This window comes from Atheta coriaria, unplaced genomic scaffold (genome assembly GCF_025399875.1).
Source record: "Atheta coriaria isolate IRGN ID8LTWV9N9 unplaced genomic scaffold, Caltech_Dcor_3.1 hic_scaffold_5_pilon, whole genome shotgun sequence".
NCBI classification, from domain to species: domain Eukaryota; kingdom Metazoa; phylum Arthropoda; class Insecta; order Coleoptera; family Staphylinidae; genus Dalotia; species Dalotia coriaria.
In genome coordinates, this window is record NW_027045447.1 from 11,820,307 (window position 1) to 11,960,937 (window position 140,631).

The following is a 140,631-nucleotide window of genomic DNA, read 5'->3' on the forward strand; positions in this document are numbered from 1 at the left end:
TATTTTTTAAAATCAATTTAGGTTCTTGGTGGAAGCATCAAACCGAAGCTCTCCCCCGAAGTTCAAAATGTTGTTCAGCAGATTGATTTGAAAGCATTACTGCTAGAGAATGATATTAAGACGGCATCAACAGAAAAGAAACATGCTATGGACATGGTAAAACTCAATACCAAGATGGCCCTGAAGCAGTTGAAGACAGCTATCAAAGAAGGCAAAGGTACCCTTTGTGGACAAGTTGCCAATCTTCAATCCAGGGCCGTTGAACAACGTGCAAACGAACTTAAATTGTGCAACAACAAATTGAATCTGAAGGAACTCCAACAAGATCTGCACGGTTACTTGAAGAATCTCCATGAAGAAGCTATGCTTGTAGACAAGTACTGTGCCTTCATCACCACAGATTCCGCGGAGATTGCTAAATGTGTCACTGATAGCGTCGCTGCTATGGAAGCTAAGTTGAATGATGTTGAAACTGTGATCAGCGTGGGTTTAGGTAATCACCGAAATGAGAGTGCGCAATGTTTCAATAGTATTGTCGATGATGTTCAACTGGAGTGTGGAAGAATTCAATTGGAACTTGCAGATTGTCTAAATCCTACTACTGCTGCCCCGGTTGAGACTGAGGCACCTGCCAAGGATGATTCTTCAAGTAGCAGTGAAAGCAAGAGCTCCGAGAGTTCCGAATCGAAAGAATCTAATGAAAGTAACTCTGGGTCGCAGGAGGTTAGCGAGGGTCCATCGGTATCTGAGACTGAAGATGGTAACAACGGAAACAACGGTGGTGAGGATGATGATACAGAGCAGACATCTGATGCTAGTAATAACGGAGAAGAAGGTAATTCTGGTGAAAGTTCAACTGCCGGAGATGATCAAGAGGGTGGTGATAACGATGGAGAGACTACCGTAGATGATAATGAGGAAGAAACTTCAGATAAAACTGAAACTGAAGAACCAGCAAAGGAAGAAACTCCAAATGAAGATGAGAATGAGAGTGGAGATGGAGAGGTTCCAGCTGAAGAGAAACCAGCTGAAGAAATTCCTAATGAAGAAGCTCCAGTTGAGGAAACTCCAAGTGAAGAAACTCCTGTGAAAGAACCTTCTAATGAAGAAACTCCTGCTGAAGAAACCCCAGTTGAAGAAACTCCAGTTGAAGAAGCTCCAGTTGAGGAAGTTGCCATCAAAGAAGCAGAACCCAATCAACCCATTGTTCTAAAAGACGATGATGAGATCAACATTGAGTACTAACTAGTCCGCCAATCCACTCAACTGCAGCGCGCACTTGAACGCATCAACTCGGAACCCACTATCACTGACCTGCAGGCGTACGCATTGATATTGTTAAACGTTACAAAAGTCTTGTTTCAGTTATGGACTAATTAGGAAAAATTGTTATAAATAAATTGTTGATCATTTGTTAAAAGGAAAAGTTGTTGAATTTTTATTGTTTGCATAGTATTTATTTAATTAGTGTTGCTGACTTGAATTTGCTTGCAATAAATTTGTGGAAATTTTACGAATAATTTGTTTGTTTTTGAAAATGATTTATAAGCTACTTGATTACTGGGTTACAAAAGTTGTAAATTTTAAATGTTTGTTGTGTGATAAAGTAAAATTTGCATTTGACCTTAAACGCAGATGAAAATTGCGATAGGAAACTGGAAATTTTAGGTTTTTAAAAAGTGATTGTGATAAATAAACTTTTTTTCGTTAAACAATTTCATTTATTTAAATTTAACAGATGATAATATAAACCCAGAATATTGATTTAATTTTTATCAATGGAATAAAATTAAAACCTGAAATTTTTCTTTATTTTTCGGTAGTTAATTCATTAATAAATGTCTTAATAATTGAAGAACACTTCTGAACAAACCAGAAATATGATAAAACAGGAATTTTGAACTTTTTCAAAGACAAAAATTAAAAATCACATAATATTTATTAAAATCAATGTTTCAAAATAAATTACAAATAAATATAAATGCTCTTCGTTCCTTTAATTCACCTACTAGATCTTAAAATCAACATTCTTCATTTAACAATAACAATTCAACAATTCTATAATTTAACAAATTCAACAAACAAGGAGTTCGTCGTGAGCATTCTCAATCTGGGTCAACAAAGACTCCTTGGTATCAGCAATGCATTCATCCGACTTGGTATTTAAATCAACCAAAGTCTGTCCAACAGTGGCGGTGGGTGCTTCTCCACCAGCAGCAGCAGTGGCATCACTCATGCAAGTCACTGGATCTAAACTAGCTTTGCAGGCTTTCTTCGCCATTTTGAAGACGGTCATCTGCTGCTTGAACTGCAGACTCTGCATACGCACTTGCATCATCTCATCCTTCATCTTGCAAGCGTCAAATGCAGTCGTCAATTGGTTCTCGATATCAGTGGCGGCGGCTTCAGCAGCAGCACCACAGGGATCAGCGGGTACTAGTAAAGCGGTTGATTTTAGGATATCAAGTTGGGCTTTGACTTCATCTTCAGCTGCCTTGCATTTGCTGCCAATGATGGCATTGGTCATACCAAGCTGCTTGTTCATCGCTCCAATGGCCATACCACCTTTACCAAAAGGAGGTAGAGGAGCTGGTGCTGGTGCAGGGGCAGCTGGTGCAGCTGGTGCAGCAGGGGCGGCTGCTGGTGGCATCATCCATTGACCCCATGGAGGAACAGCACTACCAGGGGCCATCCATTGGGACATCCATGGGTTCATACCCATGCCTCCCATACCACCCATACCAGGACGGGCCAACACCTGAATTTGACAGTTGCTATTAAGTATTTAAATTTTGGTTAAAGTTCTAATACTAACCTGACTGACAACAGCGAAAAGTGTGAGGTACTTGATCATTTTGATGTGAGCTGAATATTTCGTTACCAAAAGTGGAATCTAACTGACTGTAGTATGTCTCAGGGCTGTATATATAGTCTATATGATGAAAATGGTAACTTCGCGAATATTTAGTAAATAATTAATCATTCACTGTCACATGAGGAGAGATATCAGAGCAAATAAACAAGATAAGTAAAGAACGTCATGTGGTGAAAGTTTGTTGACAACAAAACGCATTTGGAAATTCCTGGTGTGACCAACGTGGAAATTGTCCAAAGTTAAGAAAAACAAATTTCTTATTACTCATTGTTTGCTAAAAATTGCACAATTTGCCATTTTATGTGTCAAAACCTCAAAATTACATTTTTTACTTACAAAAGTCCAAAAGTCCAAATTCTTCTAGCAATAAATTATTCATATTTAACCAGCCAACTTTTTTGTATTTAAAGAAACCTCCGCGACAGATAACGCTAGTGTTCACACTCAAGTTGTACCTCCAAATTTGAATCAACTATGGCGTGCAAAGCAATTCCATTAATTTTAATTATTGCACTTCTCTATATCAAGGTAATAAACCATTTCAAATATTAAATTAAATTATTAATAATAAAATTATCAGGGAGGCCAATCATGGTCCCAAGATCCTTGGTTCGGCGCATATCAATCGCTGAAATTTGAACGTCAACACATCTCGCTCGCGATCACTAACATCAACCGACAGATCTCATCGGAAATCAGCGGTAGAATCACTGCAATCACTTGGACACTCAATCAAATTAAAAACCAAGCGCAATACGCTCCAACTGCTTGTGCACAGAGAACACTCGCAGATATTGAGACATTTTTCTCAACAATGCATATGATTCATGAATGTCGTAATAATGCATTGATTAATGTTCTACGAGAGAAACAAATGCAACAAATTGATGAACTGTTTGGCAAAGTGAAGGAAGCTGAGACAACTTGCAGAACCGTTGTGCATTATCAAGAATGCGCTGATAATGTGACCAAAGAAATACAAGCAAGATTATTGGAAATCAGAGATGAAACTCAAGGAGAAGCTCAGAGAATTACTCAAGAAAATTCGGCATGTGTTGAACAACGCGGCAGTGAAATGATTGGAAAAGTGAATGAAATTGAAACAAACTGGAAGACATGCTAATTAATTGTAAAATTTGATTTTTTTAAATTCTGATATCGTATTTTGTTATATGGCTTTGCGTTGTTATTACTTCTTTAAAAATAAATTTAATGGCAATTAAATAAATGTTTAATTAACTTATATCTAATTTTTTGCGTGTACGAAAATCATATCTTTGATAAAACTGATTTTCTGTATTTTTTTAATTCACGTCCCGCCTTCAATTTGAATTTAAATAGAAAATAACTATGTAGTCATCGATTACTCTCAGTCGTACATCTACTGAATCTACTATCTAGTCTCTAGTCAGTGTAATCGCACCGCGATCGCTTTACTAGATTGTTATCTAATTGCCAGACCGCTTGGTCAGCTTTTATTCTTCCACAGAGGCACTAACAAGACAGGCGCAACCCGCCCACAAGCGTCAAAGTAATTAGTACGTCTCTCCTACTTTCATTCACGTTTAAATCTATTTGAAACTATTTTAAACTATCAGCTCCAGCTTTAAATCGAATTTAATGCGTTGAGCAGACGCGCGTTTGATCTCAGATTTGATCCACTTTAAAATAACTTCGATCAAGATCTGAAGATTCTGGAATGACATACCGAAGCTGATTCTGAGTAGCTATTTAGTCTCAAATGCCCTTAAGACAAAACTGCTGTCTAAAACCATTAGCAGTGTAGGATTTGTAGGAAAAGAATCAAAATTTTTAAAATTTGTTTCATGTTTAAGGATTAAGTCCGTTTCTGTGAAGTAAATAAGCCGCCAAGGGTTGTTAGATTATTTGAATACTTGAGTAATGCGTGTGTCGGTGCCGACAACGTTATAATTTAAATTTAATTTTATTACTCCTGCTTAAAACGAGAAGCAAAGTAGACATATTATTGCATATTTAATCATGCCGGTACGCTTTTGATATATTGCGTAGGATTCGTTGGAATATTTGATGAACACGTTTAAATTTTAATTAAAATCATTTTTGTAACTCAAAACTTATCACATGCATAGTTTGATTGTAATTTAATATCTGTCCAATTGAAAAATCAAAAAATTGATTTCTTAATCAATCGAAATTGATTTTTCAATTTTTGTTTTAAACTTTTGAATTAAAAGACATTTTAAACATATAGGTACTCGAACTTTCATGCTCTATGTCAACTAGAAAATAAATTCTAATCAAGATTTTCCTTGTAGGTCGATAATTAGAACGCTCTAGAACAACGCATTAAAATTGTAATTTATTAAATTAAAACTATCTCCCCATGACACTGTGACAACCTCCACGACCAAGACGCTAACTTAGATTAAGTTTCGTTTCGCCTTGACTCTTCTTCTTCGCTTTTTTTAACTCCAGGAGAGTTAATCGGTCGGCGTTAATTGAATAAATAAACAAATTGCTCGATCGAGATTAGATACTAAACGTCGTTGCGTCCTGAACGAGTTTTAATACACTAAAGTGAACTTCGTTAGCGTGTTTGACGAGTTTTAATCGCCCGATGTGCTCGTGATTCACATTCAGATCTCATCGATCTCGATCAGCGCGTGCTCATTGAAGCTGGAGCGAAGGAATAAGACAAATCGAAATCAATTTGTTTCTCCTTGGGTCGGATTTAAATTTAAATCAGATGTAGGCATAAAGTAATGAAGTACGTAAAGTGGGACTTTCTACAATAAATCTTAGAAATATTGATTTTAAAATGCTATAAAATCTTTAAAAAACGTTCAGGGTGGTTTTGCTTCTGATGAGATGACTTTAGACCTAAAGGGTAGGTAAAACAAAAGATTTAGATATTTTTAAGACATAAATTGTTTATCACAAAGGCCAGGAATGTAAATTAAGTGATTACAATATTTTTATGACGATTTTTTTTTATATATTTTTAATTTTTGAGCTGTTCCCGTGGTTATTATTACATTTCATCATGGGCTACCACATCTAATTTTCCAAAAGGTAATTTTCTTCGACTCTCATGTGATCTTTGTATCATAAAACATAAATTCACCGTAGACGAGTGAAAAGGTGGGACTCGGAATGAATAAAAATTAAAATTTTCGAAATTTCACATAAAATTGCATCCGTAATCACCCTTCACAGTGGAAACAAAAGTGGGCACGGCCGAAAATATGTCTCGTGTCATTTCTCGCGCAGTTGGCGGTCGTCGTTTAATGGTAATTTGACGACTTTGACAACGTCTACCGATTTTATCTCTTAATTAAATTAGGAGCCAACTTTCCAGCCACAGAATTTTTTATTTTCATAATTTAGATTCAACTTATGAATGTTATCCTACATGGACACATATTATCTCGAAATTCACAAATTCACAAAGAAATTTATTCCAAAATGAATATTGCAGCGCCATCTAAATACAAAAATGTTATCTAATGTAATAAAACATCTCATAAACATATTTTTGTATTTTTGTGCAAATAAAAACATCGTCATACTTTTAAAACAATAAATTATGAAGATTTATTGCCAAGTTGGTGAAATTCAGCCTCCGACGGCCGTACTAAACTGTTGTTTATCGTTGAAAGTAACATTTTGCGACTACAGCCAGAAATTAATGCAAATTAATTTTTATTGCGACGTTGCAAATTGTAACCGGCGGCGTCTTGATTGAAATTAATTTAATTAAGCGACGGCAGCGATTTATTCATCGGTTAATCTTGGATTTATTCTTTCCTGTGAATACTTAACAGTTTCACATAACTAGCGACTTAAAATTGAAAAATTAATTCAATAAATTTTAATTTTATAGTTTCTACTTAATTTATTGAGTGGTATAACATAATAAATTGAGTTTTAAGCAAGCCGCAAATAAAACAAAGGATGTAATAACACAGTAGGTGACTAGACGTGTGTGGTTCCTCCCTAACTCAAAATTTTATTATTTACATTTAAAAGAAAAATTAGAAAACAAAACTGAATGTTAATTAATATAATTTATGATGTCAAGGAAATGCTGGTGATAAAGTTTGCTAAAAATTGTCCGAAACGCAGTAAACTGGTAATATGACTCGTAAAATCTCTTTTTTTCAGCCGCTGAGCGCAATAATTCCAATTATTTTCGTCTTATTAGAGCGAATGTCCTTCCTTCTATCCTGTAATCTCATGGTGCAGATCTGAGAATCTCATCGTGAAGAAATCGATACACGTTTTTATGTTTTACGTGCGCCAGAACGAGTGTTTTCGGTTTGTTCCGTTTTTCGTAAAATTTGTTGCGATCGATGCCAATCTGTTCGCAAATCAGTAAAATATCAAGGCGACAGATCTCTATCACCAACATTTACTTGTTTTAAATCTTTCGGAGCTTCTTTGCTATCAGAATCTAAAATCTTGTATACAGGATCACATATAAAGTTGAAAAGATGCTGTACTAATGGACCATAATGAGATCTAAAGATGATGAAATCATTTAAAAAGCGTATAGACAAACTTCAAGCTATGTAATATATCTCTAATGAAGAAAATGTCAATTTTGTTCCAACCTACAACCCAGATGCCCCTAAAAATAAAAAAAAAATTACACTGATGAGAAAAGGTCACTATGTGAATTTTAAAGGTTTCATTCCGACACCAACCGGTGTAAAATGACACTTTTTGATGTTTTTGCTACTGTTTGGTAAACGTGTTGAATGTTTGAATCTACCAACGGGTATGACGGTAGCAGGTGAAGAAGTAGAGAAACCGCGAGGAATTTCGTCGTAAGCGATACGGTTATTTAATGATGCGCGTGTGGAATTGTGGATTAATGACGAAAAGTTCCATAATTTTTTCGATAATCAAGTAAAATATCGAATTATGTCTCGAAAGTAGGTCTTTAGTTTAGCATGTTAGCATTCTTGCGGTTTTTACCTGCAAGCATTCCATAATTTATTAAATATTACTATAAAATTGGTAATAATTGCATTTTTTGCTTTAAAGTTAAGAATTTTATTTATAATGTTATTATTCTGATTTTGGTTATTAAATAATTATTCGGAGTGCATGCATCATTTGGTGAATTACATTTATTGATTCCTCACAGTGATTTTTCCATGGATTTCGATCGATATAAAAGCATAAAATGTGATGTGACTAAAAGTACGTTCATTATCGATTTCACAGTCGCGCATCAATGAAGAAATGAAAAAGAAAACGCCTTTTACAGGTGGATTGGAGACATGTTAAAGAGTAATATTCACTTTGCTTTACAGTTTATAGTTTCTTAAAGAAAAACACGTCCAAGAAGTGCAATTTTAAATATTAACCACGAATCTGAACGGAACTTAAAGTAAAATTACTGGATTTCCGCCAGAAGCGAAACAGGTAGCAAGCAAAACGCTAAAAACACTAGATATTATGCAAATTAAGCAAAAATAAAAGCTTAAACCAAAGTTTCAGGTCAATATTTCACCGGTCGCACTTAATGTGTAAACTTTTGGCACGCGACGAATTCCGGAACATTTCAAAACTTTTTTTAAACGTTTCATCGTTCTGAAATGCTATCGCATTCTTTTGTTGCACATTTAAGAATTTGGCAGCCGATTGCAATCGCTTAAATGACTGATTCTTGAATACCGATTGTTCGCAATCAACACCACAAAAAATCAAATGAATATGAATATTTTCGTTATCGATATTGATATTGCTGGTGCCTAACTTTTATTTGAAAAGCAACAATAGAAATGAAAATACATTTCGAAGGGTTGGCATAGCATCAAATGAAATAAAATTAAAGGCATGATTTCGAGGGGCTATAAAAGAAAATGATAACACATAAAATGTGAGTGATAGGAATGTTTTCGAAGATGTTTGTGAGATGTTTCTGAAGGGTTGCCGACTGTCGGCGAAGACGCACGCGGCAAAAAGCTCCGATGACTGATCACATTATCAATTTAATGTTGGCCTGTTTCAAAAAAGGAATACAAAACGAAATGAGCAAGCCATTATCGACGATTATTTCATCGATATTAATGTTTTAATGTATTTAAATTACCGCCACAAACACATTAACTCCCAAATAAATTCAATTTTTTTGTTAAATGAAATTTAGTTTTTAAAAATTTCGTGTTTTTCAAGTCGTACTGGTCTGGCTGGTGTTGTACGGATTGCGTAAGGTGTATTTCGTTGTATTACCACACGTGAATAAAATGAGGGTGCCACCTCGCCGACGCACTGGTTCCAGGTGTCGGCAGTGTAACCAAAATCTCCAAAACCCGCTAAATAAAAGGTGAGGCCGGCGCGAGCCGTGAGGTGGTGGGTACTTTTCGAAACACATGCACTCACACATTCGACCAGTGAAAACACACGTACGCAACACGCATGGTACAAACAAAAGTAAAAGCAAGAAGAAAAAAATACGCAACTTTTTAATTTTGGCAAAAAAATTAATTCTTAGTATGCACAGGTTTTAATATTACATCAACACACGTATTCAGAATATTTTTACAAAATTTTAATGGCTAATAAAATAGCAAAACTATATTTTCACTTATTTAATTAATTAATGCAAGGTTTGCCAATGAAGTGTTCTTTTTACTTCAACTCTTACCAGTCCCAATTTTATGCTTTCTTTTATTCCATTTGCACCCGGCTCGATTTTCATGCGTCGAGATTGTACATTTGTAGGCACTCCGACACCGCACTGTAAAAAGCAAATTTATTCGCGGCGTGTGCATTTGCATCCCAACTCGCCCGCCAACCCTTCGCAATTCCACCCCGCCTGAATAAACTACATACAATATTAACAACATGTGTATACGGTGCATAAATAAATCCACGTATCGCGTATTATATCGCAGCCAGTATCGCAATGTGCGGTAGTGCGACACGCGCGCACGTGCGATTTCCACCCCTCAGCTATCATTATATTCACTATTATTATAATTAGAATCGTGCATATATTGTGATTCTGCATACACTGCTGCACGAGAATCACTTCTTCACGGTAATGCGCTAACGTGTATCAAGTAAAGCGGGGTTAGTGGGAGTAGTTGCAACCCCCATTTTGCAATTGAACGCGTGGCAGGGAGAATGGTTTAGCGTTTTATTCAGAGCAACATGTGCTAAGTATAACTTGCGGTCTTAAATTTTAAAATATACGATTTATAATGTATAAAAATAAATAATAAATTTATGTAGCTTTGAAAAATTTCAGGTTATTGCAGTTTGAGTGAATAAATCAAAAATTTCAGTTGAATTCAGTTAAAATTCAGTTAAATACAAATTAAAATTTTTCGGTTACTTGAACCTCATTTTTCACATAGTGCTACGCATAGGAACGTATTAAAATGATAAAGAAAACAATTTTTTATTTTATTTTGATATCTTTTCAGATGTTGGCGCTAGAACATGAAAAATGTCCAACACAAACATGATGCGTTCGTTTATCCATTTGCTGCATGCGCCTGCATTAATTTGACATTTTTCATTTACTTTTTTCCCGTCAGAATCAAAACGCATTTTGATGCGACTGCAAGTTGTTGCGTTTAATTGTATTACTTTTTAGTGAAAGGTTTGAAGTTCCTTTCAGTAAGGGGTGCGTTTTCAATCAAATCTGGTTTCGGTGTGTTTATCTTGCGTTATCGCATCGTTCACGGTCAAACGCATTTGTTGTTTCGTTAATTTGGTTGGTTAACGTCGTTATAAAAATGTCAACGTGCGATCGTGGCCATACCTAAGTATTTAATGCGTGTATTGTCAACGCTAACGTCGAGATACATTTGGAAGACTAATGTACTCGCAGGTAATGTGTTAACATTGATTTATTAATGTTATTATTGTTTAATTTTTTTTTCAATAAAAATATTCGCTTTTAACCCACTGAAAATTATTTTACTTGATAATAAAAATTAATTCAAATATTTGTTCATCCATTTACTCAAAACTGAAACAAGAAAAAGTAAATATCTAAAATTCGTCTTGGGAGGCGCAATTAACGAATCTTCTGTCTTCGGCAAACGCGAAGTTCCTGACCTACGCCTCTTCTTCGGTAGCAGGTCGAAAATCTCATCGCTAAATGAATTTTGGAAGCTTTTTTCTTTACCCACAGTCAAGGAAAAAAAATGAAGTATGTGTAAGTACACATTTCGTGTGTCAGTATTTGTTTTTAATGCGTAATATTTCTTCGTCTGTCAGAAGCGGAGCACGTCGAGCGCTGAGTAAAGAGGGTAGGATCATTTATTTAATTTGAGAGTTTGTTTTAAGATTTAATTGCAGGGTAGAACGGCTTGTTTCGTGCGCTTAATTGAAAATAAAAAATAAATTAAACACAAAGCAGAAAACTTTTAAAATCTCACTGCATTACGAGGATCACAACAGCAGAAAAGAGTTTTGAGTGTGATTGATGAATTTTATGCAATAATGACAAGATATTTTATACAATTCTCTATCAAATAAGTTAATTAAATTGAAAATCGAAGAGATGAAATTTTAATTCTTAAGAAAAAATTGTCAAGGGGGGGTGCTTGATTCTTTTTTCAACGATTTTCGCTAATTAATATTCTCTTAAACTAAAAGAAATAGCAACCAACAAATTACTGATTATGATAGGCTGTAAAATTTCATCAGATAAAAATATAAAATAGGTATATTTCTTATTGTAAAAGGTCGAAAACACGCACTAAAAGTGCTAAAATGACATTTCCCAATACTTTTGCCCATTCTTATTCAAACGCGAATATCTCGTAAACTAAAAGAGATAATTAAGACCCGATCGCAGTTGTTTACCCATTGATTTTCTATAAGATAGGCTAGTTAAAAGGCAAATCTGAGAGATAAAATTATTCTTAAGCAAAAATTGCCACAAGGGGGTGCTTGATACTTTTTCGACGATTTTGAAAATTCATATCTCTTAAACTAAAAAGCCACAGCAACGAACAAATTAAGTTGATTATGATAGGATTGAAATTTCTGTATCAATAGATAAAAATATAAATAATTATATTTCCTGCAGTAAAGGTTGTCGAAAAACGCGAAAGTAAAAGTGCTAAAAGTGACATTTTTCTCAATTTTGCCCATTATTTTATTCAAACGCGAATATCTCGTAAACTAAAAAGAGATAAATAAGATCTGATCGCAGCGTTTTAATTCACGTGACTTTTCTCTCTATAAGATAGGCGCGAGATAAAAGGCAAATCTGAGAAATAAAATTTTCATTCTTAAGCAAAAATTGCCAAGGGGTGCTTGATACTTTTTTTCAACGATTTTCGATAATTAATATCTCTTAAACTAAAAGCATTACAGTAACCAACAAATTGTTGATTAGGATAAACTGGAAAATTTCCCTCTATCAGATAAGAATATAACAGGTATATTTCTACTGTTAAAGGTTGAAAATACGACTAAAGTGCTAAAAATTGAAATTCTCCCATTCAGTTTATGATGCATTTCGACGACATTGAAATGTCCAACATTTCTCCAATTTACTCGTGTATATTTTATATAACTGTAGAAATTTGATCGCAATCATAATAGTCTTGTAGCCGACGAAATGTTAAGAAATCTTCATATCTGTCTCATTCGAAAAAGCAATTATCGTCGGCACGCAGCAGAAAAAACGCGAATAAATTTCAATGACTTTTGATAATTATTAGGCGGTATACTGCGTGGAGAAAGCAAACAAGTTGCTATAAATTAATTATTTTGCAATCATTTCTTAAGAAACTTTCAGCTGATGGCAGGCTGATTGACAAAATGGTCGCCGTAATCTATTTCCAAAATGCGCATTAATTAATTAGCAAAGAACAAAAGTTTTCGCACGTGTGTTACATCCAAATCAACATATAATTATGTTGCCACCCAGGTTACAATCATCATTATTAATTACTTTTAGATAATTAATTAAATTAAATTATATTCTATAAAGTAGGTTGAGAATATTCTGCAGCCTTAAATCATTTTTATTTGTACATTTATTTTTACTTTTCAATCAAGCATCGTTCGTTCAACATTTTTGCATTTCACCGATGGTTAACTTTTTGTGGGTCAGTGTTAAAATTTAAATATGTGCTACACTTACAAGAGTTACATCATGTAATACGTTTTAATAGGTTTCATTAGTTTTAAGGGGATACATTACTTGCGCAACAATTTGTTAACAAAAATTTTATTCTAAAATACAAGAAAATTATTTACAACTTCAGTTTAATGCACTGAATATTATATTTTTACATAAAAACTATTTTTAGAAATCTTTTAATTTTGTTTTATATTCCACAGGTAATGCATCCCCTTAAGATCGAGTACTAGGTCATTACTTAGCCGAAAATGCCCAAAAATATTTAGTCAAATCTCTTATTACCAGTTAATGAATGCCGCGCGCCGGTAGTTAACGGTGAAATCATTAGGTCAACCCCATCTCTACCGATAACTCGATACTCGATACAGCACTCATACATGGAAATTTACGCCATATTGAATTACATGATCAGTCTTCTTTAATGGCATAGCACGTCGCAAGACGCTAAATTAAAATACAGTATCATTTTGGTATGGCGCACAAAATAGGTTATTGCGAAGTTAATTGAATCATGCGACATTGAGTAATATAAACATTCAAAATGGCTTTACTACGGATTTTATTTTCATGAAGTACTGGTTTCTGCTTTACAGACAGTTATATATTTATTACTTAAGACATAATCATCATAAAAAATCACTTCGATTTATAGCGTTGTGGCTTATTTTTATGCATCTTGATTTTTTAATTTTGTCACCAAATTTTTAATACTATCAGATTGAGGATTCTTCCGCGTTTGAGAGATTCAGACTCTGACAAGGGTGTGCCCTGGTGATGGTGCGCGATATTCATCTTAAACATCTGGATACCGCTTAAATAAGTGCTCGAAATAAAATGGTATAAAGTGTCACCCAACCTGTGAATTCAATATTTTTAAGTCTTTTGTTCTTGTAAAAAATACCAAAATGTTTTAGTGATTTAAAAAATAAAACGGTTTTTAACTAAAAATTTATTTTTTGGGAAGACAGATTTTATTTATAATTAATTAATTAACGTGCAAATGTACTAAAGGTGATTTCATGTTTTACACACGATTTAATTGTTTGATTGTAGTAAGGTACTTTTTACGATCGACTCTGAACCTTAATTATCCTCTTTGTTTGACTCGAATAGGTACTTTTGAATGGTTTTATCGAGCACATCGTGCTTACCGTTTCGAATCATTCTCGTTTCATGTTGCTTAATGTCTCTTTACCGTCTTGTAACAACTTGGAAGTTGTCGAGCCGTTGTTGTATGGCGTCTGGCGCCCTGTCCAACCCGCGTAGGTCTCCATCGGATGTACATTATCAAATTGCCCGCGATGCTTTTTAAACGTTTTAAAACTAATTCACAATGCCGCATGATGTGAGCCGAGCGCTGAACTTATAAATTAAATGAATTTCGGAATAGTCAAAACATGGGTGAAAATATATATTCTACATAGGTAGAATAATTTTTTGGTTAATTAATGATGTTAAAGTATATACGTCTTCTTTTGTTTTGGTTTATATTGGTAAACTGATTATTTCTTTGTGCGGCATTCACCGTGTCCATGGTATCAGTGAAGTAGCCCCGTCGATTCAGCGATCGTTTTGACACCATAGGTTCACAAATTAAGCATTGGGTTTTCTTAAAGATATATTTGTTTTGCCTAATTGACCATTACCGGCCCAAGACAAAAAGTGGCATAAATGAAGCGCCAAGAATGCAAACTGTGCGTAGAAAAATTCAAAGCAAATTAGAGAAATAAAACAAAAAATACAAAGAAAAATAATTTTAAAATATTTCCTAGCAGCGAGAAAATGTTAAAATTTTTTTACAAAAAATTTTATTTAAAAATATTATTACGAATGCTGCATTTTTGCGTTTAAAGCAATTTGTTCGGTAATGAAACGTAATGGAAACGATAAACGTCATCAAAGACTTGTCAGAGCTATCAAGATTCAAGGCGTAGATTCCCGTTGGAGTGTCGTCTCAACGCAAGTATCGCATAATGTGATTTCAAACGATTGCGAGCAACGCTATCAAGATATCTACGTGGATTTCCATACTGACTTCTTCAGTAGTATATTTGCTTACTTCGCGGCTATTTCAAAAACCTCAAATTACACTTACCGCTACTTTTATTGCTATTAACATTAAATTTAAATTTGAAGTATTTTTGTTTGTTTTGTCTTTTCTTTTGTAATTTTAATAATGACAGTATAAATCAGTGTCCGTGCTGGGGTTTTGTTTCTTATTAACTTAGGATAAAGCAGCCGATGTTTGGTGCAACAGTCCGCAGTAGTTAAGAGTAGCAGATGCGTCGTAAGGTATAGTAAAATGACGGCGACGCTGGTGTAGAGTCGGTGCTTTAAGAAAGCAACAGCACAACCAGGAGGAAACACGTTAGCACACAAAACAACAAAACTCCTTTGGTTTAGGAGTTTAGGGTGGACAAAATGGCAACGCTTCCTGTTGTCAACAGAAGAATTAAATTCTAAAATCAAAACGAAAACAAAATTTTGATTCTCTGCATTACCCATATCTATATATATAGATATGTTCATTATTTTCAGGGTTGATTTATGCTTAGATGCCTCTCAACTTTTGTAGATTTTTGACCCAAAAAAAAAAATATATGAGACCCATTTCAGCCCCTTTAAAATTGATATGAAAACCGTGCCTAAATCATGCTAAATCCTTTTCCTCATTTAAATAATACGGGATTTCCCCATCGTTTCTTTGCATTTAATTTTTATCTCCAAAAGTAAATAAAACCTACAGCTTCTTCGGATAAAGACATATTCTAATGCAAAAATTTACCTCTACAAAAATGATCTCTTGGTTTTTTGCTTAAAAACACCTCTGTAAAAAAGTTATTTGCGATTAAAAGTTATACACACAGTTTATAATCTCATTTACAGCAAAATTCTAACTGCGCCACCTATAATCAATTGATCGAAACTAGAGTTTACGCGCTACAATAATCGCGTATCGGCAACGCGACTTCTTAATCTTTGGAATAATTTTACAGGGTTGATTTTTACGAAAAAGTATTCAGACCTTTTTTGTAGAGCTGCAAATTTCCGACAAAATATGTTCCTGCAGCGGTATTTTAGCTATATTTGTTCCGGATAAAAACAATAATGGTAAAAGTAAAAATCCCATGTTATTTTAAATGGGAAAAGGATTATGATTTAGCACGGTTTAATATCAACTTTAAGGGCTGAAATGAGTCTCATATTTTTTTAGGTCAAAATCTAAAGTTTGGGGCGTCTGAAAATAAATCCATTTTGGGAAATAACGGACACCCTAATATATATATATATATAAATGAATTGTTGTTCGTTGTCTCGCTAAAACTCGAGAACGGCTGAACGGATTTATCTTATTATCTTGGTCTTTAATTATTCGTGAGGTCTAGGAAGGCTTTAAAAGGTGAGAAAATTCGAATAATTGCCGGGAAACCAAAACAGCTCTTTTTCTATAGAATAAAATTTGACATTGAGATTCCATCATAGGTTATATAGTTAAATAGTTGAATTCGAGATGGCGCGCTGAAGTGCATTATTGACAAAAGTTTATATGCATAATTTCTTTAAATTCAAAATTGCTAATCTTATTGATAGAATTGACCTACTACACGAGTATGTCTAGAACAAGAGTAAAACGAATTACATTTTATTAAACACCGCCGGAACAAAGTCGCGGGCAACAGCTAAGCAAGTTAAGTATAAAAAAATACTTTCAACTAAAAATAAATTCGTTTCTCAAATGCGTAAAAAACTGATTTTAAGATGGTTATCTCCAAACACAAAGCGGGTGTTGTCTCAACACATTTCAAAAACAACCGACACATGCAGATATGTTGTTTTCATCGACAATATCCAAGACGAGTTAAGTGTGTGATGCCGACTGAGAAAATAAACGCACTTTTATTACAAAGTAATTTTTCCGCTGATAAAAAATATAATGTCATCCAATGATTTCCCTCTTTAATGTGTTTATTAACGACACACGTTTTTACGAGCGCTTATTTCAACCATTTTATCGAAGAGCCTTTTTATTATCGACGACTCTCATAATAGCACACACATGTTTTAAAACATATTATGGCGGCATGTTTCGCTTCATGAATATTCAAATCGAAGAAAGTGTTCGATGCCGCGCATTAAAACTTGAAAGTGAAGTACTAAATAAATGTAGGCAGTATGATGCGGTCAAAATTTAATTTATGACCAACGCAAAATATTGAAATATTAGTCATTGGTGTAAATTTAGTCATTAATTATTCTTTTTGGGGGAGACGAAGAGAATTTTCAATAATGTTCCACGTCATTAAATCAACTATTAAATTACAAGCATATTGTATTGTTGAATAAGTAAGTACTGGAAATATCTCTCATGCGAATCGAGAAATAAAGACACAGCAACACGGTGCTGTCAGAAATTGTGTATAATTTTTCTCACACCACAGGAAGTTCATTTTGAAATCAAATTTATTTAGGATCATCCCAAAATATATTTTTTTGGAATTAATAAATGTTATTGTAGAAATATCCGCAAAGCAAACCTTTTATTTTTTGTGTTTGATTAAATTCTAAAAGTTTGGAACAGGATACGAGGAACAAACACCTTTTAAATGCGTTTTAATACATTACAAACTGTATAAAAAAATCGCGCAGGTATAATTCGCTCAATCCTATTAAGAAGCTTCCGTCTTGAGGTGTTTTTGGCTAATAAATTTCTTAGATACCTATTTTTTATCCCAACGGTTTTTTTTGCACATTAATTCAACTCTGATACATTATATTTTCACATTAGATTTTTGAAAATGTTTATAATAAATTGTTTTAAAGGAAAAATATAAAAACTATTATTATTAACATTATGTACGTTATTGAACCCCATGAGGTTTTCATGCCAATCGTTCCCCTTGATAATACATGCCAGATGTTCAGTGCATCCCCCACATAACAAACTTTTATTTCATTCTAACACATGGTTATTAAACCAGGAAAAGTTGGTTTTAAAAGGGAGCGTAGCAACATCGGAGCGGTGATTGTTCGAAAATGCATTTCTGTCTACTCGCCACACGCTTCACGCTCGTGCCACGCGACTAAAACGACCATGCCGCTTTGGATTTGCACAACAATCGCACAATAATCAAGCGCATTTCTATGCTCGGATCTTTTATTCTGATTTGATAGGTAGAAAGGAGGTATAGATAGGAAAACACAATGGAATTTAATTCAACGCAATTATTTTAGAGCTACTTAAACGTCTAAAATCAAAAATTTAAAAATTAAATCCAAATTCTTGTTTTTGACACTTGTTCTTCATTTACTCGTATGTTAAATAGAAATGTGTTTTATTTTTAGAAATGTCTTTCACTTGAAGGTGGAATATCCTGTCTCGTGGATGCGCACCCCGTGTGTTTGCCAAATGTTGCGCGTTGCATCCAATATGGTGCACCGCGAAGTGCATCAGAGTGCATCCATCGACATTCAGTGGCATATAAGCTCTATAAAAATAGAATGTTGAGATACGGAAAGCTTGCGAGAGTGTGCCACATGTTGCTCCACCTCGCCTACTTACCATCCCCATGTGTTGTTAGAACTGCTGCTTTCTTAAACATATTTTTACAACAAAAAAATCTAAAGTAAAGAAATAATTATACGCTGGATTCAGTCATTCATTGGAAACGGTATTCAGCAAACACAATAAAATGTCCATCATTGTATATATTTTATATAATATAAAAAAATCGCGTGCTGTTAATTGTTGCGTAGCACTTTTATGCGTGGTTAAAATTGTAAATATGTATTATATTTCGCGCGCGTTTGACATATGTTTAAAGTGTGACAGATTGTGCCTGGGTGGCACCTCTACCGCATAAAATTTAAATTATGCCAAAAACTCTTTATCTCTGCCGCTCAGCTTAAAACACCCACGAAAGCACAACTAATCAAATTATTAGGATCAACAGTTTGAGACGCTAGCAATACGTCGGTGTTACACTTTTAATGTTTCATTTCATGCGGTGTTAATGCGTTTAATTTTTGATATTTTAACCTATTTTGCATGCTAAATGGTTCAATTTACACAAATTTGTTAAATTTTGCGTGTAATTTTTATATTCTACCCTTAAAAGTTATATATTATTGACCCTACTTGACTTTTCTTGAATATTATTTACTATAAAAGTGAGTCAAAGTATTTCAATGTAACATTAAATGTAAAGTAATAAAATTGTTTCAAGGGGTTTAGTTTAAAGGGTTTCAACGCCCAAAAGTGCGCCCGCCTGCTTCTTCGGGAGTGCGTCAAAAAATAATGCAACATAATACATATACAATTAAACTATAAACTTTGAAACGTCGTAAAATTTCGACGAACTGTCACACAGCACATAAACCACAGCTTTATCCCCAAAAGGGGTGAGACAAGATTACAATTGCACAATAGGGAGGAATAAGTGCCTTAGTTGTTGGTAAGAATTTACGATTAAATCCAACCCGCAGGTAAAAAACTAAAATAAAATTTAAAAAAAAGAAAAAAAAAGAAAACTTTTTATAAAGTAACATTTTTGAAGAAGCAAATTTTAAAAATAATAAGGTTTTACATTAAAATAAAATTTTGCTTAATTAAACTCAAACAAATTTAAAACTACCCAAAATCGCGCTTTTGATAATAAATAATATACTATACCATACGAGTATATACTCGTACACATACGACTCTTCTTTTTTTGTAAATATGTGGTGGTAATTTCAAAATCCCTATATTTAAAGGCAAAGTAATTGGAAGGGCTTTAGTGCTAATATGGGACTAACGGCAGCTGTGCATATGAAAATACCCCTCTAACCAACACAAACCACGGCCTTACCACCGTCAACCAGCATGAAGAAAGAGAACGTGCATTATTTTTTGCTTTTATCCAAAACCTCAATAGAAAAGAGATCCACTATAAACCCATATGATGTAGTACACTTATCATCGTATGTAGGTAAAAAAAGAAAGGAAAATAATCTTTACCCCCTCTGGATGTGGAGGGGTTTTATTTTGTACTGGTCTCTGCGCCAGCACCGGAATAAAATGTCTACATATGCCAAAAGTCCTTTCGAAATTGGTAGTCTGTTTTCACATTTCCTCCACACACGACACACACTACACACAGTAACACGTGACAACTAACGGTACCAAGCCTGAATATTACCAACATAAACTTGGACTATATTTAATTAATTGTGAGTAGGTCAGTTGGTTGAAGTTCAATTAACTTTAATTAAACTTTTAATAGATCTCTGTGAGACACGTCTACAGCCAGTGTGGTGCAATACCATAAAACATTGTTCCACAGAAAGTTAATATTCTGGCAACAGAATACCACTCAGAATGTTCAAATAAAACCTACAATCAGTTAAAAAAACAATCACCGGTCAGCACGTTTAGAACCCAAAGGATATCCTGCTAACAAAACCCAGCGTGAGGAAGAAGTCTAAAAACCTACAAGTAGTGAAAATGGTAGTCCGAAATTAACAAACTAAGCACTGGTGGCAGTTACCGAGGAATGCCCGGAACGCAATCGGGTTAAACAAGTAAACAAATGGATTCGCCACTTTGGAGACAACACATACCGAATCTACTTCTGCGACTCGAAGCAGTTTTGAATCCTCAACAGGACGTGTAGGCGTGGGAGTAAAAAACTGTCGAAAGTTGAAACACTCTGCATGTATTGCTGAATACATCAGAACCCTCAGATATCCTGAATGAGATCAATCATTCACAGAAATATCATAGAATATTTCTTCATCTTTGTCTTCATCAATTTCTAACAGTTACCTCTTTATCCTCTGCATCCACTCCTTCATCATCTCCACTATCACCACAACAATACACTCCCCAACTAATACAAACACATACTACCTGTCCTATAATGTGTCCTCTGGATGAAGACTGAGATGATATGACTGTGATTAATTACAATAGCACTCGAAAATCTATCCACTTCCTTTAGATAACACTTCTACGATAATGATAACTTCGACTTGGAAGATAATATTCTATCAGCTGGATCAATTCGATTGATGGAGATTTGATTTGTTGGAATTCCATGCATACTACCACTGGGTCATTGTCACCGGAATTGTACAGTGATGATTCGTTGAGTCCAATTGCAATCAATAGATGTCGACGAATAATCAAATGTTTATACCAGTGTTTAATTCCACCAATGAAGATATCAAAATTGAGAATCACACCGAGATGATTATGGAAAATCAAATCTGAACCGCAGCAGGAGGAAGAAGAGGATTCCAAGTGGAGAATATGGTGCAGTGTTATGCAGTGGTGGGAATCACAACAACAGACACGTGCAGTTAGCCCTAAAAATTAAATACAAAAAAGGTAGGTCTAAGATGTATTTCTTTTAGGTAGAAATTATTTATAGATTTTGTGGGAACAAAACATTTGTCAATGTTAAACAAACTGGATGGCTTGCATTATGTGGGAAGTAATAACAATTGATAGATGGACTTGCTAATGAAGAAAAAAAACACAGGAAGCTTAATATTTGCTGCCGCTGGTTTCGAAAGTGTTTGCAAATATTGACTTTCTCAATATTTGATCTGGCAGTACGAGTACCAAATTGATTCAGAAAACCGTTAGGTCATCACAAAATGTAAATTTTTCGATTTCGCCCCACTTGGTCCATTCATTTGAAATGCGGAACAAGGAAGCCTGAGAATAAGATTTTGGACCATTTCATCAACAAATTCATTCAGCGGGATGCGACATTGTGAGAACATTTATGTAGATCACGAAGGATCAAACCTTTGCACACCTTCTGTCTAACCTTCTTCATAGATCAATACGACCTAGGGTGAATAATTTATAGATGAAACATTTTGTAAAGTTAGCGTAAAGGTTAGTTCGTTGCCCTGGATATTTTTTACCAACTTTTGATTCTTTCGGAAGTTGCATTCCCAAGTTGAGCTGGTTGCTGGCCAGCATAAAAAACGTTTAAAGTTTATTGTGTTTGACGTGCGTCGTCTCGGAAGTTTCCTCTTGCACGCTTCCTACTTCTTCTTCGGCCAGCTTTAAGCGTTGTTGTCGCCGCGATGTCTGGCCGGGATCGGCCCATTCAAGGAGGTTCGCGCACAATGGAAGCGACGAGACGCGCACGCCGGGAACGGACCTGATGCCGTCGTGCGGATCTTTAAACATTCCGACGCAAGGAATAAAAGATTCTAGTTAGCTTTGGGTCTTTTTCAATTTTCGCCTGCCATTCAATTCGATTCAGACGCATTCAGTTTTTTTTTTGCTCTGGCTGCATTCACTTTCGTTTGGCATGCGCGAACGATAAAACGATTCCTTAGCTTTTTGCTTTGGTGGGTTAACACGTGGATAGTCACATCAAGAATTTTTATTTAAAAATCGTGCATTGAAGGGTTAAGGAACAGTCTGATGTAGATGATGTCTAAGATTTAGGTTTTTTACTGCGAGATATTTAACCTTAAAGGAGGATAAGTCTAATTCGAATAAAACGTAGAGGTAGGTCAGATTTAAAAGGTCAATGCCAGTATCAACCCTTAAAAATAGTTAAAGGAATAAAATAAAGGGTAAACCTTCAGAAAAATATCAAAATACATTTTTGAGCGAAAGGATTTGATGTGGCAAAGAATCACGTTTTACTATTTTTGTGAATTGTCGTTAAAATAGTTGGAATGTCCTCTGAAATGTTACTTAAAATGATTTATATTTTTTACTAGCTTTAACCCGCGAATATCTAAAATATTGAAGTTGCTTCCATACGCGTCTGTAGTCACAGAAGAAGTAACAATGAATTAGAATGGCGGGAAGTTTAAAATGGCTGAGAGTATGTCTATGGAAGTCTATGGAAGTATAGGGTACAGTCTCCATAGTGTAGTCAATTGGATTTGATGTTGACGTAGTTGTCGGTAATACAGTGTGATAATACAGTGTGATGGTACTATAGTACTTAGGTTTGAGCTTCATTGCTGGAATGCTAGGATAAGTTAAAGTAGCGTCAAATAGCCAGGATGCAGAGAGGTATTATTGGCTAAACAATTTCTTTATTTTATTTTAAAAAATAATTTTTATTAAATAAAAGTATCTATAATCATTCGGGACCACTAAGAATAATATGCAAAATAAAATTTTCATGATGATCGGTTGAGTAGTTTTTGGTGTGAAATGTCAACAAACATCAGGACATTCGCATTTATAATATTAGTAGATTCTTGTTATTTCCCGTTATGTTAGTAACTGCTTAAACAGTACTTGAAATCTCCACATTTTTATATCTTCTTACAGCCCTAATTCTGATTTTATTTGCATTTATAATATTTAAATCTAATAGGTACACATGAAACCACCAAAGCAAAAGGTATTGTTTTGAAGAGATACGCACCCCTGGTACTTACTTGTAAGTACTTTTTGAGACCTATTTGAATCTTACGCAGGTAATGGTTCTGATAATACCCACTGGTTTCCATGAAATTAGCATAATTTCGACATTAAATAATCTGTTTTCGGTTGAGCCTTTTTAATAACCGGTGATATATCAAAATGTTCACATTTCGGCCACAAAAACAACGTAATTTCTGGTGCATTTAAATATATGTAAATTGAGTGTGAATTCAATTTTAATGAAAATTTGCATATCAAGGGTTGAAAACACTTTTTCACAACAAAAAATTTAGTTTATGCAGATTGATTCCTTTTAAACACGAATTTTTTCAGTTCTAGAAAGTCGTTAAATATTTTAATGGATCTCGTCTTGTATAACTTGATCTAGATTCAGAATTCTAGAGCAAACAACAAATTGTGTCCGTGCAACTCATAACATCTACTCATATAGGATTTTTAAGGGATGATTCTAACGTTTACCTGTATCAGAGAAAAAAACAAGTTTAAGGGATGCACAATACAATGCCTTGGGTCTCCGTTTTAAGATCTTTGCCTGCATGTGCATGTACACACACACTCACATAAATAACGTGGGAAATATTCCGGTATGGGCCGTTGTGAAAAGATTTTTTGGCTTGGCTTATAAGTCGTGCCAATGTTCCATCCCATATCAACACGTCAACTTATTTCTTTGGCCCTCTGGGTCTTTAAACTTGAGTGTATGCAAGTTCAATAGACTATGATCATCAATCCCAGCTTTGGATACGCGTCGTAATCATAACAGGGAGATAGTGTGCATAGCGCACAGACCAGTCTGCTTTTTTAAGTTTTTATATCCCCTTCGGGGCTTTGAAAGTGAAATTATCGGCCCGTTTAAGTAAAACTTGTTTTTGCAAGAAAAAATCCCGTGTGTTGAAAAACCGTTAGAAACTCGCGAGGGGTTTCATGCATCGATGAGTTTTACACAATTTTGAGTCTTTTCACGCGTTTTTTTTTTGGAATTTATAGTCGTTAAAAGTGTGACCAAACATATTACAACGGAAGGAAACAAAATTTTTGACTATAATCTTGAATTATTTGATTAAATTCGTCGGGGATTTATGTAGTTTTTATTATTTTCTTTAGTAATGAGAGAAAATGAAGATGTTAGACACAATTTTAACCCGTCACGTATTTTTACCAATTCTGCTTTCAAATTCATTTTTGAATTTGTATGAGAATTGGATCTTTTCAACTAGTTAAATGGTTTTAAGATAGAGTTGGTTAAACCAATCTTAAAGCAACATAAGTCTGATATATGTCCAAATATTTTGGTCGTATGAAGACGCCGCTTTTAAGTGTGTAAAATATCGTGTTTTGTTAAAATTTAAATCTAAATAGATCTACCATATAATATACGTAATATATTCCAAAAAATCCAAAAATTTCAAATAATTTTTTAGATTTTATTAAAACCAAAGAAAATATTTTTTACGTTATGGTACGACTCTACTATTTAGCAAATTTAATTTGTCTGTAAAGTTTCTGTGTTGAACGCTTTGCTTTTGTCATCAATTGTTGTGAACCAACCACAAAAAGACCGCATTCGTATTTTCACATTATTGAAATGAGAAGTGAGTATCAATGAAAGACCGAAATAAATTTGTAGCTTTTGCGTCCAAAACACAAAACATAAACGTCGGTGCTTTTTTGATTTTTTGGATCAGTGAACATAAAAGCATTGTTATAAGAAAAAGCCGCCAAATTTTAAAATTTTGATTAAAATATGTCTGAGGAGGTTTGTTAAGTCACTAACAGACTAGGAGACTAGTAAGTCATTTCACAAATGCCTTAATGAATAAATTCTTGAAAAGACTTCCGAAACTCGTCGATACCATCTTCCACATCAACTTCTTGACGAAATTCTATTTCCACTATGCAAAGTACGCACTTCCCAATGTCACATGTTGTACGAATATTCCCAGACATAGTTTCCCTCTTCATTACACCTTCTGTAATCTGCTGTTTTCTTCTTTTTTCTTTCGTTGATGACATCTGGCGCGCTCCCCTCATTCCGTCTGTCGTGTGTTGTGCGGGCGTGTGCCACTTGTTTGCTCTCCTCAGCTGATGGAACAGGCGCACTTTGCATAAAATTAGAACGACGTCTGCGAGCCGCTTTGAACTCCCTTGCAATATGACTGAACAACAAAAACAACTCGCAGTACTTGAAGTACTTAAACAACAAGTTAAGCCATTTAATAAGTTTTAAATGTATTGTAAAGTTCTAAACATAAATATAATATACGCAAACAAATTAAAAGCTAATGTTTTTAGGTCAAAGCAAAGTCACATCTCAAGGTTGGTTAACCTAGGTCAAACTAAAGGGCTATATTAATGCATTAATGTAATGATAACAATAATAATAAAAATAAATATTGATAAGTAGAATTAGAATACAAGAATGAAATTTTAAGAAAAGTGAAAGCATTAGTAATTAACGAAACAATGATAACACAATCTGCTTGTCCATTCGGCGTAACAAATCTGTACCTTAACAAAACGACGTTTCATTAAAAACAGGTCTATGGTCTGGTTTATCTACGTCGGTACCTTTATTACTTCTTCAGCTCCTAGAACTGGTTATCGTAATATTTTTATTATTTTTATCATTTTTGTCACCACTTTAAATTCTAAACAAAAAACACGCACTTAATAAAATTTAAAATATAAACTTTATTTTAATTTATTATTTGGCAGTGAAGCTGAAAAGTTATGAATCGTTGCGCGATATATTTTATTGAATATAATATCTTCATTAAATGTTGTCCACGACATTTATACACAGGCGAGATTAAAAAAAAAACCCTTCTGAATGGAAATGTTGAAACGTGAAACACGAACACGAGCGTTGAATATATTCTTGACAACGAATTTCAATAATACCCTTTTTTATTCTCATCGATATCAGTTTTTACGTTCGTTACCGTGGATTACGTTCGTGGTGATCGAATTACTTTCGATTTCTTTGCGTAGAGAGCGGCTCTACCTATCTCGCCCTTTATTGAACGCGTCAATTAGCTGAAATTTATTGGGGTGTAATTTACACAAGCATTTCTATAAGCTTTCATTGAAGACTAGTCGCTCGAAATCAGAAGTTGGAGTATTTATCAATTTTTTGAAAGTGAAAACTTGTGTTAGTTTAATTTTCAGTTTATCATTAACATCCCAATGAGATTATATAAATCTGCGCATGTGTGTGTGTGTGTGTGTGTGTGTGTGTCAACAATGGAATGAAATTATCTGTGCAGCAAAAAATAAGAGAAATTAATTTTGTACATGTTAAAAATAATGTAAATACTATGTTCATGTCAATATTTATTATTAACTATATTTATTATATTTAATGTGAAAAAAAAACAATGATTGCATTAATTAAACCTTTAATTCACAGAAATTTCCACTTTCAGCTATATTATTTTGCCATTTCCAATATCAGATCATGATTATGCGTTTTACTAGCTTAATAACTATCAAAACCATTCTCCAACCCCTCGAATTATATTTTCAAACGCACGTGCTTAATGAAATAGTGAAGTAGAAATAGACCCGCATCACATTACCCAATTGTTCATTACTTAAAATGTGGAAAACACTACATTTCACTTCACTACATCTCTTTATCCAGATTACAAAGCGAACAATAGCTAATAATCTAAAATCATTTCAGAGAATAGCAAATTAATCATCACCATTCATTGCATTTCGATTGATTCTGAACTATACTCAACCATTTGTACTTGACATTAAATACATCGAAAAAAGAAGCTTACAAAATAGTGAAATTGCAAAACGCAGACAATAATTAATTATTTAAGTATTCCAAGCATTCTGATGAATAATTGCCCACTTACCTATATTCTGCAGAATGCAACTAATTAATGACAAACAATAAAGGTGTAAAGCTGTGCTGGTACGAGTAAATAATGCACGGCAATTTAGCGCAATCAAATAATAATGTCTTCGCATTGCTAAAAACTTAAGCATTTAACATTCATGCATTTAAGACGTTCAACATACTTCAAAATGATTGTCATGCCACACATGCCAACAGTAAATTAAGTGACATTTGAGTGAAACTCAGGTGAGAAAATTTCTTCTTCTTAAAGTAATCTATATATATATAAATGAATTGCTGTTCGTTAGTCTCGCTAAAACTCGAGAACGGCTGAACGGATTTATCTTATCTTGGTCTTGAATTATTCGTGGAGGTCTAGGGTAGGTTTAAAAGGTGAGAAAAAGTCGAATAATTGCCGGGAAAATCCTCAAAAAGCTCTTTTCTATAGAATAAAATTTGACATTGAGATTCAATCGTAGTTATAGTTAAATGGTTGAATTCGAGATGGCGCTGTTGAAGTACTATTGACAAACTTTATATGCATAATTTCTTTAAATAAAAATTGCTAATCTTATTGATAGAATTGACTCTTACTACGAGTATGTCTAGAACAAGAGAGTAAAAACGAATTACATTTTTATTAAACACTACCGGAACGAAGTCGCGGGCAACAGCTAGTAAACAATAAATTAGGTATTCAAGTTCAAAATCATGTGTATTTTATGTTTCAAAACATATTTTAATAATCTTGATGAAAAGTTAAAAACCGGAAGCTTGGTTTTTGGTAGGAACCTAGTTTTAAAATCATATATTCGGTAAAGTCGTCATGCACCATTTAGTAATCATGGTTTGATGCATAGTGCACGCCGGAAATCGTTATGCTTATTGAAATTTTTCAACCACCGTGCAGTGGCAGTGCCAGTCAAGATCCTGTTAGGGTTGGTTGATATTGTTTCGCATGCATGTGTACCTACGTTCGTCAAAAGTGTATCGCAACAGGAACAAGGAACTAATGCGTGAAATAACCACCCCGACCACTACCGCCCCGGATATCAATAATTGCGTCATTACACAATGTGCACGTGCCCGAAAACGTCATACATACAACTCGTGTGTTCTCGCACGTGTTCAAGACAATCGGAAATAAATTTGAATAAAAAATTAAACACGAAAAAATCATACAAATCGTATAAAATCTTCGGAAATAAAGAATTACGATTTTATTGAATTTTGTGTGGTCTGTAATGAAAGAATCAATAATTGCAATGATTGAATCTGTTGTGCAGAATATTATAATTGGAAAAAATCGATATCAAATTGAATTATGATCATAATAATGAGAATAATTGCAGACACTTATTGCAATAATACCGTAGCAGTAATCTGATATGACTTCTCGTGTGGTACAAAAGTTTACGCAGCTTGAACACTGATTAACAGCTGGAAATCAAATTAAGTGCGGAAATCAACGTTTCAATACTTATATGCCACATCTGTATTAACTACCGCAGACAGTGCTTTAATAATCAATAATCATTATTTAAACTTTCTGTTCTCGGCGACTTGGACGTCATATCACAATGTGGCATTAAACAAACATAAAATTTGCATGTTTTTATGCGAAATAAAAACGGCAGACATGCTAACTATTAATTTAAAATTGAAATTTTCATTTTACATGAATTGCAAGTGAATTAATCTTTTAACTTCTTGGAAAATTAATGTTTTGTTTATGGCGTGTGCCGAAAATTAAACAAACATTTGATATGTTTAATTATTCGCATGTACCAAGCAGCTGCATAAGAAACACAAATAAATGCAATGCAAAATAAAATACTTTAATGGCTTGCAGACAAATATTCACCATATCCAATTTAGGTGAACAATACTGTGTCAAATCAATTCGGAATATTGTTTATTATGATATGAGTTGCAACGCACGTGATTTAAGCCGTCGGCACCTTTGGCTGTCGGAAAACAATTTGATGCTGTTTGATTTTGACCGCAACTCACGATTGCTTTGCTCTGATGCACATCAGAGCTGACGCTGCATCATCATTTTGTTCTTCAGCCGTAAAACGTAAACGGTATTGATTGCAGCTGTACTTGTTTTGATTTCGGATAATTCCTTGTGCTTGTTTAGAGAAACATCTCTCACTTCAGATAAACTGTACGTGTTCGCTTAACACTTCAACGACGACAAAATGAAACATTTTGGCTGAATTAAAGATGATTGCATGATTTCATGCTTGTAAAAAGTATTTAGGGAGTTTAAAGTTTAAAAATTACTTAAATGTAATTTTTATGATTTAATATTTATTAAATTAACGATAAATTACGTTTTCAACGAAGAAAATAAATTTTTTAGGATTTTTTCTATAAAAATTATTTTTTTTAATAAAAAAGTGCTGTTTTTTCTCATAAAATAATAATTTGACAAAATAAACAATATAATTTCAAAGTAAGTATACCTTAAAGTATAAATATATAAGAATTTATAAAATAAAATTATATTATGGTATTACTTGCTCCATCTACAAGAGATTCCTTCAACTTATAAAACCTGCATTTTTGCTTGGCGTGGGTGCTACAGGCAACTTACATTCGCGCCACGTTCCAAAAGCACTCAAATCTAGAGCAACGAAAGCTTTAATTGATTTAATTTCCCATACATTCGCTTTCTACAGAGAAGCAAAAAAAAACACAACTAAATATATGCGATGGAATAAATTAATCAATCTTTCTGAACTTGTTAATTAATGCACTATTCAATTGAAATTTGCGGTCAACTTTGACGTGGTGCATAAATTATTTGAAATAAATTGTTTCCTGTTGCATTTGAAAAATGTCCCAGCAAAAAGTATAAATACTGTGGCAATATTCTAGCATTCAGCAAACCCACGGGTGGTTTTGGTGCTGAAACTAAGTGGGTCCGCCATGATCGAGACCAAGATGTCGTCGGCGCTCGTCGACAGCAGCATGCTGTACTTCCTGACCTTTGTTACGGTTTTCTTAGCAGTGTACACCTACGGCCGGAAGTACATGCGTATGCTGCAAGTGTCATCCAAAATCCCCGGACCCGATTTTAAGGATACTCTGAGGACCAGCTTGAAAACCTTCACAGCTGAACCATTCGGTATTTATCTGGAACTAAATAGAAAATAGTTATTAACTTTTCTTCCTGTTACAGAATTTTATAAATATGCTATTGAGTTCCAAAGTAATTTCCAGGACATTGCTAAAGTATGGTTTGGGCCTAAGTTGCTTATCTTTTTGTATCATCCAGCGGATATTGAGGTAAAAGGATTTATTTTAAAAACGAAGAAAAATTTATTTTCTTTTTATTGTAGCTAATCTTAAGCAGTAATGTCCATATTGATAAGAGTGCTGAATATTCCGTCTTCAAACCATGGTTTGGTAATGGTCTCCTTATCAGTACTGGAGCAAAATGGAAGCATCATAGAAAAATGATTGCGCCAACTTTCCATCAAAGCATCCTGAAGACTTTCGTCCCCAAATTCTACGAAAACAGTTTAAAGGTCTGCGAGAAAATGAAGCGCGAAAAGGGAAAGAACTTTGATTGCCATGACTACATGAGTGGTACAACTGTTGACATTCTTTTGGAGACTGCTATGGGTTACAATGCTCCTCGCACTGAGGAAACTGGCTACAACTATGCTATGGCTGTTATGAAGTATACAAATCCTATAAATTTAATAATTATTATTTATGTTATATTTTAAATATTCACAGGCTTTGCGACATCCTCCACAGACGTCATTACAAAGTCTGGCTCAGACCTGATTACTTCTTCAAGAAGACAGTCATGGCCCTAGAACATACCAAACTCCTCAAGGTCATCACCGGTCTTACCACCAAGGTAGTACACAACAAGAAAAAGGAAGTCTTGAAGAAGGGCGTTGAAGCAATTGAAAACTCCTTCGAAAAAGTAGAACCAGTTGTCGTTGAAAAATCAGAGACCATTTCCGGTTACAACTATGGTACTGCCGTAAGAGATGATCTTGATGACAATGATGAGAATGACATCGGAGAGAAGAAACGTCTCGCATTTTTGGAACAACTCACTGTGAATTCCCAACGTCCTGATGTTGACTTTACCGAAGAAGAAGTCCTGGATCAAGTTAATACTATTATGTTTGAAGGCCATGACACCACAGCAGCTGGATCCAGTTTTGCTTTGTGTATGATGGGCATCCACCAGGACATTCAAAACAAAGTTCGACAGGAAGTCGATGAGATCTTCCAAGGTTCCGACAGGGAGTGCACGTTTGCAGACACTTTGGAGATGAAATACTTGGAAAGGGTTATCATGGAAACTTTGAGGATGTATCCACCAGTACCGCTGATTGCTAGGCAGTTACAGGAGGAAGTCGAATTACGTTCTGGAAAATATTCTTTGCCAGTTGGTGCAACAGTGGTTGTGGTCCAAGCTGTCCTCCACCGCAGACCTGATGTCTTCCCAAATCCTGATGTCTTCAACCCGGATAATTTCCTTCCAGAAAAATGTCAAGATCGTCATTATTACAGCTACATCCCATTCAGTGCTGGGCCCCGATCCTGCGTGGGTCGTAAATTTGCTATGTTGAAACTCAAGGTTCTTCTATCCACTATCTTTAGGAAGTACCGTGTTCACTGCGACATGAAAGAGGAAGACTTCAAGCTGCAAGCTGATATTATCCTGAAAATCGCAGATGGTTTCAATATCAGGTTGGAACCTCGCACGGATATTCCATGTTGCTAAACATGTTATTTCTTCAATCCAGATGATTACTCCACACCTGCTATGACAATGACTTCTTAATTTTATCTATAAAATTATTTCACTCAAAATTTATACTAGTCTCAACAAATGATTAGTTATTAGTATTTATTAGCGTGATGTTATATTTTGTAAAAAAATTCTGTTGAGATTTTATGTAAATATGTTTCGCTTACTTTGAATTTGAATAACGAGCATAATTTTTTCTGCATGAACCTTATAAGTTAAATAATAATTATTTTAAAAATATTTTAAATATTCACAGGCTTTGCGACATCCTCCACAGACGTCATTACAAAGTTTGGCTCAGACCTGATTACTTCTTCAAGAAGACAGTCATGGCCTTAGAACATACCAAACTCCTCAAGGTCATCACCGGTCTCACCACCAAAGTAGTACACAACAAAAAGAAGGAAGTCTTGAAGAAGGGCGTTGAAGCAATTGAAAACTCTTTCGAAAAAGTTGAACCAGTTGTCGTTGAAAAATCAGAGACCATTTCTGGTTACAACTATGGTACTGCAGTAAGAGATGATCTTGATGACAATGATGAGAATGACATTGGAGAGAAGAAACGTCTCGCATTTTTGGAACAACTCACTGTAAATTCCCAACGTCCTGATGTTGACTTTACCGAAGAAGAAGTCTTAGATCAAGTTAATACTATCATGTTTGAAGGCCATGACACCACAGCAGCTGGATCCAGTTTTGCTTTGTGCATGATGGGCATTCACCAGGACATTCAAAACAAAGTTCGACAGGAAGTCGATGAGATCTTCCAAGGTTCCGACAGGGAATGCACGTTTGCAGACACTTTGGAGATGAAATACTTGGAGAGGGTTATCATGGAAACTTTGAGGATGTACCCACCAGTACCTTTGATTGCTAGACAGTTACAGGAAGAAGTTGAATTACGTTCTGGAAAATATTCTCTACCAGTTGGTGCAACAGTGGTTGTGGTCCAAGCTGTGCTCCACCGCAGGCCTGATGTCTTCCCTAACCCTGATGTCTTCAACCCGGATAATTTCCTTCCAGAAAAATGTCAAGACCGTCATTACTACAGCTATATTCCATTCAGTGCTGGACCACGTTCCTGCGTGGGTCGTAAATTTGCCATGTTGAAACTCAAGGTTCTTCTATCCACTATCTTTAGGAAGTACCGTGTTCACTGCGACATGAAAGAGGAAGACTTCAAGCTGCAAGCTGATATTATCCTGAAAATCGCTGATGGTTTCAACATCAGGTTGGAACCTCGCACGGATATTCCATGCTGCTAAACACATTCAATCCAGATGATTACTCCACACCTGCTATGACAATGACTTCTTAATTTTATCCATAAAATTATTTCACTCAAAATTTATACTAGTCTCAACAAATGATTACTTTTAGTATTTATTAGCGTGATGTTATATTTTGTAAAAAAATTCTGTTGAGATTTTATGTAAATATGTTTCGCTTACTTTGAATTTGAATAACGAGCATAATTTTTTTCTGCATTTCGCATGGGGAATTAAATAAACAACATGTGACAGAAAGCAAACAAGTTTTAATCGAATCATACACTATGATTACGCAATTCAATCAAACTAATGAAAATGATGACGATGATTACCATTAATTTGCATCTAAATCCTTAAAGTTTTCGGTATAAAAACTTCGTCGTCTCCGGAGATCAGTACTGTGGTGCTCAGTCATCAGTCAAGTGAAAAAATAAATCATGTCGGCAGAAGTGTCCCGACCCTCTTCGGGGCTGTTGGACAGCAACATGCTGTACTTCTTCCTGTCAGCTGCTGTCTTTTTGGTGGTTTATCATTATGGGCGTAAATATGCACGGATGATTCAGTTGTCTGCCAAAATTCCCGGACCGGATATTGTCACCATGTTGAAAATGAGTCTGGGCACGTTCTATGCTGAACCACATGGTAAGAACCCTTCAAATCATATTTTAAACAACGTAAATTAAATTATTTTTTTTAAAACTTAGATGTCTTCAAGAATACCTATGGCATGCTATCAAACTTCAAAGATATTGCCAAGGTGTGGGTAGGACCTAAACTGATGATCTTCTTGAGACACCCAGCAGATATTGAGTTGATTCTAAGCAGTAATGTTCATATTGATAAGAGCAGTGATTACGCCTTCTTCCGACCATGGTTTGGTAATGGTCTCTTGATTAGTACCGGTCCAAAATGGAAGCATCATAGGAAAATGATTGCTCCTACATTCCATCAAAGCATTTTGAAGAACTTTGTTGCTACTTTCTATAACAACAGCATCAAAGTGACGAACAAAATGAAGAAACACAATGGGAAGACTTTTGATGCTCATGACTACATGAGTGGCACCACTGTTGATATTTTATTGGAGACTGCTATGGGCTACAATGTACCAAGAAGTGAAGAAACAGGTCATAACTATGCTATGGCCGTTGTAAAGTAAATAATCAATACCCATTTAAATATAAAGCAGTATAAAGCTAATTATATCAAAAATAATTTTTAGGCTTTCGGATATTATCCATAGACGTCATTACAAAGTCTGGCTCCGACCTGATAGTCTCTTCCACAAAACCAAGTACGCTTTGGAGCATTCCCGATTGCTTAGTATTGTAACAGGTCTAACAAGCAAAGTTGTCCAAAACAAGAAGAAGGATGTCCTTAAAAAGGAGTGGAACGTATGGAGACCTTCACTGATGTTACAAATGACCCTCTTCCCAATGGCGATACTGTTTCCCACAGGAATTATGGAATTAGAGATGATTTGGATTACAACGATGAAAATGATATTGGTCAGAAGAAACGTCTTGCATTCTTGGATCAACTCACTGTGAATGCTCAACGTGATGATGTCGACTTTACTGAAAAAGAAGTGATGGATCAGGTTAATACTATCATGTTTGAAGGTCACGATACCACCGCCGCTGGGTCCAGTTTTGCTCTTTGTATGTTGGGTATCCACAAGGATATCCAAGAGAAATGTATCCAAGAAATTGATGATATATTCCAAAAATCTGACAGGGAATGCACTTTTGCTGATACTTTAGAAATGAAATATTTGGAAAGGGTTATCATGGACACTGAGGATGTACCCACCAGTGCCTGTGATTGCTAGACAGTTAAAAGAAGAAGTTAAATTGGCTTCAGGAGATTACGCGTTACCAGTGGATACCACAGTGGTTATTGCTCAGACCTTATTGCATCGCAGACCTGATACTTTCCCGAACCCTGATGTTTTCAACCCGGATAATTTCTTACCAGAGAAGTGCCTGGATAGACATTACTACAGTTATATCCCATTCAGTGCCGGACCACGATCATGCGTCGGGCGTAAATTCGCCATGTTGAAATTAAAAGTTATGCTGTCTACTATTTTGAGGAACTGCAGAGTCCACTGTGATATTGCAGAGAAGGACTTTAAACTGCAAGCGGATTTGATTCTGAAGATGACAGGAGGATTTAATATTCGCGTTGAGGAACGTAAGGATGTTCCAGTGCAACTTATTAAAGCATAAAATGAAAAACTGAAGAAATGATAACAAAACCTGCAATGAAAATGATTTGAATTTTGAATTATGTAGAATTTAGATGAGTTTGCAATAATTTTTCTGATGTTCAAGTAAAGCTATAATTAAAGGCATATTTGACAGAATAATATTGGTTCATTGACTTATTGAACAGGTTCTTTTGTCAGTTTATCTTGATCGCGTAGAATTCATTGACCAGCGACCCACATAGTGCACCTTTTCAATTATCTGACTTGTACTTTTCGATACCCTGCTCCATTTTACTTTGATGTGATATTTTATTGCTGGGCGAGGTTGCTTTGATAATTAATCAATTTTTAAAACAATTGTAGAGTAAATTGTTGGACGAGAGTACGATTGATTGGATTGTCAGCTTCACGGCGAGTGTAAATGCAAATGTCGGAAACACATTATTTTGTAGATAGTCTAAGCAAACTGCTTTCACTCAAATGCGTTTTCAGCGTTTTCAATTACTTACAACGACATAACTCCACAAGAGTTTGCTGTACCAATGAAGTTGTACGATTGTGTGGATTATTTGACAAGCAAGCAGCGGAAACAAATAACGATTTGCTTATTCGTTTGGTATACGACTACGTCAACATAAAAGTTAGTTAAAATTTGCGGAACTTGGACAATCTGCCACTAGGTATCATATCAACAATTAAAAAATAAAATTTAATTAAAAACTAGGAGACGAGTAAAATAGAAAGAATTTTTTATAATATTTTTAACCAAATTTTACTTTAACATCGAAAATACTCTCAGGTTTACTCAACTTTACTCAAGTATCAAAATTGATCGCTCCATCCAAAGAAAATTTACTAGCGACATACGAAAGACACACAGGAACATATTTGGACCAGGTTATCAGCGTGGATTTTATTACGTTTTTATCTTTTTCGCCAACAGCGCAAAAATAAAATCGGTAATTTCAGGCAAAATTTATTTTCGATGTTTTCGCTGTTTAAGCTTCGATAAAACTTCAACATAATACGCAATAAAACAGGATTATTTGCGAAAATACTATATAATTAACTAATATTATTTCATGCTACACTGTAATCGTATTAATTAAAGTTTTTATTCAACAGGCTAAATTTTCTTCAATTCCATACTGGTTATTAACTGTTAAATATAATAAACAGTTGAAATTGATTACATCGCGTGCTTTCTCCTCATCAATTAGGCTCATTAATTAACAAATGTCAAAGTGGTCTACGGATCGAAAACGCACAATGGAACACTGATAAAAACATTAAAACATTTTGAGCACCTCATGTGTAAATACGTGTTTGATCAATGGGAAAAAACACAACGCAACTCACGTACAAATAAACTTTTTAGTTGTCATAGAAGAAACTGCAAAGTAAGTTACACAAAAGTCTAAAGTAAAAAGTGGAAAGTTTGTTTGAAATCAATTAAATTGGAGTACCAGAAGGAAAAAAAGATTCCTGTCTGATGGATGAGTTTTTTTTTATCCACATAAATGATATCCATCTTTAATTAGGTTTAAATTGAAGATTAAACAAATAAAGTGGAATAAAATCAAAAAGTGTTATAATAAAAGTTATTATGCTTTCTGTGGAATAAAAAAGTGGGTTAATTAAAATTTATTAAGTGAAAAATATCATAACATTTAAAAAAATCTCTAATTTTACTTATTAACTAGTGTTTTAAAGAAAAAAACACTGAAAACTATTTTTATTAATAATTTATTATTTTTACCTCACGTCTGAGAACAACTACTGTCTACTTAGTATAAATCACGTTTCGCAAAAGTGCAAGTCCTGTTTCCGTCACGCTGTGAGCTTTACAGTTTACGAGAGTATATATGAATATGTGTCGAAGCTCCAGTCCACGTCTCCAAGCTGCGAGCGAAGAAATTCCTGCGTTAACAAGCAGCAAAGCACGGAACGCCGAAATGGTGGAGGTGCCGAGCGCATGCGGACCAACCAGCCGTAGATTTCGCGCCGAAGTCATTCAGTGTGTGGCAAGCGGAGCAATTCGCAACACGTCAAGCGAATACTGCTGAAATTTATTAATAAAAAAAAATTGCCGGCATTACAGAGAAAATTAATTAAATTTAAGGACAATATAAGTGATGTGGTGTTCAATTTGTGCTACTATGTGTCAATATTTCTTCTTTTAATATAAAGGTGAGTAAACTATAAAAATATTTATTTTTGTTTTAATAAAGTTGTACATTATAAATCAACGGTAAATGTCAATAAATATTTGATACAAATACCGGCAGGACGCCGTAAAGTATCGCTGGATGGTTTATTAATAATGGAAGTGTCCCACTGAGCGCACAGTTTAATTTTGTCTTTATTTCTTGGGTAATTAATTGATAATTAATAATATTTAATAATATTTAATTGGTTTTTTAGTGGAAATTTAGTTAAACTGAATTTACAACTTAATTTTTATCCGTAATATAAAAATTTGCTTAAAAGCAAAAAGTTTTAATACTTTTTCTCTACAGAACAATAAAAAAGTGACAATAAAATACTTTGTTTTTAACTTATTACAGTACAAAAGTTTTAATGCTTATTAATATAATTTTTAGAGACTTTTATTCTCTATCAATACTGGATTTATTTACAAACAATTGTAAAATCCCCAAAATGTGGTACTACATAAAATTCCTTTCCAAAAACATACAATTTAAGCTCAGTAAAGCAATAAATGTTCGGTTAACCAGTGCTTCAACTTCTCCTCACACGTCTCGATAGCTATTCATATGAGTATGATTTTTTTCTGTTGCTATTCACCTGGTGGAAAAAAGAAATTCGACAGCATCGATTTATCACATCTCACGGCATTGCTTCAGCGCGTTTCTTAAAGAATGTTGAATGTGTTGGTTCGTTGCCTTTTTATTTATGTATTATATTTTCGTACAAAGCTTTGGCTCAAATTTCTCGTATACATCAAAGTGTTTTCGGCGAAGTAATGCCATGTAAAATTGAAGTTGATCATAAAATTCAAAGATAGCAATGTGGAAACAAAAATGTTTGTTGTTGTTGTTGTTGTTTTGAAGAATTTAATTGTATATTCAGCTTATGTGAATACAATTTGCTTGAGTGCTTGGTTATCCAACTGAGAAATTGTAATCATTTGAATCTGTACCACAGGAAATCATTATTTTTATTTGATTTTTTTTATTTATCACTTAAAATGCAATTAAACTCCAAAACAAGCATAATTTATTGCAATAACTGGCAGACGAATCTCATTTGCGTAATATACGAGTACGATGCTATATCCATCGAAGTCAAATCGTCCGCAAACACCGACTTCATGTATTTCCCTCGTTCGCCCTCATTTTTGGGCGTCCCTGTTTTGTGCGATTGCGCGTCTGTTTACGTCTTTTTTCATCCTGTCACGCACTCATACAAATTTCCATATCCATAGCATATACTCGTATGTACTGAAAATGCTCGACAATACCAGCGTAAGAAAGGCTGTTATCGTGGCGTATGGTAAGTTGAAATACGCGCACTGTGTACTTGTACGGTTAATGTAAACATGAAAAACTGCACGGATTATCTGCGCGCAGATTGTGCCCAACTTGCGCGAGTCGAGTCGAACAAAAAATTTTAATGGATCGTCATCTTTCCATCAGCGCAACGACATTCTATAAATATTTATTTTAATAAGTTATTTCAAGTATGCAAGTGAACAAATAATGCAAGAAATTATGTCTCGTTGAATAATTTCATGAACTTGGTATTTAATGTGTTATTTTGTTTAATATTGCAATTCGACTTGTGTTATTGTAGACCGCAGTGATAAGAAAATTCATAAAATGGCACAGGTATCGTCCTCGCGTGGCTTAAAATTAAACTAAATCGTATACAATCAAATGTTATTGTAGGTCAAGATATCAGTGCGATGTTTCTATTTGTTTATATTGCAATAGAATTTATTTTACGTGCTAACAAACTAACTTCTCTTGCAGTAAGCCGTGAATGATTAACTGCAGTTGGGGCAATGGAGTTGTAATGTTTTGATAAATTGTTTTAGATTTTAAATTAATGAGCTGCTATATATTCAATTAAAATTAAATTTTAATTAAATTAATTTAAATTAATTTTATTTACTTGTACATAATTGTTGCGCGTGCAAGAATAATCATTGCAAATACTGATTTACTTTTTGTTTATTGTCTTCTTAAACACAAATTTCGATTTACGCCAATATATTATTGTTAGAAGTGCGCATTGTAAACAAAACATGTTTCTTGCATGTTATTTCAATTTAACATATGAAATCGTAGACGATATAGATAAGAAAATTCAAGAAATGACACAACTAGCGTCCTCGCTTGGTTTATAAACTAAATCACGTTCAATCAACTGTCCTTGTTGGTCAAGATATCAATGCGATGTTTCTGTTTGTTTACATTACAACAAAACTTATTTTATGCCGTAATAAACTAATTTCTTCGGCACATATCCATGATTTAATAATTTCAGAAGTTGAAACAATTAAATCGTAATGTTTGTGTAAATTGTACAAGATTTAAAATGCATGGAATACTGTCATCCAAATATCTAAATTAATTTTTATTCATTGCCTTTAAATAATTTAATTAGGAGAAAAATTATAATAAATAATGTTTGAAGTTTGGTTCATTGTCTTCTTGATACCAATTTCTTTTTAATTCGATTTATTGTAAGAAATGCGCATTGTAAACACAGCAGTTTTTTATTTGTTGTTTCAATTCAACATGTGAAATCGTAGCCGACATAGATAAGAAAATTCAAGAAATGGCACAACTAGCGTCCTCGCTTGGTTTATAAACTAAATCACGCTCAATCAACTGTCCTTGTAGGCCAAGATATCAGTGTGATGTTTCTGTTTGTTTATATTACAACAAAACTTATTTTATGCAGTAAAAAACTAATTTCTCCCGCACATAGTTTGTGTACATTTTATTAGATTTTTTAATGCAAGGAATACTGTCTTCTAAATATCTAATTTAATTTTATTTTATTGTCAATTTAATAACGAGAAAAATTATTATAAATTATGTTTTAAGTTTGATTCATTGTCTTCTTGATTCCAATTTCTATTACTTCGATTTATTGTAAGAGATGCGCATCGTAAACCAAGCAGTTTTTTGTTTGTTGTTTGAATTCAACTAGTGAATTCATAGTCGACACAGAGAATAAAATTCATAAAACGACACAACTAGCGACCTCGCTTGGTTCAGCTATAAATGAAACTTCTTGCAATCAAATATTTTAGTAGTGCGTTAAATTAAAAGTAAATTTAACATTTTTTCACATTTTAGTGAAAAATATTGCAAAAATATTTTCTCCTACAAAAATATGTTTTTCTCATCAAGTATCTTCAGTTTACATTATTGTTATAAAATTAATTTTTAATATTTACATTCTCATGACATGTTGTTCTGCATACTCAAAACTCTTGCATAATAGACTGTGTCAGTGCTTACATATTTCAGTCTATTTGTTTTAAAACCTGATGATAGAGAGAAAGCAAACTTCTCATGCGTTCAAATATTCCATTATTACAATTTGTCATTTGTTATGAACCTCCCACACAAAATGAAACGTAATATTGAAATATACACCCTTGAGAGGAATGCAAACGTTATAATTTCAAGATTTTAAAATATATTGTCGGTGGAGACAAAGTGAATAATTAAAATTTGTTGTTTTAAGTGAATTTTTATGTGATATTGAATCGAGGCAGACAAGATATTTGTTAATATATTTGTTAATATTAAAATTCATATTTCTAACGTTAAACCTAAAATAACAAGGGATTTTTTGGCATGCAAACAACTTATCAAATCAAATTAAACCGTTGTTAGACCGCAATCCACAACCGCCGACTAATCAAAATTTACATAAGTACTGTTAGGTTTACGGTGCGTACGGTGCTTTGAACTCGAGTCACTTCTACCGCTACCTTCATACGGTGTCCTGAATTGAGTCATTTCTACCGCTAGCCTCGTACGGTGCCCTGAATAAAGTCACTTCTACCGCTACCTTCATACGGTATCCTGAATAGCTCCATAGACCTAAAATAAAAAAGGATTTTTTGGCATGCAAACAACTTATCAAATCAAATTAAATCGTTGTTAGACCGCATGCCACAACCGCTGACCAATCAAAATTTACATAAGTACCGTTAGGTTTATGGTGCGTACGGTGCTTTGAACACGAGTCACTTCTATCGCTACCTTCATACGGTGTCCTGAATTGAGTCATTTCTACCGCTACCCTCGTACGGTGCCCTGAATAAAGTCACTTCAACCGCTACCTTCATACGGTATCCTGAATAGCTCCATAGACTTAAAATAACAAAAAAATTTTTGGCATGCAAACAACTTATCAAATCAAATTAAATCGTTGTTAGACCGCAATCCACAACCGCCGACCAATCAAAATTTACATAAGTACCGTTAGGTTTAATTTATTTTTGGTGAAAACAAAAGCGGTATTATACATTTGGACATATCCAAATGAATTGTGGATTACTGCATAAATATTTGCGGTACTCGTAAATATAGTTCAATAATATTTCGTTAATTGCTTAGTCTATAGCTAAGTGAATTACGAGTACCCAAAACATTTGTACATTGTAAATAAGCATTCGACTCTTTGTCGCTTTGCAGCTTGTTCACAACTCGTTCGATGCTCGGATGATGTGTACCTAATTGTATTATGCAATTACGCCATTATGAGGCGCGGATGCGCTCAGCAGAACGATGAGAACTTCGCGCTCAAGAACTTGTGTTGCAAAGTATGCCGAGCGCGGAAATTGTTGTGGTTTTGTTAAACACCACCGACGTTCACACAATGTTAAACAATTACATTCATTACTTAAATGCGCTTAATTTACATTTGCTGAAACTCAAAATAGCCGTGGGTTACCTTAAACTTCAAAAGCAACATACAGTAAAACATTGTATGTAAATTATAGAAAAACCTATTAAATGTAGTGTTTATCTAATAAAGTATTTTGTATTTTATAGATGAACTTATTTGGAATAGTTTTTTAATAAACAAAGTTTGTCGCAATATTCTTCAGATAAATTGAAATCACTTTTTATCTATTTTACATTGACGAGTCAAGCCACAACTCTATAAAATAGATGCAGAGTGGTGAATCGAGGGGTGAATTGTGGGGCTGCAGAAAAGTGATAGCAGAAACTGCATTGCAGTGCACTTTCCGCTTTGAAGTCCGCTTTTGACAAGGAGGAAATCGAAGTGAACTTAGCGAATTTTGTGCAGTAAAGTGATGGAATATACATAGACACATTTATACTAGCTACATTTCTTGTCTATATATATTTATATATTGATAGTCGGTGTAGATGGCAGAAATTGTACCCATTTTTAAGAAGATCAGGAAAATTGGAATTGTGACAGCGTTAAAACCATTTGAAACACTTCACGTAAAGTGCTTTTAATATAAATTTTGTTTCATGTTTTAGACAGTTTGTGAATTATATTGATAGACTTAAATATGCTGTTTTATTTTATATTATGAATGATAACATGAATGATAATTGTGGGTGAGAATTGTGGGTGGTTGCACGGTTGGGTTTGTAGGTCTCTTAATTAAACTTGTACACACAGAAACAGCAAGATTTTCGAATAGTTGTCATAGTTCACACGAAGTAATTAACCACAGGAGCTTAATTAGTAGACCAATATCTACCACGCAGCCTAGTGCAATTCAGTCAAGGTTGCGGCATTGAATTTATTTATTAACGAGCAAACAGGTCAAATATTGGCTATATCTCATGGATTAAAGGAGATAGACATGAACGGATTTCAGATTCTTAATCTACGGAAAATTCTGATTTGAATAGAAATTTAAGAGATGAAATTCATAAGAAATTCATAAGAAAAAAATGGGCTTATGAGAGTCTGGTATATATTCATTCACGTACGGTACCCTGAACACGAGTCACTTCAACTTTACGAGGGTACCCCAAATGGGAGTCACCTCTACCGCTGCCTTCGTACGGTGCCTTGAATCGAGTCACTTCTACCGCTAGCCTCGTACGGTGCCCTGAAATGAAAGGGAGTCACTTCTACCGCTACCTTTGTATGGTGCCCTGAACAGGAGCCAATCAGCTACAGTAAATCGAATGAGACCCAACTATACAATTGCGATTAATTGCAATATAACTCATAAAACAAATAAAAATCAACGTAAAAGCGGTAGAAAGAATCATATTGAAAATTATTAATCGCAACCTTGTGCACAAATTGCAATAGACAAAACTGCTAATCTTATTGATAGAATTGACTCTTACTACGAGTATGTCTAGAACAAGAGAGTAAAAACGAATTACATTTTTATTAAACACTGCCGGAACGAAGTCGCGGGCAACTCGTATTTAAAAAAAAATTAATACAAAATTGAAGAATTACTTTTTTTGTAGTTACAGGCACTAATCATTATTGAAATCTAAATTTGCTAAGTGCGCAATTAATTTGATGGCGGTTTTAATACCCGAGTCATGTACAAGTCACTAGTAGATGTAATTATTAGAGTTAATTCAACCAGTAGGCGATAGTGCCAAGGAACAGGGCTTGCAGCTAAGCGGGCTTTCCTGCTTCACGTTAAGTACACCGTATAATTAATGCAGGCACATGGAGCACTACCTTGGCTTCATCAGAGAAAGTCGCCACAAGCGCTTTCCCAACAGATGCAATTCACATCATATTCTATTGTAGTTGATGCTATTGATTATGAAAATATCAACGTGAACTATTCCATATTCAAATATAAACATTTGGTGAATCTCCATTATTTATTAATTAATTAAATAATTCATATTTCAACCAGAAATTACAATGTGCTGATAAAATAAAGGGAAGCATTAATAATTAAGGAATTAATTAGTGTGTAGCTACACTAAGCTTAAAAATAACGTCTGTTATTCAATTTTTTTCGTACGTGGCAGCATTTGCAATTTTTTATTTTTGCGTTCTTCTTTTTTAGCATTTACAAAGGACATCCGGTTGGAGGGTACTTTCCTTTGTTCGAATTTTAACTTTCGTTGTGTGTATTTTTTTGTGTTATTTCAAGTATTTTCTTGATGTATTCCTGTGACTTTTGATGTTTAATGAATAATTAATTTGTAGCAAAAAACTTTGAGTGTCGAAAAAGAAATTGTCAATAAATTTGGAAGATGTTTTCACGATTAAAATAAGAATGTGAATTTTACTTTATATTCAATGAACGCAATTTCAAAGTATAATAGAAAGCAGTTATTTTTTCAGTTGGTCACAGAGCAATATCTTTCTTCACAGGTCACAGCTGTTAATGTGCCAGCAGTCACCATCTGACAAATGTTTTTGTCACCAAAGTTTCGCCAACTTTTTGAGACAGAAATTTTTAACTTTCTATATCGCTCAGTGGGTATAACGATTAGCACTTTTTTCTTGTTATAAACAAGCATAAAACAATTCTAATTTACTAAAACTGGAAATAACTAAATTTCTCTTTCATTAAGAATTTAGGTCATTAAGGAAATGGAACAGTAGTTAATAGAAATAATGCTATAAAATAATTTTGACCTAAATTTGAGTTTATTCAAATTATTCAGGCAAAATATTATGTTTCACTACTATACATTAATTAATTCTTACACAGTAACAAATAATGATAACAATTAATTTTAATTAATGGTTAAATTAGTGAATAATAAACAATATTGAATTTTGGTTTGAAATCATTTAATACGAAATATTCTGATTTTAGCTTGCGATAAGAATAAAACAGATTAAAATAAGCGTGTAAATACATAGGATGGTTATTTATATATTATGAATTCTCTCTGCATTCACCATATGCTTGCATAGGGTTGATTACAGAACTGCCGAGCGTTTTACGTTTCCGTTCACGTAACCAACAAAATAAAGTGGCAAAGGGTGATGAGGGGGCATTGAAAAGATGAGTGGGATCCCACCAGAGCGGAAGACGCATGTAAATGTAAATGTGATTTCTGCGTATGTGAGAATTTCACAGAATACTAACACATTTTTTTATAAATTCGTAAAAACTCATGACAACAAAAAAAATAATCTAGGAAAGATAAATTTGATTCTAATTGTAAATTTTGTGTTTCTGATTTTTAATCCATAAATCATTTTTTTGGGCTGAAAATTACAATTTTTCTCAGCCAATTAAAAACCAGCCTATAATACCTATACCTCTGACATTGAAATGACTTTGATTGCTAATTTACATGTGTAACGATTTTTTTTTTCATAAAAGTCTTTTTTCCTTGAGTATTATTAAGCTTATTTAGGTTATTATATGATCGGCATGACCGGAATATATTAAATAAAAAATATCAAAGGTCGCATTAAAATTATAAATTTATCATTCGATGCCAAGAGCGAAAGTTTGCAAAAGAAGCAAAAACGGATATTAAAAATGTGACGGCTAATAAGTTTACCCGCTACTTAGACACGAAACATTTTTCACTTTCAATTTTTAATTTGCCGCGTGCAAACTTGCTTTATGCGCGGCTTTGTAAACACATTTTGTATAAATTGCATTAAATTGTCTTGGAAACTCCCAGTGAATAAATAAAACTCGAAAACATTTAAACAGTAAAAGCTTACTTGAGGAAGTTTTCGGCTAATGTACGCCTTGAATGGTGATGTAATGGGATGCGAGATCAAACACTTGCACTTTCAAGGGCAAAGGCTCCAAACTCTAAGGCCTATTTTAGGTTAAACATTTGGGTTGGTGGCAGCGCCCATTGCCCGGCGCTGCCACCAAAGGCAAAAGTTGTCACCGCGAGCCCAAGGGTCACAGAAAAGCGGATGTAATCCTTATATTTATCAGATCTCATGCGTTTGGGTTAGATTTTTGTGGACAGTTGGTCGTATTACGTCTTTAGTTTGATTTAAAACAAAAATTCTGAGTATTTTTAAAATTTTTACTATTTTTATAAATATTTACTGTAAAATACACACAATTTCTATGAATTGAGTTAAATATGTGCATTTTAATGTGTGCTTCCAACTCATTACAGGCATTCAGAGGGGCAACATTCAAAACCCCTCAAATCCAATATTCCAACCCTTATCGCACGCAATGGATATGGAAACAGACGGATATACTTCAGCCGTTTTAGCCGCGTCATGGCCAAACCTGACTTACTTAGAGCCGCCTGCGGAACAGCCAGAATATCCCCAGCGACAGCGAGTGCCAGTACTGCCATCGTCATCAGAAACCTAAGCACTGTGGCGGACATTTCCACTCGTGTATTAACAGCGGTGGGAAATTCAACGATTATCGCCAGCAGCACCGCCGCGTCCGATAATGCGTTTGAAAGCAAAATTATAATTCCACTCTACGTCATCATTTTTATGCTGTCGATGGTTGGCAATACAATGGTGCTATTCACCCTCTTCCAGAATAAACGTATGCGGACCGTTACGAATGTATATTTAGTTAATTTGGTGAGTTTGATTTTGATATTTATTATGTAACTAGCTGTTGCCCGCGACTTCGTTCCGGCAGTGTTTAATAAAAATGTAATGCGTTTTTACTCTCTTGTTCTTGACATACTCGTAGTAAGAGTCAATTCTATCAATAAGATTAGCAATTTTAATTTAAAGAAATTATGCATATAAAGTTTTGTCAATAATGCACTTCAGCGCGCCATCTCGAATTCAACTATTTAACTGTAACTATGATTGAATTTCAATGTCAAATTTTATTCTATAGAAAAAAGCTGTTTTGAGGATTTTCCCGGCAATTATTCGAATTTTTCTCACCTTTTAAACCTTCCCTAGACCTCCACGAATAATTCAAGACCAAGATAAGATAAAGCCGTTCACGAGTTTTAGCGAGACTAACGAACAGCAATTCATTTTTATATATATAGATATGTTGTTGATTGTCAGAAATTATTTAAATTTAATTGACATTCTCAGAGTAAGGTCGCTGAACTAACTTTAATTACGCAATTTGGGCGTTCATTAGAGCCATTACATAATTTCGTGACAACCTTGGGTGGGTCAATTATTCTGGTTATTAGATTCAAGAAATTTCATTATCTATTCATAATAAATTCAGCTCAAAACAAAAATATTGTAAATAATGCTCTGATTTTACTTAAAAAATTTTTTTTTTTATTTGCTTTCAATATTTCTGATTTCCATATTTTGTTGTATATCAATAAAAAACCTGCTGCTCATATTGTTCCCACGCGTTGTCATATTGTCTTCAAGTTACCCGTATCGGAAATTTGCAATATTTGATAAACGTCAGTGAAAATATCATTTTATTTTGTTCTGCGTCAATATATTTAATATACCTACACATACCCATAGTAAATATCAATTTTTAAATATTTTTGTGATTCAAAACTTTATTACAACGTTATAATTAAAATCAATATCCACAGCAAAATAAAATGATTTTTTGTGGACTATATTTTTTTTATTCACTTGCTTCCTTTGTTTTCTTTTACTTCATATAAGTATTGAATTTTCCAGCCAAAAACCCAACAACCAGAAATTGTCAGAATTTTTGTCAAGTGTACTCCCGGAGTACTCGTCCAATATGAAACAAAACCAAAAATGTAATATTGCTTGTGTGGTGATATATTGTTTCCTGACATTTCGAAACAAACGAAAAACCATTCATTTTAATGTTTATTGTTCTAGGCAATATCAGATCTTCTCCTTGGGGTGCTTTGCATGCCGTTCACTATCGGTCAAGTGCTACGGAATTTCATCTTTGGCGCCATCATGTGCAAGTTGATTCCTTACGCCTGCTGTATTTTTTGATATTTTATTGACGAAAGATTTGATGGAATACAACATTCCAAATGTTAACTTCGCTTCCTGCAAAATAATTATAAGAATTTAGTTTTAATTTGGATGTAATTACAGATTTTACCTCTTCACGTGTCATTCCAGCTTGTTTCACACGGTTCCATTCGTGGTAATAGAGTAGTGAGCCTTTGTGATCAAAAATATAAATGTTATGAATCGTCATTTTAATGAATTTGTTGTTTTTTCACTTGTCAAAAGTATGGGATGATTTTGTAGGGTTATGGAACTGTCAAAGTGACATTAAGGTAAAAACTTAATGTTTTTTGGGAGTTTTAAGGTAAAATATGTGATAATACATTCATTATCTCTGTAAATTCATTAATATTTGTCTTTTGGTGGGTCAGAAAGTCATAATTTGCTGAAAATTTGAAGATAACACAGGTTTTTGATTTGTGCTGCCACTAGAGGACGCTAGTGGTACGATGAAATAATATTTCGCCGCGGTCGCAGTCGAGTTGAGCATCTCGCCGAGCGCACACAGCGCGCACACCACCCGCCTGTCGCTGTCCGTGTGTGGCGAAATGTGAGTCGAGCGACCGCGAGTGAGTGGCTGGTCGGCTGCTCGTGCGCGCTGCTGCTGTGTGCTGCCTTCAGATTCGAATCAATTAAACTTTCTATTCGAGCCGTGCGATAAACGCGATCGGACGGGCGCGCTCGCTGTCAAATCATCATCATCCAGGCGAAAAACTAAAACAGTGCGCAATCCCGTGCGCAATAAAGTGCAATAATACCAAAAGCAGACAATAGTGTTGCGTGCGTGAGTGCAGTGTGTAATCAAAAGCAAAGTGCACGCCGAATACGAATCGAATCGCATCAATTTCGGGGTTGAATAATATCATATCGGGCGATTATTTGACAATTTACGCTGGGGAAACAAGTGCGGTGCAGATTTACTGCGCTATCACGTCAGAGGTGCGTGTGCATCTTCGTCTGGCGCGTGCGCGCCGCGTCTATCGTTCGCGCTCGTGTTCGATCGCGAGCGCGCGTTCGTCTCGCTCGCACTCGGCCCGCTTCGTGTGCCCGATCTGGCGACGTCGCTTCCGTACGTCAGCTGGTGGCCTGGTGGCGAAGTGCGACAGAGTAGGCAGAAATGGCGGCGCTCTGTCCAGGTGTTCAGTATGGCCTGTCATCGCAGGAGAGTTTCGGCGAGAATAAGGATTTAATCTTCGTCAAACTAACAGACTCGGCCCTGCGTACCATCGAAGAGTTTCTACGTAATCAGGTGAGTTTTATCTCTACACAATTTCGGAATTATTTTCACCCATCATCTCCGTGACTCTGTGTGTGTATGCGCATGCGTGCGAGTGTGTGCGTGACGACTTGACCGTGCAATGGCAGAGTTAGATAAGTCGCCATGTTTCCGATGACTTATTAACCTAATATCGCATTTTCTACCCGATTCCGCACGGCGCAAGCCTGCGGATTACCTCGCTCACCTCCATATCTACCCGTGGTGCAAGTTGTGCGCGTTTGCACCGAGCGAATCGCTCGCAAATGGCGTGCGAGCCGCGCGAGCCACGTCAACATATTGTCGCGTTTTTCGGCGATTTGCAAACAACTAAATCATTCATCCGCACACCCACAGGGCGGTAAGAGATACACAATCATAAAATCCGAAAAAACAGTTGCAAAGCCACAGAGACAGTGCGCAATACACAACAACGCTGCGCGAGCCTTTAAATGGTCGCTTTTCACAACACAGCGCAGCCGATGACACCCGACCACCTGAATTATATTCACTTTTCGAGTGTGTTTTGCCTTTTCGTGCATTATTTTTAATGGCGGCCGCATTTGTTTTATTTTTACACCGTGTACAAAAACATTCGAGGTTAATATCTACCGAGAAAATTTCCGAACAAATACACAGTTTTGGAAAAAAGCATGAATGAATTTTGTACAACACCTGCCTGTTACCTACCGGCAGATGTTTCATTTTAGGGTCGTGTAGTCGACAATTGCAGTGGTGGCTCGGGTATTGCCCCTTTATGAATAATAAGGTAGGTTCTTTTACCTGTTGAAGACTTCTCCTCAACATGGAAAAGCAACAGCAACCGAAAAACGAGTTCTTATCAAATTAGACCGAGATTTTCGTGTTGATATTAATAAATAACCTTGACGTGTCCTTGAGATAATACACTTTACTTATTTGTAGGTGTTTTATACTTTTGCATCAAGAATTAAAGAGTTGTCAAGACAAAAAACATTTATTTATAAATAAACCGTTGGGTGTGTTTGTGTGTGTGTGGCTCGTGAGTGACCAAGGTCCTTTTCGAAGCCATGGCTGAATTTTGTTGTGTTGTGTTGTCCAAAAAGCGTGCAAAATGTCGGTTCACGGCGAAACACACTCACAACGAGTTTTTGTTGCAAGAAGAATCGTGTAAATATTTAAAAAAAACCGAAAAATTGTGTTGCATATCGAGTGGAATTGATGAAGTAATTAATTTTTTAGCACACACGATGTCGATTGCAACAGCCACACACACATACATGGCTAAAACAGTGTCAATTGTTGAATAATTTGTTGTTGTTATTTATTTTATGCTGGTAGATGGCACGAATGTATCGGAATCGGTGTCAGATATTAATTTATCGGAAGTAAAGTTAGGTCGGAAATGGGAGATAAATTCCGGTCGCGCGTGACCTTGTGCATTATAATATTTTTTATTTCGCTTTGTGTCAATCAGGCGCAGGTATGTCTTATCGCGGTTTATTTATTAATTAATTGTTGGTGTGAGTGTTGTGTTGTTTTACGGCCGTGACGCTTTTAATAATTGCAAAGTTTATCAACTTCTCTGTGTGTATGTGTGTGTGTGTGTGTGTGTGTGTGTTATTTACACCTTGGATGGCTTGTATCAGCAATACAATGTTTGCTCAATGTAATGTGTAACATTTATAAAATAAATGAGCATTCAAATTGTGCGCGCGCGTAACCACAAAAATATTTTGTAAGAAGTTTAGAAAGTCACAAACACCCGATATCGACGTAATGCGGCTGCCCGACCGCGGCCGGTCTGTCGCGACAAATTGAGAATTAACCAAATAAAAAAATTAAAAATAATTTCGTTGAAGAATAAAAAAAAGAAAAAGAAAAATAATCATCGGTTGAATGAGTTGAAATTTTGAGTTTTTCTTTGGTATTTATTGGTTATTTTTATTTTTTATTTACAACAATAATATCTGAGTGAGTTATTGAACAATTTGCGTAATAATGATGACGCGAAATGTTGCTACAATTGCACATTTATTTTATTTGTTGATAGTTATGTTATTACGTCACTGTCACCATCGCGTATTTGTTTTTAAAAAATACCCGATGTAATGCAGCGTAATGTAACGTAATCTGTTTGTGTTTAGTTACGTTTAGTGTAATTTCGTGGGAGGTGGAAGTAGTGACGTTGTGTGTGACGTCTGACGTCGTTGGAAGCATTCGAGATTCACCTCGTCGTCGTCGTCGTTGTGTTATGTGTGTGTATGTTTTTTTCCTTGCGTCAACACGCACGTTTTCAATGGCGAATATACAATCTGTCTTTTCAGCAGCCGGCGCGCGCTCGGTAATTAAGCTGATAAAGTCGACCGCGATATTTGGATGTATTAGCGTGTGTGATGTTTGTAAACATCATGGGCTTTTTCACTTGTTTGGGTTCTGGGTGCCGGGGAAAAACACGCGCAATGTTGGGTCAGCGGGGAATTTACATGTAATTTACTTTGTTATCGGTTGAATTTTATGAGATAAGATTACGGAAATACACACAGAAGGGATTTTTCGATGATTTTATTTAAAACTAATGGATTATTGTCGAATACAATTTGTTGAGATAATAATTTTATTACTTATGCACTAATAAAATTAAATAAAAGATAAAATTTTATATATCTAAGCGTAGGCGGTGTTTTTTTTCTCTGTTGCTTTGTAGACAAATAAACAACATTCAATTAAATATTGATTAATCTAGTTTTAGTTTTTGCGTTAACATTCCGATGGCGATAAGACTAGTCGAGCAGGTTGTTACTTCACCCGTGCCACGGCATACTTAAATATTAATTAGCACTTTGTAATAATATCTACAATGTAAAAATCGCCAATTTGCGCATATTTTTCTTTACATTGTTGCAATAAGGGTAATGTTAGGTATTTTTATGATTGACATGCAGGCTGGGTGATTGTAGATTTATTGGTTTGTGACATAACGCGTGATTTTGTGTAACGAAAAGAAAGGAGCCACATTGTTTGTCCTTGGATTGTATGCGCCGCGCTAACTTGGTCACTGGTCAACACTTACTTACCACTTTCCCTACAAGTCGTCATCACGTGATTATCATTTGTCAATCATTGTGATAATAATAATAAAATTTAAAAAAAAATTAAAAAAAACACAATTATAGATTAAATAGATTAATTAAGTATCTTGCGCATGCGCAGTTATAAAAAGGGCGGAGCATACGCATTACTTAAATGTGATTTTGCGTATTTTTGGTAAATTTTGAAAAATTTAAGACAATTTTTCCAAAATATTTTAATTTATTGTTAATGATATAAGATATAATCGCAATTAAAATATAAATAATTAATTTTTTGCTCGAGGTTTTAAATATTTTATTTTCCAGCTTAGAAAACATGATTGTTTCTTATACCTGCGATAAATTTAAATTATTTGTTATTTTAATAGTTATTAAACTTGATTAGCTGGTAAGTTGGTTACAGGATGGATGGATAGTCATTGTGAAAGTACTCGCAAGTCGGCACTCTCCAAAAAATGCCGCTCGGCGCGTTACTACAGCAACAAGTTTAATAATAATAACAATAACTAAATGTTGGTTACAAGTCGCTTGCTGTGCCGTGTTGGAAAGCACTTTTTTCCTCTCTTCGCTTCTTTTCTCTCCTCGATCTCTTGCATGTTTAATTTCCGATTTGCACGCTTACACCTAATATTCGGCGTTCGGATATAAAAATCCCATCGATTTTTGAAGGTGGTAAAAATTGGTTTCGAAATAAATCGAGCGTAACGCGCTCCGATTCGTTTGTGTTATTTTTGTTTTTCTGACTTCCGTGACCTACTGCATGTGCGCACGCGCAGCACGCTGCTCGGAATTGTTAAATGTGTAAAATTTAAATGTTATGTTGCTGCTGCGGCGGTGCGGCTAAGGCAAAAATTGAATAACGTGTGTTGTACGTCACTGAAAAATTTATTCATTTGAATGTTTGAGCTGTGTGTGTGTGCGGTGTGGAGTGAACGTGTGCGGCCGATGTGCCGAAGCGGAATTCATAATAAAACTTTCTCTCCCCGGGACGGTGTTTTAAATTATTACTTAAAAAAAAAACTGCAAAAATGTTTGTAAGTTTTGCGCTTGCATCGTATGAAAATGTGTTGGATTTTTTACGATTTGTAGTAAAAATGATTACAATTCGACCGGAAACGTGAACAATTACTCGAAATTGGTTAGTTTTACTTAAGTGTGTGTGTGAGTATGGAAGACGCAAAGGACGTTGGCGAACAAAACGCACACAAGATTGTGTAATTAAATCTGGTTTTTACGCCGCGCAGAGTGTCTACGTGTGCTGGCGTTCTCCTTGCGCGCAGGCGAACACAAACGCGCGTTTTGAATTTACATTATATAAGTTAATTGCTTTATAATAATCTAGCCATCCGTGCGTTTATTGCCGGCGTCGATTCTAGCATATTCTCTCCTATTCTCTATTGTATTTTTGTATTTGTATTACTTAAGTTCGGGTTTTGAAGGCGTCTGAAAAATGTTTATTTTTATTTTTTTTGAGGTTGTTTAGTGCATATTCTGTCTGTATGCTCGCTGGGTTGGTTATTTAATTTTAATTATGCGACTCGGCGCCGTGCGGCATTTTCTGCGCGCAGTGTAATTGCTTTGACATTATCGAGTGCGCGCGCGAATGTGCGCCGGTGTGTGCAATTTGTAAGATCTGCGTTTTTGATTACACCTCTTCACTAGAAGTCCGCTTTATTATGTAACTAGCTGTTGCCCGCGACTTCGTTCCGGCAGTGTTTAATAAAAATGTAATGCGTTTTACTCTCTTGTTCTTGACATACTCGTAGTAAGAGTCAATTCTATCAATAAGATTAGCAATTTTAATTTAAAGAAATTATGCATATAAAGTTTTGTCAATAATGCACTTCAGCGCGCCATCTCGAATTCAACTATTTAACTGTAACTATGATTGAATTTCAATGTCAAATTTTATTCTATAGAAAAAGCTGTTTTGAGGATTTTCCCGGCAATTATTCGAATTTTTCTCACCTTTTAAACCTTCCCTAGACCTCCACGAATAATTCAAGACCAAGATAAGATAAATCTGTTCAGCCGTTCTCGAGTTTTAGCGAGACTAACGAACAGCAATTCATTTTTATATATATATAGATATGTTGTTGATTGTCAGAACTTATTTAAATTTAATTGACATTCTCAGAGTAAGGTCGCTGAACTAACTTTAATTATGCAATTTGGGCGTTCATTAGAGACATTATATAATTTCGTGACAACCTTGGGTGGGTCAATTATTCTGGTTATTAGATTTCATTATCTATTCATCATAAATTTTGCTCAAAACATAGATATAGTAAATAATGTTGTAATTTTTCATTTTTTTTATTTTTTGGTTTTATTTTTTGCTTTCAATATTTCTGATTTCCATATTTTGTTGTGTATCAATAAAAAAACCTGCTGCTCATATTGTTCCCACGCGTTGTCTTATTGTCTTCAAGTTACCCGTATCGGAAATTTGCAATATTTGATCAACGTCAGTGAAAATATCATTTTATTTTGTTCTGCGTCAATATATTTAATATACCTACACATACCCATAGTAAATATCAATTTTTAAATATTTTTGTGATTCAAAACTTTATTACAACGTTATAATTAAAATCAAATCCACAGCAAAATAAAATGATTTTTTTACTCACTTGCTTCCTTTGTTTTCTTTTACTTCATATAAGTATTGAATTTTCAAGCCAAACCCAAACTCTACAACCAGAAATTGTCAGAATTTTTGTCAAGTGTACTCCCGGAGTACTTGTAAAATATGAAAACAAAACAAAAATGTAATATTGCTTGTGTGGTGATATATTGTTTGCTGACATTTCGCAACAAACGAAAACCCATTCATTTTAATGTTTATTGTTCTAGGCAATATCTGATCTTCTCCTTGGGGTGCTTTGCATGCCGTTCACTCTCATCGGTCAAGTGCTACGGAATTTCATCTTTGGCGCCATCATGTGCAAGCTGATTCCTTACGCTCAAGGTATTTTTATTATCATTTTTTTCTGCATTCTTTTTCTTGCCTCAAAATCACGCCTAGCTAACGCAAAGGAATTTTTTACTCTACATGTTTGTATTTATATTATAAAACTTAATATTGCTATTGGTATCTTTGAGTTACCTGAAAAAGTTGATCCAAGAAGCGTAAAATTATTGAATCAAAAACCACGCATGAATATTCCCTAATCGGTTTAAACGGAATACGCAGTAAGGTCTAAAACAACGTCATTCAGAGAGTATGCAGGACTTGAGGCGCTATTGAAGTTTTTTAGAGCATTAAATCGTACGGAAAATTCACGCCTGTCTCAAAAGTTTTCCACTTATAAACGCATTAATAAAACACCCGGCTGAACTTGAATATTGCTTTGAACTGCAGCATGTTTTTCGATATTAATACGTTAAATTTAACCAACGTAGGTATGATTAACAAGTTCTATAAATATAAAACATCTACCGTCTATCGTAGAGTAAACATAAAATAATTACGCGCGATGTTTATTAATAAACGATTTTAAGTGGTCAGACAACAATGTTGCTATAAATATATTTTAGAATATTGATCACTTTTAATTGAAAACAATATGGTTACGGAGTGTCGATGGAAGCAATTAAAAAACAATCTAAAGTGATCAACGAGATTTTAATTGAATTAAGTTTCCAGCGTGCGGAAACAACTTTTTGATAGAATTATTTTTAATATTTTTTGTACAAAAATTAAAATTAGGAGTGTATTTTGTTTATAATATTATATTAAACCTAAATATCTGTAAGAGGTCGTAGATTTAAGGATAATCTTAAAATCCAAGCGTATTCTGAGCGATTCTGAATGCGAAGCTTCAAGGATAAAATCAACAACAGAACAAACGTAATACTCGCAAGATTTAGTCATCAAAGACATCAAAATAATGTGGATTTACGTCGTAGTCGGATTGCTGCCACTGACCAAATAGTGCAAATCTGTGTTTTGTCCCAGTAATGTTCCAGGATCACGTTTCATTGGATTTTATTGCTTTTGAACTACTAGTGTATTGTTGACTCTCCAAGGACTTTATTACAATTGCAACAATTTAAACGCGTTATATGTTTAATTTTTGTATGTAAAATTATTTTGATTTAAGTAGAAATTCAATAACAAAACATCAAACGTGTTATGTTATTTACAAAAACTATAATTTGGTGTATGATTTCAGTGTGAAATTTGTTTGTATATCAAGCCGCTATAAAAATAACATGACAAGAAATTCGAGTCGTAAAATACTTCAACTGAAAATTGAAGCGTTTGCATTTTTAGGGCCTTTCAATTGGATTTAATTCCTGAATATACGCCACGCATAAAACGGGCCTAATTTGGTCATGTATTATGTGCTTCATATTTGCATTTACAATTCATTTCGCTTTGAAACGATACGTATGCATTCATACATCCACAAATTTTGGCTGTGCAAATTTGTCAGACGAGGCGATTTAATTGAATAAGCATAAAATGAGTAAACAACTCACACCGATCACAAAATTATCAAAGATTTTTCAAAAAGTGGTAAATTTCAACCATTTTACCATAAGAAGTATAAATAATTAATTATAAATCGCTGGAAAATTAATTTTGTAATTAATTAATTTAAAATTCATTGTCGTATTAATGCAACCCTGCCCCTTGCTAATTTTACAGCCTTCTCAATGTTCCCCTGTTTATTAACTTATGTTCTACGAGTACGTACGTCATGATACCGAGATTTGCTAAACATGCTAAAGCCTCAACTTTATTATTACGGTATACTCAATTTTCATATAAAACAAACGCTTCGAGTTTATGGCTGCATGAAATCATAACAATTGTATCCAAATTTTCAACTCTACTGGAATGCCAGATTAATTTTCCAAGCACAAAAACATAAAAACAACACACGTGTTATATTAAAGCCTGGAATTAGGCAATGCGCATAATTGTAATATTTACTTAGTTCAGTGACTTCTTCGCGTAACTAATAATTGAAGCTTGTTTTGTAACAATCGAATTACTTCGTGGAAAATTTTCACCGACAAGCGAATATTCTTCCCAAGTTACTGACTGACAACTCGATTTCTTTCACGCAAAACTACTTAACCGATCTCATGAAAATTTGTACACACATATTCTTTGGTGGTCCCCGAATGGTTATAGGCTACTTTTTATTTAATAAAAAAAATTATTTTTAAATAAAATAAAGAAATTGTTTGTAATAATTCCTCTGCATCTGGCTATTTGACTATTTTAACGCCATCTAGCATTCAGCAATGAAAGCTCAAACCTAAAGTGCCATTACCATCACACTGTATTATCACACTGTATTACCGACAGCTACATCAGCATAAATCAATTGACTTACACTATGGAACTGTACACTATACTTCCAAGACTATATTTTCAATACATTTAAACTTCCCGCCATTCTACTTCATTGTTACTTCTTCTGTGACTACAGACGCGTACGGAAGCAATTTCATTATTTTAGATATTCGCGAGCGAAGCCAAGAGTTAAAGCTAGTATAGAAATAAATCAAAACCAAAATCTAAAAAATATACTGGTATCTAACAAATTATAGCTTCATTTGTTTGCTGATGGCTTTAATAAACAATGAATGCACAGTTCATGTATAGATAAATATTTAATTGATTATATGTAAGCACTGCACACCATTGTTAAGCACAATTGTTCCATCGGATCAATAGAATACACAAAAACGTTTCATTTGTTTAATCCAAATCCGTACAGCATATTAAATTGGTTTTGTGCGATTCTACAATGCCGCAGGCATATCTCTTGACTATTAACCGCATTTTCTAAAATAAATTGTTTTTATAATTGGAACTAGCTGTTGCCCGCGACTTCGTTCCGGCAGTGTTTAATAAAAATGTAATTCGTTTTTACTCTCTTGTTCTAGACATACTCGTTTAATTTAAAGAAATTATGCATATAAAGTTTTGTCAATAATGCACTTCAGCGCGCCATCTCGAATTCAACTATTTAACTATAACTATGATTGAATCTCAATGTCAAATTTTATTCTATAGAAAAGTGCTGTTTTGAGGATTTTCCCGGCAATTATTCGAATTTTTCTCACCTTTTAAACCTTCCCTAGACCTCCACGAATAATTCAAGACCAAGATAAGATAAATCCGTTCAGCCGTTCTTGAGTTTTAGCGAGACTAACGAACAGCAATTCATTTATATATATATAGATTAGTAGTTCGGATTTCATCTGATTAGATTGTTGTCTTGTATAAAATAAATTTAATTTCTGGAAGATGAATAAACAGAGCTGAAACATAATTATAGCGGCACGCAGTTGTTTACAAACCGGAATATCGGAAATCTCGAAGAAGAAACGAGACCCAAACCGGAAATTTTCGGCAGGGCGCGGAACCAAAAGTATTAAATTCCATGTCAATATTGATTTTAAATGTGCTTACAAATCTATTAAAGTATTGCGCGCTTGATAATAGCTTAAATCCGTCAAACTTCATCAATATTAAATAGAATTACACAATTCCAATTGAATGTAAACTCAATTATCAGTTAATGCAATTATATTATAATCAAATGGTGACGAGTGCGAACAAAGATTGGGACGATGTTCAAAGTTGGCAAATCCAATTAATCAAATGAACATGCAATATGTAGTTATGTGACATGGTTTCCTCTTGTATCTCCAGCTGTATCCGTATCGGTGGCTGTATGGACTCTAGTGGCAATTTCCCTCGAGAGGTATTTTGCGATCTGCAGCCCGCTGAAATCACGACGATGGCAAACGCAGTTTCACGCATATAAAATGATCTGCTTTGTCTGGCTGGCCAGTCTGCTGTGGTCATCACCAGTGCTTCTTGTTTCAACACTCACGTCAATCAAATCAAAAGGTAAATAATTATATGCAACTGCTGTACAAAACTAATGATTTCTATTGTATAATATCTAGGTACACATAAATGTCGAGAAGTGTGGCCGAGCAAAGCGAGCGATCGTATCTACAGCCTGTTTCTGGAGGCTATATTGTTAATAATTCCGCTCGTTATCATGACGCTTGCTTATTCGCTAATCATTAGTAAGCTCTGGAAGGGACTGCAGAAGGAGATTGAGCATAACAACACTTTCCAACAATGTGAGCACTTACTTTGTCTTTAATAAACCCTAATGACGTTCATTAAAGAAAAAACCTTCCTAGTAATCTAGAAAATTGCAGATAACGCTCGGAACTTTGCTTTATTTTTATTTTTATTTTTAGAAAAAAGCACGCTTTGGTTTTAATAAGAATTTTTTTAATAAAACTTTTTATTTAATTAAACCAAACAAATGTTTTTGAAAATGTGTCGAAATTTTTTATTATTCTCAGTTATTGATTTTCTAAATTCTCCAGCGATGGTTTGCAATACGAGTATTGTGAATCTTGTCACAAACAATTTTCATTCAATTATAACTTGTTTTTGTTCGTTTTCAATCTGCATTTCGCCGGAAAAAGAAAAAAAAAACATCAAAGAAGCATGATACAAGATAAACATTTTGTGTTCCAGTCGCACAGCCACAAACACAGGTAGAAATGAAATGCGTGACAAGTTCAACGGCGTTGAAACAAAAGGAAGCGCTCACGAACGGGGTGGTGACCACCACAATAACGCCAACACTCTCGAATGGCACGGCGAATGCCTATGGTGGGCGCAATCGACTGCTACAGACGAATGTTAAGCTAATTGCTAGCAACAACAACAAAAAGTATACAAAGTCGTGCGTGCCGACGGGAAATGTACAAACGGACGTGAGCTTTGGATCGTGGTTCCGGCGAGGCTTCAAAAAGGTAGCTAATTCAATGAAACAAATTCGATTTTCTGCTTCAATTACAAACGTAATTACCTACTGAAAGCAATAAACATTTATTAGAAAATTAATTTAAATTTTGATATAAATTAATTATAGTTTTAATAACTATCAAATATTAATTATTATTTATTTAATTTTTTTATATAAAAATTAATTTTGTTTTGTTTTCAATTAAAACAGGTTGCTTTCGGCAAGCACCGTACTTGCATCCCGACATACAACAAAACAAAGACAACAGTTGCACGTCAAAGTGAATCATTATTATACCCACCGCTGCCAACCACCCCTGGCAGTGCCCATAGCGAGGCATCCCCCATGATGCAACTGATTGTCACTGATAGCAACAGCAACGAGCATAATGACCATGTCGACTCAAACACAACTTTGAGTCGTATACCAATACGTTCTAATTATATGGACAAGAGTATTGAAGCTAAGAAGAAGGTATAGTGCTTAATATTAAGTTTCCAGCCATGAATCTCGGAATAATACAATGTAGAAATCCATAAGTTGGAGTGTTGGAAACGTATTTTATTACCCAACTTTTCTTATTTTCCCTTTTCGCACCAGTGCGTTTCCTTTTTTGTGTTTTATGGCTTCATTCATTTCCAGTGGGGGTTGTACGGATGCGGGATTGGTACTTTTAGCAGCATTTGCACTTTTTGTTTTCTTCTCTTTTATCCGCACCGAAAGCTAATTCTGGATGATGCTTTCAAGTTTTACAACTTGTAGCGTTCGTTTCTTATTACCTGTTTGTCTTTTACAGTTTAATGTGATTATATTTGTACGAGTGCACTTTTCGGATGACTTACAGTGACAATAATAACAAATTTAATTAAAACTTTTGGTTTTGTTGTGTTTCAATTGCTTTGGCTCTAGTATAATAGACGAGAAAGTTTTATTTATTTAATGGGACATCGGATATCGCGGTTTGAGGATGCGGAAATTTGTATTATGTTCATTTCCAGGTCATCCGTATGCTGTTCGTGATCGTGCTGGAGTTTTTCATCTGCTGGGCGCCGCTGCACATCCTCAACACGTGGTATTTGTACAATCCAGCAGCCGTCTATGATCTGGTTGGGGCGACCGGCGTTTCGCTGGTGCAGCTTCTCGCATTTGTCAGCAGCTGCTGCAACCCGATCACGTACTGCTTCATGAACAGGAAGTTTCGACAGAGTTTCCTCGCAATGGTTTGCTCGCCCAGGTCAGTTAACTTTAATAAAACAATGTCAATACTTTTATCAAAACAAAATATTTTTCTTGCTTTAAACCGGAAGATGTTGCCGTTATTGTTGTAAGCCGAATGATTTGGGTCTCACACCGTCGAAAAGTGTACAGATCAATAAAGGCAAGTTAAAGATTGTCCACAATTCGGATGGGTCTGTTAATGAATCAACCATTTATGCGGGACGAGCCAGCACCCTTGGACGTTCTGGTAAGTAAATAATCTTTTGATTTTTCTATGTTTTTTTTCATATTTTAATTCAATTTTTAGCAGTTTTTGTGTGTTTTTTGAGAATATTTTCTACTAGCTTTAACCCGCGGCTTCGCTTGCGAACATCTAATATAATGAAGTTGCTTCCGTACGCGTCTGTAGTCACAGAAGAAGTAACAATGAAGTAGAATGGCGGGAAGTTTAAAATGGCTGTATACAGCCCAGTGAAGTATAGTGTACAGTCTCCAGGTAGTCAATTGATTTGATGTTAATGCTGTCGGTAATACAGTGATAATACAGTGTGATGGTACTATAGTACTTTAGGTTTGAGCCATTGCTGGAATAGCATGCAGTTAAAGTTGTCAAATAGCCAGATGCAGGCATGCATATTAAAACAATTTTTTTATTTTATTTAAAAATACCTTTTGCCAAAATGCAGCCTCTAACCATTCGGGGACCACTGAGAATATAAAAATAAATTTTCACATGATGACTGGTTGCTAGTTTGCGTGAAAGTAACAAAACATCAGGCCTTACGCGCTTATAATATTAGTAGGATTGAAATGAAGAGGAACGAAATCATAATGAATGGAGGAAAGAAATTATATAAATGTGCGTAGCCAAACTCATAGAGGGTGAGGAAAAAGTCAATTTTCTTTTGAGTGCCAGACAATAGTAGAGCGTCATATTAAGGACGTGTTTCTATAGGCGACACGGATGACTAAAGAGTATACAATTTCTTTACAAAGACCTAACGGACCTATTTGAAGTGTTATCGCAACAGAACGAAAGACATTAATTTCGCTTTTTCTCTGCAATAAAAACTCTATAAATAGCACGGAGTGTGAAAGAAAAAATTAACCTCTTACATTTGGATTTTAATCATTGCGCATACTGAATCAGAATGGATTCAAACATTTTTTCGTTTTATTCACGCAAATAAAAGTCAATTAATTAAAGCATAATATTTGATTTCTAAACAAAAAATATTATTGGAAAAATTCCGAACTTATCTGCAGTAATTAATCAAGGATTAATGATTTTATCAATTTGATGAAAGTTCCTTTTAAAAAATAAGTAAAAGTGAAAAGAGATGAAACCTAAAATATAATAAAAAAAATTGCCGTTGAAAAGGATTTCCAATAAGCTACAATTTTTAAAGATCACAGCTCTTTAACGCCATCTAGCATTCCAGCAATGAAGCTAAAACCTAAGTACTATAGTATCATCACACTGTATTATCACACTGTATTACCGACAGCTGCGTCAACATCAAATCCAATTGACTACACTATGGAGACTGTACACTATACTTCCATAGACTATACTTTCAGCCATTTTAAACTTCCCGCCATTCTACTTCATTATTACTTCTTCTGTGACTACAGACGCGTACGGAAGCTACTTCATTATTTTAGATATTCGCGAGCGAAGCCGCTAGTCACTTATAAATTGAAATTGAACTAAAATTTATTTTTTAATTTTAAATTTTAAAAAGTGATTCAATTGGATATACGAATATTAAATTCAATTTTAACAATGTTTTTATTTTGTTAAATTAATATGAAATTTGTCTTTGCAGAAGTGATGGTCCTAGAAGGCGAAGAACGTGTTTAGCAGCGGCTCGGAGTGCGGAGCCGTTGGTGGTTCCTCCTCGACGGCGAGCACGTCGCGCACAATACAGGTGATCTCCGTGGATCCTGACGACGATTCGTTTCGCTACCGGATCTCGTGGATTCGCGCAGTGACTGCTAACGGCGCCGGCTCTCCGGTGGGCACCACTGACGATAGTCTCTACTCTTGAAACGCATCCGCACTCGAAAATATCATGCAGAAGAATGAAGATTAAACAATTTCAACTACAAAAACGTTTAATTTTGGGGACGTAGGGTACAAACTTTAATAAATGCAATGCGCGTAACCCTGGGTTGAACTACAGCGATAAAACTTTATAATTGTGCGTAGGGGGGTTGTGATGATTACATTTGGAATTCCAAAGGTAAGCGGACGGTTAATGCGTGAGGTAAATGTGTAATATCGTTGTATTATTTCTATCGCTGAAATATTTTAATTTCAAGAATATTTAACATTGGATGCTGCCAAAAATGTATCATATTTTAAATATCAGTGTGCATTTTCATTGCAAATAATTAATTATTACATAATTTACAAAATAATTGTTTCGTTCATTTATAATAAACCAAAATGATTGATCAGTTCAATAGATAATTGGATTATATATAATCTCAAGCATAACGCTTCTAATAAATCAATAAATAACTTGGACTGACTGGATTTAATTAATCAAACAATTATTTTGCTCATTTTAATTCACATTCAAATAACTGTATAGAAATCACAATAATATTAATAAATGTTTGTTCTTACAGTTTAATAAACGTCCAAATCTGTAAAATATAAATCTATGATTGAATGTTATCAATAATTAACTGATTTAAAAATGATAAAAAATTGTTGTATATATATATAAATATTGTTAAAATTAAAATTAAAATTAAACAAGACTGAGACACGCAGAAATTAACTAAATGTTGAATTATTGTATAAAATAGATAAGAAAAATTGCAAAAATGCATTAATAACAATAAAACAAGTTTTAAATTGTTTAAAGGGCATATCAATATACAAAATTAATTTAAATTTGATACCTGTTTAATTAGTCATTAACGTTTATTGACTATAATATACTTTTTACATTTTACAAGTTTACAATCTATTGATATTGAGAATAATACTTTTAATATTACATTAGTTTTGTACATGTAAAATACAACCGCTTATTGTCGACTTTCGAACGAAACAAAACAAAATACATGTATGTTATTAGTTTCATATCCAATTTGTGGACTCACATTTTATGCTATGATTTATTAACGTTGCTTAATTAATATTTTATATCGATATTCGAATACATCTATCAAATACTGTAATATCACACACAAACAACTATTTATTACAATTATCCAACAAACAAGTATTGTATGCGATGCGAATTGTTATTTATGAGTGAATGCATTAATTAAGAATTAATCAGATTATTATTTTGTTATTAATATCAAATATGCAACATATGTGTATATGCATGTTCAAAATATTTGAAAATAAATCGAACTGAATGTGATTTTTTAAATTTTGTTTTAATTTTGAATTTTTTGGGTATTTTGGATGAAAATATTGTTTTTAAACATTTTAATAATATTTATTTAATATAATAAACTAAAAAGAAAGGTATGACAAGTATTAATAATTATTTTAATGGTTTAAATTTTAATTATTAAAAAAATAATTTTTCTTGTTTTTTTTTTTTTAAATTTTAATAAATAAATGATATTTTTTCAGTTTATATATTTTGGTATTGTAATAATATATACATCCACTATAATATTTAAAATTTTGAATACCCTGTATATGGTTTAAATGCAAAAATCAAATTTTATTTCCCAGAATTGTTCATTTCGATTTTGTGTAAATTTATGATGATATTTACAGTTTCATCACGCGTCGTTACGTGTTCAATCTCGTCAATCATAACTGCTCGTTGCACTTGTTTGGTTTGGCTCCCGAATCCATCATATTAAATTCGCTGCCGTTAAGCAGATTCAGATTACGATTGGTGCGCCCGGCGCCTCCACGATGCCGCCAGCATCGAAACGAGTTGACAAATGATTTACGGAACGCATAGTTCATGAAACAGTACGTGATCGGGTTGCAGCAACTTGAAGTATACGCCAATAACTGCAGAAAACTGATGGCCGTGTAGCCAAGTTTCGTGTAGATGATGGACGCGTCAAAAAGTACGATTGTATTGATGACGTACAGGGGTGTCCAACAGATGAAGAATTCCAGGACAACGGCGAAGAGCATTTTTATAACACGTTTTTTATTTTGTAGACTACGTTCGGCGTTTGATCGTCGTAAGCCTGTCATGGTGCGTTGGGAACCGATGGGTGATGCGGATTCTTGTGACCAGGTGGTTTGACGTAGCTGGCGGAGGCTGGTTGTGTTGCGGGTGGATGATCGTGTCCAACGTTTGCTGTTCGTGTCGATATTTACATATACTTCAATTAATTTTGTCCCAGATTCTGAAATTAAAACAATAAATGTTTGTTTTTTATGTATTTTTTTTTGTTAAAAAACACTTACGATTGTCTTTAGCAAGTTTTTCACTCTTCATTCCTCTGCATAAAGTGTATGTAATCATAGAATACGTAGCAGCCAGCACAACCAATGGAATAACCAGCAAGATTATATCCAAAAACAAATTGTACGCTTTTTCATAGTCCAGTGATGGCCAATCTTCTCGACATTTGTGATTTCCTAAAAATAAAAACAATAAACACTATAAATCCCTACTAATATTATAAATACGAAAGGCCTGATGTTTGTTACACTTTCACGCAAAAACTACTTAACCGATCATCATGAAAATTTGTACACATATTCTTAGTGGTTCCCGAATGGTTATAGGCTACTTTTTATTTAATAAAAAAAATTATTTTTTAAATAAAATAAAGAAATAGTTTAGCCAATAATACCTCTGCATCTGGCTATTGGACTACTTTAACGCCATCTAGCATTCCAGCAATGAAGCTCAAATCTAAGTACTATAGTACCATCACACTGTATTATCACACTGTATTACCGACAGCTACGTCAACATCAAATCCAATGGACTACACTATGGAGACTGTACACTATACTTCCATAGACTATACTTTCAGCCATTTTAAACTTCCCGCCATTCTACTTCATTGTTACTTCTTCTGTGACTACAGACGCGTACAGAAGCAACTTCATTATTTTAGATATTCGCAAGCGAAGCTAGTATTAAATATTATTTTAAATGTTATTTTGCAGAGTTTGTTTTAGTTTGTAATTTTCCGAGTAGAAATCATAATACGAGTAGCATTTGGATAAGCTTTAAAGCATTCTAGAAAGAAGAGCATCACAATGCCTACGAGTACCATTTCGCCAGCTTTAAGCTCAAAAACCAACAGTATAATCTAAACTTGTTTGCATTCAGCAAAAATCACAGAAATTGTATAAATAGAATGAAAAATACATACAATTTTTCGGGTTGGGTTTAAAAATACACACAAAAAATAAATTATCTGTACAAAAACGTAATTATCAAATAAATGTTCAGAAAAAGAGTTGAATGAAAACGGTGAAAAGTAAAATCCTGGTTTTAGTGTTATCTGTGATGTTTTTTGCTTTCATCTCAACATGTGAGATTAACAAATCTAATTTTAGATAATATACATTTTGTCTTGCTGCAAAAAACTGATAAATGGATAAAAACAAAGAATTTATTTTTAGTATCAAATAATTATCTACAGCGATACCTGCAGGCTATAATTAGCAAGTAAAGATAAGCTAATCAAAGCTAAACCAAATAAAAATTCTCTGAAAGCAAAGCAAGCAAACTGAAACGAAAAATAAGAAAGTCAAGTAGCAAACCAAGCAAGGTATGTAAACAAAACACAAAACACTACTAAAGAACCAAGGTAAATTAACTGAATCTACTCCTCAGAAAATAACTTTCTATCAGGTTTTTACAATTTTTATTAAGTTGTTGCATATTAAGAAGAATAAATCCAAAAAAACTTAAAGGAAAATAAATTAAATGAAATTTTGATGTTTCAGAAATGAGATTACACTATTATTGAGTTAAGGTAGTTTCGGTAACTTTGGCAATTAATGATTATTAGATCATTAGCATGCATTTACGATGGGTTGGGCATGAAGGGATGATTTACGCCCCGGTTTTGTTCGCGAACATGCAAATATGCGTGAGAATCTTCGTCTGTTAAGTTTACTGTGGCCGGATAAGTTGGCCCATAATATCGACTTGTTTGTAGTGCTCGGTTTACCTTGATTGGTCGGCTGGAGTTGGCTGAGAACGGCGATGGGGCCCATGCAGACTACACTGCCCAGCCAGATTGCGATGATGAGCTTGTAAGCGTGGCTTATCGTCTGCCAACGCAGCGAACGCAGCGGATGGCAGATTGCATAATAGCGCTCCACTGAGATTGCCACTAATGTCCATACTCCGACGGAAACTGAGCAAGCTGAAACATTATAAGCAATTAAACAATTACGTTAATCATATACAGGGTATAATAAAATATTTTTACAAGTTTTATTTTAAACTAGCTTTAACCCGCGAATATCTAAAATAAGGAAATTGCTTCCGTACGCGTCTGTAGTCACAGAAGAAGTAACAATGAAGTAGAATGGCGGGAAGTTTAAAATGGCTGAAAGTATAGTCTATGGAAGTATAGTGTACAGTCTCCATAGTGTAATATATAAACATAGAAACTGTGTTTTCAAAAACTTCAATTTTACAATATTCCCAAAAAATATCCAACTACTTTGTTTAATAATTCGCATTATTATCTATGTTTAACAAAACATACTACACCACAAGCAAATAATATATCTGAGTACCCGAAACACAATTTGATATCACATAGTATGTTTTGACTACTAGCAGCAATATTATCATCAATATTTGATTAAATTAACGTAGGTACAAACCGAATAATTTCAACTTCCCCTGCTATATTGATCCTGAATGATTTTGACTTAAAATATTATAATTTTACACCGATAAGTTTTAGCACTTGAATTACCATTGCTTAGCATACGATTTGCCCAATTTACCTCCGAACGCAAATTTTGGCAAGACACATTCCAAAACAAATTATTGGAATTAGTTTTTCTCGTTGCATAAATTACCTGTCCGCGACTGATAACGCGATAACGCCATCGCCGTTCAAATTTAAATTTATTTAAATATCCAATTCGCAACCACTATATATACTCTTGTCAAATATTCGTGTGGTATCATTGGGTTGAAATCAAGAAACCAGTAAAAATGGTAAGTAAACTTAAAAAATCATTCTGTTTTTGTGGTAAACTTAAATTGTGTTTTTCTTGTGTGTTTAGAAATCCTTCGCAGTTATCCTGTTGTGCGTGGCTCTGGCCCATGTGGCATTTGCCAAGGTGACCCCTGCCAAAGAGGAAGTCAAATACCCAGTAGCTGCACCTGTTGTTGCATCCGAAGCGATCGCCGCAGCTAACGGTCTTTACAGTCTCGTCAGTTTGTTGTTGACTCCCTTCTCTTGGGTGTACAATGCATTGGCCGCTGTCCGCGCTACTATGGTAACCCCACCAAAAATGGGTAACCTGGGCTTGACACTTCGTGGTACCTTGACTGGTTACAACTTGGTCGGCTACCTCCTCAGTTTCCTTGTTTTGGACATTCCTCTTGTTTCTCTCATCGATCTCCTCTACACTGTGACTTGCTCCGGACCTAGCGCTAGCTACGGTATCCTCGGAAACGTGGTTTACACTCTAACCATAAGGATAAACCCAATCAGTGTTTTGCTCGGGGGTCTTGGAGTCGGCAACATCATCCAAGTTGTTTTAGACTACCTCTTCTATGCTGACTGCTAATAAATTTCATGTTTATGTCATGTTGTTACGGATGACTTAAGTGTTCAATAAATTACAACCGAATATTATTTGAAATTCTCTTCTATCAACTAAAATATTGTTTTACAGCTGTTAAAAACATTGACGCAATGTTGGCATGAATATAATGCTGAGTATATTTAACTTGCGTGACTTAACAAAATTTCGAACACAACATTAAAACGAATGATTCTTATGTAATTTGCCCAATTGCAAAGCGAGGTCAAGTTTATCGCGAATGAAACAGCGGTTTTGAATTCCAGCATCAACATACCAAATTGCATACCAAGTTCAATTGAATACAAACATATCTCAAGGCCAGTTGAATTCCGTGTGGGAGATATAAACAATTTGATTAAAACAACTCGCACGCACACGAATCGACTCAGTACCATTGCTCAGTGCGAAGCTGACACTACTTGTGTATTACTTTTTGTTGGTTGTTTGATTTTTGATTGATTTAACAATGGCGGTTGGTAAATTATACATGACTGATCTCAGCCCACCCTGTAGGGCGGTAATCCTCACTGCTAAGTCGTTGGGCATCGAATTGGAATTGATTGAGACCAATATCATGGCTGGTGAAACTGCAACACCTGAATTTTTGAAGGTATTACTTCTTTTTATAATAATATTAGAATTTCTTGAGTGTTTAGTAATGTTTGTTGTATTTAGATGAACCCGGCTCATGCTCTACCGACCTACAAAGACAATGATGGTACTGCAATGGGTGACAGTCATGCTATCATGGCATTCCTTGTTGGTAAATATGGAAAGAATGATTCATTGTATCCGAAAGACCTAGCCAAACGTGCGGCGGTTGATCAACGATTACATTATGATAGTGGGAATGTTTACAGTTTACATGTCTCTATTGTGGTATGTTTATTAATAACGGTGTAATAAGTTCCAGTTGATTCTTTATTATACTGTCTTTAGTTTCCAATGTGGATGCGTCAAAGTGAAGGCATCTCCCAAAGACAACTGGATTCAGCTAAAAGCATGTACAATGTTTTAAACACTTTCCTTGAAGGTAATACCTGGATCGCCAAAACCGCTTCTCCAACGATCGCAGACTTTTCTCTGGCTACTTCTGTTAATGCCATTAATGTTGTGGCTCCAATGGATAAAGCTACGTGTGGTAATGTGGTTGCATGGTTGAAGCGATGTGATGGTATACCACACTACCAGGAAGTTAATAAGAAGGGGCAGGATCTCTACACAAGTATTCTCAAATGCATGATGAATAATGATTATTCTTTCATGGATAAGTTTGCTTAAATAATATTTAGATTGTGGACAAACTGATATGATGGTTGTTATAACTAGGCAAATTTGTAAATATAAGTCAGTTATATTGAACTAAACGAATTACATAAAGCACAAAAATTACTTCATCATGTATTTGCTCATTGAATATGATAAGATACATTTATTTGCTGAATTCTAGATAAAAATCGTGTTTGTTATTCAACATGTCATTCAACATGGACGCATATACATCTTGTCCTTTTTTGTTCACACTGAAGTACGGTAATGCTTCACATCTCTTAATCCAGTTGACAATGTTTGGAAACTTCTGTTTATCGAACGGTGCGACAATCGAAATACATAGAATCGATGTAATCAGTGAGAAATCAGCAATTGTTGGTGTTTCACCTTCTACAACCCATTTATTTCCTTCAAGATACCTATTCAACGATGAATACATTCTTTCAGCAGCCATTTTGTGATAGTCAGAAGGTCCTGTTGCTGTTTTGCCATACATAGGGCCCTATATTATAATATATAATATTAGTTAGTTATTTATTTCCAAGAAATGAATTAATATCTTACCACTATAAACAGATGCAAAGCATACACAGTCCCACAATCAAAATGTAATCTTTGATCTACTGCTGACCGTTTTTTAAGGTCTTTCGGGTATAACGAATCGTTTTTACCGAATTTAGAAACAAGATACGCCATGATTGCGTGACTGTCACCGACTGATGTACCATCATTGTCCAAGAATGTGGGTACGGTATGATTTGGATTCAACTATAACATAAAACTAAGTTGAAATTATCTTCTTTAGATCACGGTTAGGTAATTACCTTCAAAAATTCCGGTTGCATCTGAGCAGCTTTGAATAAATTAGTCTCCACTAACTCTATTTCAATCCCAAGAGCCTTTGCCGTTAACATTGCCGCACGACAAGGAGGACTCAACTCCATTACAAAGAGTTTACCAACAGTTGATGCCATTTTTTGTTAAATGTCTCGTTACACTGTCATGTATCAACTGAGCTATATCTAAACAACTCCGGTTATTTAGCTAGCACTTCATATAGGAACCATGCCATTAAATTATGACTAAACCATTCCACAATCGACCTTGGTGTTTATTATGTAAGGAGGGGACCAAAATTAGCGATATAATTATAATTATCTATATTTTTAAACATGCCTAGTTTTTTCTGCCGTTTAAATATTTTACAAATTCGGTGTTCATTCGAGGTTGATTTTTTTAAACATATAAACAACCATTTGTGTCTGAAATTATATAATGTTGCTGTTGAGTTTCTGCAATTGTTCTCATTTTCGAAAATCGGTATCATTACCTGTATTATTCAGAGATGGCACTAGCATAAACTAAAAATCATAAAATAGAATTGTTGTTTATTGCTATATTTATCGGCAAACGTGGGCATTCGGCACGAGAATTGTGTTTGTTTTGAACACAATCAACTTTCTTGTCGCTTCCGCCGCGTGCAGCATGCCGCATGCAGCACGGTCTAGTTCAGCTTAGATTGCAGGTAACGTGCCTATTGCAATTCGTGCACAATGTCGCGTGCCTTCGACGCACCGGCCTTGCGCATCTCTTGCTTTGTTATCGTAAACTGTCGCGTCGTTGATTGCTCGACTACGGCATGCGCTATCGATGCTTTGCAGCCAGTTTCGTGCGGGTCGATGGCTAATTCAGTCGTGATTCGATCGACTCGTATAGTTTGTTCGGACTTCTGTTTTCTAAATTTGCATTATATTCGGTCAGCAGTCTACTATTTACTTGTAACTTGCGACTAACTTGTTTCTTTTATTATTTGTGCGTTTAATGTACATTACTCGTATTGTACAAGAGTGGTAGATATTTGATTGTGTTTCGTGTGCATACTTATGCAAGTTACAAGGTTCGATTTCGGTTGTTTGATGAATTGGATATAGGTTCGCCCTCATGTAAATTTATTCATCATTATCCTTGCGTAAGTAACTTTTAATTCAACAACATATTCTCGCAACTGTTATCGTTTTATTGTAATTGTATTGTAATTATTGTAATTTGGTAAATTACGTCCATTGTCCATTTAGTTTTCATCGCAGGTAACGTGCTAAATTCGTGCACAAGGTCGCGTGCCATCGACGCACTGGCTTTGCGCATCTATTACTTTCTTATCATTAACCGTCGTGTCGTTGCATGCACAATTTGCAGCCAGTTTCGTGCCGGTCTCTGGTTTTTCTAGATGTGTTTTACGCGACTCGTGTTGTTTGATCTGACTTCTACTTTCCAAATTTTCATTATACTCGTATTCGATCATTAATCGACTATTTAATTTTAACTTGTGACTATTGTAATGTTATCTACTTGCGCATTGTCCGGGTAGTTTTTGATCGCGCTGAAAGTGTATATTGCCACACACAAGGTTTCCAACTTTAACTAAACAGCACAGATTGTTTGATTGTTTCTCCGCTGTGTGAATGTAATATTACTTAATAATATGAAAGATTTTGGTTTTAACTTATGTTTTCTTATATTTTTTACAGTATTTGCCGTGTCTTGGAGTCCGATGAGTTCAGCATAGGTAAGTCTATAATTCAATCATATTTTTAATACTTTTAACCACGTTTTTAGACCTTTTACCCCAAAATATTTTAATCTGATAGAGAATTTTCCAACCTTTTATAATCTCGCACTCGCTGATTTCCATCTCGGTAGTTTGGATGATATCTACTAATAAAAATCGTTGAAAAAATTACATCAAGCACTTCCTCAGATTTCCCTTTTTAACTATCCCATCTGATAGAGTAATAGTCCGTAGACTAAGACGCTGCGATCAGATCCCTATTTATCTCTTTTAGTTTACGAGATATTCGCGTTTGAATAAATGGGCAAAAATCTCAAAATCTGTCAATTTCTTAGCACTTTTAGTTGCGTTTTTCGACCTGTTACTGCAGGAAATATAATACAGTAGAATCTTGGATAACTCGAACCTTGTTAAGCCGTAACTCTCTAAAGTAACTCCGGAAAAGATATGGCTATCTCGCTGAACCCCCTGAAACGACGCTCTAACTCGAATTTTTAGACTCCAGTGTAACTCGAACAATAAGTTATTTCCCCTGTGAGGCATTACTCGTACATTTTGGTTACCAAAATCCCCGGAACTGCAAATACTACCTCAGTGTGAAGTTCATAAAATTTATGATTTCTTACTCGAGACTCCCGGAGCTCAAAACTCGAGATTCCCGGAGCTTAAAACTCGTGGCAATAAAATCAAAAAGGAATGTTCGGGGCTCGGGCCCTCTTTATCTATTGTTTTTGTTTTGCACACGTGCAAGGAATGAATTCATTCAATAAACTTCTAAATTTCTAAGAAACACAGGATGTTATGTTTCTTTCATTTTGGTCACTTTTATTACTTGGCTCAGTCAGTACATATTTGTTTGGCTGTTAACAAGCAACAAAAATGGTATAATACAGCAATTGATACACTACGAACTTACATTGAAAGATGTAATGATATCGAGTATCATATATTCCGGTTCACTATATGAACTAGGAAATAATCGGATAAAAATCTGTAAATGGCTTTGAATCAAAACGAAGATAACAGATTTTTTATCACTATTTAAAACATACAGTGTAAAGTTCATTCATTATAATTATGTACTTGACTCTCATTTTATGTTACCTAATATAATTTTGTCGTAATAAAATACCTATGAAATTGTGCCTTTTATGTCGAAATTCTGATGGAGTTAACTCTCTTTCTGCTATCTCGAAATTCCCCTTGTTAAGCCGAAACTTCTGCTATCTCGAATTTTTTGGTTTCTTTGACAATCGAGTTATCAAGATTCTACTGTAGTTTTATATTTTTATCTGATACAGAATTTTCCAATCTATCATAATCAGCAATTTGTTGATTGTTGTGGCTTTTAGTTAAAGAGATGAATTTCAAAATTGTCAAAAAAAAAGTATCAAGCACCCCTGGTAATTTTTTTTAAGAATGAAAATTTCATCTCTAATTTCCGTTTTAACTATCCTATCTGATTGAGAATGTATCCATAGGATTAAGACGCTGCGATTGTAGATCCTATTTATTCCTTTTACTTTACGAGAGATATCTGTGTTTGAATAAAATGGGCAAAAATTGAAAAATGTCACTTTTAGCACTTTTTAGTCGCTTTTCGACCTTTTAGTGCAGTGTATTGGCTATTGTTTTATATGTTTTCTGATACAGAATTTTCCAATCTATCATAATCAGCAATTTGTTGGTTGCTGTGGCTTTTAGTTAAAAAAGATATGAATTTTCAAAAATTATCAAAAAGAGTATCAAGCTAGAAATATAATTATTTTATATTTATCTGGGATAGATTATCAAGCCTATTTTTTTCTCTTTCTAACTCTAAAATTTTGCCTTTCGGATTTTATTTTAAGTAGGTAGTTAATTTTTTTTACCCTTCCGTAGTTTTAAAATTTTATATCAATTCTCTCTGTATTACGTTTAGTTTTTGAGAAATGTCGAGAAAATTAGAAGATTTACCTTGGTTGTCATCCTCTCAAGCTGATGCCTTTGCCGCATGCACTACATTCTAGTATCTAAACTATACCAAAACTATACTAAACTATACTAAATAAACTATAATAATGTACATTATTAAACAAAAATGGTAATTTTGTGATCGTATTTCCCTGTACTTTTAGCGTTTTATGCAAGTTGTTTTAACCTATGTTTCTTTTTTTCAGTATTTTCCTCCGCCGTACCCTTCTACCGCTACCCTTGTACGGTGCCTTGAATGGGAGTCACTTCTACTGCTACCTGCGCTCGGTGCCCCAAATGGGAGTCTTTATGGATCCTGTAAGAAAAAATTCAATTTAATTTATGTATAAGTATATTTCATTTACATAAATATTTTCTAGTTGTTGGATGAAGCATTGGCTTCTGTCCTGAGATGACCAAGTTTATGAGTAAGGACCAACTGAGAAGTTAGGTACTGCGGAGTGCGTATTGATTTTTGATTACTGAAGACGGATGTGTCAATTGACTAAAGTTCCAAGAACGTATGTTATATATTAGTCCAGTCATTTGCAGTTTCGTTTCAGAAAATAGTATTGGATTGTTGAAAATTGGTATTCATATAGATTTCGAGGTGCTTCATGAATTTAAACTTTGCCACCTCGTATCTTGTGCGCTCGCGCCACCATCTTGGAAAAATGGTGCCTAAGAACAGCTTCTTTTTGACCATATCTCCTTTCCGACTCATTTTTGCAATAAAATACATCTATATAATAAATTAAACTAGAGAAAATTTCCTATAATTCTATGTAAGTACCTTCTTGTAAATTACTAGTTTTAGCGTACGGGCGCCGCAAAAGTCTACTTCAACATTCGTATTTTGCCAAAACTCCATTTCCCCACACCACCATGAGGTAGAGTACGTATATGCTACTTTTTTTATCGTGTATCCCCAGTAGGCCTAACTTACACCCACTATTCCAAAAATTTAATAGGATTATCTCCGATTCCGCTCTTCAAGTGATGGGCCAGGTAAGGTGTTAATTGTTTTGTGACCGATCGAAATATCACAGGTAAAATTTGCTGCCATACTATCCGCGATGGGATTATAGTTTTCAATGCTATCTTGGCTCTCGGAGTTCATCACCGTACGTGCTCAAAAAACAGTAATCGATTCTTCCTCTTCATCGCTATCTTGTGATGGAATCGCGAATTATCACAGGCACCACTGCAATTTGTAAAGGTGATAATTCTGAGCACTTGCTAATCCAGCTTCTGCAGCCGCAGGCTTTCTGACATCCCTTTACATTTGTAAAGATATTAGTTTTAAATAATGCTCGGGAGCTGGGGCTCGAGGTAGTGGACAGGAATTAGCCCATTCTTGCTTTTTTTCCATCCCCATTGTCTCTGTGCATTTTAGTTCATTCCCTATACCACTGCTGAACTTGGTGATAAGTTCTGAATGAATGTTGTCGGGTTGCGGCTTCTGTTGGTGGTAGCGATGCAATATTAAATTTACTTTTGTATTTTGTATGATTTTGTGAAGCTGGCATATCTATATTTAAAGACATATTTTGCATAAGCTACATCACTGTAACTATATAATTTAAGAAGAAAGCGTCTGCCAGCTGTAGCAAATGATCTTGGACAAGCTTTGTTTTTGAATACCTGGACAACTTCGTTTAAATCTGGATTTTTTCTTGGTGTACATTGATAAATTTTAATTTTCCTTGATGAAAAAGTGGTGATGTTGTATCACAGCTACTAAAAAGGTGTAAAAATAATATGTGATCTGCCGCCGTTTGATCGATGATGCTTTTAAGTTGAATAGGATTTGTTGCAAAATTTTTCTCTTCCCCTGGTTTTTAGTAAATATATGTTTGAATGCACGGATAGCGCCGTTAAAAGAATAAGAAGATCTACATCTTCGCCTTATAACAATTAACGCCTTACCTACGAAAAAGCCTTCAACTCTCTTTCTTCACTTCAACTACTACTATCTTGCAGTGGAGTTTCACAAAATAAAAACAATTTACGTTATTCGCCATGGCGTCAAAATGCAAACGACAATGACTATTCAGAACGACAAATATGTACAATGACTCAAAGAAGAAGAAATACTAAAACAAAAAGTATACTCTCGGCCGGCGAAACTTAACAAGCGAGTGGGAGCCGGAGCACCCTCAACCAGCAAGCAAAAATTGCAAAGTCATGCATGATTTGAAATGAGTTTGACAAAAAAACGAATGTTGAAGTAGACTTCAGCGCCCGTACGCCAAAACTACTAATTTTACAAGAAAAAGGTACTTTACATAAATTATAGGAATTTTCTAGTCTAATTTATTATATAGATATGTTTATTGTAAAATGAGTCGGAAAAGAGATATGGTCAAAAACTGTTCTTAGGCACCATTTTTCAAGATGGTGGCGCGAGCGCACAAAGATACGAGGTGGTGCAAGTTTAAATTCGTAAGAGCACATCGAAATCTATATGAATACCCAATTTTCAAATAATCCAACACTATTTCCAAGCAACTACGTTTTTAGCACCAAATGACTGTACCTATATTGGCAATTTATAATATTTTATATTTTACTATTCTGTTATTTATTCTCGTTTATAGTGTCCAAAGAAATTGAAGATTGGATTGCTGAAGCTGATGATATATTTCAAATACGATTGAAAGAAATGTGGGCCATTTGAAAGCTGTTATTGATATCATTTTTGTTTATTTTGTTAAAAATTTCAAAGAAAGCATTACATAATTCGTATATTATTACCTTGTTTTCATGATTGTACTGTTAAACATGCTGTATATATTGAGAAATTGAGTTATTGTATATTCTACATTTTTAATAAAATTGTAGTTTTATATTTTATAAATTTTAGTCTTTTATTTGTCCCAAATTCTCCGTTTGAGAATAGCTCGCAAATATTTCCTTTAATTGCTCCATAAATCTCTCTCTTTTAAACTATGATGGCAATATAATTGCTAGATATGGGAGAGAGTTCAAAAATCAATTTTATATTGTATCAATATTAATTTAAAAAGGTATCACTAGTGCCATCTGTCTATGAGTAACTAAACTACGTCGCAATTGAGATTACTGAAATTCAGCCTACTGCACTTCTTGCGATCCTAATATTCAAAAAGAATTTCAGTGTATAATTTCACCGGATTTCAACAAATTTTGTCGAGAAATTTGCTTGCTGTTGCTGTTCATCAGTCTGTAGTATTAGAACGCAGAAATGAATATAGACAACTCTGCCAGATTATTATATGTATTATTTCAATTTGTTTCTGGTACATACTCAGTTTTTTCTATATAATTGCAAATTGGCCTAAACCGTTAATGCTAGCAAAAACTTCACTGAAATAATCGATGTAGAATTAAAATATCAAACATAATCCGAAAACAGAATTTAAAAATCTAACCTTTAATTTTCGACATAAAAAGAGAAATCTTTGCTTTTTCCTTTTTATAACAAAAATCTTCTTAAAAAAATTTTTTGTGCTGTTTTCTACTACTTCTGAATTAGGATGCCATCTTGTAGGAAATTTTTCCTTTAGTTGTCGAGATAATACCATTTAATCTTAAATTTAACTATTCCGGACGGCATGCACATGCTCTATTAAAATTGCAAATAGGGCCTAAACGACAACGCTAGCAAAAAATAATATTACTAGAATAATTGATATAGAATTAAATTGTCTATCAGAACTGGAAATCAGAATTTAAAAATTCCAATATTTAATTTACAACATAAAAAAGAGAAATCTTTTGTTTTTTATAACAAAATATTTTCTTTAAAATTTTTGTGCCATTTTTGTCGTTTTTCAATAATGATGCCATCTTGCTCAGAATTTTCAAGGATCAAGAATATGCAGTTCTTATTTTCTAGCCCCTTTATTGTCGAGATAACTACTCATTTAATCTTAGAAAATTAGACTCTCCCGACGGAATACGCGTTTCATTAAAAATGCAAATAGGGCCTAAACGATTAACATTAAAGCAAAAATGTTACTAGAATAATTGATATAGAATTAAATTGTCTATCCGAACTAAAATCAGAATTTAAAAATTTGAATATTTAATTTCGACATAAAAGTTGTTTTTATAACAAAAATCTTTCTCTAAAAATTTTTGTCCCATTTTTATTGTTTTTCAATAAGGATGCCATCCGTCCAGAATTCTTTTCAAGGATCAAAATATGTACTTATTTTTATTCTCGTCTTTTAGTTGTCCATAAAAGGAAAAGATTTCTCTTTTTATGTTGATAATTAAAAGTTTGAATTTAGAAATTCTGTTTCGCCGTTGATAGATAGTTTTACCCTGGCAATGATTATTTTAGTAAAAGTTTTTTTACAGCATTAACCGTTTAGGCCCTATTTACAAATTATAATAAACACGTGCGTATCCCGTCGGAATAGCCTAATTTATGAATATTAAACACACTTATAGATTAAGGCCCCATTGGTACGTAAAACAATTTATTAAAACATGCAAATAGGCCTTAAACGATCAATGTGTTAAGAAAGTAATTACATAAAAGTCGATATAGAATTTTAAGCTTACAGAACTGAACACAGAATTTAAAAAATTCCACCATACAGAAGCTGACTTGCTGAAAAGAAGATTTTAAACACACTTGCTCTAGTTATTACTGCTAAGCCGAATATCAAAGCCTCCTCCACCTCTCAAGTGATCCGAAATACCCAAAGTCGAGTTTCGACTGTTTCCCGAGTCCGGGGTTTTGTGTCATTTTGCCTCCTCAGAGTCGACAAAATAAAAGATTGGAATATTAGGAACGCAGAAAGTTGAGGAGGCTGATAAAGTTTTGGCGGCAACTAGTAATGTGCTGCCTCTAGTATGACGGGCCGAAGTTCAAAACTTCGGTTGTTGTCGTTTCCACTGATAGATAGTAACTCTATGCACTTTTCAAAATAAATGGTTTTATGGATCAGTAAATATGTGATCAGGTAGAAATACAAGAGAACAATTATAATTGAAAACTTAAAAATACTCTTTATTAAAGAAAACGCACAAGCATAAATTTTAGAAATCAATTTGTATAATAATCCCAAAAGCATTTAAAATATACAAAATGGTCCTTCTATGATGTCAAACTAGGTGCAAAATCCCTAAAACCAGCAAAAATTAGTCCTTCGAACATAAAATGCAATTTTGGGGGTCAAATAGAGATAATCACAAAAGTTAATTAGAAAATGATAAAGAAATTAAATACTTACATAATCTGATGAAAAGAATGCTCCTTCTACGATGTCAGACTCAGTAGCAAAATCCCTAAAACCAGCAAAAATTAGTCCTTCGAACATAAAATGCAATTTTGGGATCAAATTGGGAGATAATCACAAAAGTTAATTAGGAAAAATGATAAAGAAATTAAATACTACAATCTGATGAAAGAATGCCCTTCTACGATGTCAGACTTAGTAGCAAAAATCCCTAAAACCAGCAAAATTAGTCCTTCGAACATAAAATGCAATTTTGGGGATCAAATTGGGAGATAATCACAAAAGTTACCTGATAATAAGATATCTGATTGATATTGATTTATCCCTTCGAACATAAAATGCAAATTTTGGGATCAAATCTTCAGAGATAATCACAAAAGCTAATTAGGAAAATGATAAAGAAATTAAATACTTACAATCTGATGAAAGAATGCTCCCTTCTACGATGTCAGACCTCAGGGTAGCAAAATCCCTAAACCAGCAAAATCAGTCCCCGAACATAAAAAATGCAATTTTGGGGATCAAATTGGGAGATAATCACAAAAGCACTAGGAAAATGATAAAGAAATTAAATACTCTCTACAATCTGATGAAAGAATGCCCTTCTACGATGTCAGACTTGAAGTAGCAAAATCCCTAAAACCAGCAAAATTAGTCCTTCGAACATAAAAAATGCACCTTTGGGGATCAAATTGGGAGATAATCACAAAAGTTAATTAGAAATGATAAAGAAAATTAAATACTTACAATCTGATGAAAGAATGTTCTTCTACGATGTCACCAGACTCATAGCAAAAATCCCTAAAACCAGCAAAAATTAAAGGTCCTTCGAACATAAAATGCAATTTTGGGGTCTAAATTGTGAGCCAATCACAAATGTTAATTAAAGAAATGATAAAGAAATTAAATAGTTACAATCTGATGAAAGAATAGTCCTCTACGATGTCAGACTCAGTAGCAAAATCCCTAAAACCAAAGGTAAAAATTAGTCCTTCGAACATAAAATGCAATTTTGGGGTCAAATAGGAGATACAATCACAAAAAGTTAATTTAGAAATGATAAAGAAATTAAATACTTACAATCTGATGAAAGAATGCCCTCGATGTCAGACCTTAGTAGCAAAAAATCCCTAAAACCAGCAAAAATTAGTCCTCCTTCGAACATAAAAATGCAATTTTGGGGATCAAATTTAAGATAATCACAAAAGTTAATTAGGAAAATGATAAAAAGAAATTAAATACTTACAATCACGAAAGAATGCTCCTTCTACGATGTCAGACTCCAGTAGCAAAACTTCTAGAACTAGCAAAAAATTAGTCCTTCGAACATAAAAATGCAATTTTGGGATCAAATTGGGAGATAATCACAAAAGTTAATTAGGAAAATGATAAAGAAATTAAATACTACAATCTGATGAAAAGAATGCTCCTTCTACGATGTCAGACTAGTGCAAAACTCTAAACCAGCAAAATTAGTCCTTCGAACATAAAATGCAATTTTGGGATCAAATTGTGGAGATAATCATAAAAGCATCAGGAAAATGATAAAGAAATTAAATACTTACAATCTGATGAAAGAATGATCCTCCTACGATGTCAAACTCAGGTGCAAAATCCCTAAAACCATCAAAAATTAGTCCTTCAAACATAAAAATGCAATTTTGGGGGTCAAACTGTGAGATAATCACAAAAGTTATTTAGGAACATGATAAAGAAATTAAATACTTACAATCTGATTAAAGAATGGTCCTTCTACGATGTCAGACTCAGTAGCAAAATCCCTAAAACCAGCAAAAATTAGTCCTTCGAACATAAAAATGCAATTTTGGCGGTCAAATTGTGAGATAATTACAAAAGTTATTTAGGAAAATGATAAAGAAATTAAAAGACAAGAAGTCGAAGTATTTCATAAGATTTAAGAATAATATATTTATACATCATAGAGAAAATACAATATGTGTTGTTAAATTATAAATTAGTTACTTACACAAGGATAATAATGAATATATTTACAGGAAGGCCTTGTAAGTTGCATTAGTATGCACACGAAACGCGATCAAATATTTTACCACTATAGCATTACTATAGTTGTTACAATTAAAGAGTCGATTGATAATCGAATATAATGCAAATTTAGAAAGCCGAAGTCCGAACAAACTATACGAGTCGATCGAATCACGACTGAATTAGCCATCGACCGGCACGCAACTGGCTGCAAAGCATCGCAACGACGCAATAGTTTACGATAACAAAGCCAGAGATGCGCAAGGTCAGTGCGTCGACGGCACGCGATCTTGCGACAAAAATGGTTGTTTATATGTTAAAATAATTTGATATTCGTATAAACACAGAATTTGAACCTCAGAATTAAACGGAAAATATATTTAAAAAATCGGCCCACTACTTGACTAGCAGGAATCGTTGTTAACTTAATTAAAGTTTTTTATGAGAAAAGAAAAAAATTTAAAAAATTTAATATTAACAAAGATGCATTAAAAACATGCATGTTGAAAAATATATAAATAATTATAATTATATTACTTTTTTGGTCCACTGCTCTCATAATAAACACCAAGGTCGATTATAAAATTATTTAGTCATAATTTAATGGCATGGTTCCTATATGAAATACTAACTAAATAACTGGAATTGTTTAGATATTGCTCAGTTGGTACCTGACAGTGTAACGAAACATTTAACAAAAAAATGACATCAACAGTTGGTAAACTCTTCGTAATGGACTTGAGCCCTCGTTGTCGCACCGTAATGTTAACGGCAAAGGCTCTTGGGATTGAAATAGAGGTAGTGGAAACTAAGAATACTTGGGTTGTGGTGATAATGATGAGCTACATTTTTAACTTATAAATGAATTACTCGTGTTCAGGGCACTCTACGAAGGTAGCGGTAGAAGTGACTCGTGTTCAGGGCACCCTACAAAAGGTTGCGCTAGATGGGACACCCATTCAGGGCACCGTACCAAGGTCGCGGTATAAGTGACTCCCATTCAGGGCACCGTACAAAGGCAGCCAACAAAAGGTTGCGCTAGAAGGGACTCCCATTCAGGGCACCGTACCAAGGTAGCGGTAGAAGTGACTCGTGTTCAGGGCACCGTTCGAGGGTCGCGGTAAAAATTATTCGCATTTTCTATTAGCTAAGCTGGTTAAATCGGAAATTTACGATATGAGAAAATAATTTTTAAGAAGAAATGGGCAAAGTACTCCTTTTGATGTTTTTTGAGGATCTTCGGTAGCGAATATCTTTTAAACTAAAAAGGCTATCGACTAGCCCAAAAAAAAAAAGTTTGGAAAATTCTCTATAAGATAATACAAGAAAATAATTAAAATTCGGGATGTAAAAGTTCTGAAATCGTATTTAAAAGTGCTTAAAAGTGGACATTTTCTCAGAGTCTCAGAGGATAATTTCTTCGATTGCGATGAAGATAGAGAGGAATGAAATGCGACTACCCTGTGTCTTTGCAACCCTCGGTGGTACGCGATAAAAAACTACGTAAATACAAACTAATGTACGACGCAGAAATTATAATGAAAAATATAATTATTATAAACTTACCAATACAGATCGGACTCCAAGGTAAATACTGTAAATAAGATAAGAAAATATAAGTTAAAACAAAAATATTTCATATTATTAAGTAATATTATATTCACACAGCGGAGTACTCATAAAACAAGGTACTTACACCAGCACGATGGGCCATCTTAATGATGAATAAATCATAATGGACACCTTATGAGTGCCAATATACACTTTCAGCACGATCAAAAACTGGCCGGACAAGAAAGGCCCAAATAGTAAATAGCATTACGAGTTGCCTAAAATACGTCTGGATCAACCAGATACCGGCACGAAACTGGCTCCAAACTGTACAAGAAACGACGCGACGGTTTATGATAAGAAAGCAATAGATGCGCAAAGCCAGTGCGTCGATAGCACGCGACCTTGTGTGCGAATTGTAATAGGCATGTTACCAGCGATCAAAACAAAACTAAGATGCGTCAACATGCGGCGTGAGGAGATGGCCACGGACGACACTCGGGAATTTCATGCGTTGCATTCCACGCTGCGGAAGCGATAAGAAAATAAATTGTGTTCAAAACAAACACAACTCTCATGCTGAATGCCCACGTTTGCCGATAAAGACAGTAAATAAAGAATACAACTCTATTTTATGATTTTTAGTTCATGCTAGTGCCATCTCTGAATGATTCAGGTAATGATACCGTTATGATATACTATTTTATTTTATGATATCGTTAATTTTTGTCCCCTCCTCTCATAATAAACACCAAAGTGGATTATAAAATTGTTTAGTCATAATTTAATGGCATGGTTCCTATATGAAGTGTTAGCTAAATAACTGGAGTTGTGTAGATATCGCTCAGTTGATACCTGACAGTGTAACGAAACATTAAACAAAAAATGCCACCAACTGTAGGTAAACTCTTTGTAATGGAGTTGAGCCCTCCTTGTCGTGCTGTAATGTTAACGGCAAAGGCTCTTGGGATTGAAATAGAGTTAGTGGAAACTAATTTATTCAAAGCTGCTCAGATGCAACCGGAATTTTTGAAGGTAACTACGTAAACGTGATCAAAGGCAGATAATTTAAAGTTACTTTTATGTTATAGTTAAATCCAAATCATACCGTACCCACATTTTTGGACAATGATGGAACATCAGTCGGTGACAGTCACGCAATCATGACGTATCTTGTTTCTAAATTTGGTAAAAACGATGCGTTATACCCGAAAGACCTTAAAAAACGGTCAGCGGTAGATCAAAGATTACATTTTGATTGTGGGACTGTGTATGCTTTGCATCTATTTATAGTGGTAAGATATTAATTCATTTCTTGGAAATAAATAACTAACTAATATTATATATTATAATATAGGGCCCTATGTATGGCAAAACAGCAACAGGACCTTCTGACTATCACAAAATGGCTGCTGAAAGAATGTATTCATCGTTGAATAGGTATCTTGAAGGAAATAAATGGGTTGTAGAAGGTGAAACACCAACAATTGCTGATTTCTCATTGATTACATCGATCCTATGTGTTTCGATTGTCGCACCATTCGATAAACAGAAGTTTCCAAACATTGTCAACTGGATTAAGAGATGTGAGGCATTGCCGTACTTCAGTGTGAACAAAAAGGGACAAGATGTATATGCGTCCATGTTGAATGACATGTTGAATAACAAACACGATTTTTATCTAGAATTCAGCAAATAAATGTATCTTATCATATTCAATGAGCAAATACATGATGAATCGATTTTTGTGCTTTATGTAATTCGTTTAGTTCAATACACCTCAATGGCTTGGAATATTTTGAAGTGCATTAACAAGGTCAAGCATTTCAAGGTAAATATTTAGTCAATATAATGTACATTCTTATCAATATTATGAAATACAGCATATGTGACTTGATAAAACCAGTTGTTACTACACCGTGAACTAGACAAGTGTAAAAGTTTTTTTTCTAAAATTTAAATAAAAATGGCGCCTACTGTTGGTAAACTTTATATAATGGAGTTAAGTCCTCCATGTAGGGCTGTAATGCTTACAGCAAAAGCACTTGGTATCAATTTAGAGTTAGTAGAAACCAATTTGTTTAAGAATGAGCACTTTAACCCATCATTCTTAAAGGTAATGCAACAGAAAATCAATTAAAAGTGTATAAAACTAATAATCATACTTTAGTTGAATCAAATCATTCGACGCCTACTTTCGTGGACAATGACGGTACTACAATTGGCGATAGTCATGCAATCATGGCGTATCTTGTTTCAAAATTTGGAAAAGACGACACTTTATATCCGAAAAACCTTGCAAAACGATCTATGGTTGATCAAATGTTACACTTTGATTGTGGAACTGTTTACAGTTTACATAAATCCATAGTAGTAAGTTCTATACCTTCAATTAATATCTAAAATGATTATTAACAAATATTTTATGTAATACAGAGACCCATGTATGCCAAAATGCAAACTGGCCCTACCAAAATGCAAATGGAAGCTGCCGAAAAAATGTACACGTCGTTAAACATGTATCTTCAGGGAAATAACTGGGTTACCGGAAGTGAAACACCAACAATTGCTGATTTCTCACTGATTACATCGATTTTATGCATTTCGATTGTTGCACCCTTTGATAAACAAAAGTTTCCAAATATTGTCAACTGGATTAAGAGATGTGAAACCCTGCCGTGTTTTGAGGTTAATCATAAAGGGCAGGAGATTTATGCTTCAATGCTCAACAATATGTTAAATAACAAATACGAATTTTTAGTGGAATTAACTAAATAACATGTTGTATATATGCAAAATTGTATAATGATTTATATAATAGTTGTGGATAGTAATAGATACACTGATAACCTATAATCAAATTTTAGTCAAAACTAGGTTATGTTATAACCAACTAAAGAAATTTTTAAACACTATGACTATTTATGATCTAATATTCAAATTTTTGATTACAGAACCAAAAATAATAACAAATAAAATATTAAAACCTATAATAAAGCTAATTGTGTCAACGAAATAATCCAGAATCATTAACATGTAAGTCACATTCGACCGACAAATTAATATACGCTAATTTACCGTTTCTCGCTTCTGCATACAACACGAATTCAATTGTCACGAACAACAAAATCATTTGCATTCGTATTTATTTATTACAATTAAGCCATTATTGGTGACCATAAAACAACTCTTATTCGGAATGAAAATAAAACTATTTTATTATGATAAACTTAGCCTACTATAAACTTCGAGGAATTCCTCACAAAAGAAATCCAGAGAAACCAATGGCATTCAAATGAAAATCATCGTCGAAATGGAAACTTATACTTTTACAATACTCAGTAGCATGTTGGAATATATATCCGACATTGATGGCATGATGAGGAATCAGACTAGGACACACCGATTGTTATGCGTCGCCATGCGCTCGTACGCACACGTCTTCAGTCATTTGTCTGCAAGTCAAACACCAAACAATGAAACTCTACAATTTTTTTCCTATTGAAAGAATTTTACTATGAGATTATAATGTTTGTTGGTTTTTGTGAAAACACTCGGTGTAATATTAATAGTCTTATGTTCTGCTTGTGACCACGAAGATCCATTGAACCCAATTATTATTTATGCGATGCGTATATTCATTTGGGACGTTTTTGCGGTTTATGTCACCGTTTAATATGGCGTTTGAACAATCGACTACCGGTCGCGCACGCGATGCATACCAAACTTTGGCAACCTTTCTTTATTTTTGGCCGCATTTCGGTCGACACCCTGCTGACACAAATTTCGCACAAGCACTACGTGAGGTGGAAAGCATGAGGTGGGTTTAGCGGCAACAAAGGTTTCAGTTCAGTTCAGTCGTTCATTTACAACCACGACGACTACAACAAAATGGCACCCAGACTCAAATTGTTTTATTCTTTGGTTCTTATCACCGTGAATGTGTACAGTGCTACCATTGATAGTGATTCATATCTAAGTGCTTATAAGTTGACCCATGACCTCAACAACCACTTTGAGAATCGTCCAACGGGCGAAAAAGTGGTTTATGTTGATGCTAACACTGATCAACACATAGATGTACATCCGGTTTATGTTCAGAAGAGTCACGATGATCATACTCATACTCAAGATTTAATTGATGAACATTTTCATGAGGTGAATGCTGAACATGCCCAACATGCAGATCATCTTGATGTGGAGCATCATTACCAACCGGAGTACCATGAACATTACATTGATGTTTCCGGTGCGAATTCAGCGGGAAATGATGGTTTAAGTGGTTTGGGGAGTTATGGTACACCTCCTGTTAGTAGTTATGGTCCACCTGCAGCAGGTGTACCCATACCGGAAGTGGGATATCCAACAGCAAGTCCTGTACAGACTTATGGACCACCTGTACCGGTGTAAGTAATTTTTTTTTAATTTTAAGGTTTTGAAGTAAAAAGGATTTTTAGGAGTTTTCCCAAAAATGCCGGTCTATGGCCCTCCTAGCCCAGTTTACGGACCACCAACACATCATATTGGAGTATACGGTCCACCTCATCACAAATTACCACCTTTGGTAGCTCACGAGTACTACGAACCGGAACCACCTTCAATTATACCGGATTTCTTACATAACCTAGTTACACCTCATGCTTTCCTCGGAATTTTAGACAAGATCAAATGGTTTAAACTAGATCTCTTCACAATCGGGAAATTAATCTTAAAATTCTTTATTTTCAAGAAATTCTTAGCTTTTTTCACAATTTTATTTTTACTGTTGATAATTCCGAGTCTAAAACACAAGGGTAAAGAAAGTGTAGGCATGATGACTGCCATGGTTGATAAATTTGGTCAATCAGATGATGATGACGACGATGAAGAAGATGATGATAATCATAACAAAAGAAAAAAGAAACGTAAAGGCAAAATGTTGATTGATAAAGGTAAGTAATCCATTAACCTTATTTTAGGTTATGTATTAAGGTTATAATTAAAATTCTTACAGCCACGGAAAGTCTAAACGCGTTAACCTCACACGTATTGGAATCCATTGAGAATTTCGAGCAGAAATTCAACAAAAACCAAACGCAAACCAAACTTCCATCAACGATAGTAGCAACTGATTTGAATCAACTGTCAAATTCACAGAAAACGGATTGCGGTGCCAACAATACAAGTATTTATTGTAAGAGTCAGAGCGTAATCGAGAAAATCAAGACAATAATGCCTGCACGAGAGGAAGAAACGAAGAAAACCACAAATACTACTAAAACATCAACAACAACAACAATGACAAAACCAACAGTAAATCGTGTTGTGAATCTGACAAGTAAAAGTCAATTGAGGCCCGTGAACAGTAAAAATACGAGTAAAACCAATAGTACAATCTCCAAAATTAAAAAATAGTTATTATTGAGTCTATTTTGGAATGTATAATTTTATTTTAATAGTCAGTAATTTAAGAGAGTATATTTTTATGTATTTATAAAATATTTGGTAATAAAATGGTGTCATAATCTATTTTTATCATTTTCTATGTTTTAATTGAATTCGGTAACCGTTTTTCGATGCGATGATAATATCCGCTTGAATTTTGACCTCGTGCGCTGGATAACTTGGATGTATCTCAAAATTTCGTAAAATTTTTCCTAAGATACACTTCATTTCCAACATGGCGAATTTCTGACCGATGCAGTTACGACTTCCGGCGCTGAATGCTAAATAACTAAACGCATGTCTTTTGTTGATATTTTCCGCCTGGAATCTTTCCGGGATAAACTTTTCCGGATCCGGAAATATGTCAGGGCGACGATGTAAATAAAACGGAAAGATTAATAATTGCGTTCCCTTTTTAAATGTCATATCACCTAAAAAATAAAATAATTAAAAACATTTTTTTTTTGCTTTTTTTCTTTTTTTACGAAATTTGATGTCTTGAATGCAATCCCTCAGCATCATTGGAACTGACGGATATAACCTCAATGTCTCTTTAATTGTCATTTCCATATAATTCATGTTTTGAAGGTCAGACAAGGTTGTAGGTCTAAATGGATCGTCTCCAAATATATTTTGCTGTTCCAGAATCAATTTTTCTTGTATTTCCGGATGTTTACTGATCAAATGCAACCAAAAACTAATCCCGGATGCTGTTGTATCATGCCCTTCGAACATGAATGTGTCCACTTCTTCGCGAATATCTTCATCAGTCAATGGTTGACCATCAATTGTTGATTGCAGTAAAAGATCTAAAAACGCAATGCGTTTCCTACGCCCAAATTCATCAATAGCATTAGGATTAAATGAATTTGACTCCGAATTCTTTTGTAATTCTTTACGTCGTGATTCAATTACGGATAACGAATAATTATGAACTATTTTCAAACATTTCTTCTCAATTCTGTAGTCTTTAGTGAAGAAGTACAACAAATCGAAATGTTTGTATATTTTTATTCCACGCTCTGTCACGATGTGTGTTAATACTTTGATTGCATTGACATAATCTGTGTTGGCGTTTAATTGTGCGTTGACTGATATTCCCATTGCAGTTTCTAAACATAAATTATTATAAATCAATAAAATTTGTTAATAAAAAATATTACCATTGATTATATCAAGAGTACACAATGAAATTAAGTCTTGTACATTAAATGATAATTTCCCGACGTTTTCTCGTAATTTATCCATGAGTATGTTTCCGGTTTTATCAAAAACAGGAACAAACTGTTCTAATATCTTGAAATGATATGCCGGTGTAATAAGTTTCCTTCTTTTGTGCCATTTTTGATCTGCGCTTGTTAACAATCCTAAATTTAACCAATTGTGTAGATATCTATAATAATAGCCTTTATGTGAGGTTAGAGGATTGGTACAAACAAACTCCAAGTATTCTGGGTCTGCCAAGGACACCACAAAATCAAAACCAATGAAAGCTTTCGCTAAGTATCCATATTCTTTATGCCATTCATTAATTTGCCAAAAAAGCGCTGAAAAAACCAAAAATTTAAAAAATCACGAAAAAATAATAATAAAATTTACTTGTTGTGTCAAGTTCAGTGACATTTCCTATTATAGGAAATGGTTTAGGCCCTTTAACATCCTTTAAACCTCTTGAATATCTCCATGCATTTATCCACCACACAATGGAAACAAATAAAAACAGAAAAACATCGAAAAAACGATCTGCAACACAAATATTAAAACCATTTTTATAAATAGTACCAACTCGTCTCAACTACGACAAAAAACTAGTCGTTTTTTAACAAGGGCATCGTTTTATCAAGCGTTTTGGTTCATTGGTTTACGTGACAAATGATGAAGTAATTATGGACTCTGGATGTCGGCTTGGTTTGAATGTGTTGTTTATTCTTGAAAAATGAACAAATAAAAATACACATTTCAATCATAATACGAGTTTGTTGTACTCCGATTAGACAGTATTTTTAAACAGCGTTCCTGTTTGGATTTGAATCTCATTAAAAATGCGTCTTAACATTACTAACTTGTTTACGTAGACGATCATTACGACTATTTAAACTTCAGTAATCGCCTTCACTTCGGTAATTATATCATACAAAGATTTTATTCTTACAATAGTGTTTGTTTTGTTAACAAAATTTGAGCTACATTGTATAACAGAATTTCTTCTTAGGTTCTCAAAACGAAAAACTTCAAATTTCTAATAGAATCGAACTAGATGTACATCTCAAGGAGTTTGAGGTTAAGTTAGTTTAGTTAAATCAACAATTAAGACTATTCAACGTTGATGAAGCTAATAAATTAGTAATAATGAGTAAAACTGGCGAGTTTGCATGTCTTTTATGTTAAAATTAGAATTGGTTTGGCTTTGAAGCAAAAATTATTATAGATAGCATAGAATACTATACTTTATTCACGACTATAATATAGTATATTTAATATAGTCGTGAATAAAGACAAATTAAAGCATTACACATTACTGAAGCATCCACCATCTTTTTTTGTTTAATTTTAATCAATTTTGTGTTAAAAATTTGTTTTTTGTTCACCAAGCGGACGGTTTGTTCATCTGAGTATTAAAATATGTTCGTATCGTTCACTCGGTTTCCTACAATTCGTTATGTCTTTCGAAAACAATTGAATCCAATATCAAAACATGAAAAAATCAAAAAATATCAAAATCTTTTAACCTAGGTTATGTTAAAGCGCTAATCGTACCTTTTAAAAAGGTTATGTCTTTATTAAAAACTTTTCTGACGAACTTGTAGCAAAAATTCGTGTAACGAGATTTGCGTCAACGCCATTTTGTAGTGTTATAGTGATTTAAGTACAAATTTACGAGTTTAGTTTACGTTTAATCTTAACTCTATAGGTACTTATCATCCGGGGGAGTAAAATTTAGTTTTAAGCAATTTTCTTGGCACCGTCTTAGCGTTTTTCTTATTTATTTTCCAAAAAAATTAAACGAATAAAATGTTACGTTTCGTATGCGTTTGGGTAGTGTTGAATTATGTTGTTAGCGATATTAATGATACGATATGTTCAACTAGGGGTTGGATGTTTCTGTAAAATGAAAGTTTTTTATTTTAATCGTTGTGTCACGTTTGCCAACGCGACTGCGAATGCCTGTAGGGCTGAGAATGGATATTGAAAGTCCAATGTGTAAGCGTTTCCATCAATTCTTCCAAATTGCATAACCTAAAACACAACATAACCATGTTTAGAAACTACTAACTTAAAAATTATTCATTTTAAACCTGTTTTCCACGAAATTCAATTTGGAAATTTTTAGCAGACTCTTGGGTTACGCGTCCGCCAAAATCAAGTTGATACACTTGACTGTTTTCGTTCCACATGGGCGCTTTATTGTGCATTACAAACTCTCGTCGTTGAGGCACCACGTGATTGTTGCAGTTGCTTCCGTTTGGTTCAATTTTACCACGTTTTAACTAAAAAAACACAAAAATTTAAGCAAAAAAATTTTGTGTTTAAATTTTCTGAAATTACTTTTTGACGTAACTGAGCCTTTTGGAACGTTTCTAAATCTTTATAATTTGTCCCATTACAAACTTCATCACCAGAGGCAGTCACCTCATCATCCGAACTTTCCAGATTTTTATTCTTCCGATTTCTACGACCTAATAACGGCGATGAAAGAAGATTCTTTCTTATTGAGATGCACTTTGAGGTCGTTTACCTAAACATCAAACAATTAAAACTAATTTATGTTCTATTAAATTCCTTTTTTACCTTTTTAGAAGGCGCAGGCGATGCAGGTTGACTCCTTGGTAACCTAGGCGAATTTGGTGGTGTGGACCTCCCATCATCCTCCCTTAACCTTGTTAGTAAATTCTCCAACGTTGCCAGTGCGTGTGTATGCAAAGACATGCCACTTTTGTGCGTTGGGCTGTCTACCCCCTTGTCATTCTTCTTCTGTTTACTTCTACTACGACTTTTATTATTCTTTTCCGTATCAGATGTGTCTTTCTTCCTTCGTGACAATGGACTCTTTACAAATATACTCAACTTTGAAGGCTCCTTCTTGTTATTATTATTATTATTGTTAGTATTAATTAGATTGTTATTGTTAACTGTAGATAAATTCCCCAGATTGGTAATCTGCACAGATTCTTCGGAAACTGCTGTTGATTTCTTAGTATCAACAATTACCTCAGGAATAATCTCCTTGGTTTTGTGCTGGACTTTGATGTCATTGTTAGGTGGGAAAATGTCGCTTGAATCTAACGATTTAGACTTCCCACAGTTCTTCAAATTCGGGGTTTTGTTCATGCGACATTCTCTCAACTCCGTCTGCTGGGATTTCTTTGTTTGTTTCTTATGATGACGATGTTTACGATTGACGAGTACCAAACGTTTCGGAGCATCTTTCCGAAGCATTAGTAATGCTACATCATTGGGAACAATTTGGGCATCAACTAAATCCAAATACCCAACACTACAACTCCGTACCATTGCGTCGGCAATCGGCGCAGGTCCGGAACCAAGTGCTGTGTTTGAATTTGACACTGAACCTGGTCCTGTGCGGATTAAAGTATCAACGGTGGTATTACTTATTGGAATACTGCTAGCAATTGTTGTGGTGGTGGTGGAAGGTCCCGGCGTGCTGGACTCCTCATCTATGAATAGGATCTCTTTCAATCCTTGTGAAGGCCCCTGAATATTTGGGTTGATTGTGGCACCGATGGTGTTTGGACTTGGGCGGTTCTTATCCTTATGTGAACCCCGCCCCACTTGTAAACCACTTCCAGTTGGTGGTCTACCCGAATGATTTTTAATTTTCTCCGAGTTTAAATTCAGAGTTAGGTTTCTCGTCGGACACTGATAGTCGTTTCTGGATGGATTATAGTCCACGTTGTTGTAGGGCCGTTCGAATATGATATCCGAAGGTGCAACGGCGTTTTTTGGCGATTGCAAAGCCGGTACTGCACCGTCACAGCAAAGCGGCGAGATTGCAATATGGCGTTGATTCTGTACTTGACCGGAATGTGTACAACTACCACTAGTTCCCAGGGCCATTGTTAGATTACAGTTTCTAAGCTGGCCAACAAAACTAGTCGTAGATATTTGTGCACTACTTGTAGGATGTTTCGGTGGTTGATGAGTAGTGATGAGCGGTTGCAGTTGATGATGGTGATGCAGTGGCTGGCTGGTGATGATTCCTTCTCGGACGGATTCTGTACTGCTACTAGAATTACTCCCATTGGTGCAGAGACACCTAGCCTCTGTAATTTCATCATCGTATGATTCGGCTTTCGCTAAAGCAGGTACCACTGCACTAGGGCCCGAGCCTGGACGTGTCGTCGAGGATAACGTATTATCACCTGAGTAAGTCCCTTTGTGGGTTTTGTAAAACGACTACCGCGTGGGGACATCGGCGCTATTGGTGGACAATTATCAATAGACACCCGCCGTAACCTAGCCTTCTCCTCAGCCTGACAGATTTCCTCTTCATCTTCCGAGAAGAGATTTGGATTGAAGGTAGGGTCAGGACCAACTGGGAAATCATCTCGTAATTCAGTCATTACCAAAGTCATCTGCCTAGGTTGCAAATGTAGAAGAGATGTCTTATAGGTCACTTGACCCAAATTAGCTGGTACGGAATTGACCAACCCATGAATCTTAAATTTGGTGCCCCATATATTTGAGGTTACTTCCACTAATCTCACATGCTATAAAAACCCCAGAAAATTAATTCTCAATTAGGGTGTAAAAAAGAGATCAAGACATACTTCCGGTAATGTGTCAACATAAGCGAGGTCTTCAGGGTCTGCATCACCGGAACTCTGGCCCGAACGGTCGCCGTAATTGTTCCGCGAGCGTGATTTATTACGCCGTTTGCGTCGGCGTTGCAGACGCGGTGAGCTCGTGCATCCTTCGTCCCGATCGCTGTCCGACGAATCGCTGGCCAAATTACCCCCACTTGTTGATTGACTTGAAGAACCGGAACTTTTCGATTCGGAAGACCAGTGATTCAACGAAATCGCACTGAAATCTACCAAAAAACCATTAAAATCAAACAAAAACTTAAAAATTTTGGTCCTACCTTCAACCTGCGGGTCAAAAATAACAAACTCCGGTCGTATTTTACTCGTACGTTTGCCTTTGAGTAAAGGGACAAGTCCCCCAAGATATTCCAGATACAGGGTGTAGCAGGTGCCTGAAGATATGTTGCTGTCTTCGTCATGGCGGATCATTGTACAATGAAGTCGTACTGACCCGACGGGTGGTCGAGAGACGAACTCACGCAGTGCTGACGGTTCAGGCACACAACACTAGAACAATGGAGGGTTGGATTGTGATTGGCATTATGTGTAAATTGAATTTTGATGAAAGTTTAACTTACCCTAATTGTTTGAGCAAATAGATTCCCAATGAGATTTCGTATCCTCGGCGGCAGTGGCAACGCGACAATCTGGCCCTCACCCAAAATGGAATCATGGATCCTCAGTCGACAAAGCAATTGCAGGGTTGCTATTCTTCTCGAAACCCAAGCAATGTGAATCTGCGTACCAGTAGCCAAGAAAAGACGTTTGTCATTGTGACCCCAAGTTAAAGCCGTTACCGGGGCTTGGGTGTAAGGTATACTAATACAATACAAAAGAATACCCTTCTCGTTATAAAACTTCAACATATTAGCATATTCCTGATTGGGTTGTGTTTGACCTTGACCTTGATTCGCATTCTGATTCTGATTTGGTGATGATTTACTACCAAGTGTAACACCAGCAACAGCTAACAACTCCCTGGAATTACTCCATTCCATACAAACTGGTCCCTGGAGCTTGGTATCCATTTGGATTGGAGAAACATCATCAAAAGTCTTTAGCAGATAGATGAACCCATTTTGTAAACTGACAGCCAAGACAAATTTCCTCTCCGCTGCATTAGTAACCCCTGGGTCATTCTCATCACCCTCCTCCATTTTGAATTTCTCACAGGACCACGCCATTGAAACAATACCCACATCCGAACTTAATTGAACTTGTGAAACCATTGCCCCATGAACATCCATTACAATTATCTGACCACTAGTGGTACCAAAATAGACTTGTTGGTCATCCGGGGTCCAAATACCGCAGGTTATAGTTGCTTCCAAGTTTAACATTGAGGACCAATAACGTTGGCCTGCTACAGATCCCACCAAGACAAAACCGTCCTTGAAAATGCAAAGGAAATATGAATCATGAGTCAGGATGTTGAGATATTAGAAAATTTATGACTTTTGTATGGTTTATGAGGGTGTAAAGTAGAGTAAATACCTGATAGCATATCAAGGCCATGCGACCGTCGTGGGACCATGAGAAATGCGTCACTGGGGTGTTCCTATCGTTGATCAACTCAATGGACCAACGTCCTTCGTATTTTATCCAGACGAAAATGATCCCTGAGCTGTCGCACGACGCTAGTTTTGATAAGGTTCATTCCATTTCACAAGAATAACCTAGTAAATGTTTATTTTGTTTTTTAGTGTTTTAAGGGTTGATTTGATTTAATTCGGAATAATTTTTGTGTAGACTTACTTCGGATCGATGTCCGCGTAGATTGTAATTCGTACGTAGGGGAAACTCGACGTTTTTCTTGCAATGGCTGGTGGTGAACGTGACGCCGACGATGCCGCGAATGTTTCCGGTCGCCAGCCATCCCTCCTGATAGTAATTCGTGCGATTCAGCTTCCACCCTTCGTCCTGCAACACGTAAAACACGTCCGTTTTACACGATTTGCACGTTTTCAATTCTATTCGATTGAATTCCGCAGTAAAACAAAGAATTTAATAAAAATTTTGTTTTCCATGCTTGATTATAGTGCAAAACCGCAAAATATAAGGGTTGTGTTGAGGGTAAAACCCTCCCTTAAACTGCAAAAGTCATCATCATCATAAATTCATAAATTCACGTCAAGCTGAGCAATCAATCTATCTGAGACGCGCAGTAATGCATGTTTTAAAATGTTAAAAGTGGTGGCGCCAAAAAAACAGACGTAGAGGGTTAAAATTCGATTAAAAACGTAGCAAATTGAATGTCCACTTGAGCGTAAAGAGGGGTAGGCGCAGGTGAACAAAGAAACATCAGGGAAGGGACTAAAATGACTGATTGTTACACGTAAATTATTAATAGCATCAATTATCTTGCAAAATGGGAGGTGAAACTAGCAATTTAAAATGGCGCGTGTACTGCACACTGCAAATTTTAACAAATCATTAATTATACATGAAATATTGCGTTATTTAAGAAATTAATTACAATTTGCATTAATATTACATATTTTTGGAGTTAAAATAGTTTATTTGTCTATACATAACCTAAAAACCAACAATTTCAGTAAATATTTTGATTTTGCTTGTATTTAAAGAAGGAGTTTGACATGAATTGTTGCCAAACATAATACTACACGATTGGATCGCGATAAGATGCGTGATAAGAATGATTAATGTAAATAATAGCACGAAATAACATAAGTGCCACCTGCGTCCCAAATAAAAGCGGAATTGATGTAAATCACGGTTAGGAAGTCAAAACTAGTTCAACCGTACACGGTAGCAATAAATATTGAATCCAGCTTGTCAAATTGATGTTTAAATTTAAGTATCGAGCATGACATAAATCGCATGAGGATATTCACGAAAAAAAAAATGGCGTGTTTTCGTGTTTTCAACCTCGGTTAGAAGCTTCCGATCGTTCCGACGTCATTGCACCATAGTGACGTTGTTCCTGTTCGGCGTTCGCCACCTCCACACACCCGGATAAAAATAGCCTGATATAAATATTTCATCAAATTACCGAGGGATGTTTTGTTCAATTAACGATGCTGCAAAATGCAAAAATATTAAATATTTTATTGAATTTTTTTTGTATAAATATAAATTTATTGTAAAATGTGAAATAATTGGAAATTGAATAGAAGTCAATAGGATTGGATGGTGTTTCATAAAGGGAATAAAACTACCCTACACGTGCCACGCAGCCACGATCGATGATGTATTGCCAATTTATTGCTACCTATCTATCATCCAACCGATCACGCACATAACTCGTTTATTTCCGTCTTTGTAAGCGAAGAAAAAGCTTGCGTTTTTATTTTCACTGCAAATCAAGTCCTAGACGCAGGACTTAAACCGGAAATTACACCTAACGCAATGTGCAATGCCCGGCGGAGTGGTAATTGCAGATAATGAACGGAAATTGAAAACTAATTGGAAATCATTTGATTTTGCGTCATGTGAATTTCTAGTAAGTTTTCATTTTACATCTACAAGTTTTTATTCATTACTTTTATTCATAGTTTTTTTCCGCGAGATTTTCCCGGTATTGTTTAATAAAAATGTAATTTGTTTATACTCTTTTGTTCTAGACATAGTATGTGTCAATTCTATCAATAAGATTCACAATTTTATTATCAAGAAATTAATTATTTAAAGAATAGCTAATAATGCACTTCAGCGCGCCATCTCGGATTCAACTATTTAACTATAACAATGATTGAATCTCAATGCTAACTTTTATCTTGAAGAGAGTTTTCCCTGCAATAATTCGAATTTTTCTCGCCGTAAAAACCATCATTGGACTTTAACAAACATTTTAAAAAAAGAATTGGCCAAATTGGTTTAGACGTTGTTGACTTATGCGCTTACCAACAGATTTTGCGATTTATTTTTATATTATAGATATGTTGGAAGTGGTAGGCAACTTTTTAATCATATTTTCAGAACACACTACCGCCATCAGACAGTAATGCATAGCAATAATATAGTAATGAACATATGAATAGTTTATTTTCATATTTACGTTATTTACGTTGCACAATACTAATAACAATAAACAAACACTACATAATTAACATATATTCAGCAGAATTAATTAATTCATTCATTGTGCAAATGCTTGCCGGGTTTATTCTTGAATTTCTAATAACTTGACATGCGCACAAATGGAATTAATGAAAGATTACTCGTTAGGGGTAGTTGTCGTTGGTAATTAGAGCAAAACGAAAATGAGAAAACGGAACGCGCGGCTAAACAAACCCACTAATTACGACATTACGTTGCTTTTAATTAGCTTAAAACAACGCACACTGCAAATGACTCTCTCTACATAACCACAAATTTTTACTATTATAATACCAAGCGTAAAACTACGCTAAATTAGATTCCAGTGCAATTTGGCATTTAACATCTGATCTTTCTATTCATCCCCTTTGTATCAAGAAGAAAAAAAAAGGGGAAGAGGGTCGATGCGCCATATAAACACTCAACAGTCCCGAAAGTGCAATTAACTATTAAAGATACCGCGTCCAACGCAATTAGAGGGTGGATTATTTGACATGCGTATGTGAATGCACCCCTAAGGCGGGTGGATAAGAGAAGTTCAGAGGGTGCAAGTTGTTGAGTCAAACATTACACACTGAAAAGTACAAGTGATCGAATACTTATACTATTCTACTGGAAATGTAATGACAGTACTGGTGAGATACACTATTTACGAATAGGGGATGGTATAAAATTTGTGTTGCAGATTTATGGGGGTAGCAAGGTCAAAATTGAGTTGTCAATATGTTAGAAACAAAATACAAGTCTAAATTTAAAGGTTTTGAGTGTCAATGAGAGTAAAAGTGATGGATATGGGTTGTTGGGAGGGTTAATTGACAAGGGGTGCAAAATATATTAGCATAATACATCAAAGATCAAACAAAAAACTCAAAAGAAATTTTTTTAAGTGTTTTTTTAAATATTTTACATTTTTTCTATTAAAAACCAAGATATTTTGATGCATTCATGTATAATAACACGTTGAAAACTACCCCTAAGATATATTTAATATATTCCACCCTATTCTATACAATTCACCCTCTTAAAATAAGAAAACACAATGCGGAATTGAATAATATTGAATTTTTCTATGGAAAAACACAAAAAATAACGACTTTTGCATTTAAGGGTTGAAAACGTAAAACTATATTGATTTTTCAATAAGAAAATAAAGTGTAAACCGGAAATTAACAATTTAACTTTCCCAGTTCCACAAAATGCCGTTTTATAAAGAATTGCAACCGCCATTTCAATCATCACTCTTCCAAACCCCACAACCCTTGCAAACGAGAAAAAATAGTATATATTCTTCATCATCCATCATATTCCACCCCTTATCAACTCCTTTTCAACCCTCCATCGACAAACAATATACATATTTTTGCATTTCAGTCGAAAATATTCCACAATTCCATATTTACGAAAAATTTCCACAACACGCTTCAAAAGAATAATGAATATTGTGGGTTTCATAAGTCAGCTAGGCAACCAACAAACCAACAATGCCATTGCGAAGAAAACACGGAGATAATTAACAAGTTAATGAAACGACGCGCTGAGGACGCAATCTTCTTAATTAACGAAATCGAGTGGGCGGAGGCGTGCAGATGAGGAGAAAGAAGCGAAATTGAATGGCCACAAGAGTCGCGGGCAAATTAAGTAATTATTTGCTTAATTATCGTTTTGATTCACAGCGAAATTGCCTTTACATTGAGTATTACACAAGTCATTTCTTTGATTAATTTGTATAAGCTTAGCAACAGTCGAAAATTCATGTTGTAAACAGCAAAATATAAGACGCAGCTTTATTTTAAAGTTTTTATTAAAAATTATTTAACTTTCATTTCCTATTTATCAATTTTATTAATAAATAAGCTAAGGAAAAGTTAATATTGCACTTTAGCGCCATCTATGAATCAATTATTTAACTATAACTATTAATAAATCCCTATATAAATTTTAATCCCTTATTTAACACCTTTTAAAACATTATTTCTAAAATTTTAATAATTATTCTTCTATTTGGAGCAAATATGAATCTAACAAATCATATATCATGAAAATCCGTCCAGCCGTTCTGGAGTTATAAATGTTGTAACTAACTAAATGTCTAAAACAGTAAAACATTTAATTTTATGGTTGTATAGTCAGTACAGTAACTTATTTGACCTTCAAAGTTATGAATCTATGCGCTGTTCACCGGAGGTGGATGGTAACCTTTGAATTATTGGCAAGGCACGGGCAAGACGAGAAAAATATCGAGACCTTCGCCAATCTCCACCCCCTTCGACACATCCTTACAATGTCCTTCTTTTTGTTTGTCCTTGAAACATTATACCCAATACTAAATGTTTATATTGAATATACTCGCAAAAATAAGTTTTTGAAGGTGTTTTATTTAACACTCTGTATATTACCAACGTCATTCGTGTCGTGGGCCAAACAACCTAAGAGTAAACATGAGAAAATTTATTATCTTTTTGCCCAGTAGTCTTGAATCTTCATCTGAATCATCAGAATTTGTTGAATTTCAAGGTCAAAAAAATCGTCTACCAAGCATAATTTTTTTCTGTTTGTTTTCGATGTGATGTAGAGAAAAAATTGCATTGAATTTTTAATTTTTTATTTATTCTGCGTGCTTTGCATTTGTGGGCATTTGCTCTTTATCCACTAGACGTCTCCAGGTTTCTCTAGTGCGGAGTTATTTTTAGTACGCTAATGAATTTCTTGAGCACACGGCGCACTTAAAAGCTCGCGGCTTCTTGGCGAAAAAGCTCAAAGCGTAAAACTCGTAAAAGTTTGCATAATTTGCGTGCCACGCTGCCCTTCGGGTAACCACCATCAGTTAAAGTTAAACTAGTTAAATGCGTATCTAGGTCTTAATCTGAGTTATAATATTTTCAAATCATAATAATAATCATTTTAATAACAACCTAGAAAAAAGAAAAAAATTTATTTTTTATTTTTTATTTACATAAGGATAAAATGCAGTTGTGGAGTGGAGAATCTTATTTGATCATTTTTACCCTCTGAATATCATGTATCATGTTTTTCATGCGTGTATCATGCAGTTTGCATACGTGACCAATTTTTTTACCCTCGCGACCCTTTGCTCGCAGCGAGTAATTCAATAACATTAAACGTGCATTACACGTCACCCTCTTTCACAACGTGATATTTTCAATGCAAATGTGAAAAAAATCCACCTTATAACCGAGTTTCACTTAATTTTATTCTCTATAATAATATATTAAGTATCAAGTAGCTAAACGAAAGTTTTAGTCACGAAATTGATTAAAAGCGAGTGTTTTTATTCACTCCGTGACTAAAATCCGTGTCTAAAGTATTTTAGTCATGGTTTTGCCCTGCTGTGTTTAAAATACACTTTTTATGTCTCTAAAACCGTAAAATTATTATTTTCCCAATAACTAAGCTTCTTAAACCCCAATAAAAATAGAACTTTCAATTATTTCTTGATTGGTATCAGGTAGTCGTGGTTCGGGGAAGTGCTGATATCTATTCTACGAATGTAACAAAGAAGATAATAAAATCACATCTGATTGTTGATCTTTTTCATGTATAACTCAACGTACGTGTTTGCGCGCGTGTGGAACGTATTCCGGGAACTGGCAAGCGAAGAACGAAGGAAAACGCAATTTATACAATTTATACTGGTAGATAAAGTGCATTCATTCAGCGTGGGTGCTTTGATGCAACTAACTAGAGGGGATGTTACATGTTTCCCTGTCTGCAAGTTTTATTGACGCAATAAATCAATTTAGATTTATGAACGTAGATATTACACATGAATTTCTACAAGTAGGTGAGTGAGGTTATGTATATTCATCTAACCTCAATATGGTCAACACACAATAACAAAAACAGAAACTTTTTTTTCTCTTTTTTTTATTTCTCTTAAGATATTAGAGATAGAAGTAAATAGATGTGGGTGAAGTTGTTTGCTCGTTTCGTGGCATTCATTGTTTGCTCGTTAGTTCTACTTTCGGACGAAACCACTTCACTCCCTTGTAATACGAGTACGTCTAATACTTTAGTATCACAAGATATCTAGTAGACAAAGGCGAAAACAAAGAAGGAAATTCGAACTAGAATAGTAATGGCCTCGCCAAATGCTAGTGGGAAACTTAATGTAAAGGTGGAAAATACGGGAAAATAGAAAACAAAGAAATGAAAAAGGGAAAACATTTTAATGATAAATAATCATTGATTTTGATGAATATATGATTAGTGTTTAATAAAAATGTAATTTGGTTTTACTCTCTTGTTCTAGACATAGTATGTGTCAATTCTATCAATACGATTCGTCATTTTATTTTAAAGAAATTAATTATATAAAGAATTGCTAATAATGCACTTCAGCGCGCCATCTAGGATTCAACTATTTAACTATAACTATGATTGAATCTCAATGCCAACTTTTATCCTATAGAAAAGGGCTGTTTTTAGGGTTTTCCCGAGCATTATCCAATTTTTTCTTGCCGTAAAAACCATCTTTGGACTTTAATAAACATTTTAAAAAAAGAATTGACCAAATTGGTCAAAGCGTTATTGAGTTATGCGCTTACCAACAGATTTTTTGATTTATTTTTATATTATAGATTTCTTTGAAGCAATAATTTTGCCAGTTATTAAATATGATCCCTCCAGGACCTTTCTACTCTATTCTCATTGCAATTTCCATTGTCCTGCTCCAAGTGTTTCGTAAATGGAAGGAAATAATACCGACCGCGCCTTGTTTCCTTGTTTCTCTGCCTCCAGACAGTCGGAACATTTGTTACGTTCCCATCGGAGTTGACCAGCAGAAAGGGGATTCCGCCATACTTGCCAAAGACGAGCAAGGGTAAGTTAAGTGAATCATAACTAACCTTATTAACAATGAAAGCTTTTTCATTCTTCATTTTGATAAATTTAATAACAAAACACTTTCGTTTATGTATTCTGATTGTATCCGGTTGAGTACTGCGTCCTGTGGAGTGTTTTATTTTAATTCGGCTGCTGGAAACAATAGCGGAAAATTGGTTTTTGTGCAATTGCCAATACAAATATATTGCTCAATCTTAAATCTTCCACTACATAACCAACGTCAAACAATTGATTTATGTTCTTTGAGTAAATCCGATTAAATTCAACAGAGGGATAAATTTAATCTTGTTGTAATGATGACTATTCAAGCAAATAAATTGTTTTGTGGAATTATATTGTGTAGATATTGTTCAATCATATTGATTACACACATAGCGGCAATATAAACCTTTAAATTACTATAAATTTCGTTTTTATATGGTTTTTATCAGTATTTTGTGGTTTTGAGAGATAAAAATGGTATTTTAAACACGGATTGCCAAAGTTATGACTAAAGTACTTTAGTCACGGGTTTTAGTGACGGGGTGAAGCCTACGGCTGAATATTTGCCTACGGTGAAGCACAAGACCATCAATCTCGTAACTAAAACACCCGTTTAGCCACTTGATCCCTACTAATATTATACATGCGAAATTCCTGATGTTTGTTACACTTTCACGCAAAACTACTTAACCGATCATCATGAAAATTTGTACACATATTCTTAGTGGTCCCCGAATGGTTATAGGCTACTTTTTATTTAATAAAAAAAATTTTTTTTAAATAAAATAAAGAAATTGTTTAGCCAATAATACCTCTGCATCTGGCTATTTGACTACTTTAACGCCATCTAGCATTCCAGCAATGAAGCTCAAACCTAAGTACTATAGTACCATCACACTGTATTATCACACTGTATTACCGACAGCTACGTCAACATCAAATCCAATTGACTACACTATGGAGACTGTACACTATACTTCCATAGACTATACTTTCAGCCATTTTAAACTTCCCGCCATTCTACTTCATTGTTACTTCTTCTGTGGCTATAGACGCGTACGGAAGCAACTTTATTATTTTAGATATTCGCGAGCGAAGCCGCGGATTAAAGCTAGTACTTAATATATTCTTTAATACTTTTACTATTTATTTTTGTAATGCGGTTATGCAATACCTTGATATATTTGTTTTATGGTATGAGGTGGTCTTGTGGTTTATTTTGCACCGCATGCAAACTGCACCTCCCAATTTCAGTGCGGACTGGCACCGAGAATAATTGCATTAATGAACGCCGCACTCGTGCGCTCCCGCAATTAGCGCTCGTCTCGTTATGTTGCACATTACGCAACTCATTGGCGACTACACACAAAAATAAATCTCTGAAATAAATTAATTTCTGTTTGTTTTCCCGCAACAAAAAACATGAATAGGGTGTTATATAAATTCAGGGGTTGTTTAGTGACGTATATTTTTATGCGTCTCGTGCGTCATGTGAGGATATATTGCATGTACCTGCGGTGTGATAACGTAAAATAAACATACATCAACATAACCCTCTAAATATCTAAACTTCTTCTATATTTTTTTATATTTGTGTACAAATATTTTCTGAAATTTAAAATTTTGAATAATTTTAAAATTTAAATCATTTTAGGTTTAAATTTGTTTTTACGTTTTGAGACATAAAAGTAATATTTTAAACACGGGCGGCCAAAGTCATGACTAAAGTACTTTAGTCACGAGTTTTAGTCACGGGGTGGAGCTTGCGTTCGCCCATACGCGCTGTTTAAGTGTTTAAAACCGTTTAGCCACTTCTTTTAGCCATTTTACCAAATATTTTCCTAAATTTTAAATTTTAAAATCACAATTTTAGGTTTAAATCTGTTTTCGCTGTTTTTTTTTTCTTTATTTTTTGTAAATGTAAAATCTCATGGCCCGCAAAAAGTAGCCACGCAATTTCGCACCCTGTTATGCAATAACAAGCGTGATTTATGTTCGCCTCGCCGCCGAATGTATAAACCCGCAAAACCTTGAGCTTTTCATTTTCGGTTCGCACGCCGTTTCCTGTTTGCTCGCGCTGTTTGCGCCCGCAGTTCACACCCCTAAGATTCTACACGTCGTGAAAATGCGAGAATACTTAATCGTAGAATTGATGTGAGCGAAATTCATCGGTTGCTACCTGTCGCTGAAATTTAATCAAAACTAACTCAAGCGAACACTAAAAACAAACAATGTGATGCGCATGCGCAAATATTACCTACTATTAAAAAACCTTTCGTGTTCATCTCACATTTTATTTTAACATTGCGTCCTTGGTTTTAATACGTTGACCCAGTTTTAGTTTTTCATATATTTCATTTTTCTCTGTGAGTAATACGAGCTTGTTTACCCTTGCGAGCTTTCACTGATATAAAACTGCACGGCACGATCCAAATAAGCGTCAAAAATGTAAAATGCGAGTCGTGTGCTTCCGCCGATTGCACCCTAATGAAACGAGCGGAGAGATAATCGTGCAAATTGTTTACGACACGTCCATCTGGCTTTATGACAAATACGGCCCAGCACATATGTGTTCGGGATTATGTTTTTGTACACTCAGGTCCATTAAAACCGGACGTTGAGAAAAACTCGTTAAAAATTGAAAGAAAAGCGCAAAAAAACGTATTTTTCGTATTTGGAGCTCAAAAACTCATCAGGAAATAATAATTCGCTAAATTTTTGTTTGAAATAACAAGATTATAAGCTTAAATAGCTCAAAAAAGTAAAAAGATCATAAGATGATAATTGTATGTATGTTTGGTTGTCTACCTTACAATATTTACGACATGAGTCTTTTACGTTTGTGAGTAAATTTTGCAAAAGCTCGAAAGCTCAACAGCTGCAGGCGCACAGCGCTGCCAGTGACACGACTTTAGCATCCGCCTGAATTTCGCCTTCCCGCTGGCGGCGTCCCTGCTTTCTGTTTTCCTTTGCTTTTCCCAGCCGTGGCTTTGTTGTGTTCGTGTGTGCTTTGGGCGTTAGCGAGAAGTGTGCAATTTTCAAGTGGTCCTTTCGGCCCCAGAATCGCCGACTCGGGCGTTAAGCCGGCGTCGAGCACTCGACTCCAAACTGGGGATGAGGATGAGGACGAAGGGATGGCGGATGTTTTGTGTCTCTGACACCTAATGATCAAAAATTACTCATGTGAACACACGCAAATATAAAACAAAAAATAATTCAAAATTTTCTTCGTTAAAGTTCGTTAAACAATCAAAAAATAAAATAAGGGTGGTTTTTTTGATTGGTGTGGATTGGTGTGGTTTGATAAGGTTATTCATGTTCACACATCGTTTGGTATCTCACCACGGATTTGTATCCCGCATCTGATAAGCGCGGCATTAACGCTTGGGTAAATTCACACCCCAATCGGAAGGACAATCCACCCTATCGCGATTCTTTGTGATGATGCGTCAACATCGACTTTGAATTGTCACATTTCACTAATTTACAGAATAGATATTTTCTATTGTGAAAAATTGTTGAATCTATCGCTAAATAAAAGAAAAAAAGAAAAGGAAAAAGTGAATGAAAACACTTGAGAAGTTGAGATATTGAAATGTCGACTGCAGGACAAATCTCGCTTCAAGATTGGATGGGTCGTAATGGTCGTAATTAGAAAAGTAATTGCTTCTCAAGTTTGAAGACTTGGATCACTTAGATTCATTAAAGTTTCTCAATAAAATCATGAATAAATTCATTGAAGCATGAAATTATAGAATTTTTTCTTTCAACTAAAGAAAAAACTCTTTATAATATCATATTCTATACTATTTTATTTAAACTATTAGTTTTTGTGTAAAAACCGTGCTGAATTTCCTATATCACAGGAATAATTTAATCTTTCTGCATCATAGACTGGATATAATGGGTTTCAAGCATTTTAAAACCTTTTTTGCACTTAAACGATTAGTTAGTTTCAATCAATTTAATTTTTTTGATAAAAACAAGTCCGATATTGTCAGTAAATATTAATTTAATTAAAGGACAGGGTCAAACTCGTTTGTTAAATTAATTTCAGCTGAAAACAGGAGCAAACTTTTCGTTTAAATTAATTTTGGCTTGACGGACAGCACCATAGTGTTTGTGGAAATTTATACCGGTTAATCAATTAAATTTTTACAGAGGATTTTTGGATTTTTTATTCTGAGAAAGATTTTCTATCTTGTGCTATAGCTTAGGCAAATGTGCACTATGCGCAAGCACAAGCTGAAACCCGTGACTAAAACCCATGACTAAAGTACTTTTAGTCACGACCATGGCCATCCGTGTTTAAAATACCACTTTCTATGTCTCAAAACCGTGAAAAAACTAAAAATAAAATTATAGAAGTTAGAATTTAGTGTTCTAGCCATAAAATTAATATTTTTACATAAATTCCACTATTTTCCTTATTATAGTAAACAAATGTTCCATTTCTTTAATTTGTCTTAACAGGTTTATCCTTAATATCCTTCCGTATTCTTACATTTTCTAACATTTCTAAGGATTCGTAATGCTAAGCCGTGAAATGTTTTCAATTCGTTGCAGTCGCGTGTAATCCCAACTTTTTTTTCTTGCGTCTTACGTCTTACGTCTTATATTTTCTCTTTTCCTTTTCTTAGGTGTACTTCCACGAGTATAAAAGTGTTGTTAGTATTCGTACTCGTACTAGTATGTATATCTGTAGATAGTGGCTTTAATTAGCGCATTACTGCAGCAATGACTCATTTGTCACAACAACATCACAAAGGTGTTCTGATGCGCGTCCTGTTTTGTCTTTCAATTCTAAGGATTCACAATTCGCAGGGGAAACGTAATTACGCAGAGACGAGTACATACAAACTGCAAAGTTGTGCAAAGAGCAAACTTGCCGTTCTATATATTGCAGCACCATGAGTATTCACTTCAACATGGTGTGAGTAAGAACACACACCAAGAAGCGTCTATATTTGCACAAAATGAATTTTAAATACTCTAGATCTAAAGGCAAGTTGCGGCCGAAAAATAAATTTGTAGTTAGTTAAAGTAATGGTATCATATAGAAAATTATAAAAAGATAAAAGAATTATTTTTCCTTTTTGGAGAAATTTTAAATAAAAATTGAAAGAAATTGCAGCAAAAATATGTAATTTATCCCTACTAATATTATAAAATGCGAAACGTCCTGATGTTTGCTCACTTTCACGCAAAACCATTTCTAACCGATCATATGAAAATTTGTTCACATATTATTAGTGGTCTCCGTTGAATGTTATTATTATAGGCTACTTTTTATTTAATAAAAAAAAAATTTATTTTTAAATAAAATAAAGAAATTGTTTAGCCAATGATACTTCAGCATCTGGCTATTTGACTACTTCTTAACGCCATATCTAGCATTCCGCGGCAGCAAATAAAGCCTAAAACCTAAGTGTACTATAGGTACTCCATATCACATCGTATTATCACACTGTATTAAGCACTGACAGCTACGTCAACATCAACAACAAATCCAATTGATCACACCTATGGAGACTGTACACTATACTTCCATAGACTATACTTTCTGTTTCCAACTTCCCGCCAGCCCTGTACTTTACTGCTACTCTTCTGGTGTGACCAGACGCGTACGGCAACTATTATTTTATTCGCGAGCGAAGCCGCGGCTAAAGCTGCTAGCATTATATAATGTTTCAAGGGCGTGGCTAAAATGCGACAGTTTTTGTCACGAGATTAAAGTAATATAAAGCGTAGGCAAGTATTTCCTTATGTATTCTTGTGCCAACTGTATGCAAATGCAGCAGGCGTACTCCACTCCGTGACTAAAGTCCGCGTTACTAAAGTATAATTTTAGTCACGGTTTTGTCCGCCCGTAACTAAAGTACCACTTTTTTCATACAAAACCAAAGAAGAAAATTCATTTTAAAATTTCTATGTCGTGAATAAAAAATTTATAATTTTATAATTGTGAGGGTATAGCGTACAGTAAGTGTTTAACTTTTACTTAGTTTTTATAAAACTACCAATACTAATTATTAATTTTTTACCGTAAATCCTAAAAGAAAACCTCTCTAAAAAACTTAGATTAGTTTGTTAGTTTAAGATTAACTTTGTAACTTTCGTGCTTTTCTAATCTTCTAATCATGTCTACATGCCAAACTAAACTTTAACTTAAACTTTAACTAACGAAAGTAACCCGCTGCCTATTTGTCTAGTATTCATTGGTACTCGTACGTCTACGAATTCTCCACGACATCCACGACTTGCTCGAGTACCTTCGTACCTGCCTTCCACAATTTCCACCCTCTTATTTCCACGCACCTACAACTTAAACTTTAACAGTTATACACGCACACATACTCCCTCCTTCCTCTTCCTTCACTTCCTAACTTTCCACTCACGTTTCCCACATTCCACTTGAAAGCATACGCAGTCGTATTCAAAATTACCTTCAACGCTTCCACGTCTTCCACTTTGACCGAGGTTGCTTTTACACCTTTACACTTTGCTCCGTGCTGCTACAAGTATCTTCTAAATTATATTATGAGTTAAAACATGCTGGAATAATGTTGTTTTTGTCCCCCAGGGGTAAGAGTTGCGTGAAAATTACAAAAACAACGAAAGTGAACGTAAATGTTCATTATGTGCGAAATTTATGTTTATTTGCGTGAATGGCCGCAGAGTTGAGTTGGTGAGTGTTTATTTGATTAGGAAAGAAAGCGGTTTGTTTGGTGGAAAGACACCGCAAAGTGGAGAATTAGTAAACAAGTCGTTTGGAAAATTTACGACTAATTATTTCTCACAGAGAATGAAAAATTAAAATTTTCATTGTCTCAGTTCATAAATTTTACAGAAAAATTTACGTTTAATTAAAATACAGTGAAATTAATCATTTCTATTCTTTTTTGCATTTTTTTAGCGAACAGATGAAAACTGGAAAGTTTTTGCACACGCCATTTTATTGATCCTCGGGGACTGAAACTTTCTTCAACTTTTCAAAGTTAGTCAAAACTTTCGCGAAATTTCAGCGGGGCAATGTGGAAAACGACGCAACACAATACTGTTCTTTTATTTCACGTCATAAATACAAAAACGAAACAAAAAATCCACGAAATGAAGAAGTTAAAAGCACAAAAGTCATAAATTCATACCGTCTATTATTATTAAACTCAACTTTTCATTTCTATCTGCTTTAACTACTCTAAAAACACGTAACAATAAAAGATTTCATGATTGTGTTATTAATTGTAAGAGAAATCTCAGTTTTTCCAAGCAATTAATCAGTTTTTAACCAAAAAAATTTCATCTAATTTTTTACGGTAATGTTTGAGGTTATTTTTTCCTCTTCAACTCCAACTGTTGCTTTTTTTGCCCTCCCGCACCCGCATTCTGTTTGTTGGCAATGTTGGCATTTCATTCCCATCGGATTTCCCAAGCCTGAGCTTTCTCGCATGCAAGCCTGCTACTTAAATAGTTTATGCGTGTACTGTCTGCACTTTGTCGTCCTAAAAATATGTAAATCGAGTCAAGTAAAAAAGTAAAACCGACTGTGTTTTTTTTTCTTCGCGTTTTTTTGCTCTTCTTGTTTCTTATTGTGAAAAATGCGCTCGGGAAAACACAAATTATATGAACTCGAAGGGATTAGATACTGTTCACGTTTTTTTTTGTTTGTTTTGAGTGTAAAGTTTGCAAGGAGTAAAAATGTTAAATTGTTTTACAGTTTATATTCAGTCTTCTTGCTCGCAGTTGAAGCATTGTATGGAATATAAATGAGGAATTGTGAACTTTTACACTTTAACATTTACGGAGCATCAACCTTTATTGAGTGCTTTATTTAGATTTAAAAAATAAGAGCTTTTTATAGAAAATATAAATTTTTAAAGTTAAAATAAATTTTTTTTGCATTTTTTTCTAAAATTTTTAAATTTTTTTTGTTTTTTGCTTAATTTTCACGTTTTTTCAACTTTTTCACGCTTAATTTTTATTCTAAAACAATTTAGAACTAAATACTCACTTCTGGAAGTTCATCTGGCACCTTTCCCATCCATGTGAGCGACAATATCGAGCAGTCGCTTTTCGCGTTCAAGGTTCGCTCGAAATGTAAATGCATTTTCCTTTCAGCGTCGCGCTGCGGCTTGCACCTTTCTTAGCACACCTGCGTTAACGTCCAGAAATCAACCCCTACAAACCCCACGCACTTTACCTTTACCTAATAATAATTTCTTTCCTCTGACGGCCATGCCACCTGTCTCAAAACCGCGCAAAACAAGTCCCTCCACACATATCCTTAATATTTAACACCAAATACGCCTAACTAACAACTAACAATTAAATTTCTGTCTTATCTATGGCAACGCGCACGTTTTCCGTATCTTTACACATCTTGCGCGATGTGTGTGCTCCACATTTTCATCACACCACACGCACGCACCCTTTTTACAACCGAAGCAGTATTGGTTTGTTGGATTGGTGAATTGTTTTTTGTGTTTAGTTTTGTTTTCAGTGATTTTTCACAGATCTATGATGTGACGGCGGCGCGCACCACCGAAACCGTCCGCCACACAGTCCGTACAGACTGCGCGTTGTCGCCACCCCCGCGCAGAGCTATGCACACGTCGCGCCGTCCCCCTACCGCCGGCACATCGCGCCACGCACACATATCGAGCGGCGTGTGAGTGCGGCAAACGCCTGAACCACTGCCGCCGCCGCCGCCACCATCATATATTGATTTTGATATCTTTAGGGGGTGAACAGTGCACGCATTTTGACTCCACTGCCATCTATCAGCAAACATCTAAAACATTTCATTAAATTTTGTTATTTACTAGAGAAACAAACCTAAAAATTAGGTTATTTTGATTTGTAACTTACAAAACAAGGTTATGTATATTTTATATAACCAATAAAGTTAAATATAACATAAATATTAACTTTAAGGGAAAAGAATTATGCGTAGATGAATTTAAATCCATAAAAGGTACAAATTCATCATCAGATAACAGTCTAACCTCTCCACACAGCCCAAAATATGCTGAACTTACTTTTTCACCCCATTCGTCACAAGCAGAAGCAGGTGGACCTATTTTATACAACTCAAAGTTTTTCGTATAGATCAACGCTTGCCGATAGACACAATAAAACTGATAGAAAATCAAATGACTAGATAAATTCCGATTGTACAAAGCGCATCCAATGTGTGTTGTATTGGCTGCATACATTTGCAAGAAATCATTCGAATAATTCGGTATTTTATCATGCAGCAAAAAATCGTAGAAATTAGGATTGTTATACGGATATTTCCTGCTTGCTCCATATGCACTGTACGTCCACGCCGTGAAAGCCATAATCATCTGGGGTATATCAATACGGTTCACGGTCATATTGAAACTAACATAACCATAACCAGTCGCGCCTAGATGCGTGCCATCTAGCGCGATTTTCGGATACACATCTTGATTGAAACAGCCTTTGAGATAGCACCCAGCGAAGAATTCACATTCCAGATCGTAGTTGATGACACGCATGTTTGCAGCCGTAGGGAAGTGGTCACGATGTGCTCCAGATGATATTATATCCCGTAACATGTTAATATTATCACGAATGATAAAGCGAGCTGCATCTGAAAGTGATTTGTAGGGACTGTCGATGTTTCCACAGGTTTCGCGTCGACGACAGCGTGTTTTGCATGGTAAATTTTTGTGATGGCGAGCGCAATATGCTTGTAATTGGGCTGCGGCTTCCGTAGGAGAGATGGTAATATTTTTTAGTGTATGTTTATCCTGACTGTGCTCGTACAGACATTGTGGGCCATCGCAATAATCTTGGATGTAATCCGGGGATGATTCGGCAGAGAGCTTCTTAATAGCATGTTCCAAATTTGTTCTTTCTGTGGATTTTCTTTGTGATGCTATTTTTTCAATCATTAGAAGCAAGAGGAATAGTTTTAGATTGTGATTTTTCTTCATTTTGATTTTGTTGTTGGTTATTGATGTATCATGACACAAAATGTCAGTAAATATTATTTTGTATGTATCACGATGACTTGATTTGTGTATGGTTTGCGTGTCTATTGACAGTTTCCATTTATTCGTTCGATTTTATGCTTGTAGCTTTAAATTTTATGCATGTGGACCTAAGAATGTCCAAAATATTAATTTAAGAAAACAGTTTAATACGAAAACATCAATAATTTAGGGCTAATGAATGTTACCAATGAAAAAATAATTTCCACAGCAGAGTATTTCACCATTTTTGATCCTATTGCCATCAAATATCCCCTATCTGCTGAATTTAATCAAAATTAGTCCTTCACTCAACAAAAAAACTTAAAAACCAGGTTATTTCTATCTGTAACTCACAAAATACAGGTTATGAATATTTTATGCAACCAACAAAACAAAACATAACCCCAAAAACAACTCCAAAGTAAAAGTAATACCCGATGAAGAATTTAAATCAACAAAAGGTCTAAACGGATCATCCGATAATAGTCTAACTTTCCCGCACAAACCAGAATGTATCGTAGATTCCCTTTCACCCCACTCATTGCATGCAGAAGCAGGCGGACCTACTTTATACAACGTAAAATTTTTCGCAAAAGACACAGCTTGCCGATAAACACAATAAAACTGATAGAAAATCAAATGACTAGACAAATTCCGATTATACAACGCACATCCAATGTGCGATGTATTCGCCGCGTACATTTGCAAGAAATCATTCGAAAACTGCGGCATTTTATCACGCACCAAGAAGTCGTGATAGTTCGGGTTAATATACGGATACTCAAGAGTAGATCCATAGCCATTGAACGTCCATAACATGAACGCAGTAACCATCTCGGAGATTGAAATACGATTCACGGTCATATTGAAACTAATGTAGCCATAACCAGTCGCGCCGAGATGCGTGCCATCAAGCGCAATTTTCGGATACACATCTTGATTGAAACATCCTTTGAGATAGCACCCGGCGAAGAATTCACATTCCAAATCGTAGTTGATAACACGCATGTTTGCAGCAGTATGAAAAATATCACGAAATGATCCAGTTGCTATTACGCTGCGCATTGTGTTTATCCACGTGCGAATGCAATGACGTGCTTTATCTGAAATTGATTTGTAGGGACTGTCGATGTTTCCACAGGTTGTGCGTCGACGACAGCGTGTTTTGCATGGTAAATTTTTCGGATGGTGAGCGCAATATGCTTTTAATTGAGCATCGGCTTCAGCGTGGAGATTGAAGTATTTTGCAGGGAATGTTTATCAGCACTTACATTGTATAGACACTCACACATTTCTCTGTTGCATTCTTCTTCGAAATAATCAGTGTCTGCGTAGAGCTTGCTGGCAGCCCGTTCAAAAATGGCGCTTTCTTCGAAAACAGCTCTTTCTTCATATTTTGTTCTTGAAGCTATTCTTTTAACCATTATTAGGAAAATTATTAGTTTTAAAGATTGCATTTTCTTCATTTTGATTTTAAAGTAAAATTAATATGTCAAGCAAAGTAATGTCAGATGATTCTTTTGTGCGCATGCGCGATAACTTGATTTGTGTGACGTTTGCACCTATGATAATTTGATAATACCCTAAATATAACCCCAAGGAAACAATTTAATACATTAAGTTAATGATAAAAAAGCAACGAATATTTTAATCAAGCAGTTTTCAACTCGCATCACTGTCACAATCATTTGGATCGTAATCTTTATCATCCTCATCATCATCATCAATATCTAGGTCCTCCAGGTCTTGGAAAAGTGATTCATCCACTTTTACTGCATCACCTTTAACATAATTAATAAAATATATACCAAAATAACATAGAATACGTTTTTTATACCTTCATCTAAGAACTTGAGATCAGATTCATTGAGTGTTTGATCTTGCATGAATAATTCCCTTCCTGTTAACTTCTTACCATCTCGTTCAATTGCTTCGCGTTTTTTAGCAATACCCATTTCATCTTCAAATTGTATCTTCCACTTCATAAAACTTTCAACTGTTACTTTAGTGCCTTCAAAACGTTTCTAAACACAAAAAAAATATAAATTTATTATAAAATAGAGGAAAATATAATAAAACAAAACCATTTCAGCAGCTTCATCTTCTTTCTGCTTCTTAATCGCGGCTTCTTCAACCATTTTTTTGTGTTCATCCCATTTGACATTCAACCATTCTTGTGCTGATGACACCAATGTGAAAATCATTACCATACCTAAGTTTTCAGTAACCTTTGGGCAAAAATACTCAATATAATAATATAATACTACAAATACTATTAAAATTAACCTGTTCTTGTAAATGCAATAACAGTTCCTGTTCGAAATCATCTTCAAAGTTAACAGTGTCCTCAATTTCCATGTGAGGTGCTTCATCTGGATACTTGCTAGTGTAGGTAAAGACTAAATTACATGTGAGTCCTTCTTCTGTGTCTGCATCATACTCTTCGGATTTGATTGGTATCGAAAACTTGTGGTGAGGCTCTGATGTTAATACTAAAAGCAAGGTTTATGGTTAGGTTATATGCAAATATTTACAAAATTAACGTAATTACTTACTTGTAACATCACCGTAATAAATTGATTCTAATGCTTCTATTTCATTCGTTTGTTCTTCTTTATAGTCCATTGTGAATTGTACTGTAGTTAATTAGATATTTGGGAATAAACATGCGGCGAGAAACAAGTATTTTGACTTTTTTGATAAAAGTGACGGGGTTATATGGGTATTTATTGGTGTATGTTGGGTTGCCTACGTTGCATATCTGCTAAAGAAAGATAAAATATCTCAAATAAAACTGACTTTAAATCAAAACTTGCATAAAATTCACAAATAAAACATATTCAGCTTGTTATTATGGTACTTATTAATGTAATTTATATTCTTCTTGTATATTGCTTTTAAAAATTGAAAACCTGAAATTTGTACACCGCGTTTGTATCGTGCATGTAAAGTTGCCTATAGTCAAGTAAAAAATCTGCACAAAAATAAGGATAAAACAGGATTCAACGTTTATTTTATCTATTTATCATATTTTTATAATGTACGCCGTGAAGTAGGCGATAAAAATATGCGATATTGTTAATGTAATGGATAATGGACATGCGCGTGATATAATAATTATTGAATCGTAAAGAAAATGCATAAAAGGTGTCATAACAAAACAGCGCGTTATAAATGCACGCGTAGTAATGAAAAAAAGGGTGAAAAAACTGGCGGACGAAGCAGAAACAGGACGTAATCTTTGCTGTGAGCGAAAAGAACAAATAAAACTTTACGGTTATGCGCCGTCCATTACTATCCCATCGCATTACATTATCACATATTCGTTCAAGAATTCAGCGCTTATCTGCCACATTAAACCACAAACATAAGAGAATATGAGTTTTATACATGCAATAGTTGAATATTTCAATAAACGCAAATAAAATATTTGTTGTTTACGTTGAAATTCGTAGTTTTTGAATTGCAACACAAAAAAAAGTAAACACACAACGTTTGATAAAGATCTGCGCGTGTTGTGTGCTGTGTGTGGTTTGGCAGTGGCGTTGAGGACGGCGTGGAAACAGTTGTGCGCGCACTTTCCGCCAATTCGCAAGCAGAGACGAGCCGCCGGCGTAGACCAACGCCGCCTCCGCGATTCACGAACGCGCCGCGGACGCGAACACAACGCGAAATTTTTCTTGCGCTTATCTTGTGCGTGTTTCACTCTCAAAACTATCAAAAACATTCAAAAACAATAAAATAATTCAAATATTTCGTTAAAATTAATTTAAAGTGCATGAAATTGAATTTAAAAAATAAACTACATCTTGTTTAAGTAAAACTTTGAAATAATAAATATGTGACATGTAAGTGTAATCGAAAAACTTTAAAAAACACTTTGTTCTTCAACGCAACCCGTGTCGGATGTAAACAAACGCGACAAGTGCGAATAAACAGAGTTAATTTTAGTTTGACAAACTTTGCTGTCACTTCAAAAGTGTTGAGAGATGTACATTCAAGAATTTCCAGTCTCCTGGATATAATACACACTTTAAAAGTAAGTTTTGTTTAATTTTTTTTAGAAAAATTAAATTTTTTTGATTTAAATTAAGTAATTTAACGTTTTAAGCGTTTAATAAATTATTTATTTGTATAAATATCATGCAGTAATTACAGTGGCACTGCGTAATTACAAACTATAAACCTGTGTTGTTGGTGGTTTATTATAAGCGCGAATAAAAGCGCTGCGATGCGTCGATATGCTGCGGCCGCCGTCGGCGTGCCGGAAATTAATGCGGCGGCGGATGGCGACGGAGCCAACGACAGATTTCCGTACTGTATGCATCGGCAAATGTTGGGAATTCTCCTGCATTGCAATAATAATTTTTGTTTTGTTAATTTACAACTAAAAACAACAAAATTATTGAAAATTTTAGAAAATTTCTTTGAAAAAATTGAATTTTCTTAAAATTTTATACAAAAACATCAAATTTTTATGCTTAAAAGCAAATAGAGTGAAATCTAAGTCATAACAAAAGATAATCTGCTTCAAAACGATCATTTTATGAGGTTTTTATTTGATTTTTCGCTAAAATTTGCTTTAATTCATTAAAAATTAACTTTTTTTGCAAAAATAATAAAATCGCCAATAAAATTACAAGTTTTGTAATTTTTTATCAATTGTCCTGTAACAGGTTTAACGAAATTAAATATTCAGCGCAAAGTTGAACGTTAAAACGGTTACGTTTCTAGTGCTTCAGTTAAAAAACTGTTAATTAACTTTCTGCTTTCCCGCATCGCGTAGGTTGTTAGAGAAACACGTGCATTTTTGCGTTTATTAGCGTCCAGCCAGCCGACCAGCAATAATTGCACGTCGAGGATTATTAATTTTATAACGTCACGTTAAACTTTGTTACAAAAAAACGCACACAAACAACGTTATACAACACCACAATTTATAAAAACTGCGCCATCTGGTATCAAATATCACAAAATACTAAAAACTAAAAAAAATTAAAATTAATTGAAATATTAAACATTTATTTGGTTTATTTTTGATTTTACGTAGTCCTTTGAATGTAAGTTTCACATTCTATAGCAAGATATTTTATGCTATTGTTTCTTTAGAAGTTGCGATCCTTCGGAAATTTGATTGAGTTTTTGTTGTATTTCAATTTCCGGTTAATAATAGTGCTTTTAATAATAATACACGGTATCCTTTCACCGTTGGCACTAAAATTACGCTGCGTAATGGAAAAGCGCCGTCGAAGAAAGTCTAAACTAAAGCAACAATCAAAAAACAACAAAAACAGCGCAAAAAAAAATCATCAAACAAAATTGAAACACTGCCTTTGTGTTGGATAAACCGCTGTGGTGCACACTTACACGGCTTGTTTAAAAGTTATAAGTTACTGCGGTTGTTTTTTATTGAACTTTATTGCAAATTACTTTCTATTTAGATGGAAAAACTTGGTTATGTATAGTGTGTTGCCTACTAAAGGAAATAAATTACGATTTATTAGTCTACAAAGGGTAAAACTGTGTTTAATAACAAAATTACATTAGAGTAACATTAGAGTAACATATAAATATTAAAAAATAAGATTTAGAGGTTAGGTTTCTATTTGTGAGGTTAAAATTTAAAAAAATGAAATATTTCTGTTTGTTTTAATATTATTCAAGATAAAACGTGAGTTATTCGAAAACTTTTTACTTTTCACGCGTTTTTTATTGTTTTTGTTGTGTGGTTTGTTATTTCAACTTGTTTGGGCTCCCTAAACGAAAATTAATTGAGTTTTTTCTTTGACTACATTTTTCTGCTTCCATTCACTCGTAAAATGTTTGTTTCTTTTTTAATTTTTTTCTGTGTGTTAATATTATTAATGTTTGCACAAACGAAGCGATTAAAACGTGATAAAAATCACGCGCAGACGGCGAGAGGAAGCGAATCGAAAATTACTCTCTCTCGACATTGGCGCAATTAATTTCAATTTCGCTTCTTTCGGTCTCCGTGAAACGATGAAGCGATCTGTTGAATGTGCGCCAGCGAAAACAATCCTTCAAACAAAGTTTGATATTGAATAAACATTAAACATTTGGACGCATTCAAACATTCAAAGGAAGCGGGAACTCTCTGCGCTGACGTTGTTGCTTTACAACATTTGGGTTTCTATTCTTAGAAATGAAAATAGAATTAAAATTCCCAAAATGTCAAGAAATAAAAAATCAACTCAAACTATCTTTATATAGATCTCTAGTTTTTACTCTCTTGTTCTAAACATAGTATGTGTCAATTAAATCAATAAGATTCGCCATTTAATTTTAAACAAATTAATTATATAAAGAATTGATAATAATGCACTTCAGCGCGCCATCTCGGATTCAACTATTTAACTATAACTATGATTGAATCTCAATGCCAACATTTATCCTATAGAAAAAGGCTGTCTTTGGGGTTTTCCCGGCAATTATTCGAATTTTTCTCGCCGTAAAAACCATCCTTGGACTTTAACAAACATTTTAAAATAAGAATGGGCCAAATTGGTCACGGCGTTGTTGAGTTATGCGTTTACCAACAGATTTTGCGATTCATTTTTATATTATAGATAGGTTGTATTGCATCCTTTTGTATTTTAACCTCTAAGATATGCAACCCAATGTACAGCTAAAATTATTTGTCGTGATATAATTTTAATTTAATAGAATTCACGCGATAATTGGTTTTAAAGCTTTTTATCTTTATAATTCAGAGAATTTTTTGCTCTAGAATGCGCGATGCGGTAGGTGCTTAATTAAAATGTAAATTAATTCTTTATTTGAAGCACAAAAGACGAAAGGTTCTTTCATTCCCTTTCTCTTCAGAGACCATTCTGTTTGTTATGACAAAGAATCACGCGCCAATGAGGGGTATTATACCCACCTTTAAAAGTCTAGAACCTGCTAGAATAACATAGATTCATAGGCGTCAAAGGTAATTGTATTGAAATGTGAAATAATGAGATTCTAGCTAGAAAAAAACTGTTGAGGAATAATTCCACATTTTATACCCTTCAAATGGAATTTATCACAACAAAAAATAGCCTATATCAATTTTCACATTATAAAATATCTCTATACAAAAATTTATTAAAATATCTTCAGTGGTTTTTGCGTAAAAGTGTAACAAACATACAAATAAATAATACTGAGTAAGCAAAAGTGATTGTCAGGTGTGGGGTTCGAACCCACGCTCTCATACGAGAACCAGAGCTTAAATCTGGCGCCTTAGACCGCTCGGCCAACCTGACTTGTTGCAACAACATAAAATAAACAATAACATTGTTATAGCTACCCATAACTATAACTCCTCATTCACTGTTAAACAATTAACCGGCAAAACACTATTTTTACCTCAACAAAGCAATACAATAAAAAACTACAATATAAATTGTGAGACGATGTAAAAAGAGTGAAAATTTAAATATTTACACAAAACGTCACATAAATTATCCCAACATTTGCATAGGTTTCAATGTTGAACGTTAAAAAGTTCTAGTGATAAAACGCGTGTTAGAGACACATTGCGATCGGGCGATCTATTTGTTTGACTTCTGTTGCGTTTATTTTCGTTGCACGAACCGTGTGCTGATATGAGCCACGAAGTGATTGTTCACAACTTGGGCCTCTACGGCGTCGTATATCATGTGCGCGATAAATATTACACTGCAACCAAGTATACTCAGGTGAAAATGCATGCAGAAGTGTCAAGATATTGCCAGGTAATACATTAATCAAGTTTATAAATTACTTTAATTTTAAAATAACGGTAATTTAAATATAAAAAACAAGTTTTGTTAGTTAAAGCACTTATAACTCAAGAACGGTTTGACAGATTTTGATCATCTATGACTTTTTAGGTTAGTTTTAGTCTGGAAAAAGAGAATAATTATTAAAATATTAAAATTTTTATTTTAAAGTGCGTTAAATATGGCTCGAAAGTTTATATAGATATTTAATCATAGTTTTAGTTGAATAATTCAATCATAGATGGCGCTACAGTACATTATTATGCTCTTTAATTTAATAATTGAGTTCCTGTACATGTACCGAACATAAATTAAGGTTATTTCCACTGTAAAACATAAAATCTTCCATTTTGGCTCCATATAAATGTTTAAACTTTACACAAACTTCAAAACCGAGTTAAACCCAATTGAAACATTCATAAAATTAAATTTAATCAAGCGTGTTATACACGAGTTGAATTCAAAGCACGAAAAACCCACCTGCGTTAAACAAACACTCAAAATTTATAAAATAACCTCAATTTCCCGCCAGTGGATTACATTTTATTAATTATTTCATGCTCATTTCATAAACCCAACTGAACGAATTCGTAATTTATGCGAGTTTATATATTTAATGTTATCATAACGTAAATCAAATCAATTTTATCCGATAAATGCACGTAAAAAGTTTTCATTTCGACATTAAATTGAATAGCAATGCGGCACGTTACTTAAAATTAAGCAATTCGTTATGAAAATACTGCTTTACTCACTCATTCAGCCTGTAAATGTAAATTTATTAGTTATTCACGTACGCAAGAGGTTATGACACGTATTAACATGTTTATGTGGTTGCATACATTAAAGATATGTATACATTATTATTATAGTATTACGGAATAATTTACTATTATTTAGTTATTGAATTAAACTGAAACAATTACTTTACAGTTATTTGTGAGTGTGTAGCATTAACCAGCGCCATTTTGAACAACACGCACCGCCATTAACATTTTATGAATATTGGTTTTCACTTTGTGTGCTTGTTTTATCGCCGACGGAAATATTCGTCAATAAAACTTGTGCCTATATACTCTGGATATTGATAGATAAACATAAAAAATTGGTCGCGTTTGGAAAACATTGAAATTCACGCGCTTTGATTTCAAATTTTACATTTCTCTGTCGAAATATGGCTATATGTAAATATACCTTTCACTTTGTGTGTATATTGGGTTGCATAACATATATTTTTCTGTGTCAAACGATGAGAATCCCTACTTCCCTACTAATATTATAAATACGAATGTCCTGATGTTTGTTACACTTTCACGCAAAAACTACTTAACCGATCATCATGAAAATTGGTACACATATTCTTAGTGGTCCCCGAATGGTTATACGCTACTTTTTATTTAATAAAAAAAATTATTTTTTAAATAAAATAAAGAAATTGTTTAGCCAATAATACCTCTGCATCTGGCTATTTTACTACTTTAACGCCATCTAGCATTCCAGCAATGAAGCTCAAACCTAAGTACTATAGTACCATCACACTGTATTATCACACTGTATTACCAACAGCTACGTCAACATCAAATCCAATTGACTACACTATGGAGACTGTACACTATACTTCCATAGACTATACTTTCAGCCATTTTAAACTTCCCGCCATTCTACTTCATTGTTACTTCTTCTGTGACTACAGACGCGTACGGAAGCAACTTCATTAGTTTAGATATTCGCGAGCGAAGCCGCGGGTTAAAGCTACTACGTAGATAAATGTGGCGAGTTTTTCACATGCATTAAATGTTTGCTGATGTGAGTAGTGAATCGTAGCTTATTTTTTCTTTGTTTTATTGGCGTGGTATGGTTTTCATGCATTCATGTATGTTTCATGCGACAGGTCGCGAAATGCGAAACAATTTGCATGACATTTCGTGCTTACGAGCTTACACGATAGAAGAATGCCGTGTTTCCGTTCGAGTGGCTTTGAAGTTCGTCGCGTATTCTTTGCGTCTTGACATAAATATTTCATTTATTTTATTCAACTGCACTGCATGACACTATTTCTCACATAAAAACGCCGCGCATGCGCAGATACTCTATTCTATTGTGTAGTATGTAGAACTAAGAGAGGTTAGGTTATATGTGAATCTGAAAGCTTTCCGCTTGTTGAGCATTGCGCCATTGAACAACCTTGGACCTTTACTATCGTGAAAGTGGACGAAAAGCTCGCGCGTGTTTATCTTTCGAGCAATTGCTGCCCATTCGCACAGCACACATCCCACGAATTCATTTACTTCGCGCACCCTCGTCGCGTACTTTTTTGGTCGCGCTTACAGCCGACACTAAACAGGATTCAGCTTTAAGCTCAAAGCCAACATGTACTCCACGCAAATAACTCTTACCTTTAAATAAATAAATTTAAAAATAAAACAAATTCTTTACTTGACTAAAGAGTTGTGTTGATAAAAACTTTAAAAAAAAAAAAATTTTTTTTAATTTTTTGAGTTTTTTGATGAAAAAACAAAGAAAAAACTTTTTTTTGTTGTTTTTGGAAGCGCCTATAACGCTTTCAGTAATCCTTATTACGACTTATCAGACGTTCGTGCTGGCGACTCGTATCAACGTTTCTTTGCGTTCTTATTCACTTCCTGTTTGCCTTTTGGCCACTTGGCAACCCGCCTAGCGCTTTCCAACCGGATGTCATATTAATTCCCAGTGATTCATCGCTTCTACGAGTAGGTTAGCTTTTTTTTTGTTTTTCCATGAATATGATATTAGTTTTGACTTTGTATTTATTCATTTGTTTTAGATTTATACTCATCCTGATGAATCTTTTTCCTCTTCAGTCCGTATTTTTATGCTTATCAGTGTTTTGATCTAACCTAAAGCCCAAAGCTCTCCAAAGTTCCAAAGAGGTTCTTTGAACTTGACTTTATCAACGCCTTGTGACAGACACTTCTTTAGTGTCCTCGAGAGATGTCCTCGAAAGTTAACTGCTATCAAGATGCGAAAGCAGAGTGACAAATTAGTAAAAAATTATACCGAGTAAACGAGATTGAGATTAAAGTTGTTTTTAATGTGTAGATACTGTATAAAGTTACATTCGGCGCGTTTGATGTTGCTGTCAGTTTAGATTTTTGACTTTGCTGTATTGATGGTTGCAAACATCACGAATGTCACGCTTCGAGTTGATTTCGAGCTCGTTAAACTGCTGGATTGCGAATCGAGGAGCCGGAAAGGATTAAGCGCTGGGCGAATACAAAACGGTCGATTTGAGCGGCACGTAGCGGGAATTAAAAGAAAATTTGCCTTACGAATGCGAGCGCAAACTTTCAACTGTCGTAAAAGCGGATCCACCCACACACATACACACACACAAAGCGTGATTCTTTGCGGAGTTTTAGAAAAGTCTACAAGTTACACGTATTTTTGTGCAGAGATTAATGAAGGCGATTCAGAAGTTTTCAAGGGGAAGAAAACGTCGCATATTTTTACTTTTATTTCCATTTTGCTCATTTTTCATTAAAATTTCATCTTTTAGATTTCGATTTTAACCAGCCTATCTTATAGAGAAGGTTCCGTAGGTTAAGAGTCTGTGATTTGACCTTTGTATCTCTTTTAGTTTACGAGATATTCACAATTGAAGAAAATGCTCAAAAATTGAAAAATGTCACTTTTTAGCACTTTTAGTCGCATTTTTCAACCTTAAACTCTTTGAAATTAAAGAACTGTAAATTCCTATCTGATAGAGAATTATTCATTCTTCCGTAATCTACAATCCGCTGGTTGCTATCTCTTTTAGTTTAGAAGATATTAATTATTGAAAATCGGCAAAAAAAAGTATCAAGCACCCCCCCTTGCCCATTTTTTCTTAGGACTAAAAATTTCATCTCTTAGATTTCGATTTTAACTAGCCTATCTTGTTGAAAAGGTTCGGTAGGTTATAAGTCTGCAATTTGACCATGATATCTCTTTTAGTTTACGAGATATTCACAATTGAAGAAAATGCTCAAAAACTGAAAAATGTCACTTTTAAGCACTTTTAGTCGCATTTTTCGACCTTTTACTCTTTGAAATTAAATAACTTTAAATTCCTATCTGATAGAGAATTATTCATTCTTCCGTAATCTATAATCCGCTGGTTGCTATCTCTTTTAGTTTAGAAGATATTAATTATTGAAAATCGTCGAAAAAAAGTATTAAGCACCCCCCCTTGCCAATTTTTTTCTTAAGACTTAAAATTTCATCTCTTATATGTCGATTTTAACTAGACTATCTTGTAGAGAAGGTTCCGTAGGTTAAGAGTCTGCGTTTTGACCTTTTTATCTCTGTTAGTTTACGAGATATTCACAATTGAATCGTTTTACATAAAACTTTACTTGTTTTTGTTATTTTATTAATATTTGCTAATTTTTACTAAGACAAAACGTTTCCTAAACGTGAGTTTACTTTTTATAAATTTAAAGGTTATTATCAAGGCCAAAACCTCACTTTTGACAATTTTTTCCATAAAATAAGCAATTTAATTTATTTCCACGCTTTCTATTGAGTACAACCCTGGCCTAGTAAATGTTATTGCCCGAATACACCACGGAATGTGAAGGGTTGTTATCATCGGCACGAAAATGTCCCTCCGGCACAGTTTGCCCCACAACCCAAAAACGCCAAAGTATTTCACAGTAACGGCGACGGCGAGGGAAATATGCAGGAAATACAAATTCAGGCCGGCGGGTAGTAAGTGACATCTAGTGGTTAACAGCAAGTGATCCCTGATTTAACGTTCCACGATAACAATCTATTCATTCCACAAATAATTTAACAGAGTGTAGAAACCATAACTGCCGCAACAGATTTTTTTCCATATCTAAAAGTGAATTTAAGGCTTGATTTAACAAATTCATTCCTAAAGTGAAACTCGTCGTTAACTTCCGGCTGTCAACCGGCAACTGTCAGCATTGTGATCGTGACATGAATGTATCACAAGGGGAACCATTCTGTGGAAGGAAATAGTGCAATAACGTGCGAAATCGTTCAATAGACTATGAAAGCTTTTAAAAAACAGTGAAAGTAGAGTAAAAAAGATTTTGCTAGTACGCATGCGCAAATATTTTGATGCTAATTGTGTCGATTTTAAGAATAAAATTTGTAATTTTATTAAAAAATAAAATAGAAATACTAATAAAGTGCCATCTACAATTAAATGATTTAACTATTACTACGATTAAATCTCTATATCAATTTTAATCACATATTTAACACCTTTTAAACAAAATTTTTTAATATTTTAGTAATTATTCTCTTATTCTTGGTCAATACAAAGCCAAAAAATCATAGATCATCAAAATCTGTCCAGCCATTCTTGAGTTATAAGCGCTGTAACTAACAAAACATTTTTTTTATACGATATATACACCAAAATACACAAAAACTAACTTTTTCCGAATTACCATGACATTTTCTCTACTTTAAACTTTTGCTCAGCAATTTACTGACCTGTAAAGGTTAATACAAGACCAGCAAGCCCTTTGGAGGGTTAAAGTCCTGCCGAAAGTTCACAGCCAAACTTCCAGCCCTAGTATGTGCATATATATTATTTACATGCTTATTTGCAACTTGTAATTACCTTCCACCAATGCGCAAAGGGTTGATGTACTCGCACTTGTGCAGTAAACGTTTCACTGTCTTGAAATTAACAATCATTGAATATTCTGTGTTGAATGAGAATGAGAATGAAAATTCAAAATGCTAAACACAAACTCTAAACTCTAAACACAGAATGCGAAATGTGTGGCAAGGTGTAAAGGAGTAGTCGAGGTGTATGTAAGGTCGAAGCACGAGTAATTTGAGCGACAAAACTGGGTGCAGTACATCTAGCTACGTGGTGGCACGTAGCAACGAGGCAAATGACAAAGGTTGTAAAATTAACCGCGTCGAATGGCTGAATTTCATCGCAAGGAGCATAAAGTACCAGCGTTATGGCCGAGGATATTACCAAACACTCACCCGGCGTTGCATAACCTCAAAAGGCTAACTATTTTATGTTTTATTAGCTTTCGCCCGCGACTTCGTTTCCGGTGTGTTTAATAAAGAAATAATTTGTTTTTACTCTTTTGTTCTAGACATAGTATGTGTCAATTCTATCAATAAGATTCGTAATTTTATTTTAAATAATAATTTAATAATATTTTAAATATTTCGCGGCTTCCCTCGCGAATATCTAAAGTAATGAAGTTGCTTCCGTACGCGTCTGTAGTCACAGAAGAAGTAACAATGAAGTAGAATGGCGGGAAGTTTAAAATGGCTGAAAGTATAGTCTATGGAAGTATAGTGTACAGTCTCCATAGTGTAGTCAATTGAATTTGATGTTGACGTAGCTGTCGGTAATACAGTGTGATAATACAGTGTGATGGTACTATAGTACTTAGGTTTGAGCTTCATTGCTGGAATGCTAGATGGCGTTAAAGTAGTCAAATAGCCAGATGTAGAGGTATTATTGGCTAAACTATTTCTTTATTTTATTTAAAAAATTATTTTTTTTATTAAATAAAAAGTAGCCTATAACCATTCGGGGACCACTAAGAATATGTGTACAAATTTTCATGATGATCGGTTAAGTAGTTTTTGCGTGAAAGTGTAACAAACATCAGGACATTCGCATTTATAATATTAGTAAGGATAACTAATAATGCACTTCAGCGCGCCATCTCGGACTATTTAACTATTACTATGATTGAATATCAATGCCAACTTTTATCCTTTAGAAAAAGGCTGTTTTTAGGGTTTTCCCGGCAATTATTCGAATTTTTCTCGCCGTTAAAACCATCCTTGGACTTTAACGAACATTTTAAAAAAAGAATTGGCAAAATTAGTCTTGGCGTTGTTGAGTTATGCGCGTACCAATGCATTCTGCGATTCATTTTTATATATTATAGATTTAATTTTTGACACACATAACCTAACTTCTAAGTTTAACCTAACTTACTAAGAGATAAAATAAACTGAAAATAGCTATAAATTTAATTTAATATTTGATTTTATCTAAAGATGTGAATTATGAACGACACCCAAGTTGAATATTAATTTTACTCGTTGAAGGCAACGCCTTTCCCTGATGATGGTTCTATGTTAGGGAAGTGGGAGGAGAAGAGGCTAATGTGCAAACTTTGAGTGCAACTAAATGCCACTAAATGCATTCACTATCTGGGCTGGCGCGTGATGGTACACGAACACGAATAACTCGCATAAATTAGCCCTGAAAGCACGGCAGCACACAAGAATATAATATGTTACAGGGGTGCAAATAGGGTGCCATTATGCAAAATGCCAATATTGAATTAATTTGCACACAAATTTAATCTGTACTTTTGAGAACATTAGAAAATGTCAAAATATTGACAAAAAAATACATTAAAATAAGTTTTTAAGGTTAACAGAGGTTAAAAACGTTGTCTCTTATTTAATACGCCAGTTTGAAAATCTGAAATATTAAATTTGTGTTATTTGGGTTGCATACCAAATACAGGTATTCAAGTTTAACCTGTACATTTAGAGAATATTAATAATTATCAAAATATTGTTACACACAATCGTTTTTGAGGTTATGAGAGGTTAGAAACATATTTTTTCATTGTTTTAGGTTAATATAGTACATGACAATGGAATACGCCATTTTAAAAATCTAAAACAATAAATTTGCGTTATTTGGGTTGCATACTTAACACATATATGCATGTTATTTGTTGTCCGTACCAAAAATACTAGTTGATTTGAATAGACCTCATAATTGCCTAAAGGAAGCTTAAAAACATTGTGTAAGTTTGTATTCATAAACAGAAGAAACCTCGCACTTTTTACATCGCCATCCCATGGTACATAGTAAAATGTGGCATACCTAAATTCTTCGCTCTAAAATTAATTGAATAATTAATTATTAATAGTTGTAAATTGTTTATTTCTTAATTTTTTACTAATTTTTCCATTTCCTCTGCAAAATATCCACAAATACACGTTCCACAAATATAAACAATAAGCAATGCAAAGAGGAATAAATTGAATTCCTGAAATAATAATTCGTTGATGGATTTTTAAAGTAATTGTATAATAATGGAATAATATTTAACTTACAATCAATTCTGAAATCAGAATCATGGCAACAGTGACACTAGTGGCTAAATATTGCAACAAAAATGCCCATTTGGACAAGGAGACAACACCATCCCAAGCTCTTAAGTTAAAAAATAAGATATTAAGTATCGAGTGGCTAAACAAGGATTTTAGTCACGAGCGTTTAATCAATCGAGTGTTTAACAACGTTTGGCATCAGCGCATTGGGTTGACTGACAGCGCATGACATTTCATATGGTCTTGTGCTGCAACTTAGGCCAAAGCGCAGGCGCAAGCTCCACCCGTGACTAAAGATCGTGACTAAAGTACTTTTTTGATAAATTTATCATTTGACTTAACCGTTTCGTATTGTGTTGTAAATTATATGCTTTTTTAAGTTGTTTCAAACGAAATGCTTTATCCTTTGTACTTTGCATTTTGCTTAATATGACTTTGAATTCCTGTAGACTGGCACTCGTAAGCAACATCAATGCATGTATATAACTACAACTAGTTATTAAACCAATAACCATATAAGAAAACTCCAGATAAAACAAGAAATTAAACAATTCCCTAAATGGCCGTTGACTTAAATCAATATAAAGATACTAAAACACACAACTGATCAATATATTGATGAAATATTGATGAGAATCTATTCTTACACTCGGATTAACAATTCCACAATCATTTATCTTGTTATTCTCACTGCTCAAACAGGTTTCCATTTCACTAGCAATCAAGCCAACCAGAAATCCAAGCAGGCCGCAAGCCAAAAAACGCTTGAGCATTAAATTTGATTCGATGACAATGTTTCGCATTCTCGATCTTAAATGGACAAATTGTTTAGATTCCATTAACTTCCATACGCTATGTCCTGATTCTCGAGCTGATTGCAATGTGACTACGATAAAATAACCTATACATGTTGAGGTTAACCATGAGAGACTTAAGGTTATGTCACCAAACTGCATTCCGGAATCTTAAAACGTCAAAAATATATTAAATTGCTTTTTTTTTCAATAAATTCATTTATAATTGTTTCTTACAATATAAAGTGTATAAATAGTTTAAATTTCCAAATGTAGTCACAATGAATGCATAAGTAAACACCCAGTAAATTAAAATTGAAGTTTTATTCGGCCAGTAATAATTTTCAGCGATACGAAAGTTTAGAAAATCGTATCTTGTGATTAACATGATGAATGATACTGATTCTGGTGAGTAGTAAATGCGGATTAAACAGAAAAACGTAGAAATCATGCAAGATTGATTAGTTTCGTTGTAATTTTTGGTATATTAATGATAATAACCTCATTATTGACATTTAGTGATTGTCTGCTGCTAAATTATTTAATAATCACGTCTAGAACATTTTATTTAATGTTTTTCTTTATTTATCCAGAAAAATTATATTTATTTCACTTTCACTTTTGAAGCATAAGGTTTTTTCTATGTTTAGAGACATAAAAAGTGGTATTTTAAACATGGACGGCCAAAACTGTGACTAAAGTACTTTAGTCACGGGTTTTAGTCACAGGGTGGAGCTTGCGCCTGCGCATTTGCCTATGGTGCAGTAATTTTGTACTAAAAAATTTAAATACAAAAACTAAACGTAAAAATAGAGTCGAAGTAGAAAAAATAGCGTAAGCATCACGTGGCTAAACGTTATTAAACACTCAATTGATTAAACGCTTGCCACGCTCACTTTAAATCAATGTCATGACAAAAACCCCCGTATAGCCACTTGACACTTAATATATTATTTTATAGGTTAAAATATATTTGGATAAAATTTTATTTTTTTAACAGTTTTCAATTAAACGAAAATTCTAGAGTTAATTTAATGAAAACTCAATAATTAGTGTAAATTTTTCCTCCGTATATTTTTAAATTTAATTTAAAATTGCAGTTTTTGGTAAAAATAACTGAAATTAAATTGCAGCTGCACGCGGCCGACTACTACTGATCCATTGTTATCTATTAAATGCGATTTTGATGAAAATGCACGCAGGACGTCAGCGCGTGGTCTCTGAAAAACGCGAAAACGCTGAAATTCATATTGAGATCAATGCTTTCACATTTAATTTGATGAAAATTTCCATCCATCAGTCGGATAGACACTCTAGTTTACCAGTGTATATTTATTTGACATTTGTGGACATCACATCAAAAATTATAAAAACAAATAACGTGATTTAATTCAATTTCAAAGTATTTATTCCACATACCCGCGTAATAATATTTTATGAAAACAAATATATTGTTTAATATTAATAAACTACTTAATGAGATAAATTGTAGCGGCTATAAATCACTGATAATATGTTACAAGATGAAAAAGTGTTTCTTTTTCGTTGAATGTTTCTGTGAACCGCGTTATTTTTACTTGTTGGTTTGTATTTCGATTTGTTTCGTGCGATGTGAGAGTTGTGCGAAATTCAGCTGCTCCTACTAAAATTAGCACGTGAAAGGCACAACTTGAACGTGAATGGAAAACGCAATATGAAAACAAACAAACTGAAACCGAAATATTTTCCGGCAGAAACATTATGAAAACATGCCCGGTTTAATATTTCTTGAGCATATAAACAGCGAAATATAAAAATTGTGTGTAGTTCAACAAAAAAGAAGGAAACAATTGTTACTTTTCGGGTTTTATGACTTTGTTATTTAAAATTATAGGATGTGAAGTGGAATATTATTAAAAAGGGAAATTTGGAGGAGATTAAACGTGATGAAAGAAAAATACATGAGAGTTTTGATCTGGTTGGGATTGAAGTGTAAAAAAAGTAAATTTTTTGAAAAAAAGAGAAAATTCGTTGTAACTCGGAAACTAAAAGAGATAGGTTAATGATCTTTTTTTATGCCGATAAATAATTAAAAGAACAATAATATTAGTTACATAGAATATTTAAAAAATTGTTTAATATAAAATTATTTGGCTAAAACTAAAAAAATTTTTTAAAAAATGTTTCAAAAAAAGTTCTAACTTTGCAGGTCAATAACTTTTTTATTAATTATCGCAGATTCTTGAACTATATATCGTTTAAAAGAAAATTTTATTGAGATTAAGAATACAAAAATGGAATAAATACGCCTTTTAATTTTTGTGTGGCAAACAAAAACAAAAATACAATTTTTTACTTTTTTACTATTTATTTTTATTTGAATTTTCATAAAAATGAAACTACTACCTCTCTAAATAAAAACTGACAAAAAAGTATTTGCACTTTATTTACTTGTTCAACCACTAAACAACACACAAATTTATTTGTCTCGCCACACACTCATCTCGCATGATAATATACAAGAAATTTGTTTCAACGCTTACTGCTCTCGACGCTGTCAACGCGTTTCCATAAACTTCTTCACGACATTAAAAGACATCTCCGCCTTTATGCTCCGCGCTCGGAAGATGGAAGACGCCTACATAATGTGCGCGAACGCAGCGAAGCGAACAATCGCATAAACCCTGGTTTGGCGCGCGTTAATGTGGCGCCATTTGCACACCAGTGTTATTTGAGCTTTACGCGTTCCTTTTCGAGGAGAGAACGAGTAGGGGTACGAGGCGTACACTTATTCGCATATTCAATTCGGCCGCCAACGCCGTGGAAAATAGGCATGCGTGCGTTTGCACTTTTTCAACGTCTCGCTGCAATATTTTAGTCTCTTTGCGATGGATACTTCGGTGTTGAGTGTCTTCGCTTGTAACGGGCGGGAGGCAATAAATTAAATTTTTACGTGAGTATTGCCAAAAAGATATTTGCTAACGCAGCGGGCTTAAAAGTCACAAAAACGATGCTAAAATGGCAAAAATTTAGAGTTTTAAAGGAAAAAATACGAGAAAAATATTATATGGACAATATTATTGTGCAATCAAACGTTTTAGAAGTATATGTATTGATAAGCATCAAATTAATATACTTTTTACTGCCCTAGGGCTAAAAAAAAGATGAAAAATTGAAATATTGCAAAAAATCACATTTTTAGAAGAAAAAATTGCAAAAAAAAAATTGATTGACAATATTATTGTACCATCAAAAGTTTTAGATGCCTACTAACTAACAATCATCAATTTAATACATTTTTTACTGCCCTAGGGTTAAAAAATGCTGAAAAATTAATAAATGGCAAAAATTCAGTTTTTAAAACAAAAAAAATACAGAAAAAAAATTATATTGACAATATTACTGTACAATCAATAGATTTAGAAGCCTACTACCTAATAATCATCAAATTCATACATTTTTTACTGCTCTAGGGCTAAAAAAAAAGCTAAAAAATTGAAAAATTGCAAAAATTCACATTTTTATAAGAAAAAATTACAAAAAAAAAGATTCTATTGACAATATTTTTGTACAACTAAAAGTATTAGATGCCTACAAACTAACAATCATCAATCTAATACATTTTTTACTACCCTAGGGTTAAAAATGCTGAAAAGTTGAAAAATGGCAAAATTCAAATTTTTAGACGAAAAATTACAGAAAAAATTATATTGACAATATTACTGTACAATCAATAGATTTAGATGCCTACAACCTAATAATCATCAAATTAATACATTTTTACTGCCCTGGGACTAAAAACGCCAAAAATCTTTTTTTCTTCATTTTTTTCGTGTTTAAAACCTTTTTTCACGTTTTAACCTTAAATTATACCATCACTATACAATATACCTTGTAAAACGTACCAAAAGCATAATAACATAAATTAAGAATAAAACACCAACGCAAACGAATAAAATTGAGAATTTAAACGCGCAGCACCCTTCACTTCAAGTCAGCATCGTTAAAAATGAAAGAAGAAAGGGTCGTGAGGGTCGCTACACAAACGTGTTGAATATGTTACCCTTGCTTTTACTTTTATTCACATATCTACACCGTACAGCGTATACCCTACACCCGCATTCACCCTCTATTTACCCTTTTCAGGACGTTAAATATTTGAGCCTTTCTTTTCGCATTTCTGCACATCTTTCTGCCTCTGCTTTTACAGTCGGTGAAATAATACTATAAATATATAATAAACTGAATTAATATTTATTAGTTATCAAAAGAATACCCAAGAAACAAGCGCATAGAGGATATAAAGGAAAAATATTGCAAGGTGTGAATGGATTGCAACAACACGTGACAGCACACGTAAGATGTTGATGTAAATGTAGATGGATGACGGAGTGGAAAAATAGGAAACAATAGAATGGCAGGAAACGGTAGGAAACAGGTCAGGATATGGACCGAGCAGCGAGGACAAAACGCCGGGAAACAATTGATGCCCGGCGCCTCCACTCACTTATTAACATCACGTTTCTTGCTAAGTTTTTTCTTCTGCAGAGAATTTTATATTATTTCTTTCTTTGAGAATACAGTTTTTATTTTTACTTATAAAAAACATATAATAAATAAAATCTTGTTGAGCAATGTAAAAATTCACAATCAAAGTTTTTAATATTTTTTATGTTTTTTTTATGTTTTTTTATTTTGATAAACGAATATATAAGCTGTCAGTAGTGGAAAATTTATTAGTACTAATGCTAATTGTCTTTTTTATATTACCATGGAACAATGGAAGCATGTGGAATCCTGTTTAACGTAAACGTGAAAGAAATGTGAGGTGGAATAACTCATAAAAAAATTTACCACACAAACAGCTTGGTTTTTGCTGCGTTGTGTTTTTCGCGATGAATGTGCAAAAGTTTTTTGAACACGAGAAAAACAAACGGAATATATGAACAAAGAAAGATGTAGAATTTAGAGTAATTATGATTTTACACTTATTTTACTTGAATTTGTACCAAAATATTTATTTTTTCAATTTTCAGGCAATTAAATTACTTTTTCCAATTTCCAACTTTAAATCGTCAGTTTTCACAGGGTATTGAGACATAAAAAGTGCTACTTTAAACACAGACGGTTAAAATACTTTAGTCACGGGTTTTAGTCACGAGAGTGGCTAATTTGTTACTTAATAAAATACCAAAAAAATATTTTTAGGATTTTCATGAAGAAATCAATGAAAAAAAGGAAAAATTTTGAATTAACTTTTATAATTTAAGTATTTTGCAGCCCTAGGGCTTGAAAAACTTAAACAATGCACAATTACTAAAGTTTTACATGCCTTTGAGGCTTGTAAGAACTTAAAAAACTTACAAGTTTCAATCTCTGCCAACTTTTGTATTAATGCACGTTTTCAGAAAGTAAAACTTCTTCAAACCCGATGAAAACTTAACGGAAATGCAAAATGTATGTAAAAATCAATGATGTCATTTTATGTCGTATTATATTTCCTGCTTGCCTGCTCGGAATGAATCGAAAACAAGCGAAGCAAACAGAGTTCACTTCCGGCGCGCACGAATAGAAGTGATTTCGAACGCCCCAATGCATTTGAATACGCTGCGCATTTTAGCATTACGCGCATTACACGCCACTTTTGTATTTCTATATCCTGCATTTGTATCTTCAATACTCGTATCTACACATCCGATGATCACACAACACAAAACATTTGGAAATGTCGCAAGAAGTAGTATACGACAGAAAATAACCTCAAAATTTAAAAAGCATTAGTAAAGGTGTTGAAATTTTTAAAATTTAAAATAAAATGAATTTTATGCATCCTAGCGCCACCTATATACGAATTTTATAAGTATAACTTCAATTTAATCACTATATCAACTTTCATCCCTTATTTATCACCCTTCCTGTTATTTTTTCACCACAAAAACTACCCCATGGTATTTTCCAAGGTCTAAACTATATTTCTACCAAATTTTATCAAAATTCATTCAGTGGTTTACCCGTGAAAGCGTCACAAACATACAAAAACATATTTCTTCGGTAATCTGAAGTATAACATTGCATAATACCAGCAAAAACAGAAAAAAATCATTATTTCTATTCTTGTAGACCGTTCATTTCCTGCGCTTACGCGTTGACATCATTATATCCGCACGTGCAATTGCTCAACAAAATAAAAACAAAATAAAAACCATAACTAATATTACACTGACATTAATAACGTACAAGAATAAACATCCTGAGCCAACAGACATGACTTTATTATGTTGACAACTCTTCAAAAACTCTTTCTGCTTATTTCTCATTGTCCCCCGATTTGTTCCTTTCTATTATTTTCAGTTCATTGAGTAAGAAAATAGGTTAAATAAATACTTGATGCTGTTATTTTATTTGGCGAGAATACAATTTACGAGTGTGACTTACTATGCTTTAGTCTATATCTCCCGGATGTTGTTTTACGATTTTAGCCGCACAAATCTTCGAAATTGTTTATTTTGTTTCGTGATACGTTGGATAATTCAAGATAGCGAATAGAAAATGGAGAGGATTACGAGCTGCGGCTTGTCTTGCGGTTGATTGATGCTTCAATCTTATCAAAATTGCAAACAACGGAATGCAGTGGAATTTTTCGAGAGTGTGAAAAGTGCATTCATGCATTTAGGTGATTTATCTATAATATAAAATGTTAGAAAGCGCATAACTCAACAACGCTTAGACCAATTTGGCCAATTCTTTTTGACGTGATAACGTCTTTAAAATCGTTTTAGTCGGGTAACATGTTCAGAAACTTGTGTCACGAGGCCTCCGATCGCAGGTATAACGAGAGAGAGAGAGAGAGACGGACCGATCTCCCGTCTCATCTCGAGCGCTGCCAGGCATTCCGTGAAACTTGACACGCGGAATCCACACGAGCGGAGGCAGGCATAGTGTTCGAGTGAGTGGACCGATCTTCCGTCTCTCTCACTCTAGCGGCACTTCGCCGCCAGGCGTTATCCCGCACGTCTTCACGACGTCGGAATCTATCGCTTTTGTCCCTTTAGTCCCGCCATTCAAAAGCCCACGTCGTCCTTTCGTCCGTATTGTCTCAAACTACGACCGCCACCACCACCGCCGCCCCTTACACGGATTGTATCGCAGGACGTCTGCGGGGACGTCTAGTCGAGGCAAACATCTGCAGCGCGTTGGTTTTTCATCAGCGGAGCAAAGATTGCTTTCAGCATCTTTCCGGATGCTTCAATTTCTTTATGATGCACACAGAACTTAAAAACTGTGTGCACTTTTCACTCTCGAGAGGGTGCTTTCAGAGCACAGAGGATTGAGATGAGAAAAACTCATCGCGAAGAATATTGAGGATTTTACATGGACAATAAAAAAACTAAGAGACATGCGCACAGGTAAAAAGATTGAACCGTCCCGAGAGGACACTAATGGACACATCTTTTACCTGGAGGACTCTAGGAACTGAGAAATTCCGAGACAATTCGTGAAACATTTTCCGAATCATCAATCTCGACAAAGTAGACGTTAAAAACATGCTTTAGTAAATTTTTATACAAAACATAACCTTTCTCAAGAGGAAAATCTATTTTTTAGTAATTTTTTAATATTTTACTTATTTTATTACTAAAAATCGTTTTTATTCGATGTTTCACGTTTTATTCGCGGATTTAACCTCAAAAATTGATGTTTTGCTTAAAAAATATAATTTTTCTAATTCCACCTTTAAAACTCCACTTTTTCCACGGTTTTGAGAGACGAAAAGTGGTATTTTACTCATGGACGGCCAAAGCCGTGACTAAAGTACTTTACCCACGGGTGGATCTTCAAATACAAAAACTAAACGTGTAAATCCAGTGAAAATAGAAAAAATAACGTAATAATCACATTGCTAAACGTCGTTAAAGTGCAACTTAGCGCTCTAGATACTTAAAATACCATTAATCACCAATTTACGCAAAAAATCAGAATTTTAATCCAAAAACCTAAAATTTTATCATAAATCTCAACAATCAAGAAGTGAAAAACCTACTTTAATAAATTTTTAACCAAAACATAACCTAACCTCAAAGAAAATCTACTTTTTAGTAATCTAATTCTTTGCATTGTTGAAGGCATTATTCAAACGTGGTGAATTGATAAACCCTAAGAATAGCAGATACAAATGAGATACAGTAGTTTCCTCCTGCAAAGGATCTAAAGCATCCATTTACTCAGTTTTCAGTTTTTCTCAACGTGCACGTTTCCAACTCTAGATAAACTGCACAGCAATGGCTGCTATTGCGAGGAAAACTGCGCTCAGGAAGTTTTCCGCTTTCCGGTGGGAATACAGAAGTGCAAGTAGAATTGGAGGGACAAGTGCAGACCGCAGCATCGAACAACTGAGGACGATTATTCTGTGCGACCACAGACCGCAATCGACCACGTCGGATTACCTATTCAAGCGGTTGGTAAAAGAATGCAAAATGGCGGATAAATTACAGAAAAGGGGAATTTAAAATATAAAAATCACGATAACTCCGAAACTAATAAAGATAAATTAAATTTTTTCGTTTCTGACGACAGATGTTAATCAAAAGTAAATAATATCACACTTAAAACTTTTCTAAATATCTCTGTTAATTAATTAATTAACAAAATAAAAAAATTTGAGTTTTTAAATTTTTTTCATTACTAATTAATTCTTTCCCCTGTAAACTCCTTGAAAATACAATGAAGGTATTTTCCCCACTTNCCTGTAAACTCCTTGAAAATACAATGAAGGTATTTTCCCCACTTGCAACGCAGAAGAAGTGGACACACAAGATGTATTATCTCGACGCTGAGTTTCAGTTAATTAGCGAGGCGTCATTCATTCGCCAGCATGAGCGAGAAAAAGCTCGTGCTGTACTTTAACAAACCCTCTAGCATCACATCAACCCGCGTCAATTCCAAGCGCAACGTCGAAAAATAACTAAAGCAATTCTAGGAAGTAAGTACAAAAGTAGATTTCTACAAAATACTAGCTGTCTTTTCGCGGAAACTCAGGAAACTTCCTTATATTATTTAGATTTAGACTTTCATCCACGAAACTACACCCAAACTGTCTTTGTTTTACATTTTATATAAAGAAATATTTAAGTTTAACGCAAAAATAACAAAATGTACCTTACGTATATATGACAGCAATTAGCATATAAATACGACAGTTGTGTTTTTGGGAAGAAACTCACCTGAAACAAAAGATAAAGATTAGTATATTTTATTACAAACATAAAAATAGTGTTTTCTTTATGTATATTCCGAGGATTTTCACGTGGCGTTTTGTGGAAAATTGTTGATACTGTTCGGAAAAAGTCAGCGCAATCACATTTTACTCCCCGAACGCAACTTGGCGTCGGCTCAGCACGGGTGATGTAGGTAGAAATGTGAAGGTAATATCAATCGACCATCCCGGTCCCTCCAGTTGCACAGGGAGAAAAATGCAGCAGCAGCAAACGGGCAAAAGAGGGGAGAAACTTCACGTCGTCGAATCCCATCAACCCAAATGCGCATCGAAGACGTAACGGAAATTGGCATGTCGCGTTAATAATAAAATCAAAAAATGTCTGTCTAAAGACTTTAACTGTATAAATGTATTTTTACTGAGAGCGTTTTTAGTCAAAAATTAAAAAAGTGCAATTTTGAGCAATCCCTACTAATATTATAAATGCGAAAGTCCTGATGTTTGTTTCACTTTCACGCAAAAACTACTTAACCGATCATCA

At 34.4% G+C, this 140,631-nt stretch overlaps 15 protein-coding genes, 1 long non-coding RNA gene and 1 other non-coding gene across 18 annotated transcripts in view; 9 read left to right on the plus strand and 8 right to left on the minus strand.

Moving 5' to 3' along the window:
• The window catches only part of LOC135791661 (uncharacterized), a 1,622-nt gene extending 196 nt beyond the window's left edge, over positions 1-1,426 (plus strand). Inside the window, exon 2 of the mRNA XM_065302132.1 lies at positions 22-1,426. Coding sequence (XP_065158204.1) covers positions 22-1,245 — 1,224 coding nt within the window. The 3' untranslated portion in view covers positions 1,246-1,426. The remainder of the gene's footprint in view (positions 1-21) is intronic.
• Positions 1,427-1,920: 494 nt separating this feature from the next.
• Positions 1,921-2,959, minus strand: LOC135791663 (protein VASP homolog). The gene is made up of 2 exons (XM_065302134.1): positions 2,816-2,959; positions 1,921-2,758 (listed from the first exon to the last, which is right to left on the minus strand). The coding sequence occupies exons 1-2, from the start codon at positions 2,852-2,854 to the stop codon at positions 2,075-2,077; spliced, it is 723 nt and encodes a 240-aa protein (XP_065158206.1). The 5' UTR covers positions 2,855-2,959; the 3' UTR covers positions 1,921-2,074.
• A 303-nt stretch (positions 2,960-3,262) lies between these two features.
• On the plus strand, positions 3,263-4,016 carry LOC135791664 (uncharacterized). The gene is made up of 2 exons (XM_065302135.1): positions 3,263-3,403; positions 3,456-4,016. Exons 1-2 carry the CDS (start codon positions 3,350-3,352, stop codon positions 3,996-3,998), a joined length of 597 nt encoding a protein of 198 aa, XP_065158207.1. The 5' UTR covers positions 3,263-3,349; the 3' UTR covers positions 3,999-4,016.
• A 26,111-nt stretch (positions 4,017-30,127) lies between these two features.
• Positions 30,128-33,573, plus strand: LOC135792392 (cytochrome P450 4g15-like). Of its 2 annotated transcripts, none has more exons than XM_065303018.1 (4): positions 30,128-30,386; positions 30,441-30,547; positions 30,601-30,944; positions 31,004-32,221. In XM_065303018.1, exons 1-4 carry the CDS (start codon positions 30,188-30,190, stop codon positions 32,010-32,012), a joined length of 1,659 nt encoding a protein of 552 aa, XP_065159090.1. In that variant the 5' UTR covers positions 30,128-30,187; the 3' UTR covers positions 32,013-32,221. The 2 variants fall into 2 exon arrangements, with proteins under 2 accessions (XP_065159090.1, XP_065159091.1); XM_065303019.1 differs by lacking the exon at positions 31,004-32,221 and adding an exon at positions 32,296-33,573 and having other exon boundaries at positions 30,129-30,386.
• A 115-nt stretch (positions 33,574-33,688) lies between these two features.
• Positions 33,689-35,681, plus strand: LOC135792391 (cytochrome P450 4g1-like). The gene is given in 5 exon segments (XM_065303017.1): positions 33,689-33,952; positions 34,015-34,465; positions 34,533-34,696; positions 34,699-35,101; positions 35,103-35,681. Coding segments are annotated over 5 exon segments (1,662 nt in total). The 5' UTR covers positions 33,689-33,747; the 3' UTR covers positions 35,542-35,681.
• A 1,886-nt stretch (positions 35,682-37,567) lies between these two features.
• Positions 37,568-65,004, plus strand: LOC135792442 (cholecystokinin receptor-like). The gene is made up of 10 exons (XM_065303074.1): positions 37,568-37,712; positions 46,601-47,030; positions 55,569-55,683; positions 59,395-59,595; positions 59,655-59,837; positions 60,247-60,527; positions 60,731-60,994; positions 61,519-61,754; positions 61,828-61,985; positions 63,568-65,004. Exons 2-10 carry the CDS (start codon positions 46,710-46,712, stop codon positions 63,600-63,602), a joined length of 1,794 nt encoding a protein of 597 aa, XP_065159146.1. The 5' UTR covers positions 37,568-37,712; positions 46,601-46,709; the 3' UTR covers positions 63,603-65,004.
• Positions 65,005-65,363: 359 nt separating this feature from the next.
• LOC135792165 (cholecystokinin receptor-like) lies at positions 65,364-68,062 on the minus strand. Its single transcript, XM_065302780.1, has 3 exons — positions 67,880-68,062; positions 66,150-66,323; positions 65,364-66,088 (listed from the first exon to the last, which is right to left on the minus strand). Exons 1-3 carry the CDS (start codon positions 67,923-67,925, stop codon positions 65,532-65,534), a joined length of 777 nt encoding a protein of 258 aa, XP_065158852.1. The 5' UTR covers positions 67,926-68,062; the 3' UTR covers positions 65,364-65,531.
• Positions 68,063-68,802: 740 nt separating this feature from the next.
• Positions 68,803-69,535, plus strand: LOC135792228 (uncharacterized). Its single transcript, XM_065302837.1, has 2 exons — positions 68,803-68,889; positions 68,958-69,535. The coding sequence occupies exons 1-2, from the start codon at positions 68,887-68,889 to the stop codon at positions 69,465-69,467; spliced, it is 513 nt and encodes a 170-aa protein (XP_065158909.1). The 5' UTR covers positions 68,803-68,886; the 3' UTR covers positions 69,468-69,535.
• Positions 69,536-69,880: 345 nt separating this feature from the next.
• LOC135791886 (glutathione S-transferase 1-like) lies at positions 69,881-70,875 on the plus strand. Its single transcript, XM_065302456.1, has 3 exons — positions 69,881-70,095; positions 70,161-70,364; positions 70,425-70,875. The coding sequence occupies exons 1-3, from the start codon at positions 69,952-69,954 to the stop codon at positions 70,764-70,766; spliced, it is 690 nt and encodes a 229-aa protein (XP_065158528.1). The 5' UTR covers positions 69,881-69,951; the 3' UTR covers positions 70,767-70,875.
• LOC135791885 (glutathione S-transferase 1-like) lies at positions 70,820-71,829 on the minus strand. The gene is made up of 3 exons (XM_065302455.1): positions 71,582-71,829; positions 71,322-71,525; positions 70,820-71,259 (listed from the first exon to the last, which is right to left on the minus strand). Exons 1-3 carry the CDS (start codon positions 71,729-71,731, stop codon positions 70,918-70,920), a joined length of 696 nt encoding a protein of 231 aa, XP_065158527.1. The 5' UTR covers positions 71,732-71,829; the 3' UTR covers positions 70,820-70,917.
• A 9,620-nt stretch (positions 71,830-81,449) lies between these two features.
• On the minus strand, positions 81,450-82,535 carry LOC135791887 (uncharacterized). The gene is made up of 4 exons (XR_010548147.1): positions 82,501-82,535; positions 82,243-82,294; positions 82,079-82,130; positions 81,450-81,479 (listed from the first exon to the last, which is right to left on the minus strand). It is a non-coding gene; the product is annotated as an uncharacterized lncRNA (long non-coding RNA).
• A 2,395-nt stretch (positions 82,536-84,930) lies between these two features.
• On the plus strand, positions 84,931-87,065 carry LOC135792196 (uncharacterized). Its single transcript, XM_065302810.1, has 5 exons — positions 84,931-85,103; positions 85,160-85,363; positions 85,426-85,765; positions 86,239-86,441; positions 86,505-87,065. Exons 1-5 carry the CDS (start codon positions 84,954-84,956, stop codon positions 86,844-86,846), a joined length of 1,239 nt encoding a protein of 412 aa, XP_065158882.1. The 5' UTR covers positions 84,931-84,953; the 3' UTR covers positions 86,847-87,065.
• A 1,474-nt stretch (positions 87,066-88,539) lies between these two features.
• LOC135792198 (uncharacterized) lies at positions 88,540-89,462 on the plus strand. Its single transcript, XM_065302811.1, has 2 exons — positions 88,540-88,999; positions 89,062-89,462. The coding sequence occupies exons 1-2, from the start codon at positions 88,540-88,542 to the stop codon at positions 89,460-89,462; spliced, it is 861 nt and encodes a 286-aa protein (XP_065158883.1).
• Positions 89,463-89,582: 120 nt separating this feature from the next.
• LOC135791960 (cytochrome P450 4c3-like) lies at positions 89,583-90,840 on the minus strand. Its single transcript, XM_065302575.1, has 3 exons — positions 90,656-90,840; positions 89,978-90,604; positions 89,583-89,923 (listed from the first exon to the last, which is right to left on the minus strand). Exons 1-3 carry the CDS (start codon positions 90,738-90,740, stop codon positions 89,583-89,585), a joined length of 1,053 nt encoding a protein of 350 aa, XP_065158647.1. The 5' UTR covers positions 90,741-90,840.
• Positions 90,841-91,397: 557 nt separating this feature from the next.
• On the minus strand, positions 91,398-112,392 carry LOC135792499 (tubby-related protein 4-like). The gene is given in 12 exon segments (XM_065303152.1): positions 91,398-92,729; positions 92,789-92,980; positions 93,039-93,205; positions 93,208-93,230; positions 93,283-94,870; positions 94,873-95,221; positions 95,282-95,824; positions 95,896-96,708; positions 96,812-96,963; positions 96,966-96,993; positions 97,073-97,237; positions 112,233-112,392. Coding segments are annotated over 12 exon segments (4,233 nt in total). The 5' UTR covers positions 112,329-112,392; the 3' UTR covers positions 91,398-92,612.
• Positions 112,393-115,843: 3,451 nt separating this feature from the next.
• LOC135792581 (RWD domain-containing protein 1-like) lies at positions 115,844-116,946 on the minus strand. The gene is made up of 5 exons (XM_065303243.1): positions 116,778-116,946; positions 116,509-116,714; positions 116,307-116,450; positions 116,060-116,246; positions 115,844-116,003 (listed from the first exon to the last, which is right to left on the minus strand). The coding sequence occupies exons 1-5, from the start codon at positions 116,845-116,847 to the stop codon at positions 115,885-115,887; spliced, it is 726 nt and encodes a 241-aa protein (XP_065159315.1). The 5' UTR covers positions 116,848-116,946; the 3' UTR covers positions 115,844-115,884.
• Positions 116,947-121,406: 4,460 nt separating this feature from the next.
• TRNAL-UAA (transfer RNA leucine (anticodon UAA)) lies at positions 121,407-121,490 on the minus strand. The gene has a single exon. It is a non-coding gene; the product is annotated as a tRNA-Leu (tRNA).
• Between the last annotated feature and the right edge of the window lie 19,141 nt (positions 121,491-140,631).

Bases quoted from the DNA above. Each gene is read 5' to 3' on its own strand.
- LOC135792442 (XM_065303074.1), top strand. From the start codon at position 46,710: ATGGCCAAACCTGACTTACTTAGAGCCGCCTGCGGAACAGCCAGAATA. The intron at 59,838-60,246 runs GTGAGCACTTAC...TTTGTGTTCCAG, and splicing joins TAACAACACTTTCCAACAAT to TCGCACAGCCACAAACACAG. The intron at 60,528-60,730 runs GTAGCTAATTCA...CAATTAAAACAG, and splicing joins TCCGGCGAGGCTTCAAAAAG to GTTGCTTTCGGCAAGCACCG.
- LOC135792165 (XM_065302780.1), bottom strand. From the start codon at position 67,925: ATGGGCCCCATCGCCGTTCTCAGCCAACTCCAGCCGACCAATCAAG. The intron at 66,324-67,879 runs GTAAACCGAGCA...TTTTATTTTTAG, and splicing joins ACTCCAGCCGACCAATCAAG to GAAATCACAAATGTCGAGAA. The intron at 66,089-66,149 runs GTAAGTGTTTTT...TTTTAATTTCAG, and splicing joins AAAACTTGCTAAAGACAATC to AATCTGGGACAAAATTAATT.
- LOC135791885 (XM_065302455.1), bottom strand. From the start codon at position 71,731: ATGGCATCAACTGTTGGTAAACTCTTTGTAATGGAGTTGAGTCCTCCT. The intron at 71,526-71,581 runs GTAATTACCTAA...TTTATGTTATAG, and splicing joins TGCAACCGGAATTTTTGAAG to TTGAATCCAAATCATACCGT. The intron at 71,260-71,321 runs GTAAGATATTAA...ATTATAATATAG, and splicing joins CTTTGCATCTGTTTATAGTG to GGCCCTATGTATGGCAAAAC.
- LOC135792196 (XM_065302810.1), top strand. From the start codon at position 84,954: ATGCCACCAACTGTAGGTAAACTCTTTGTAATGGAGTTGAGCCCTCCT. The intron at 85,104-85,159 runs GTAACTACGTAA...TTTATGTTATAG, and splicing joins TGCAACCGGAATTTTTGAAG to TTAAATCCAAATCATACCGT. The intron at 86,442-86,504 runs GTAAGTTCTATA...TATGTAATACAG, and splicing joins GTTTACATAAATCCATAGTA to AGACCCATGTATGCCAAAAT.
- LOC135792198 (XM_065302811.1), top strand. From the start codon at position 88,540: ATGCCGGTCTATGGCCCTCCTAGCCCAGTTTACGGACCACCAACACAT. The intron at 89,000-89,061 runs GTAAGTAATCCA...AAATTCTTACAG, and splicing joins CAAAATGTTGATTGATAAAG to CCACGGAAAGTCTAAACGCG.
- LOC135791960 (XM_065302575.1), bottom strand. From the start codon at position 90,740: ATGGATAAATTACGAGAAAACGTCGGGAAATTATCATTTAATGTACAA. The intron at 90,605-90,655 runs GTAATATTTTTT...ATTTATGTTTAG, and splicing joins TACTCTTGATATAATCAATG to AAACTGCAATGGGAATATCA. The intron at 89,924-89,977 runs GTAAAAAAAGAA...TTTATTTTTTAG, and splicing joins CATTCAAGACATCAAATTTC to GTGATATGACATTTAAAAAG.
- LOC135791664 (XM_065302135.1), top strand. From the start codon at position 3,350: ATGGCGTGCAAAGCAATTCCATTAATTTTAATTATTGCACTTCTCTAT. The intron at 3,404-3,455 runs GTAATAAACCAT...TAAAATTATCAG, and splicing joins TTGCACTTCTCTATATCAAG to GGAGGCCAATCATGGTCCCA.
- LOC135791886 (XM_065302456.1), top strand. From the start codon at position 69,952: ATGGCGGTTGGTAAATTATACATGACTGATCTCAGCCCACCCTGTAGG. The intron at 70,096-70,160 runs GTATTACTTCTT...TGTTGTATTTAG, and splicing joins CAACACCTGAATTTTTGAAG to ATGAACCCGGCTCATGCTCT. The intron at 70,365-70,424 runs GTATGTTTATTA...TACTGTCTTTAG, and splicing joins GTTTACATGTCTCTATTGTG to TTTCCAATGTGGATGCGTCA.
- LOC135791663 (XM_065302134.1), bottom strand. From the start codon at position 2,854: ATGATCAAGTACCTCACACTTTTCGCTGTTGTCAGTCAG. The intron at 2,759-2,815 runs GTTAGTATTAGA...TGTCAAATTCAG, and splicing joins TTTTCGCTGTTGTCAGTCAG to GTGTTGGCCCGTCCTGGTAT.
- LOC135792392 (XM_065303018.1), top strand. From the start codon at position 30,188: ATGATCGAGACCAAGATGTCGTCGGCGCTCGTCGACAGCAGCATGCTG. The intron at 30,387-30,440 runs GTATTTATCTGG...TTCCTGTTACAG, and splicing joins CTTCACAGCTGAACCATTCG to AATTTTATAAATATGCTATT. The intron at 30,548-30,600 runs GTAAAAGGATTT...TTTTTATTGTAG, and splicing joins ATCATCCAGCGGATATTGAG to CTAATCTTAAGCAGTAATGT.
- LOC135792581 (XM_065303243.1), bottom strand. From the start codon at position 116,847: ATGGACTATAAAGAAGAACAAACGAATGAAATAGAAGCATTAGAATCA. The intron at 116,451-116,508 runs GTTAATTTTAAT...TTTTGCCCAAAG, and splicing joins TATTGCATTTACAAGAACAG to GTTACTGAAAACTTAGGTAT. The intron at 116,004-116,059 runs GTATAAAAAACG...ATTATGTTAAAG, and splicing joins TCTCAAGTTCTTAGATGAAG to GTGATGCAGTAAAAGTGGAT.